Source organism: Gavia stellata, chromosome 9, assembly GCF_030936135.1.
Source record: "Gavia stellata isolate bGavSte3 chromosome 9, bGavSte3.hap2, whole genome shotgun sequence".
Classification (NCBI taxonomy): Eukaryota; Metazoa; Chordata; class Aves; order Gaviiformes; family Gaviidae; genus Gavia; species Gavia stellata.
The window spans coordinates 26,286-148,181 of NC_082602.1; the positions used below are offsets into that span (position 1 = coordinate 26,286).

The 121,896-nt window shown below is 53.1% G+C and overlaps 4 protein-coding genes and 3 long non-coding RNA genes across 7 annotated transcripts; 4 read left to right on the forward strand and 3 right to left on the reverse strand.

Moving 5' to 3' along the window:
- Window positions 1-20,808: 20,808 nt before the first annotated feature.
- Window positions 20,809-31,722, forward strand: LOC132317511 (syntabulin-like). Its single transcript, XM_059821295.1, is given in 8 exon segments — window positions 20,809-20,817; window positions 21,337-21,436; window positions 21,874-21,993; window positions 24,142-24,244; window positions 26,144-26,407; window positions 27,317-27,451; window positions 30,540-31,454; window positions 31,456-31,722. Coding segments are annotated over 8 exon segments (1,800 nt in total). The 3' UTR covers window positions 31,610-31,722.
- Window positions 31,723-54,445: 22,723 nt separating this feature from the next.
- LOC132317512 (maestro heat-like repeat-containing protein family member 2B) lies at window positions 54,446-59,972 on the reverse strand. Its single transcript, XM_059821296.1, has 11 exons — window positions 59,938-59,972; window positions 59,365-59,469; window positions 59,016-59,139; window positions 57,963-58,063; window positions 57,380-57,532; window positions 56,679-56,824; window positions 56,269-56,431; window positions 55,776-55,972; window positions 55,023-55,160; window positions 54,720-54,831; window positions 54,446-54,564 (listed from the first exon to the last, which is right to left on the reverse strand). The coding sequence occupies exons 1-11, from the start codon at window positions 59,944-59,946 to the stop codon at window positions 54,526-54,528; spliced, it is 1,287 nt and encodes a 428-aa protein (XP_059677279.1). The 5' UTR covers window positions 59,947-59,972; the 3' UTR covers window positions 54,446-54,525.
- Window positions 59,973-60,003: 31 nt separating this feature from the next.
- LOC132317513 (maestro heat-like repeat-containing protein family member 2B) lies at window positions 60,004-74,551 on the reverse strand (the record flags this gene model as incomplete). Its single annotated transcript, XM_059821297.1, has 25 exons — window positions 74,545-74,551; window positions 72,600-72,673; window positions 71,951-72,090; window positions 71,130-71,252; window positions 70,436-70,601; window positions 69,935-70,033; window positions 69,293-69,444; window positions 68,760-68,903; window positions 67,898-67,967; window positions 67,673-67,786; window positions 67,119-67,192; window positions 66,658-66,777; window positions 65,525-65,632; window positions 65,170-65,329; window positions 64,744-64,784; window positions 64,316-64,457; window positions 63,540-63,592; window positions 62,993-63,100; window positions 62,667-62,786; window positions 62,359-62,481; window positions 61,370-61,531; window positions 61,021-61,143; window positions 60,637-60,704; window positions 60,139-60,274; window positions 60,004-60,033 (listed from the first exon to the last, which is right to left on the reverse strand). Coding segments are annotated over exons 2-25 (2,592 nt in total), but the record flags the coding sequence as incomplete, so codon positions are not given.
- A 2,546-nt stretch (window positions 74,552-77,097) lies between these two features.
- On the reverse strand, window positions 77,098-87,742 carry LOC132317567 (uncharacterized). Its single transcript, XR_009484108.1, has 3 exons — window positions 87,694-87,742; window positions 84,629-84,799; window positions 77,098-77,143 (listed from the first exon to the last, which is right to left on the reverse strand). It is a non-coding gene; the product is annotated as an uncharacterized LOC132317567 (long non-coding RNA).
- A 3,997-nt stretch (window positions 87,743-91,739) lies between these two features.
- LOC132317517 (maestro heat-like repeat-containing protein family member 2B) lies at window positions 91,740-106,588 on the forward strand (the record flags this gene model as incomplete). Its single annotated transcript, XM_059821298.1, has 23 exons — window positions 91,740-91,753; window positions 93,697-93,822; window positions 94,947-95,020; window positions 95,532-95,671; window positions 96,370-96,492; window positions 97,021-97,186; window positions 97,589-97,687; window positions 98,178-98,329; window positions 98,719-98,862; window positions 99,640-99,724; window positions 99,836-99,949; window positions 100,431-100,504; window positions 100,846-100,965; window positions 101,993-102,100; window positions 102,296-102,455; window positions 102,834-102,874; window positions 103,157-103,298; window positions 104,022-104,074; window positions 104,501-104,608; window positions 104,815-104,934; window positions 105,120-105,242; window positions 106,068-106,229; window positions 106,463-106,588. Coding segments are annotated over exons 1-23 (2,574 nt in total), but the record flags the coding sequence as incomplete, so codon positions are not given.
- Window positions 102,418-103,188, forward strand: LOC132317523 (uncharacterized). Its single transcript, XR_009484103.1, has 3 exons — window positions 102,418-102,455; window positions 102,834-102,874; window positions 103,157-103,188. It is a non-coding gene; the product is annotated as an uncharacterized LOC132317523 (long non-coding RNA).
- Window positions 106,589-107,600: 1,012 nt separating the features above from the next.
- LOC132317522 (uncharacterized) lies at window positions 107,601-109,389 on the forward strand. Its single transcript, XR_009484102.1, has 4 exons — window positions 107,601-107,666; window positions 108,135-108,239; window positions 108,465-108,588; window positions 109,311-109,389. It is a non-coding gene; the product is annotated as an uncharacterized LOC132317522 (long non-coding RNA).
- Window positions 109,390-121,896: the final 12,507 nt, after the last annotated feature.

Below are 121,896 nucleotides of genomic sequence, written 5' to 3' on the forward strand. Positions count from 1 at the left end.
TTTCCACCATGATGGAAACAGCCGGTTCCGTTTTCCTAGTCGCAGAAGCATCTCTGGCCTTGACATGGGCATGAGGGATTTGAGGAGAACTCCGCAAGCCCTGAGCTCCCTTCAGCCCTGTGTCAGACCCTGCACAGGAGTGCTGGGCAGAGGCACTTGGGTGAAATGCATCCGTTTGAGTGGACCAGCAGTGTGCCCAGTGATGGAGCTCAGAGCCCATCTGGAGCTCCTCAGTGAGGGAGTGAGGGGGAGCCTGGCTTCAGGGAAGAGTGTAGAGCTGTGTCTGTTGGGCTGTGCTTGTCGGGGTGTACTTATTACAGCGCTTCCCTGAGAAATGACGAGGTTGGCTGTGCCGGTTTGTGCATCGGTGTCGCCTGTGCCGAGCGCCGTGCCACAGGCAGACTGGGAGGTGCGAGGTGGCAGCCGAGCAGGTGAGCGGGTGGGACTGGGGTGCGAGTTATCACCCAGAGAGCAGGAGAAGAGCAGATAGTCCCTTCTGAGGGCAGAGCTGGTACTTCCGTGGGATGTGTGTGACTTGATTAGGCTCTGTTGGCACACCGGCTGTTTCCCAGTGGTGTGTGGCTCTTTTCGTGATCAGTGCTGCGTGCTCACTTGCTTGATGTTAGAGCTGGCAGAGGGGATAGCCCTGGGAGACCGCAGGCAGCCACGGCTCCTCAGCGGGGCCGTCCGGGCGCTGAGCGCCGCAGGCCCCTCCGCCTCCGTGTCCGTGTCCGCCCTCCTGTCCCGAAGGCGGCGCCTCCCTCCCCTGCCGGCGCCCGGCCCTTGGCCGTTGCCGTGGCGGTGTGGGGCCCGCCCGGAGTCCCGGTTGCCTTCGGCAGGAGGGCAACAGCCCGTCTGGCAGCGGGGATCGGGGGTGTGAGTGTGCCCCGTGTCCCCCACGGGGGGGAGAGGTGGGGGGACGCTGGTGACCCCCCGTGCTGGGGTGGTGGTGGCTGTGTCCCCTCCCCGGAGGAAAGCGGGAGGGCGGTGCCAGTGCCCAGGGTGCTTTTTTGGGGAGGCTTTAGGGGTGAGGTTGCGGGTGGAGCAGAGTGGGGCTGTGGTGCTGGGTGAGGTGCCCCCGGAGGCTGCAGCCCTTTCTCTGTGTGGGGAGGGGGAGTTGGGGCCCCTTCTTCCCCCCAGGGCTGGACGGGGAGCGAGCTTTGCTCCCTGAAGGAGAGCCTTCCCAAACTTCTCCCTTTTTTCCCCATGGGATGCCGATGTGGGTTAAATGTGGAGGGGGATGGAGGCTGCCTGCCTCGCCGCTGCTGGTCTTGCCCCCCTCGTCTCGCACGGGGGCTTTCGGATGTTTTGGCCTTAAATCTTTGTGTGGCCCCGTCTGTAAATGAGGGACGAGACGATTTATTCTCACTTTGTCTATAAAATGCCGTGAAGGCTTATGATGCAAAATGCAACAAATGGCCTAGCTCAAAGCGACTGCGCAGCCAACTCACCCTGACTGTCCTTTCCTTGCATTCTAAATCCATAGGTGATTTCCTGAGAAGCAATTCCTGTCTACATCGAGAGAATACCCAAAGGCTGGACTACTCCAGGAAGGTGCAGATTGCTCCTAACAGGTTGTCCAGCCTTGCCCCTTGACTTGAAGGGTGGGAAATAACTCGGTGAAGCCAAAGTCTGCTCTGTAGCACCTCGGGGTTACAGCCAGTGCTGTAGTGTTACAGGAGTAATCCAGTCAATAGGGAATATTTTCTATTCTGGCAGTCATTAACGTGTGTGTGCTGGATAATTGGGTACGAGGCTGAAGCCAGCCAAGGTGAGGTGGCGGGGTGGTAGTCCTGCCTAACCTCTTGGCTCCCAGACTTAGGCAGAGGACTGTGAACTAAAAGGATTTGCGTTGTTGTAGTCATTCGCTTGTTTTGCTTTGTAATTCTATAGGTGTGTTTACAGTGTTGTATTACCTTATGAACTCGACTTACGACCTAAATAATGAAGAGTACAGTGTGAGCCTGATGGTCATAAGAAAAGGAGTGACTGTTAGGAAAATCTCATTCCCTAACTATGCTACCAATTAGGCTTAAGAGCATGACATTGTATAAACATAGGATATGCATCCCAGCCCCTCCGACACCTCTGGGAAACCCTCCCAACATCTGGCATCAGGGATACAGAACTGCAGCGAGACCGACTCCAGGGATGTCTAGATCAAGAAAGAAGCAGATGGATGATGACGCCGTAGAATTAGAGTTGCTTTGCAAAACAGCAGCGCGTGTGTGTGTGCGTGTGTGTGTGTATGTTAGGTAGTGATTGGTCAAATCGCGTTGTACTTGAATGCCTGGAAGGCATAAGAACCATGTGCAAAACCACCTTCGGGGTGCCCCAGTTGGAATGGGACACCTCATGTCCATGAATAAAGAATTACTTTTTTAATTCTACACTTTGTGCCCTATCCTCTCTCCTTGGGCGGTACAGGCCAGTTGCTAAATTTTCCTGACAGCTCCCCATCTTGGCCCCAAGGTACCGGTACCGTCTCCGGTCCCACCACAGTTGGGAGCAGCAGTTGCCCCTCCGGGGCAGAGAGGGGGAGCACAAAAAAACCCCAAAAGCACCCCGACCCCCACCATCCCCACCACCGGGGCTGGATGGGGCAACACACAGAGGTTGGCATCGCAGGGCCTCTAGTGCTGGCCCCATCCCTTCCCCTTGGACAGGAAATTGAGCTCCTTGCAAAAACCATGCTTGGCATGGGAAATCGTGGGGGTGTGAGACCGTTGGCATAGGAAACCCTCACAGGGCTGAGAAATCACTGTTGGGCTGGGAAACCACCGTGGGGATGGGAAATGATCATTGAGGATGGGAAATCACTGACACGGGAAGTTGTTGTGGTATGGAAAATCTGGCTGGTTGAAGCAGGTGCTGGCGGAATGATCGCCATGGGGACGGAAGCCCCAACAAACCCCACCCTGAGCAACCGCCATGGCAGGTACAGCAGCCGGCTCCCGCTCCTCCTGCTGTTCCTGCCCTCCAGGTAACCCCCCAGCCGGCGCTGCCTGCCAATATCTCACCTTATCACCCCTCTTTGCCTCCCCCAACAGAGAGGTTCCCTCTCCGGCTGCCGACGGCATCGGAGGTGCCCGGTGTGAGCTTCACCGTTCCGGCCATGCCACCACCGGTTGCTGCCTCTGCGCTGCCTTCTGTCCCGGGGCTGCCGGTGTCCTCTGAGCTTGCCCAGGTCCACCCCATCACCTTCCAGCTGGCGCCGGCCAGCGTCTGGCATGGGGTGCCAGGGCCCCTGGGGACCCCAGGGCAGCTGGTGCAGGTCCCCTCCATGGTGCAGCTCCCCCGGGGGGTGCAGCTCCCCTCTGTGCTGCAGCTCCCTTGTGGGGTGCAGCTTCCGCCTGGGGCGCAGCTCCCCCACGGGGCGCAGCCTTCACGTGGGGTGCAGCTCCCTTGCGTGCCTGCTCCCTGTCCCCCTGCCTATGGCTGGGGACAGCAGGTGGTGATGGGGACGCTGCTGCCCCAACAGCCCATGGGGCTGGGGCTGGGAGCCGTGGTCCAGGGCCAGCCCCTGTACCCCACGGGCTCCCACCTGCTGCACATCCCTGCCTACCCTGGCCCCCCACAACCCTGCTGCGCCGCAGCTCAGCATTGGGTGCAGGGCCCCCCTGTGCTCCACACCCTTCCTGGCAGCACCCAGAAGCCATCGGAGGCCTCCAACAAGGACGGGGCAGCCATCAAGGACAGCATCCCTGCCGCCAGCCCCCGCCAGCCCGCCTTGGCTTCGCCGACCAGCACAATCACAACAAAAGCCAAAGGTGTGTTTTGGGGGGTGCCAGAGGCCGCAGGTGGGCGGCCAAGCTGAGGAAAGCTTGCATCGCCACGGGGTTGGGTTGGCTTTTTTGCTTTTTCAGCAGCGGTGACCACCCTGGCGGCCCCGGGGAAGCCCTCCAATCTGCCCGAGCAGGGGCCAGCCGCCTTGGCCCAGGCCTTTCCTGAGCAGGCAGAGGACACCACTGTCAACCATACGCTCGCCTGGCTCGACACCGCAGACGGCGAGGACACCGTCCCTGATGTCCCCGACAGCCCCAGCTTGGCCTACTTCCTCCACGAGCTCCCCGACCTCTCCGAGGACGTGGCAGAGGGCGACTGCCCCAAGGAGCGAGTGGCAGTGGTGGGGCTGGGGGACAGCAAGGACACCGTCCCTGATGTCCCCAACTTGACTGCCTTGCTCGATGAGATCCCTGACTTCTCCGAGTACGTGGTGGAGGATGGCTGCCCCAAGGAGCGAGTGGTGGCGGCAGGGCTGGGGGACAGCAAGGACACCTTCCCTGATGTCCTTCATTTGCCCAACAGCCTCGCCAGAGCCGCTTTCCTCAGTGAGAACCACGACTTCTCGGAGTACGTGGCGGACGGCGACTGCCCCCAGGACCAAGCGGTGGTGGCACGACCAGGGCACAGCGAAGACGCCATCTTGACCGCCAGTGTCCCCAGCTTGACCGCCCAGGTCCTCGATGAGCTCCCCGACCTCTCCGGGTACGTGTCAGAGGGTGGCTGCCCCAAGCAGCGAGCAGTGGCGGCGGGGCTGGGGGATAGCGAGGACACTGTCCCCGATGTCCCCAACCTGACCACCTCCCTCAACAAGCTCCCCCACCTCTTGGACTACAGGGCAGAGGGCAGCTCCGACAAGGAGCAAGTGGCGGCGCTCATGCTGCTGGACGGCGAAAACACCTTCCCTGATGTCCACGACAGCCTTGCCAGCAGTGCCTCCTTCAACGAAGTCTCCGACTTCTTGGAGGACGGGGTGGAAGGTGACTGCCCTGAGGACCGCCTGGCGGCGGCGATGCTGGGGGACACCGACCCCTTCTGGGGGGTGGCGGCCTCCCCCTTGCAGGACCCCGAGGTGAAGCAGGGCGGACTTGCGGCAGACCTCCCCACCTGGCTGTCACTGTCTCCCTTGGAGACTTCCGAGGACAGCTCTCCGCAGAGTTCTCTGGAGACTTCACAGGAGACTGCAGAGGACACTCCTGTGGAGAGTCCCTGGCAGGATCCGCTCAAGGCTCCTCCGGAGAGTGCCCTGCTGAGCCCCCTGCAGATCCCGCTGCCGAGTCCCCCGGCTGCCCGTCCGCGTCATCCACCTTGCATGGCCCAGCTGGTGGAGGAGGCGCTGCGGAGGCAGCCACAGGTAATTATGATCCGCTTGCCGCTGCTGCCGGGCGTCATCTCCTGCCAGGCGGTGCCCAGATCGGGAGAGGCGGGCAGCAAGAAGGCCAAGCGCCCCGCACCAGCCAGCACCCCCAAGGCGCAGGAGACCACCCGCACCACTCAGAAACAGTCAAAAACTCTCTGGCAGGGGAAGCTGGCTGGGGACGGCACAGCGGCGGGCAGCAGCGGGCAGCAGGCAGGAAGCAGCAAGCGGAGAGCATCCACCAACAACAAGGTGCTCTCCAAGCGACCTAGAACCTAGGGAGATGCCATGGGGCAAAGGTCCTTCATGCAGCCGGACGGGACAGGTTTTATGCAGCCGGTCCACCGTAACCCCACAGCACGGAGGCATTAAACCGCTGGACGGGGGCTCCGGCCCCACACCCAGCCCAGGGACCTTCGCCTCCGCAGTCCCCTGACCCCCCGCGCTTTAAGCTATGGCTCCCCGCTGCCCAGGGACTGCGATATATGTTCAATGGAAGAGGCAGCACAGCGATGCCAGCTGCCAACACCGACAGTGTCAGGGCCTGGCTGGGCCCGCGGCTCCCGGCAGCACTGGGCCGCACACCGCTGCAGCGACCAGGGGCAGCCCTGGGAGGCCCCGGGTCAGGAGGAAGCCGCCACTTCTGCTTCTGCCACCTCAGCCCCGCGCCCTCACCGGCCTTGCCCCCGGAGAGGTGGCCATGCCCCCTGCCTGGCACAGGCTGCAGCCGTGGCTCCACCTCGCCGGTACAAAAAGGAACAACTGATACGGATCCAGCGTCCCCACCCTGGCCTGGCACCAGCACCCCTGGTACCGCCGTCTCTCCCCCATCCTGCTACTGGCAGCCCCACGACTGGGCAGCCCCATTACCGGCAGCCCCACCTCAGCCTGGTACCGGCCTCCCCACAACAGCATCCCCGCCCTGGGGCTGAGGACGCCCCGCACCAACCTGAGGGTGTACTTGCTCAACTCCATCCAGAGTTTCCACCCACTGGGGCAAAGACTGATGGTGGTGGGACCGGTGCGCCCACGGCCCAACCCGGAGCCCCAGGCCAGCCCCACTGTGCCCCCCAGGGTCCCCAGTGCCCTGCTGGTGGCCTCGAGACCCAGCGCGGGGTCGGCTGCCTCCAAGGCCCCGGCTGATGGCAAGAAGGAGACGGCACCGGCAGCGGCATCGAGCAGCAAGGCGCGCACCAGGGAGTGTGCCAAAGCCAAGCAGCCGAGCTGGCTGCGCCTGTCACCCACGGGGGGCCAAACCCCATGTGAGGGGCTGCCGCAGCAGCTGCACGTGCCGCCGTGGCTGCCGCGACCTTCTGAAGAGTCTGTGCTACCCGTCGGGCCTTGGGGGGCCTCACGGCTGCACCCACCCTGCTGGAGGAGCAGGAGGAGTCGGTGCTCATCACACCTGAGCAGCGGCCCTAGCGCAGCGCATGAAGAAGCTGGCCCAGGAAAAGTGGGAGCGGGCGGCCCTGCAGAAGTCACTGGGCCAGCGGCAGTTTTTTGTGCAGAGGGAGACCAACATGGAGACAGCCAGCGAGTACGGTACCCATAACCCGCCACTCTGGCACCGTCCCCCGTAGCACCCGCATGCAGAGGACATCTGGAGGCAGAGACCTGCACCCACATGCTCCAGCCCCAGCCCTCTCCCAGATCCCACTTTTTGGCTTAATTCATTAAAAGAGTTGGCTCTTTGCTTTGTAGTGCCTCTCTCTGCTGGCGGTCATTTGCACAGCGGGAGGGGGGATGGGGGGGTTAATGCAGCCCCTGCCCACCCCGCGGGTGGCTGAGCTGGGCTGGGGATGGCCACCGAGAGGATGGGTAGATGGAGCATTGCTCCGGGTGGCGGGCACCCGTGGGAGACATCACGCTGATCAGCATCAATGCCAGGAGGACAGAGACCTCCATCGCTGCCCCAGTACCGGCATCACCGCCCCGGTACTGGCATCACTACCACTGCCCCAGCACCAGCATCACTGCCAGCGAGCTGGATCTGACCCTGGGAAGGAGCTGCGGGAGCCCCGGGGGAGCAGGCAGGGACTGGCTGAGTGCAGAAGACTCAGCTGGCACCTAGCTGGCGAGGGGGCATCACTGCCCGGGGCTAACACGCCGAGATCCCGGAGCTGCTCAGCTCTCTCCAGCCCCTCTACGGCCTTGGCCGGCACTGCTTGGACCTCGTCTGGCAAAATGCCCTGCCCACAGGTGAGCCCCGAGCCCCATTTGCTTGCAGTAAGCACACTGATCTTTCAGGAGGGCTTGATTTCCCCTAAGTGGGGCACTTACACCGCTTCTCATGGCCCCCCTCCCTCCAACAGTGTTGTTTCTTGATGGGTTCCGAGGGGGTACCTGGCCCCCCGTGGGACGTAAGGCAGCCACTGTAGCATTGGCAATTGTTTTGCTCATTACTCTCTCTTTCTGACTATCCCTATTCCGACACACTTGCCAGGCAGCCTCCAACAATTTCTCCAAATCTCTCATATCTGTCCCTTGCACTTTCTGTAACTTTCTCCTGATATCATCCGCCGACTGTCCCAAAAGCAGGAATGTCAAATGACCCTTTCCCTCCTGAGAGGTAGGGTCTAAAGGGGTATATTTCTGCATTCCTTCTTTTAATCAGTTAAAAAAATCAGCAGGGGATTCTTTTCTATCTTGTTTAATTTCATACAATTTAGACCACTTCACTGATTTTGGGACAGCATTTCTCATTCCATAAGCAATCCATTCCCTGTACGGCGCTAACAAATTCCGAGCTCCCGTCTGATTAGGGGCCCAACCAGGATTAGTAATCGCAACATGGTTCTCCACTGTTCCGGGCAGAGTTCCAGCCAAAACCAGAGCCTGTACCTGGGTTCTAGCCGCTCTCACAACCATCTGCTTCTCTGACTCACTAAACACCGCATCCAACATTGCATCCACATCTTCCCAATCAGGGCCCTGGGTTTTAACAATCAATTCAAAGCCTTTAGCAACCTTTTCGGGGTCATCCTGGTAATCACCTGCAGTAGCTCGCCATCCCTCTAAATCTGCTAAAGTGAAAGGTACTTTAATTCTGACAGGTCCTCCCATTGCCTGTCTTAGTGGAGCCTGTATGATAGGTCCCACTTTACTTCACATTCTGGTAATGATGGGAGAAAAGTTAACATTAATCTCTTCCCTTTCCCTTGCCTCTTATTCTTCACCCCCAACAGTGCCAGCATCTCCTTCTCTATCACCTTCTCCTTCTGGTGGAGGCAAGCAATCCTCTAATCTCTCATTCTGTCAACCAATCTTTAAACATCTTTGCCCAATGCTGCAAGCCGAGCAGCATCTTTTTAGCTTCCTATTTTGCTTCTTGTTCTCTTTTTCTATCGCCAGGACCATAGGGTCCTGGGGTGCTAAATTGATTCCGCATTCTTTTTGCCATTCAGGGTGATTTCGCAAAGTGAAAAACGTATCTGCATAAACCCCTTCATCCCATTTTCCTTCTCGGCGCAGAAATAACATAAGCTGCAACAAAGTGTTGTACCTTAAAGTTCCGTTAAAAGGCCATTTTTCTCCATCATCTAGCTTGTCTAAAGGCCACCACTGGTTACAATATTTAATGAAGGTCTCACGATTTACAGTCCCTCCAGGTGGTCCCCCGATATCTTTCTAAAGAGGTCTAAAATGCAGCCCAAAGGGCTCTTTTTCAACACTCCGCCTTGTTGGTTCCCCATTCTGAATTTATAGGACACAAGGACAGGGGTCGGGGCACGAACACTACACACAACCAACAATTACTATCACAGTAAAATAACAACCATTAACTCCAACCGTTAATTACCAGAGGTCCTTGTCTGCCCCCGCGAGGATCCGCCGAACCGGTGAGTCCCTCCAGAGAATTCTCCGGGGCCGGCCTAGGGAGTCGCCGACTCAGAGGTTCCTGCAGCCGGACAGAGATTGTCCCATCGGGGTCGCCGAAACTGAAACAACAAAGTAACTCAGTAACAACTAGTTGGTTATTAAGCAGGCATCCTTTAATACAGCGCTGGGCAGCACTGGGGATTTGTCCACCACGAGTGCTCCAACGGGTTAGCAAAGCACCTCAGTTCAGATACAGAAACATCATGCATATTCATCAGGATTCTAAAAAGGGCGGTCTCATGTGGATGAGTTCCCGGAATTCATTTGCATAGTCCAAGCATGCGCAGTGAAATTAGGATTAGGGTCTTTTCACCCTCCGGTGGTCGTTCATAGCCTTCCTCACACCGTCTGCTAGTTGAACTACGGGCTTCCTTTGTCCATACATGGTCATGGAATTGGCCCATCCATCCTTTGGCCTCGGAATGTTACAAAAGGGTCACTTTGAACTAGCTCTTTGGCACTTATCTTGACACAAACGTCCCGAGTCCCTGTCATCAAGGATATACTCAGGAGGCATAATGAGCTACCTCAAGGCCCATTTGATCTTGTCAGGAAGGGAGTCAGACGTCTTGAAACATCCTATTATCAACTCTACTCAGCAAATAACTAAAACTATGCAAGTAAAGCTTTTATGTATGACAGTAGGGTCTCAGCCAGGGACCGTCAGTGATTTAACCCTTCATTCACACTCACTTTGTCAAATGTTTTTCAGCTGCAGTGAGACTCAGTTACTGTGATTTGTATGCTCCTTATCTAACATATTGACAAAAATGCCATATGGCAAGTGGATATTTTCATGAGTTTCGTAGGTTTTATTGAGAATTAAAGATGGTATAGTGTGGTATTACTGGATCTCTGTATTCTGCTCCCCCCATCCAGAGCTGGAGTATTGCAATGAAAACAGGGAATATATTTAGGTGTTGCCAAAGAGTTTCTCAGCATTTCAAATGGCTACTGCAGTAAATTATTTCTATAGCTTTTCTCCCATCCCCGTAGTAAAATGTGTGCACAGAAATGGATTTCATACTTAATTTTTATTCTTATTTTTCTTTTGATAGGCAATCCTCAGGTAACACACAATTCCAAAGTCTTGGGATGCTCTAAAACAAATATTGCAAGCATGCCTGCCATCTTTTTTTTCTTTCTTAAAATCTTTCTTTGGACCAGGGATTTTCTTGCTGAGAGAACACACTTTTGCGTGGGTGTTCTCCTGAGGTTTGGAGGGAATATAATTAAAACTGAGTCTGAGGTTTTATTCTAAAATGTTCTAGTCTTTCATATTCCAGTAAGTAGACTTGTTGAAAAACAGAGGGGGATGTACTGTTTACATTTTGTCTGTTCTTCAAGAATTCAAAGAGATACTTTGCATTTTTTGGTGCTTTTCCTTGATTATTGGACTTGGAGATTTTTTCCACTTGAAATCTCAATGCAATAAACAATACTACAGAGCAGAGCACAGCAGTCATGGAAATGTAATTATAATGTATTTTACTTCAAAGAATCAGGATTATGACATTATTAAGGAGAAATTGCATTTATGGAAACAATGGTTTAAAATATTTAAATCCTTTGAAATACACAAATTTTCTGTTTAAGAATAAAAATACCAGTCTTGATGACATTTTTCTAGGGAAGGAATGGTTCATAATCACAATTAGAACAGTTTATCTGGGTAATCTTTCAGGAATCATTCAATACAAAACAGGGATTTTTTGTGTGGGAGGGTAGTTTTTGTCCTACAGTACAGTATTTATTTTAATAGGTCAGTCTTTCATTGTAGCACCCTCTATGAATGACACTTCTGCTGGGCTGTGCTCTGTCCTGACTAACTTTCCTTTCTTTAGTAGCCAAAAGAGGAACCTGACAGCAAACTTCAAAGAATGGTGTGTTCTTAGGTGATGAACCTAATCACAGGATGCCCTGTAATGAACGGGCACATCAGCATGGGCCACAGCTGATCTGCTTTGGTTTTTTGGGCATTTGAGAGTGCTGGAGATACTTGCTAATACTTACCTGATGAGAAAGCCGTCCTTATTTCATTTTAGTAAAACCCTGCTTGCTTTTTAACAAGTGGCAGTGCTGAATGGTATGGAGTATGGTGGTATGTAGTCACCTTTTCAGAGCAGTGTCATGAGCGTGTCTTTGCTTGTGGTGTGGGTGCCTGTTGCTCTCCCATCTCTGCTGCTCACGGTGGGAGGAGGGGACTCGCTTTCAGAGAAGCCTCCCTGCCCTCCTGCTTGTGAAAGTCTTGTAGGGTCTAGTTTAAAGTGCATTGGCTTGCACATTGCTTTCCCTGCTAAGTACCCGCTTGCAGAATTTGCTGCATTCTGGTGTTTGGCAGCCCAGAAATGAGTCGCTCTGCTTTATTTTTCTTCTGTATCGCAGTGTAGTGATGCTGTTTGTCTGTTGCAGCATCTTCTGATGAGCTTGAAGCTAAGGTGAGGAGACTAGAGCAGACTGGTCACCAAGTGGGCTTCTCTGTGATACAGAGTGGGGACCCGTTCTCAGATGTCTTTCAAGCTTGATGGTAAGAAATTCAAGTTGCAAAGCAAGAGTATTGTGGAGGTGAAAAGCTGAGCAGAAGCAAAATGTGGTAGAAACGAATGCCGTGGTTAGCTGACACCTAGTCCAGATTTCACAAGCTAGTGTAGCTGTAGCTCGTGTTCACACTCGTGCTCAGTGGCGATGCGGGATGCTTTGACCTGACTGAAACCCATGTGTAGCCTGTTCTCCCTTCTCCTAGCTTTTGTGATGTGCATATCCTCCAAGTACCAGTACCTGGCACCTCCTGTCTGTCTGTCTGACAGGTCTGCTTGCATGCAGCCACACAAAATGGGGACATCCAGCAGCAGCACCTCAGATTATTCTAGAATAACCTTTGCTTTGAAATGCATTACTTCTTGCTAGAAAGTGGGAAAAGGCCAAGAACAAAATACCTTCCGCTTGATGCATTTAATAAAAATTCATCTCTGTTCTTAGATCTGCCTATTCTATCCAAGGCTTATTGCATTCCTGAAGGGCAATCTCCTTGGTTCCTTCCTCTCTGCCTTCCCAAGGTGAATTCATTTGGTAGGGTGGAGGGATTCCCCTTTCTGCTTGGTAAAGTCAGTGTCGTATCTGGTGCTTATGGTAGCATCTTGCATTTGGGAAAAGCAAGCGAGGAACACTTGTTGCCTGGGGGGAGGCCAGTAGCAAGGTTTGTAGTTGTTATGGACCCTTGCAGAGCAATATCGCATCTGAGCAGTCCTGAGATAGCTGTCCTGAGTCAATATGCTTTCCCTTTGCTGTATGTGGTTCTCTGTGCTTGAAGCGTAGTCCTGCCGGCAGTTATATTTAAATGGGAATGTTTTTAGGAATGATATTTCTGTAAAAGGACTGATATTTTATAATTCTGTAAATAATGATATCTGTCTGTAGATTTCTATAAAACAGATATAAAGACTTTTCTATTTAGTCTGAAGGGGTATGTCTCTGTATTAGATACTGCCCAAGAGTCTGACCAGTTCACTGAGTTCCTGGGTGCCCTCCACAACAGGGTGAAAGCAAGGTTAGCTGAATGTGCTTCCTTCTTCCTGCCAGGGGAAAGAAAGGTGGGGGGAGGAACTTGAGCTGAACACGGCCAGCTTTCCCCAGGAGGAGCTGTCCTGTGTCTTCTCATGTTCCTGCCAGCCCTGTGCTTTCCAGAACTGTTTTACTTGCCCCATCTGGCCTCAGATGGCTTCAGATGGGAAGACCTAGCCTTTAAACCCTGCCTTCCTTTCTGTTACCTGTTTGCAATGGCTTTAGTGTGCTCTAGGCTTGCCATGCTTTTGTTCTCTAGAAGTGATGGAAGGTAAGGCTGGTTGTCTCCAGCAACTCCCCTGATGTCCTAGGAGCAAGTGTAGTGCTCCGCAAATGCTTTTGTAGAGGTCTTAACATGAGCAGTTGCTGGTGATGAATTGGGAGAATACTGGAGTGACGTGAGAAATCTCTGGGGATTCATAGAATGGGGTAGGTGGGGGGGGGGTCCTCCCGATGCCATCTGGTCTGATTTCCTGCTCGGAGCAGGTCCAGTCAGATCATGTTGCTCAGGGCTGTGTCCAGTCCCGTTTGGAGTATCTCCAAGGAGGGAGATTCAGCATCATCCCTGGCAACTTGTTCCAGTGCTTGGGCACCCTCGTGGTGAGCAACTTTCTTTGTCTTGAGTCAGAATCTGCACCTTGTCCATTGCCCCTTGTCCATCCAGTGTGCCCCTCAAGAAGAGTCTGGCTTTGTTTCCTCCAGTGAGGGAGAGAAGTAGAAGAGAGAAGTGGGGCAAACACCCCCCCAAAACACACACCCAACCCCCTGCCCACACACCTCTGCCCTGTGTAGCATCTTCTCTAGCTTTTCCTTTGTCCTTTGCCAGTAAGTTCCTTTCCTGTTGAGCAGTGGCTCGCATTTCCCTTAGCTTTCAGTAGCTTTCCAGAAGACCCTCCTGTTGTCCTTCATCTCTTCCTAGTTTGCCTCCAGCTAAGCTGTGGCTTTCCACAATCCATCCCTGCATGCTTGCGCAATGTCTCTCTGTTCCTCCTGGGTATCCCGTCTCTGCGCCTTGTGTGTTCTTCCTTTTTGGCGTTTGAGGTGTCTCAGGAGTTTCCTGTCCGTCAGTGCTGGCCTTCTGCTACTTGTGACCGACTCTGTGTTTTGGCACAGACCCTTCTGGTGCCTGGGGAGGTGGGGGCTGTTGTCCTTGAAGTTCAACCAGTTGCCCTGAGCCCCTTTGCCCTCCAGGGCAGTCTCCTGTTGGCTCTTGCCTAGAAGCTCCTCAGGAAGCAGAGTCTGAGAAGGCTGTGGTGGTGTATGTGGTTGCAGGCCTTCCTCACTGGGTTAGCCAGCCTGCTCGCAGAGACTCTCTTGCATGCTCAGTCAAGGGAGCCGTGTCCCTGGGCCGGCAGTCCTTATTCCTTGTGCTCCTCGAGGAAGGGTCCTGCGGTCATAGGAGCCGAAGCCCTGACTGTGCCACCAGCCCGACGGTACTAAGCAGCAGGATGTGTTTGCTCCTACTTGAGCCTTCCTGAGGACAATCCTGCCAGAGCCCCGGGCTCTTCCCCCTGGATGTCATTGGGATGAGGGCCTGATGAGCCTCCTCAGCCTCCCTGGAGCATCGTGGCCCTGAGCACCCAGTGAGCTGCAAGCCACTTGAGCCTTCAGGCAAGGCTGGCAGAAGGGTGCCTCTACCTGGCTGCAAGAGGAGAGCTCTGATAGCTGCCAGCCCCCCGGCAGCCTTGCCTTGCCTCACCCTTCTGCCTGTGCTCTACAAAGAGGGCATTGCCTGCGTACGGGCAGGAGCGCCCCACCTTCCCCAGCCTGTCTGGGTCTGTTGTGCAGATGAGCAGTGTATGTTCTAAGTACAGAGATACCTCTCTGCTCTATAGACAGCCTGTATTCCACATACAGGCGGAAGAGCCTCATACTTACTACCTGCGTGCACCAAGTCTTTGCTCTGCAAAGAGAAAAGCCTCACCTCCCCTGTTCGTGTGCTTCTGTAGGCAGAGTGTGCCTGATGTATGGAGACACTCCCCCTCCACCCCCAGCCTCCCCAGATTTCACATGCGGGTGGGTGGGAAGGCCCTGCCTCACCTGGCCCGTCTCTGCTCCATCACCAGAATACGTTTTGCGTCCCAACAGGAAAGTGGTGTGTAGTGCTCTCCATATGTATTCTCTGTACAGCCATTTTATAGCCTGTCTGGTGACAGAAAGCTATTGCCCCACTTCAGCCTTCTGTTGGTTTCTGTTCTCTATACAGCCGGTTTTCATTGCATAAGCAGACCCAAAAGCCCTGCCTTGGCAGTATCTAGCCCATGAGTAGACATGCTTTGCCTGCATACAGTCTATCTACAGAAGAAATAGAGTCTGTATCTGGAGAGAAAAGCCTCACCATCTCTTTTCTGATAGGCAAAGTATATCCTGGTATATGCTGCATACTGAGAAAGCAAGCCTGGCTTTGCCCGTCCATGCGTAGTCTTGAGGAAGACAATGTGTAGTCTGTATAGTGACAGAAAAGCCTCCCCTTGTTGCTGGCATGTCGTGTGCACACAGATGGTCCTTATTAGATGTAGAGGTAGGTGAGGCTCTGCCTTTCTATGTACATTTGTTCTATTGAGCCCATATATTCTCTATGCAGACAGAAAAGCCTCTCATCACCTTGCCTGCCTATATTCCACATATGCATAGGCTGTATTCAAAGAAAAGACTGACAAGCCTTCCTCTCCTGTCGAATATATTCGATAGAGATAAACCAAATCCTCTCTTCAGCCCTGTGTGTATTTGGTAGTTAGGATCTCTTGTGCGTAAAGACAGAAAAGCGTGACTGTATGGGTCTTCTATAGTCTTCTATGGAAAGAGGCTCTCTTCTGTAAGCAGAGAAGACCTGCCTCAGCTCTTTGGATCTACTCTACACAGAGTTAGGACATATTCTATATAACGGCAATACGTGAGCTCTATGCAGACAGAAAAAACATACCTTGCCTTTCTCTCTGTGTATGTCTGCATGTAAAGTGTGCGTATTCATGTGCATGTGTTCCAAGTCAGGACAGCGTATGCTCCACACACAGAGAAAAATGACCCTCCTCCCTTGGCCTTGAAAATGTCTGTGTTCCGTATTGATTCAATATGAAGACATCGACATTCGTATTCAACATAAAGACATGAAGCGTAGCTTCCCCTTACCTGACTGTTTTGTGTAGTATGTACACAATTAACACATTGTATGTCTATTCTGCATGTTCTATGTGTGTGTTCTGTGTAGAGAGTGCATCTACGGAGAGAAAAACATGGTTGTGCTTCCTGTGTCTGTATACTCTTTTTATGCGTAGATAATCTATCTTCTGAATCAAGAGAGGAAAAAAGCCTCAGCGAGGTGAGGTCAGCTGAGGCTTCTCTTCCTGCAGGCAGAGAATATAGTGTCTGTGGGTGTTCTGTATAGACCGTGCATGGGGGGGTGTGTATCTGAGTTTGCAAAAGACATATATTTATGTGTATCTCTATGCGTCTATGCGTATGATTCTGTTTATACTTGCTGCATGTTTTCTGTGTATATTCTATGCCTATAAAGGTACCGAGATGGTGTCATACCTGTGTGTATTTTATATCCAGACAGAAGTTCCCTCGCTTGGGCAATGCAGGACTTGTTCTGTATGTAGACTATACGCAACCTACAGATATTGTAACTAAAATGAAGAAAGCTTCAGCTAAGCAAGGTGAGGCTTTTTTGCTTCAGTGCAAAATACACACTTTCTTGTTTATGCCCTGTTCACTGGTGCAAAAACCTCAGCCAGACTCTTCTGAGTGTAGGCAGTAAACATAGTGTCTAGTTCTATTCAAGCTGTAGATGGAAAGCAGGGACATAGTCCAAACCCTTTTGTCAGTCTGCCGAGTCTCTGCTGTCTGAATGTCTTCTACCTTCAGCCTGGGGAGCTCGGCTGAGCCTTCTGTGTTGCCACAGACGTGGACTTTGTGCTGCTTGTGTATCTCTTAGGTAGCGGGTGAGGGCGAGGTGAGAGTGACCAGAGGAGCAGGGAGGTGGCTCCCAGGTGAAACAGGAGCTCTCCAGGTGGTCATTTAAAGGGGCTGAGGGGAATGTTTTGGGGGCCACCTTTTATCTCGGCCAGAAGGGGCCTTCTGTGAGTTGCAGGTTTCTTCAAAGGCAGAGAAGTGGATTGCACCCCTGCGCCAATGCCACCTGTGAAGGGTGAAAGCTCTCTAGGAAGCATTAAGAGCGGTGGGCCGCAGAGTTGACTAATCCCTGTGCAATAAACAGGAGGGGTCTGGGAAGAGGTGCGGCATTTGTGTCCTCATCAGGTGTAGTCCGACTCTGCGCAGGCAGCCTTTCCGTTGTGGGAATGTGCAGTGTGGCTTTTTGGCACAGCAAAACGAGGGAGAAATGAGGACTTTCCCAGGAAGCCCTAGGAGATGAAGAATTGGGATGCATTCAAGGACTTTCACAGGACTTGCTAGGAATGACTGTCTCTAGGAGACTGCAGGAACGTTGTACAGCTGTTGGCTAGGAATTTCCAAATGGGAATAAAAATACCTGTTCCACTGCTGTTTTCTAGGATTGCCCACAGTCTGGGATTGCCCACACTAGTTTTGAAGCGTGTGAGGAGCACATCACCATATGGCTCTGGAGGAGGGCTTCACCACCTGGTTGTTTTTCTTGCAGTCCTGCGCTGTTTGGTTTTTTGGGAGCTGTCCAGCCTGGGACTTTCTGGGAATGTAGTGGTTCAATGAATCCTCCAAACACCATGAGCAAACGTGGCAAGCAAAAAGAGAAGTCCCAGACTGCCACTTCCAAGAGACTCTTTTCCACCCCCTTGCTGGTCTTCTCTTTGTGCCCGTGCAGCTGTCTTCTGCAGATGTCTTCTCAGCAAACAGAACCCATGAAGCAACCAGCTCAAAACCAACCCACCAAACCGAGGCTTATTTTTGGAAGCCTCATTTTGTTAGCCTGCCTAGTCAAGCTCTTCAGGTCCTCCTCCTCCTCCTCAAAACCAGATGGCCCAAGGACTATTTCATCCAGTCCTGAAAGTGACAGAGAGAATCTGAATCCTTTTTTCTGAAAGGTAGGTCAGAACTTTTATACAGTATTTTTAGGCTATAGGAGTAGATTTGTTGCCCCCTTCCCTGCAGATCATGCCACTTTTCTGACTTGCACAATTATAGCTACTCTGTTTCTTGTAGTGAGATAGTCAGTCTGTCATTTAGTCAGAGAAAAGACGCAGGTCAGTCAGGCATGCTCCTTCTTAAGTGAATGCACGTAGGACTCCATCTGCTTAGTTTGATGGTGTTGATTAATTCTTTCCTTTGCAAATTCTCCAGAGCCTTGCATACTACTGATGTCAAACCCATTAGGCTATAGCTGTGCAGCTGCCTGACTCCAGTTCTTTGGGGAAATGTTTTCTGTAGCTCACTAACAAATCTGCAAAGTCAGAGGTAGAAGATGTCGGAAGTTCTTGCTCTGAGATAGGACTTCAGTTGCATGGGCAAGTTCTTTCTGAATTCTGAAACAAGTTCCCTGACTGCTTTGATCCAGCCTGCTGAACTCAGTCCTTGCTTCCTTGTCCCACATGTACATTCCTGCTCAATATCATTCTTTTTGTTTAAAAAGGAGACAAAGGATTTGTTTGAAGATCATCTACATACAACTCAAAACTGGGAATCTCCCTGCCTGCCTCCTGACCTCTTTCCTCCTGTCCTTTCTTTTCATCTTGGTGAGGCTGAAGACTGCTCTAGTTTGATTTCTCTTAGGACATTCCCCTGGCTGTTTGTGGTTCTAACGCTTGTCATTCTATTCCTGCAGTTCTTCTCCCTGTGACACGGCTAACTCGTCCCCATTCCCAACTGCCTTCCTCTCCACCTGCTGGAGTTGCTTAAAGAAGACTTTGGTTCGGAGATCTTCCCCCCAAAACCTGAACCAGGTGAGGGCAAAAATGCGTCTGCCAGACGGCCAGTTGCTGCTTCCAGAATTGCCCCCGGTATCTTTTGTTTTGTTCTCTGCTCCCTTTGCACGTGGGACTGTGGCCTCTCCCCGTTTGTCTTTCTGTTGCTGAATTTGACTAGAAATCATCTGGTAGCACTGAGCAGAGCTTTTCAGTGGCCAGTGTGTGCCGACCTTCCAGAGCACTTCAGCTCCAGCCATAAATACCAGTCTGGCCAGCATGGGCCTGTATGTCAGGGGAAGGATCCATACAGGAGATGTCTCTGGATCTGGCAGCCTTACATACTGCTGGACTCTGCCTCTCTTGAAAATGGTGATTGCCTGAGCCGTTGGGCAGCTCCTTCAGGCTCTGTAGGGGAAGAGAGCGAGCAGCAAGGTCGTGTTCTCGAGGATCTCGGCTTGAGAATGCCGTTTATGGAAGAGCCTCAAGTGGGGCTCTTGTTCTTGTCCAGACTTTTGCTCTGACACCATCAAGTGCGGAGGACTGGGATTTTTCAAAAGCATCATGTTTCTCTTTGGGCTTCCTGCGGAGGGGTTGCAGTTGTGCAAGGCATGTTGGGGAGCTCAGTCTTCTTTTGGGATGCTCTCTGTGGGACTGGAGGACAACTTATTTGAGCTGCCTGTATTTCTGGAAGGCTTACCCACATTTGCCTTCCATTGGAAATACTGCTTAGTGGAACTTGGTTTTAATTAATAAAAAAGGGCGGGGAGGGAGGGGTGTGTGAATAGCAGAGTGTGAGTGTACAATGAATGATCTTCTCCTGTTTAGAGTAAATGGTTTTATCATTAAAAATATCCCTTCAGTGTTCCAAAATCAGTTCCCTTAAAGATTGAAGTGCTTGCTGATGGATTCCTAGCTGACAAAATCCCCTCCCAGCTTGCTTCAATATGAAATCCTCTTGAAAGTGGCATTGAGATTATCTGGCGTGATTTCCTTCAATTAATCATACTTGTCTAAAGCCTGTATTTTTGTTCCTAAATACTAGGATCAGAAGTTCATAGAAACATCTTCTGTGTCTGGTTTAAATGAGTTAAAGCTATTGTCGTGTCAGGTTGAGGGTTTCTAAAGTTATTTTTTCCTCTTTCAGAGGGAGATGAACACGCATATCTCGCCCTCCAGGAGCGAGGACGCCATGTCCGGGTTCAAGCCCGTGCTATCCTCAAAGCTTGCGTCCTGGAGTTGGGCATGGAGGGGCGTCACCCTGGGAAGGTGTGGTGTGTTGTAGCAGTTGGAGCTGTGAGGTCTGGAAGGCACCAGCGCTGTGAAGTCTGGTGGGTGGTGGGGGGTGGATGCGGCTGTTGGGGGGTCCGTCATTTGCATAGCCCCGCCCTCCCCCGCACGCTTCAGAACGTTTGGGTTCCGGTGGCAGTTTGTGAGTGGTCCCTCCCAGTTGGCTCAACGGACCCGGCACAGCCAGTAGATCCCGTTGGAGCTCCTCTGTCTGCCATAAACCCCTCGGTGTTGGAGATTTAGAAGAGGTGACATTTGAATCTCCAGGTCTCCTTAGATGACCTTCAGGAGCTGTGGGCCGTAGATGGGGACTGTCTCTCTTTCCACTTCCTAAGTGGAAGAGCTTTAAGAGGTGAATCTGCCATTTCCCTTCTTCTGGGGGTTACGGGAGCTGTTGGGAGGTGAGGGAGATGTAAATTCACGGTCTTGAGCCAAATTGGATAGAGCAGAGATGGACTGTCATTTGTCTGACCTCAGTTGTGTATCTGTAATGTAGCTGTAATCGTCTCCGCCTGCAGAAGTGGACTGAGGTCCTATTTTGTTTTAAAGGAGATATAACAAATAAAATCAGTGAGTCTAGTGTGCGGTCTTTCTGCCCAAATATGTAAGCATTTACTTTAGGATAAGGTAAGCAGTGCCTTGAACTCACTGGTTCTACTGAGTAACTCTCTGTTGTCTATAAATGGGACCGAGGTTGGCTCAGACGTGGGTGTCTACGTTAGAGACATTCGTGTTTAGTCAGATGAATCCCACCCCAGTCTCCTGTGGTCCTCATCAGGTCTCTGACAGCTCTGCTGTTAGCCCTTATGGAAGCCAAGTACAGTCTCTGTCTCTTCTATTTCTCCTTTTTTTAGGGAGGTTTATTTGGGGTTTTTTTTCGTTGAACAGAAAGTCAGTCTTGGGCATTCAGCTGCAGAAGAAAGTTTGTGTTTGAAGATCACGCTTGGATCTTTCAAGTAGGTCTAATTAGATGCCTTTTCCTCTTCCGTTGATCCGTAATAAGCTTAGGCACTCTCTGTTTTTTTGTCCTGTTTCTGAGGACCGCTGCCCAAGGCGCCTAGCATTGCACAGGGAAATTTCTGTATCATCTCATTTCGCACCATGAGCTTTGTTAGTCAGCAGGAATGAATTATTTTTAGGACATAAGCTAACTAAATTGCACTGAAGTGAAAAAGGTGCTCTGTAGCTTCCAAGAGGTAATATTAGAATATAATCGGAATATAAATATTTTGAGCAAAAGATGCTTAAAAATTTGGTAAAAATTAGTAGCATAGTGCTATTTTTTTAGTTTGGATTTTTATACGTTTTAGATTTTAAAGTTTGAATTTAAACCAATTTAGTTGAATTGATGTGGAAAACATGTTCAAATAGCCAAGCATTTCTTTCAAACGAGAATAAGCAAAGTAGCACCTACAAAGAGTGTTTCGGCTTTAAAGTGTTTTGTATTTTTGAACCCAAATCTACAAGTTCCTGTTGGATTAAAGTGGCCTGGAAAAATGATCTTTTAATTCTGTGTTGCAATATTTATGAGCCACCCCTGTCTCAAAATGGCTGCTGTTGCTTAGTGGAGACGTAGGCAATTCGTGGTTGGGCTGTGGCCTCTCAAGACATGTATCTCCTTTTGTTCAGAAGACTCTCAGGCTGCAGGAAGCACCCAGACGTCACAGCAAAAATGGAGAATGCAAAAAAGAAGTCAGCAAGTTACAAAGGAGGAATGGGCAAGTAAAAGGCAAAAGCCTGAATCCCATCTGTCCTAAATAATGAACTGCTCAGCCCTGGGCTGGCGGCACAGGCCACCTGCAATTCAGGGTGTCGGGCACAAATCTTCCGCAGTTAGGTACTTATCTCCTTCCTCACAGAAAAAAAAAAAAAAATAAAAAGAGATCCCTTTTACTTAGTTCAGTAAAGGGAAAAGAAACTTCTATTTAGATGTGTTTGCCTCTTGGAGGATGGACTTGAGGACAGAGGAGAAGGGTGCCCTAACAGCAGGCTGCTTGGCAGGCTGAGGGGATGTGGGGAGTCTGCTCCAGGGAAGCTGTTCCACTTCATATCATTCAGTAACGGTTTTATTGAGGGTTTGAAGCCGAGTTCCCAGCAGGCACACCATAACTCCTTTCTCTCTCTCTCTCTCTCTCTGGCCCATTGATGGTCTCGATACTGCTCCAGATGTACAGAAAGTGGGATGCCCACCGTTAAAGGGAGGTTCTCGCCTCAGGATGCCTGCCACCTCGAGCTTAGCCTCGCGCTTGGTCCATGAGAAAGCCACGGCTCCGACTGCAAAGCTGAGTGATTAGGGGATGCAGAGATGGGACTTTTGCAGGGAGCGCCTGAGCCGCCGGGCTGCTGGACAGGGTGAGACCCAGGCCAGCCAATTCATCTTTTAGCTCCACATGCCTTTTGGTAGAGATGCAGGTCTCGTGGGGATTGTGGGGACGTGCTCCTGCATCTGGAAAAGATGGCTGAGTTCTGGCATAAGAAGGGCCCTGGGGTTTTGAGGTCAGAGTTGAGGCAGGTATGGAAGATGGCAATAGCTGTGATCTTTAGTCAAAAAAATTCCTTTTTGTATATTCAAGCAGGTTTTTTTTTCTCTCCTCTGCTAATCCAGTCTGGAAGATGAGTCAAAAAAGAGAAGCCGATGCTACACACACTGCGCACTCTTAAGTATTTGTTTTAAAATAGGTGTGAGGTCAAGCTAGAACATGGTTTGCAATTTGGGTATTTACTGCAGCAAATTTTCTGCTCTTTCTGACTGTTTTCTGTGACTTTCAGCCAGTTCCACCTCCACAGAAAGAAATACTGTGCATATGAAAGAGGCCATTATGAATCTTCCCTTAGGAGATTTGTGTGTGTGTGTGTGTGTGTGCTCTGCTTGTAAACTACAATCTTCATTATTTATGCCAGTGTTTAAAACAGCTTTCTGATTCTCTGGTTCAAATATTCCAAACCTACTCCAGCTACATTTTACTATGCACAACTCCCACCGACCATCAGATTTTATTTCAAGTCATTTTTCATGAAATAACACGCATCACAGCCAGAATCCTGTGTTGCTGTTACCTGGTTTTCTTCACAGTTTTCCAGCTGTATTCCTCCTCCTTGTGACAAACTGTGGCCAGTATTTCTTTTTATCTTAGAATACACAAATTCCCGTCATCTCCCTTCCTAAACAGTGCCCTGTAATCCTGTTATAATTGTTGTTGACATTTTTGGGATTCCTGCAGGTTATTAACGCCTTTTTAATGAGAATCCTGGGATTGGAACTGTTTTCTGAACAATGTTTACTCAGGAATTGGTAGATTATTTCTTTTTCTATTTTCCTTTACATCCCCTATTTTTTTTTTTTGTCTGACACCTTGTTATGTTCAAAGTGGAACTATGGGACTAACTGATTCGGGGCTTTGCTGCCAAATCAATACATTAAAGAAAACCTCTGTTTCAGACTGAGCAAAGATGATACTCAACCTAAAATATTTAGAATGACTGGGGAGATTTTTTAATGTTTTCACCCCTTTTTAAAAGAAGAAAGAAATTTGACAGTTTTCAAAATTAAACTGTCGTTTCAGACAGAAAGAAAATTCTGGTTTTCCATTTTCTGTCCATGTTTGACTTCAAATCATAAATAGTTTCAGTGTTCGCTGAACTTTGTTTTTTGGTGGCCAAATTACTTCCCTAAAAGTTTTTGTTTCCCTCAGAGCGATTCCTTTTAATACTTTTTGAGCAGTGTTGAGTAGATATGTCTGTACGTTCCTTCTGTTTACGTATCTGTATTTATATGTAGGCATAGAAAGCAAAGGGAATGTCTTTATCTTAGTCATGCACATCTCACTTACTTGATTCCACTGTGGTATAAGGCCATGGGGTAAGTGGTGGTTACTGGGCTCAAAAGTGGAAGCTCGACCATAAAGACCTAAGCAGGTCTTTGCAGAGAGATAGTAGTGGCATTTTGAACATTTGGCCCCTTTAAACACTGGGATTTTACTTGCGTTTATGTACCTAGATACCTAAATCCTGGGGAGGTTGTGTTTTAGATGCCTTCACTCTATGTTTGGTTCTCATTTGACATCACAATTGTGTGTTCCGAATCACTGGGCTTCTGAAGGAGCCACGTGAGCAGCCTCATTCACGTGCTGATGGCTGTGAGAAAGCAAACAGGTTGTCACAACAAATGTTCCTAGCTACATCCTAAAATGGTTTCTGTAGTGTGAGGGTTTTGTGTTCAAATGTTTTTTTCTGCTCTTGTTGAAGTGCCAGATCTGAAGACATGTTGAAAATCTGGAACAAGCCCAGCGCTTGTCCTCAGGGATGTTTGAAAATTCATGCGACTTCTAAAATTCACTCAGGACGGACAAAGGAAGGATGCTTGTGATTCATTGTTATTTTGAAAACAGACTTTGAGTTATCATCATGTTTTTACTCTTCCCTTTTCCTTGCCAGGGAGTGAAGCCGATTTCAGTGCTTCAGGCAGCATGGGCGGTATTTCAGCGCCTGAAGTCCATGTGTCTGCTGCTGGAAGCAAAAGATCTTCTTTTTCTCTCAAGTAAGCAAAGCAATCTTTCATGAATAGTGCAAGTGTCACTAGTGCAGAGGTAGACTACTCTGTAAGGTCTTGCAGCTAATACAGACAATAGCAGTATTGTGAGTTTTAAAACAATTTGGGTGATGCTGTGCTCTCGGGCAGTACTTATGTTGATGAGAACTGTGATATGAGAAAGAAGAAAAAAAAATACAAATGCTGTGTTTGGAGACCAAAACCAAAGAGTTCAAACATACAGGACTGGTTTCCTGCCCTTTGTGGAAGAGCTGGCAGGCAGGCTGGGACTGGCAGTGGGATAGCCCTGTGCTTAAGGCACACACGTCTCCAAGGTCGCAGCGTGCCCCAGTGTACAGAGGTTGGCAGAATGATGCTTAATGAGCAGTTTCCTGTCTGTGTCATGAGACTGTTGGAAAAATAAATGTTACTTAAGTGCTCTCTAGGTTATACCTAAAAAGTAAAGGTACTGGCTGGGGGAAAAAGCAATACTAGATATAATATGAAGCCCTAAAATCACCTTACTTGCAGTAAGATGATGTATCATTTCATAGATTATTGTGCATTTAAATATAACTTTACGTTAGAGCATACTGACCTACTTAATTGGACAGAAGTCCTCTGTAAGAATGCTCCTTCCAATGCATGGCTGTGTTACGCACAGTCTGGGCAAATTCTGCCTCACACAAGAGTTGATGCTGTACTGTACCGAGTGGAAAGAGATGTCTCCTTTGCAATATGTTCTCTTTTAACTGTTTGCCTTAAGTCGCTGTGAAACGTTTCCACGTTGTCACAAGCCACAGTCCTGCACTTCATTGTGAAATGGTTATAAAATGACCCAAACGGCAGCAGTGCGATGAAGGTCTGCAGCAGCCACTCAACCACCTGTTCCTTATAAACGGTTCCATTTTCGGAGAAGGGAGGAAACCAAGTCAGATGATTTTGAGAAGAGAGCTTGCTTCATAATTCTGTGGTATTTCAATTTTTATGTTTAAGCTTTCTCTTTTGCTGGCTAGATTTGCCTTTTACCATATTTTTTTGAAAACAGCCCTTCCGTTACAGTTTAGAAGAACAACTGGCATGAGAGGATGAAGTTAGCAGCGTAGTAGTGCAGAAGGCAAAGCAAGTGAGCAACTGAGGAATGCCCCTCGAGAAGCTGTCCTCAGAGCACCCCAGCCCTTTGGCAGCTGTCGGGCAATGCAGATACCAATTGCTGTCAAGCACAAAGCTGACAGTCCGATTCTTTAGTAAAGAGTGGGAAAAGAAAGGTAGATATGTACGAGGGAAACTGGAAGGAAGAAAGAAAAGGCTGTGCTTTTCTAATACTCTTTCAGACTGCTCACAGTGGGTTTTGAACTATATCTAAGCAAGTGAATAGCTGACAATGGCAGCTGAAGCAGCCGGTATGCCAAAGGCAGGAAAGAACAGTGGCTCAACCAAAATCTGTTTTCACTGCACGCTGTGATCCTTCAGGCTGCTTGCTGAGGAGCTTGAAAGCAGTCTTACAGCAGACCTCCGTGGACAGGCATCTCTATGCAGACTTGGCTGGGAAAGGCTGCAGCGTGGTTCTTCTGGCACTAGTCCAGGCTGCAGTTCTCTCATTACTTAATGGAGTCAGAGGTTCAGGGAACGTGGATGATCTGATGGAATCACTGGGAATTGTGCTGTCCACTGAGAAATGTGAAAATGGCCGAGGTTTTCCTAGATCACGTAATTCAGACTGAGTGCCCCACAGTCAGTGAAAGAACGTGCAGTGGCTGATGACTTTGGGACTGACTTTCTTCACAGCCACTCACAGTTTCCTGTCTGTTTTAGTGTTTAGACAACTTTGTGTGTAAAATAAGACGCATAATGGGTTGCGTGATGAGGATAATCCAATATGTCTTAACCGTGTTGCTTCCCCTGCAGCCGTGGCCCTTATGGTCGGAATAATGGATCCTTATCCTACAAGTCCAGAGCCAGCCCACCTGCTTCCTGTGAAAAGGACCCTTTGTCAAGACTGGGCAAAAGCCAGCTGTGTCCTGCTAACGTCCGCCAGAATCACGGAGCTTCTTCAGCCAGCAGGAGCAAGCCAGGCTCATGCAAAGGAAGCGACAGCAGCTCAGTGATGAGGCAAGTCTTTATTTCAGCATGCCAGTGTTCAGCGCACTGACTTACCGTCTCTGCACGGTAATGTGGCATTGGCTGTCTCGGTTGCCGTGCAGGTCAACTTGCTCCTCAGCATAGGTGTGACTCCTCATATTGGTGGCTCGCCAGTCAACAGGGTGCTCCATCCCCTGTAAAACCTTTATTGTTTCAGCACTGTAAAATTCAAGGTTACTTTTAGTCAAAGCCCTTTGTAGTTGGTTGTCACTCCAAGGCAAGCTCCTTCATGGGGTTTCATGGCATCAATTCCCATGTGGATTTACTGGTTCTTTTGTATAAGGGTCCTTTCACTTTGGAGAGTCTTGGCTGGGGTAGTATAGAAAATATGATCCACTCAGGTGAAAATTCACCCTGCCCAGCCTTAGGCACCTCTCTGTGCAGTTTCCTGTACAGGAAAGAAAACAGATACCTGTCAGAGCATGCAACCCGTATTGCAGAGAAGAAATTGCCACCACACTGCTGCTGTTTCCCTCTCTCTCTCTTAACAGCCAAGCATTATCAGATGCGCACCTAAAGCTAGACAGGATGAATCTAGGTTTCAGGGTGCTCAGCTTCCTACCTCACATGTGGAGCTGAACGCAGTCCCTACACTACCTCACCTGACCGTGTCTGCAGCTGGGTGCCTTTGCCGGTGGCCCGGCTGCCTGCCCTTGGGCACACCACACCTGTTTAGGGTGAGGGGTTGGCTGGGTGTTTTAAAGTTAAATGTCTCCCTACACTGAAAACAAGTACAATAAATAGCAGATTTTGCACTATAGCCACAAATCAGCCATTTCCTCAAGTACTTTGATTTGCCAGAGGGAGTCACTAGTGCGGACACTGAGGAGCCCCAAATGAGTCAAGCTTTGTATCAGTCTATGGGATGTTTTTCTTTTTGCCAGGACTGAAGAACTGTAGGAGTGATGTCATGTGATGTTTGTTTTTTTTTCTTGTCACCATTTCTTGTGGTGACAATCACAGCATGAAGCCAGAAAATCCAGAGCAGTATTTAAATTCTCTGCAGCAGAAAGAAGTTACAGTGCGGCATTTGAAAACAAAGCTGAAGGAATCTGAGGGCAGACTTAAAGAAAGGTATATTTCACTTCAGAAATCAGAGGCAGAAAGATTTATGCAGGAGCATTTAGGGGTGGGAATCCTGAATGTTTTTACTCATTTCTTGGCCACATAAAGTCTTCATTAAGAAATTTGAAATGTGATCAATCTGATTTGGTTGGTTTCAGATATTTCAGGTTTCATAGCGTGCTCCGTGAATACGTACCATGCAGTTTAGTTATGAATATGGCTGTCTCTTTTTCCCTTTTTTGAACTTCCCTAGCAGAATATTTTTAAAGGGTCATTTTTTACCAGTCTGATTTAGCATTGAGACCTTTTCTACATAAACCAGTTTCTACCTGCAGGCATGTCTTAGCTTAGTCTCCTGTTCTGCCTTACTCAGTGAAATATGACTACAGCTGTCCCCCTTCTCCCCTAATGAAAGAAAAGCTCTTACACAAACCAGTGTGCCCGCTTGTGGTTTTGTCGCTTAGATACTGAATTTTTTGCAAGAGCCCTTTGTATGGATGCTGAGCAAAGAAGCGACAACGTGCATTCCACAGCAACAGACGTCATCTCTTTTGCTAAAGCTGCACTCTGAGAGCTGGCTCTCCAGCACACACAGCCCAAGCGGGCACAAAGGGGTGTTTGAGTGGAGCCCCAAGGCAGAGTCCCAGGGACAACTTGGACCAGCTCGGGATAGCCCGACCTCTGCATCTGGGAGGGCTGGATCTCAGTAAGGGCCCCCTCTCCCCACTTGCTTGCAAGTCAAGGCAGCAGCCTCTGGCTCCACGCTGGGCTGGGTGGGTGCAAAGCAAGCCAGGTGCCTGCAGCCCCGAGCCCTCCTGCTGTCTGAGGCCAGTGTTGGCTCTGGCTGTACGTGACGAGCTGCTGGCAGGCACGGGGGACGCATCCAGGCAGCAGTTCCTCATTTCATAGAATCACAGAATCATTAAGGTTGGAAATGACCTGTAAGATCATCAAGTCCAACCATCAACCCCACACCACCATGCCCACTAAACCGTGTCCCACAATGCCACATCCACACATTCCTTGAACACCTCCGGCGATGGTGACTCCACCACCTCCCTGGGCAGCCTGTTCCAATGCTTCACCACTTTCTCAGTATAGAAGTTTTTCCTAATATCCAACCTGAACCTCCCCTGGCGCAACTTGAGGCCATTTCCTCTTATCCTATCACTTGTCACCTGGAAGAAGAGACCAACATCCACCTCTCCGCAACCCCCTTTCAGGTAGCTGTAGAGAGCGATGAGGTCTCCCCTCAGCCTCCTCTTCTCCAGACTGAACAACCCCAGCTCCCTCAGCCGCTCTTCATCAGGCTTGTGCTCCAGACCCCTCACCAGATTCCTTGCCCTTCCTTCTCTGGACACGCTCCAGCACCTCAATGTCCTTCTTGTAGTGAGGGGCCCACAACTGAACACAGCATTCGAGGTGCGGCCTCACCAGCGCCCAGTACAGGGGCACGATCCCCTCCCTGCTCCTGCTGGCCACACCATTTCTGATACAGGCCAGGATGGCGTTGGCCGCCTTGGCCACCTGGGCACACTGCTGGCTCATCTTCAGCCGGCTGTCGATCAACAGCCCCAGGTCCTTTTCTGCCGGGCAGCTTTCCAGCCTCCAGCTTTCCATTTCCTCCAGGGGGAGGCAGTAGGTGAGATGTTAAGCGCTGCACTGGTTGGACCTTACCTAGAGCCAGCACTTGCACCTCAGTATGTCCAGGATCAGAGCACAGCCCACAAGGCTGCTGGCTGTGTGGCGAGGTCGGTGACTCTAGTGTCGTGGTTTAAGCCCAGCCGGACTAATCACCACACAGCTGCTCACTCACTCCCCTTCCTCAGCTGGACAGGGGAGAGAAAATATGAGGAAAAGGCTCGTAGGTCAAGATAAGGACATAGGGAGATCACTCACCAATTACCATCATGGGCAAAATAGACTTGACTTGGGGAAATTAGTTTAATTTATTACCAATCAAAATCAGAGTAGGATAATGAGAAGTAAAACCAAATCTTAAAAAGCAACACCTTCCCCCCACCCCTCCCTTCTTCCCGGGCTCAACTTCACTCCCGAACCTCTTCCCCCCCGAGCGGCACAGGGGGATGGGGAATGGGGGTTGCGGTCAGTTCATCACACGTTGTTTCTGCCGCTCCTTCCTCCTCACACTCTTCCCCTGCTCCAGCGTGGGGTCCCTCCCACAGGAGACAGTTCTCCACGAACTTCTCCAACGTGGGTTCTTCCCACGGGCTGCAGTTCTTCACGAACTGCTCCAGCATGGGTCCGTTCCACGGGGTGCAGTCCTTCAGGAACCGACTGCTCCAATGTGGGTCCCCTGCGGGATCGCAAGTCCTGCCAGCAAACCTGCTCCAGCGTGGGCTCCTCTCTCCACGGCTCCACAGGTCCTGCCAGGAGCCTGCTCCAGCATGGGCTTCCCACAGGACCACAGCCTCCTTCAGGCATCCACCTGCTCCAGCGTGGGGTCCTCCACGGGCTGCAGGTGGATATCTGCTCCACCGTGGACCTCCATGGGCTGCAGGGGGACAACCTGCTTCACCATGGTCTTCACCACGGGCTGCAGGGGAATCTCTGCTCCGGCGCCCGGAGCCTCTCCTCCCCCTCCTTCTTCACTGACCTTGGTGTCTGCAGAGTTGTTTCTCTCACATATTCTCACTCCTCTCTTCTCCGGCTGCCGCTTCCCGGTTTTTTTCCCCCTTCTTAAATATGTTATCACAGAGGCGCTACCACTGTTGCTGATTAGCTCAGCCTTAGCCAGTGGCAGATCCGTCTTGAAGTCTGCTGGCATTGGCTCTATCAGACATAGGAGAAGCTTCTAGCAGCTTCTCGCAGAAGCCACCCCTGTAGCCCCCCCCTGCTACCAAAGCGCTGCCACGCAAACCCAATACACTCTAGTTAGCAATCAGCCGGCGTGTCTGGGCAGCCGACTTACATCTCTGCCAGCTCCGTCGAAGGCAGCAGCAAGTGCTGCATGGAAAAACTTGCTTCTTTCTTGGAGCATCTCTGCAGCATAGCCATCCCAGTGCAGTGGAGCCTCACGTTGACTCTTTAACTGACCGGTCAGCAGAAGCGTTATAACTTTTTTATTTTGCTACAGGGAAGTGGAAATAGAAGAACTCAAAGCTCAGCTGGGACGGATGAAGGAAGACTGGGTTGAGGAAGAGTGTCATCGTGTGGAGGCAGAGCTGGCCGCCTTGGAAGCAAGAAGGGAAGTTAAACAACTCAAGCAGGTTATTGAAAGCATGAAAAACAGCTTGGCTGAGAAAGACAAAAAAATGCAGCAATACTTCATAGACATAAGCATTGAAAACAAGAAACTGGAGTCTTTGCTGCAGAGCATGGAGATGGCTCAGAGCAGCTCTGTGAGAGATGAGCAGTGCCTGGAGCACAGGTGTGACTCAGAGGGGAAGCCGTTGGTGTTGTGTGCCACAATGCCAGACATCCTCACCACAGAGGACCAAGCTCTGGAGGAGGTGGCAGATAGTGGGCTGCTTCTTAATGAGGGCACAGCTAACGGGACTGATTCCTGTGAAGACAGTTTGACCACCATAACCTCTGAGTTGAGTGATCCAGCTCCCTCCAGTTCTGCTGTGACTCAAGAGATGCTTGAAAGTGTTCTGGATGAGAAAGTAACTTCTTTCCAGGAGGAGGAGAAAGTCAGCAATGTGATGGTGGAACAGGCCATCCAGACTGACGTGGTGCCATCTAGCCTAGATGTGGAGCAGCTCATTCAAAACATCTTCAGAGCTCAAGACGCCTGTCCTCTAAGCCCACCATCTTCACTGAAGGAACTGGGTGAATTCTCTCCTGGAAGGTTCAGTGACTCTGGTATCATAGTGGACTTAACTCCAAGTCATCTAAACGCTGCCATCCTTTTGTCTCCTGTGGAGTCTCCCTGCAGGAAGGTGGAGCACGGAGTTAATGAAAACCATTTCGTGAAAGAACGTGATTTTACAGAACCTCATGATGATGAAGCCTTTGGGTATGTCAAGACAGGAATAAAGAAGAGATACTGTAGCAGCCCCTGTTGTACCAACTATCCTGTGGGCTTTCCGTACTCGGAGAGGAGGAACAGATCCCGTTTACAGTATTGGAGCATTGTTTTGTGTTTGCGGCCTGGTGGCCCTGCACTCTTTACACCATATACCCTTCAAGATGAGAACCTGAAGTCCACTCCATCCCTGGGCACCGGCTGGCTGAGGCAGAGAGAAAGAGGGATGAGAGAGATCGTAAAAAGTTATTGTCTATTCTGGTAGTCCACCATTTTGCTCCTGACTATTTGATTGGCACTATAAATTGTTTCGAAAACACATTTCTTGTTTCAAAATGAAAAAGCTGAACGCTGTAGTTCCACAAGATGGTTTTAACTGGTGTTTTTAACAGTACTGCTGCCTACAGAAATAGTCTTCCTGCTCCCAGGCACTGTGTCCCTCCCCTGTGCTGGTGTCTTTCTGGTGCCAGCACATCTGCACAGTGAACATGACCAGGGAAATCAAGGAGAATTACAGCTAGCGCTCTGCCATGTTTGTTTGCTGAATTAGCTTGAAGGTCAATCAGTTTCCCTGGCTGGTTCACTGAGCAAACGTACAAGTGCTTTGCACTGGCTCAAGGGTAGCAGGAGATGCGCATGGGAACAGATGGCCGGAGAAAGGTGGGGTATGTCTTTAGGCAGCACTAACCTGAAACATTTGTGAAACTACAGTGTTAAGTGAGGGACGTGGAGACTGGTTCCCACTAAGGGTATCACTCATGTACTCCAGAAAGGCTGCTAGTGTTTACAATTTGTTGTCCAAAGAGTCAATTCAATTTAGAGGTAAAACCCGTATTTCCCAGGAAGCTTCAAGCACATCATTCATGCCTGTCTCGTGTAGTGCTCTTAATCGTTGTTGGGAGTCTTCAAAAGTGTTACAATGCTAAGTATGGGTGTGGATACACTTTGAAGATTGATGTTGTTTTGAAGTCTTAATGAGTTGGAACCTGATAGTCATTTGAGCCCTTTGAAATACTTTGTATAAATGTGTGGTGTTTTAACTTACTGTTTGTTTAATCGCTTTATTGTAAATTGCCTTTATAATCACAAGTTCAGCAAAGCATGTTAAAAATGTTAAACATGTGTGAGTGTTTTCTTGTAGCAAAGCTATATAAAATAGACCGTCTCAGCTGAGCTATCAGGCACAGGCAGAGCTGGAGGGGGCACTGTGTCAGGGCATAAGGAACCATCAGGACCCGGAGAACACCTCATTTCAGCTCCAAGCGTAAGCACTCAGCCAGAGAAAAAGGCTCCAGCCGGTCTGTGGACACACAGGCCACCTGCTCTGCCGCATCCACGCTGCATTAAAGATGCAAGTGACCTCATCTTTAACCCAATGCAATCTTCCAGAAGCTTGCAACTTCTCCTTTCTGCACTGCCAGGAGAGTATCAGTCTTCCTGGCATTTAACAGAAGTCCAGAAGGCCTCGTTTAACCCGGCCGAGAGGCATGCAGTCTCCATGTGCCCAATGAGATGCCACTGTGACCATCAAACCACGAATTCTCCGTGTCCCAAACTTGAGATCTGTGCCTAGGTCAGATGAGGGCAATGCTATCCAACAGATGAAATAGTGGAGTTTGTCTGGCTCCACCCAACCTTTCATCAACACCTTACAAAGAAGGTAATTCTTACTGTCTTGCTTGCTCAATTACTTCTCTTTTAAACAAAACTTGTGTCAGAACCTACTTATGACTTAGTTAAAATTTCTGGTTTTCTAGGCAGAGATGATCTAGGCAGATAGCTCCCCCCACCCCTTCCCATTCTTTTACAACTTCACTGTTCCCTGTGTTACAAATCTGTAATATAAAAACTCACCTACACACTGTACGAGGGTGAGCAGGCACTTCTTTATTGCAGCGCTGGACGCACAGGGGATCGCTCCACCTCGTGTGCGTGCTTAGTTTCTCCGCTACAAAAGTTATATACAATCAAAGTATACATATTCATCACATTTCCAAGAAACAATTAACATACTCATACCATTTCTGAGAACTCATTAATATATGTAAATGCTCGTGACGCATGCGCCTCCAGGGACACAGGTGGTCGTCTAAGGTCCTCTGGTGGTCGTCCATAGTCTTCCTCATGGTGTCCTTTAGTTGAACCCAATCTTTGCGCATGCTCAGGTTGGTTGTAAAATTCCATTCTTGGAATCTTCTTAAGTTTTCCTCGGTTTACTGACCAGGCCTACAACTTATCATTGTCTTGACAAGCAAATTCTACCTATTCACGATGCTACATTGTTCAGCAGTTAGTTTATGATTAAATCACAGATAAATCATACCTAGTTACCTTCATACAGAATATATATAATTTAATTTTTATTAATCGCTCTCTGGATTATACCATTCTACCAATATCCATCCTTAAAACAATCAATGGTTATTTCTATTAATATCGATTGATTGGCATTCTTGATATTCGAATCAAGGTGGGAAAGGTAAGGAACTTTCCAAGCAGCATCACTGGTGCATATCAGGTCACATTGTCACAGGACTCAGATGAAACTTTTCTATTCCATTCTTCATCGTTCCATCTCGTTACTGTTAGTTCCTTAATATGCAACAGCGACTCCCTGGTGAGGTTCCTATGGTTATTGTTTCTAACTTAACAATCCTAACTTATGCCTTTGTATTTTATTATTTTATTTGTTAATCAAATTTAACCTTTCTATATGATCATATTTTGATTATTTTAGAAAATCAGAGTATTTACAATACCTGTATGCACAGGGACTAAGGCTCAGGCACAGAATTTGCTGCCTTCACTCATCTGTCACAAGATAGGAAATCCATACAACCCATGAATTCAGGGATAATAGCATCCACACAGCAGAAGATGGAGAAGGTATTCACCGAAGCTCTGAGCGGCACCTAAGAACCACAGGGACTCCCCTCTTCCTACACACTTTTCCTTCCCCCAGACATTAACTTTTCCTCTTCATTAAAGCACTGTTGCCTTCTACTGCATATTTACCTTGCACACTTTTCCAAGAGGAATTCCACTGTAAATACACATAGTAAGTGTACCAAAATTGCATTTGAGAAATGCTGTTAACTGAACTGAGTTTTCACAGTAGCTTTATGAACAGGAGGATGCAAATTTTTTTCAGTTATGCTACCTATGTAACGAGTATAAGGTGGGAGGATTTTTTTCCCTAACTGTAGGAAATAAAAGAATTTCTGCTAGAAATACGAATTTACCAATAGAAGTAAGTGGTTAAATCGCTCCCCTACGTTCACAACATCAACCTTCCTCAGAAAGGAGCGGTGTGCACCACTGTTCTGTGGTGATGCCCCTGCTGGTAACCACTGCAGTGTTGTAAATGGCCATGGTAGCGCAGGAAGCTGCAAGTGACAAAGTGACAAGAAATCCACTTTAGTCTTCAGCTCTAACTTGTGCTCTACCATAGTGGCCTCTACCAGGAGTACATTTAGAGTTGCAGGTCAGCCATAACAAGTCATTTTCTTCTGCACACGTCACTATGATCTCCCATGGAAAATGGTGAAGTATTTAGAAACACTTTGATCAAAAAGCAAAAGCAGACATTCTTCATCAGGCAGGAAGCAAAGGGTTCTTTAAAACTCTTTAATGACATGTTTCAGGTAAGCACAGCTTCTCAGATTAATCTAGTCTTAGGCAGTAATATTTGTTCAAATACTGTACAACCTAAAGCCACTCAATTCTCAAAGATTCAGAGTAAGTGAATCAGTGAGAGCACAGGACAGTTACAAGGCTTCGAGCCTATTTAGAAAAATCTATCAAATGCTTTGAGTAACACGATTATCCGTATTGTCGCATTCAGACCAAAACAATTTGACTTGTCTAGAACATCAAGTTGTGTTCCCCCCGCTTTCCCTCAGCAGAGGCATCAGCAGCTCTCCTCTTTGTAACGCAAGTACTACAAACATTTTCCTCATGGTCAGATGAGATGATAACTTCTAATATTCCGTTTCACGTGTTCAGGATCTGTGTTGTAGTCTATTGTTCAGTACAAATATATACAAGGTATTTCTACTTCTCATTTAGAATCACGGTTACATTTGATCCTCAAAGCTGAAGACCATCTGTGATCTCCCAAATACAATCCCCGCAGCACGCAGACATCAATCCGTCTTACCTGAAATTCTTATTCCGGCACCGGCAGAGGATGTGACCTGAGTAGCTGAGGTTTACAAGAAGTCTGTGCGCTCAACAGTGAAGTGACACAGGATATACGTCTGGACCCACATCACCTGAAAGAAAATGACTCCCCGCTAAAAGGCACAGAAGGGGTCCAGAACGGGACTTCAGTTTCGGGGGGGAGTGGGGTTTTTTTTGGGGGGGTGGTGTTACACAAAGACGTATGTGTCCAGGGCCAGTGCCAGCAGAACACAAGCTGGCGAGATCTCCGTTTCAAACGTTTTTAAAGCCGTTTTCAGCACTAAACAAGCATCGCAAACACACGTCGGTGAAGGATCCACAGCCGTCAGTAACTAAACGAAGTAAATCAGACACGAATTTCATACCTGGGACTTGAACTGGGGCTCCTCGCCCCGCGCACCCCCCCCGCGAGCAAACCCGAGGGGTGGCCCGAGGGAAGGAGGCAGGGCCCCCCTTCTCTCCAGCACCTCCAGCCGGGACTTCTTCCGCAGCCGCCCCCCAGCCCCGCGTCTGCTCCGCCCGCCCGCCCTGCTCCGTGCGGAGAAGACCTTTCCCGGACGCCGTCCACCCGGGAAGAAGCGGAGCCGAACCCCCGCGGGAAGGCGCCGCCCCCCCCACCTCCGCCGAGCCGCGCCCGCCCCTCCCGCGCCGGGGAGGGCTCCGGCAGCACCCCACCGCCCTCAGCGCGGGCCGGGGGGCCCGGCGGGACCGGCCCTCCGCGGCGGGGCCCCTCCTCGGGGGCGGCTCTCCCCTCTCGTCGGGGCCGGCGGGAGTCGCTCGGCAGCGCCCGCGCCGTGCGGGAGGGCAGTCTGCGGACCCCCCCGCGAGGGTTCCGCGGCCCGGGGGGAAGCGCCGGGAGGGCAGCCGGCAGCCGGCAGCTCCCCCCCGCCGGCGAGCGTCTCTGCCAACCCCAACCCCAAACTATCCCCAACCCAGCAAGGGATAGAAAAAATGGGAATGAAATGCTTTCAGCTGCTGTAAGTGAAGGACACTGCATTTGCAGCTTGCTGCGTATTACGCTGCGCTCTCGCTTGTCTGAAGGTTGAGGTCTCGCCCTTGTCTGCGATGAGGTTGCTTGGCCGCTGCGAACTTGCGCTCGCTTTGTCAAATGTTTTCCAGCTGCGGTGAGACACAACTGATGCGGTTTGTACGCTCCTGTGTCTTACGTATTGACAAAAAAGCTGTGTGGCAAGTGGATATTTTCATGAGTTTTGTAGGTTTTGTTGAGAATTAAAGATGGTATAGTGTGGTATTACCGGATCTCTGTATTCTGCTTCCCCCCGTTCACAGCTGGAGTCTCACAGTGAAAACAGAGAATATATTCAGGTGTTACTGAACTGTTTCTCAGCATTTCCAATGGACACTTTGCCTTTTTTGGTGCTTTTTCTTGATGATTGGACTTGGAGGTTTTTTCCGCTTGAAATCCCGGTGCAGTAAACAATTCAGAGCAGAGCAGAGCCGTCACGGCAATTTAATGATAATGTGCTTTACTGCAAAGAATCGGGATTATGACATTATTAAGGAGAAATTGCACCCCGGCTGGGCCCCGTTATTACAAACTGCTGCGAAACGAGGAAAAGCAAATGCACACGCGGGTGCCGAAACGACCCGAGCTTAGCCGAGTCCCGCCGAGCCGAAACGACCCGAGCCCAGCCCAGCTAGCGAGGCGGAGCAGAGCCAAAACGAGCCGAGCCGAGCCGGGACGAGCCGAGCCGGGCCGGTCGGGCAGCGCTGCCCACGGGCTCCTCCCGCCGCAGGCGGTGGCGGGCAGGAACCGGCCCCTCGGCACCGCGCACCGGGCGCTGCAGCTCCGCGTCCTGCCCCGCTCCGGCGGTGGGGGAGCGGGACGCTGCCGGGGGCCGGGGAGCGCCCCGGGGGTCCCCGTGTCCCGGGCGGCGATAAGGACGCCGAGGCCGAGGGGCCGAGCCGGCTGCCGCCGTCCCGGCGCTCCCCGGAGGCGCACGGTGCCGGCCGGGACGAAGCCCGCGCCGGCCCTCGGCCGCACCCGCGGCAGACTGCGCCCGGTGCTCGGCGCTGCCGGCCGGCCCGGCCCCGCCGCCGCGCTCGGTAGCCAGCCGGGCTCGGTAGCCAGCCGCGCCCGGGCTCGCCCCGCTCCCGGGGGCGCGCCCCGCTCGGGAAGCCCGGCCCGGGCCGGCCCCGGGAGGGGACCGGCTCGGGAGCGTTTTCCTGCTGCCGCCGCTCCCGCCCGTCCCCCGCGCAGGTCTCCGCCGGGCTCTGTGTGCCGGGACGGGACCCCTCGGGCTCCGTGTGCGCAGCCCTGCCCCGCACGCTGGGGACGGGCAGCAGCGCCATCCCGCTGCAGCTGCCGCGGGGACAGACCCGCGGGGGAGAAGGGGCGGGCGGGGGCGCGGGTGGGGGCCGCGGGAGGCGGCGGGGCCGGGCGGGCTGCGGGTGCGGTCCCTGTCCCTACACCGGGGCTCTTCGCCCGCTGTGCACAACGCCCGTCAGCACCGGGGGCCGAGACCTCGGTCCGTATCGCCGCTCTGCAGAGCGGGGTGCCGGGCACTGCCCATCAGCCAGCGCACCCCTGGGACACACGCGGGGTCCTTCGTACGGAACAGCGACAGAGACAGAATCACGTCGCAGTCACGGACTGGTCGCTCACACCAAAGTCCGTCTGCGCCTGTCTTCATTTTCATGTCACTCGATACACTGAGGCGGACCTGTACTTGCACCTAAAATCTCCTCCGAGGGGGGCATCTTTTACTATTAAAATCACTAACTGAGGTTAGTTTAGGATACGGGTCTTGATGAAATCCCAGACTCCTTCTCCACAACAACTCCCACGTCCCCACACGCCATCGCACACACTCAGCAGGTTGTTGCCCACTCGAAGGCCCTCGCACAGCACCGTTGTCTTTGCCAGGACACGTATCCCAGCGACCAGGGTAAGTCTCCGTCCCCGTCCTCAGGGAGACCTGAATTCCGTTGCTCTAATCTGGTTCCAGATACAGCAATTTTCCCCCTTTTGAGGCTTATGGATATGTTTTACAATTCCCACAAGTCTCAACCTCCTTAATTTCCATTGCCTTCTGTTCGATCTTGTCAACAAAGGGGTTAATTTCTTTTTGCACCATTAAAATATTATTTGAAGGCTTTTTCTGAGAGATTATTTCAGCCAATTAGAACCTAAAGGTGAGCATTGTATCATGCAACAGCTGATCAGAATCCTAAATACCAGGAGGAGGCCAGCTATAAACAGCTGCTTTAACCATCCAAAACTGGGCAACCAGGATGTCAGCCAAGAAAAATCCAAGCCTTCTCTCTCTTTGGTGTTTTCCGCTAATTCTTTCAACTGTTGGATCTTTTCTTCTGTGATCTGAGAATCGTCTGTCAAATTAAAACAACACATTCCTTTAAATTCCTCACATCCATGGGTATGTCTTAAAAGCAGAGAGTCCATAGTTACTCGGTTTTCTGATGTGGCTTCTCTAATTTGTGTCATCTCTTCTCCCAAGGCAGCGAGCACCTGGGAAGGAAAGTTAGTAGTTTTGGCTAATTCACAAGCTAGTCTCTTTATACTGTGATAATTCATAGCTACCCCAACTCCAGGTGCAAGGATGGCAGCTGCCATGATTTCACTAGGGCTCCATAATGTCAATTGAGAGTTACAATCTGGAGACAGAGTAGAGACTTGTCTCTTCTGGCTAACAGTTTTCTTTTCATGTGAGCCTTCCTTTTTTTGGTAACATTGCTGTTAACCTTCCCATTGCGCATGGTCCTCCAGTGACGTTTGCAGGGATATAGGCATATGATCTCTTTCCACAGAGAAGAAACCATCCTACTGGCAATTTAGCATGGGCCCAAGCATAACTCACTATCTCAGTTTTATTATGTTTCAGTGGGGACTCGAATCTTGAAAGATTTTCACATTTAGACCGTGGAGTGCAGTTCACAAACTGAACACAACTTTCAGCTGGAAACATGCCCTTAACTCTCACTCTTAGCTTACCTTTTTCCCTGATTTTAGTTGGTTTTCTCCAACTATACATGCTGCCGTATGTCATATTGATACTAAAAAATCTTAAAATGTTACAATTTTTCAAAAGCGTCGGAGGAGTAGGTACTCCTAACAGGCAGGAGGTGAAAACTTCCTCTACCGAGGTTCCACCGGCTAGACAGAAGGTGGTGGTATTTATTACTTTTCTTGCCAAGCTTTCCCAGACATTTCCAGATCTGTCCCATTTGGGGAAAAACACATTTGTACCTCCAACCTGGAAAAGAAACAAAACCAGATAGCTTTTCTTTTTGCAACCCGATTACGCAATAGTACAGTTTTCAAGGGTCCCGCCGGAATGGCTCTCCACTTGTCTTTGGGTTCTGGCGGAGGAGCTGGTTCGACTCCCGTGTAGTGGATCCAGGAGTTGATTCCTTCTACCTTCACAGCGCTCTAGGTGGTCAGTAGGGTTGTAGAGGGTCCTTTCCACTTCTCTCTCAGTGGCTCATCCTTCCAGGTGCGAATATAAACCAAGTCTCCAGGTTGGAAATTGTGTACTGGCGAATCCAGGGGCAAAGGAGCTCCCTGACTGAAGTACCTCTGTAAGGATGATAAAACACGCGAAAGGGACAGCGAATCATTTCTCAACATTCCTTCCCCTATAACATGCATTTGGTCACTTCGGTTACCTGTGCTTCTGACCGTATGGGGTTTTCCCTTAATATTTCAAAAGGGCTTACTCCTTCCCTTGCTCGAGGGGTAATTGTAATTCTCATTAAAGCCATTGGTCAAACATCCACCCGCTTAAGCTGAGTTTCTTGACGTAGCAAGGGAAAGCTTCTGGCCACCCTGAAAACACGTCTGCTAACACTAACCTAAACAGGTTACTGTCTACTTGAAGGTTCTTGTACAGCACCATTGTCTTCACCAGGATGCGGATCCTAGTGACCAGGGTGAGTTTCCATCTCCGTCCTCAAGGATACCTGAATTCCGTTGCTATGATCTGGTTCCAGATACAGCACATGTAACTGTCACCTGAACGATTCCCACTTGCACAGTGATCAGTAGTGATTTTGCTTGAGCGATTTTTCACTGCGTAAGCAAACTCAAATGAATGCAACAATAATAAGAACTCCCAGCAGAGCAGTTGTCATCGCAAGAAAGTCTCCAGAAGTGCGCGTGTGCACACAGACACACACACGCGCAAGGTCTATCAGTATTATTAAATTATTATTCTTCTCCCCTTCTCAAACACTTCCTCCACTGTGTTGCCCCACACAATGATGTCATCAATGCACTGCAGGTGTTCGGGAGCTTCACCTTGCTCCAGTGCAGTCTGTATCCATCCATGACAAATGGCAGCCTTGGGGCAGTCGATTCCAGGTGTAGTGGACACCCCTCCATGTGAAAGCAAATTGTGGCCTGCACTCTGCTGCCAGAGGGATCGAGAAAAATGTGTTGGCGCCCAGCCGGGATGCCGGCACTGAGGAGTTCTTCTACAGGCAATTAGGAGAAATCTCTGGATGGGCAGCCCGTGTCCGTATGGGGGATTTCAACTTCCTGGGCACCAGCGGGGAATACCGGTCGCCTGCGGCGTTCCTCAGGGCTCAGTCCTAGGGCCGGTGCTGTTCACTGTTTTGATCCATGGTCTGGATGCGGGAGGTGAACGCCCCGTTGGCAAGCTTGCTGACGCTCCCAAACTGGGCGGTGCTGTTGACTCTCTTGAGGGACAAGAGGCCTTGCAGAGGGATCTAGAGAGATGGGAGCATTGGGCAATCGTCAGCGGCACGATACTGAACAAGTCCAAGTGCTGGCTTCTGCAGCTGGGAGAGTATTACGCCGGGCACAAGTCTAAACTGGGAGAGGAGTGGCTGGAGAGCAGCCCTGCAGAAAGGGTTCTGGGGGTGCTGGTGGGCAGCAGGCTCAGGATAGGAGTCAATTTGGACAATGTCCTTAAGAAGATGCTTTAACTTTTGGTCCGCCCTGAAGTTTGGGTTGTGGGCTTTTTCTTTTCTGCTGTTTTCCTCCTTCCCTGGAGTAGAAGAAGTCTCTGTGGCCCCCGAGAGCTGTGGGCGGTGGCAGTGCAGCTGCTCCAGGGGACAGGAGTTTTGGGGCGAGGAGGATGCTCGGGGCGGGTCAGCGTGCGAGGCGAGACGCTGAGCAGCAGCGGCAGCGGGAGCTGCGCCGTGCCATGCTGACGCCAACGGGACTGTGCCTGCCCGCGGTCCCGAGCGGCTCCCACCACCCCAGCGGGATCCCTGGGACTGCCCTAAGGAAGGGGCTTATCCCCCTGACCCCTGGCACTGGGGGACTGCCCCGACAGGGACCTCACCCTGCACTTTCTGCAAGCCAGAGCCGGAAAGGTGAGGCCACTTCCCGAAGGCACCGTTGGCTGCATTGGCCCCAGGTTGTGGAGCTGGGATGGGAAAAGGGGGACAAAGAGAGATGAAGTTTCCAGGCACTTTCTGGCTGGTGCGGTGATTTTTTTTCTTCCCTTTTTTTTTTTTTTGCCACCTTCCTGGTCTTGCGTCTGCCCAAGGTGCAGCCAGACAAGGGGAAGAGGGTCCCTGCCTGGCCTGCAGCTCCCTCCCTCGCCATTCTTGGGGTGATTTGGGGTTATTTTGCTGGGCAGTGAGGCAGAGCTGGCTCCGGAGTGGAGCACGGTGGGACCTAAGGAAGGGTGTGATTGTCTTGAGGCTTTGAAGGGCTTTGCACCGAGCCCTGTCCCTGCTGGAGGGGACACTGGTCGTGTTCGGGACGAAGGCGTTGCAGCCCCCGTTGTCATGTGTGTCTGTCCCCAGCCTGGCCCCCAAGGTCTGTCCTTGTCCCGGGGACTCCATGCTGCTTTCTGCGTGGGGCCGTGTCCATGAGTCGTGCAGGGACCCGTCTGTCCTGGCTCCCCTGCCGAAGGGCTGCTTCCCCTGGGGAAGGGGACAGGGCAGTCCCCCGGCTGCTGCCATTGTCTGCCCCGCTGCTGGTGACTCAGCCCTGGGGACGGCTCGGTGCCCTTCGGGGCTCGCCGGCTCTGCTGTGGGGCTCTGCGGGGCTTTTGCACCTCTTGGGTGCCCTTTCCCGGTGCCCCCTGCGCTTCCTCCCGCTCCCACACAGGCACGGAGTAGTTCAGGAGAAATGGCTTTTAATGAAGAAAACAAGAGAAGCGGCCTCATCAAATCTACTATAACACACCCCCCCCCTCCCCAAATACCCAGCCCTCCTCCCCCACCCCCCACTCCCCCCATCTCCATCTCACCCCTGCTGTGGGTCTAATCCCCCCCCGCCACCCCCCTGCTGCCGGCGAGAGCCCTGCGTTTGCTGGCTGGCTTTGGCGAGGTGCTCTTGGCGCGCTTCTTCCCCCGCTTCTCTGCCGTGGCAGGCTGGGACGGTGGCAGGTCCCTGCCCTCATCCCCCCACGGCTCCTGGGGCTCCAGCCCCATGACGAACTCGTCCAGGCTGAGGATGGCGTCGGCGGTCTCGGGGACGCTGTAGTCGGGGCTGAGCAGCTCCTCGGGCAGGGAGAGCGAGGCGAAGTCGCAGTGGGGGATGGCTGCGCCGGTGCCACCAGGGTCCCCAGGCCTGGGGCCGCTGCTGGGAGCGTCCTGGCTGACCCCCACCGCGTCCGGGGAGCAACCAAAGAGCCTCAGGGCCTCCTCAAGAAGGACCTCCTCGGCCACAGCGAGGTCGCCTGTGGGGTCCCCCAGGGCTTGCTCGTGGGGGGCAGCAGAGGGGCTGGGGGGGACGTCGCTGCCCGGGGAGATGTTGCTTCCCGGGGGTGCTGCCCTGGGGGTGGCACTGCCGGAGGTCTTGGTCTCTGCGGGCTGCCCCTGGATCTGCTGGTAGCCGGGGATGGACGTCGGCAGCAGCGGGGGGGCTGGGGTCACCGCTCTCCCCTGCTGGGTGTAGGGTGGGAGGTGTTGCAGCTGTCCCTGGGGGCTCCGAGGGGCTGCCCAGGCCAGGGGGGTCCCGCAGCCGCCGGGACCCCACAGAGCAGCACCCGGCAGAGAAGCGGCAGCGCGGCCAAGCGTGGCCATGGCCAGTGGAGGCAGGTGGGTGCTCGTCCATGGGATGTGGAAGAGCCGGGGGTGGAAGCAGCAGCCACATGGAGCCCTCTGCAGACCTGTGGGGGGGAGAGGGAGCCGTGCTGGGCCGGGGGGACCTTCCAAGGGCACCCGCCGAGCCAGCCCTGATGGCCGAGGTCCCCCGGCTCTGCACCAGGCACGTGGGGAGCTTGTGGCTGGGGCACTCGCCATGGGGTGAGCTGCCGTGCCAGCGGGACGGGATTGCAAATCGGGGAAGGAGACTCACTTCCAGGGGGCTGAAATGGGAGAGGTGGCCCCAAGGATTTGGGAAGTTCTGTGGAAATGGGATTTAGTGGGCACCCGTCACCCAGGCAAGGGCAGGGGATGGTCCCCCTGGCTTGCTGAAGCCCTGTGCCATATCTGCCGGGGGTGACGGGGGTGGTGGGGATGCTGGGAGTGCTTGGGGGTGGTGGGGGGATCCTGGGCGTGCCCAGGGGTCGGGGGTGCTGAAGGTGCCGAAGGTGGCGGGGTGCCCGAGCAGAGAGGGGTGCCATACCTGCTGGTGGTGCCTGGGGGGCCTGGGGGGCCACCCCCACTGGGGGTGCCCAGGCTGCAGGGAAGAGCTGCTCCTGCCCGGGCAGTTGGCACAGGTTGGGTGAGCCTGCAAGAGAGACAGGAGCGATGGCCATCGGTCACCTCCGCTCTTGCCCCCAAGAGCGTCCCGGGCTGCAGGGGTCGGGGTGGGTCCCTACCTCGGGGGTAGAAGGTTTTGGGGAGCACAAAAGGCTGAAGGAGCCAGGGTGCCGGGGGGGCCTGGGGCCCATGCGCTGGGAGCCGCAGCGGTGGCCGCGCCATGGTCCGTTGTGGCTGTTGGCTGCTAAGGACTCTCTGGCGTCTCCCAGGAGGGAATGCGGGGGCTCCCCGTGTTCCGCCCCGCCCCAACAGCCTCCCCAGCTCCTCCTGGGGAGGGAAAGGGTTAAGGGGGGCTGGGCCACCCCGGCCCTGGTAGGCGGCTGTCAGGGGCTGTGGGTGTAAGTGCCTTTGGCTGGAAGCCTTGGTGCCTTCCCAGAGCTGGGATATCCTTGGGATTAGTGGGACTTGGTGGAAGGGGTCCTGCTGGGATGGAGGGTCCAGGCTGTTCAGGAGGGGTGGGCAGGGCAGGCGAGGTGGAGGTGTCGCGCTGTATGCGAGGGAGAGGTTTGATGGTGGAGCCCTTACAGGCAGCGATGACGTGATCGAGAGCCTCTGGGTGAGGATGAGGGGGATGGAAAGCAAAGCAGATGTTGTAGTGGGTGTCTGCTAGCCATCGCCCAGCCGGGATGCCAGCGCTGGGGAGTTATTCTACAGGCAATTAGGAGGAATCTCTGGATGGGCAGCCCGTGTCCGTATGGGGGATTTCAAGTCCCCAGGCCCCAGCGGGGAATACCATACTGCTGTGAGGAGCAGGTCTGGGAAGTTCCTGAAGTTTGTGGGACAGAACTTCTTGTCACAAGTACTCAGGGAGCCAACTAGGAAAGATGCCCTGCTAGACTTGCTGGTTGGGAATGGAGGAGGACTCGTGGGAGATGGGATGCTCTTGGCCACAGTGATCATGAAACGGTTGAGTTTAAAATTGTCAGTGTCATGAGAAAGAAGGACAGCAGAGTTGCTACACTGCATTTTGAGAGAGCAAACCTTCCGTTATTCAGGGAGGTACTTAGCAGAGTCCCCTGGGTGAGGGCTGTTGAGGGCTCAGGAGTCGGCGAGTGCTGGTCAGTCTTTAAGAAGCACCTTTGATAAGGTCAGAAGCAGGCAATTCCCCTGTGTCGGAAATCAAGCGAGCGGGGCAGAAGACCACTTGTTGAAGATGGTGGCCTGACTGATAGGGACGGAGAAAAAGCAGAGGCATTCAATGCATTTTTTTGCCTCAGCCTTTAATAATACTGATAGACCTTGGGCTGCCCGGTCCCCTGACTCGGTGGAGCACGAGTGTGGGAACAGTGACTTTCCATTTGTGGAATAGTGAAGCTGTCAGGGGCCCGCTGTATCAGCTGAATGCTCACAAGTCCATGGGGCCTGATGGGATTCACCGCAGAGTACTGAAGGAGATGGCAGATGTTATGGCAGGACCCCTCTCGGTCATCTGCCAAAGGTCTTGGGACCCAGGAACCTACAGACCTGTGAGTCTAACCTCAGTTCCTGGAAAACTTCTGGAGACGATGGTACTGGGTCCTCTTGAAAGGCTTTAAAAGAATAATGCAATCACCAGGCACAGTCAACATGGGTTCACAAAGGGAAAGTCCTGTTTCACTCATTAGATACCCTTCTAGGATAAGGTCACCCCGCCAGCGGATGAAGGGACGGCGGTGGTGTCGTGGTTTAAGCCCAGCTGGCAACTAATCACCACACAGCTGCTCGCTCACTCCCCCCCTGGCCCAGCGGGGTGGGGGAGAGAATCGGAAAAGTAAAAGTGAGAAAGCTCGTGGGTTGAGATAAGAGCAGTTTCATAAATGGAATTGAACAAAATAAAATAATAATGATAATAATACTGAACATTGTAATGAAAAGGAAAATAACAACAACAACAAATAAAAGCCAAGAAAGACAAGCGATGCAAAGGAAAACAATTGCTCACCACCCTCAGACCGATGCCCAGCCTGTGCCCAAGCAGCGGTCCTCTGGCCAGCTTTCCCGCTAGTTCATATACTGAGTATGACGTCATATGGTATGGAATATCCCCTCGGTCAGTTGGGATCAGCTGTCCCGGCTGTGTCCCCTCCCAGCTTCTTGCACACCCCCATCCTCCTGGCTGGTGGGGTGGTGTGAGGAGCAGAAAAGGCCATGATGCTGTGCAAGCACTGCTCAGCAGTAACAAAAACACCTCTGCGTTGTCAACGCTGTTTTCAACACAAATCCAAAACATGGCCCCATACTCGCTACCATGAAGAAAACTAACTCTATCCCAGCCAAAACCAGCACGACAGGTCAAAACACTCCAGGAGATGCCTGGGAGAAGTCTTGGGTGCATTCCGGAGGAGAGAGCTTCCTTTAAAGGACAAAAACATCTTGGGAAGCTTTCTTGGAGGAGTCTGGGGCTGCTACCCGAGATCTCAGGTCCCTAAAGGAGAGGAGAAATACTCCGGGATGTGCCTGGGAGGCGTCTCAGGTGGATCCCGGAGGAGGGAGCTTCCTCCAAAAGAGGCCCAACACCTCAGGCAGCTGCCTGGGAGGAGCCCTTGGTTGCTGCCTGGGCTTACAGACACCTGCCAGAGGATGAAAACCACCTCGGCTGTCCGTGCTGGGAAGCCCCTGAGGTGCCTCCAGTGGAGGGAGGGAAGGGCTCAGGCAGCGCTGGTGTCCCCTGCAGCCGGGGCAGCCCTGGGCCCTGGGCGGCAGGTCTGGCTCCCGTGCTCAGGGAGCAATCGCCAGTTCTGGGCTCAGGAAGGAGGTTTTTTTCCCCCGGGGCGGATTGGCACAGGTCCCCGGGGGTTTTCCGCCTTCCCCCCCAGCACTGAGCAGGGCCCCTTGCCCGCGCTCCTCAGGGCCGTTTCTGGCCAGCGGTTCCCCGCTGTTGCAGGAGCAGGAGTCTGGCTGTGCCCTCCATCCCGCCGCCTCTCTTCCCTGTGCCAGGCGGGCAGGGGAGCCTCCAGGACTTCCCCGCATGAGGTCCCCTGGGGCTCTTCTGCCCTGTGCCAGACGTGGCCCGCTTGGAAAAGCTGCAGGCGTGCTGCTCCGTCGGGAACGAGCCGCCGCTCGCTGCGCGGCCGTGCGTGCAATAAAAGCGAAGCGTCCGTCTCCTCTGCCGGAGCTGCCGTGTGTGTCTCGTCTGTCCTGGTCGCGCTGCCCGGAGCTGTCTGTACCCTCCTCCGAGGGGGGCATCTTTTATTATTAAAATCAGTAACTGAGCGTAGTTTAGCATCCCAGTCTTGATGAAATCCCAGACTCCTTCTCCACAATAACTCCCACGTCCCCACACGCCATCGCACACACTCAGTACGTTGTTGCTGTTACAGGACATGTTGAAAAACAAGGTTAAAAGTAAGTGAGAAGAATGTAAAGAAGATGCTTCATAACAATTGCACCTGGCACTTAGACATATTAGAGATAAAGACTGCCTCACTAACTCTCTGCTAACTAGCAATAACGATTAGCACAAGGACGAATAGAATGGACTGCCAAAATAGTGCCCTAGAGTTAACTCGTCTCATTATAATCTCATTCTAATGCTAAGGCACACACCTCCTGGCTAGAAAAGCCCCAACCCAATTAAGCCCCCTACTCTCTGAGCATGCGTGGTGAATTAAAAGAGAACTGTAACTTTAAGATGAAGTAAGAAAAGTATTAACCAAGAGTTAATTACGGGGTAGGACCAGGAGGCGTAACTAACTTTGTTAACTGTTTTAAATACCTGTCATGATTTTAACCCGCTGTGCATGTTAGGAGGAGAAATCCCCTTGCACCCGGGACCGCAATAAACCAATGTCAGCTTTATACCTCTGTGTGAGCTGTGAAGTTTGTTTCCACGTGTCAATTTTGGCACCCCAGGTGGGACCCTCTCTGCCCGGCTGCGGGACCGGCTGAGAGGGGGACATCCTCGGCGCGCCCCAAGATTTCTCAGAGGACCTCCCTCGCTCGCCCGATCACTGCAGGGACAGACAAGGACCATCAGCGGACCCGGTGTGTTAAGGGAGGGGAACCTGTAAGTCGTGAGGAGACGTCCTACGGGAGGTAAAGAGCGTTGTGCTCGCCCTGGGTGGGATTCAAATCCAGAAGTGAGGGCGCGGGAACCCCTGGATAGGGAAGTACGCGGGCGCGGGAATCCCTGGATCGGGAAGTACGCAGGGGGGTGCTCTTCGCTGAAATTGCAGGAGTGAAGGATACCTACACGAACGCGGGAATCCCTGATTAAGGGAAGTACGCGGGGGTGCTGTCGTTTGTACCAACTATTATAACCCATGGGAACTGAAATTCATATTATTGTGGCTATAATTGACATTTTATGATAGTCATTACAATCTATATACTTAGGAAGTTTTGTGCCCGGTACCATGTATTCTGTGAAAAGTGCTTCATTATACAATTAATGTTGTTGTAAGTTGGGTGAGTGTTTGAGTGAGTGAGGCGCAGTCGGACTGCGGGGCGAGTGCGGAGTCCTGATCCGCGGTTCCGCGTTCTCCGCGAGGAGAGCGGCCGGAGACGGACGAAGCGTATGACGGACTGTGTTAATCGAACCGATTGTTAACCCTTGTTGTCCTATACGCAGGTATCAGGATTTTTCATGCAACCCAATATATGTTTTTGAATGTTTTGGTTGTAAACAGAACGTTTGAGTACGGTTTGGGGACGAGACGATTTTTGGTGTAGTGGGTGTCAAGGAAACTGGTCTAAATGGAATAAGATTGAGCGCTCAGGCCAGCTTAAGCAAGTGCTTTGTAGAAGTATAAAAGGTATAAGGAATTAGTAAGAATGTCGCTGGTATGGAGGGGGATGTAGAACAGAATAGTGACGGGTTTATTTGGCGTGGAACACTGATTTGCCATTGGTGTTGCTTGTTTGTTCGTGCTAAGTGTTTGGAGTGTCATAAGTACATTATTTCCTTTTCAACAATTGTCTTGAATTTCGGTGCATTCGCTGTGGGGCGAGTACGCCCTTGTGTCTTTTGCCTTGGATAGGGTAGTAGTGTTGTCAGTTCAATCAGGTTGTGTTCTTAGGCTGAGGAATAAGCCCCTGCGGGCAGGGTGTTCATTATGGGAGGTAAACAAAGGGGCGGAATCTTGAAAAGGAGCCCTCTAGGCTGTATTTTAGCTCACTGGGAGGAGATAGGAGAGCTGCCAGGAGGAAGCGTGAGCAGAAAGACTTTAATAAAATATTGTCATCAATGGTGGCCTTTGTATAAATTGGATGATGAGGAGAAATGGCCCTTCAATGGAACCTTGAATTAGAATACCTTGGTGCAATTGATGTTGGTTTTGAGGGGGAGCCGGTACCCGCGTTTCCCGGATGGGGGGGAAGCAGGGAAACGTCCCCGTGGCCTCCCCCGGCTGGGGAGGGAGCTGGAGCCCAAAAAAACCGCTGTGACGAGGCCCGAGCGCGGTGCTGCGTGGTGTGTGCCCCAACCAGCGCCCAAGGGGGCCCCTCCCGCCTCAACGGTGCTTCTCGGAGGCAGCAGCCCCGCTGCTCAGAATGACAGAGAAAGGGCAGACCCCGTCCTTGATTTTATTTTCTCAAGATGAAACCTATCAACCAAGCTTTAACACCTACGGAAGGTGATTTTGTAACGGTAAGAGGAGCTACTGGCCAAAGTGAAAAGGCGTATTTTTTAAAAACCTCTTAAATTTAAATTGGGAAAAGAATTGGGAATACACAAATTCTTATCTGTGCCTAACTCACCAAAACCTCTGTTGGGGCGAGACTTATTGGAACAACTAAAAGTGGAGATAAAATTTGAGAAAGGAAAAATAGAACTTCGAGTGGGGATGACCAGCTAATTGAACTTCTGAGTCTGGCCCTCAGAGATACTCCTGTTAGCTCAGAAGTACCTGAGGAAATCCAGAACCAAGTATATCCAGGGGTATGGGCCTCAGAAATACCAGGAAAAGCGAAAAATGCCTCCCCAGTAATGGTCAGGCTCAAATCAGGGGCGCGGCCTGTAAGAATTAAGCAATATCCCCTCAGAACTGAAAGTAGGGAAGGAATCCGACCAGTAATCAACCGATTATCAAATAGAGTAAGAACAGAGGAGGGGATAGAGGGTCTTCAGTGGCTGCAGTTTTGATCAGTTTTCTTCCCAGGGGCGCTGGTGCTTTGTGGGCAGAAAACTCTCCCTGGAAGTCCTCCTCCTGAAAGGTCTGTTATGCACTGTACCTCCCACCTAATTTTTGATCTTTCTTTAATAAACCTTTTTTGTTGTTGTTGTTTGGGGTGTTTCCCCCCTCTCCAGGATGTGATATGCCTCTGTTTTGGAGAAAAGCAAGTAAAAGAGCAGAAGCTGGGACAGGACTAGGTAAGTCGGAGGAGTGGTAGAATATCATGGGCAAAAGCGCATTTGGATTTTGGTCTGCTCCGAAATTTTCGTACTGGCCTTCCAACTCGCTTGTTACTAATGTGGAGGTGATTGTGAATGAAGAGAGGAGGGGAGAGACAAAAGAGTGGAGGGAGTGAGGAAGGGCTCAGGGGATTTGCAACACCTCGTGCTGCATTAATCCATTCAGCAAGAGATCCTCCCCACTGCTCCCGGAGCTGTAATGTGCTGCTCCTCTAGTGTCAGAAGGGGTGACTTGCCAGTGACACTGGAGCTGTCACTCCTCGCCCCTGACTTCATAATTCCCTTGGAAGCCAGGGCTACAGCCTCTCTCTTAAGAACGTGTGTTAGAGGTGCGAGTGCACAGGGGCAGCAACGTGAACGGCGGGCAGCGCGAACAGGCAACGTCTCAGTCCATGGACAGGGAACTTGTTATTCCTGTCTTCTGGTGACGGGATGTCGTGGGCTTTAGCATCTTGCAGAAGGTTGTTCTTGAGAGGATGAGAAACAGGGAAGTGCTCGTCCGTCTTCCTAAGGTGCGGCATTGGGGAGGCACAGTTGGGCTCCCAGCGTGTGGGAGAATCTGCTTTCATACTAATTAGTTAGTATGTATTAAAATGAATTTGTCCTATCCTGCCCATGTAAAACCAATGTGGGGCTGGTCCCCGTGTGGAGCTGCTCCAGGCAATGCTGAGGCAGCCTAGTGACTTCATCCCCAAGGCTTTTCCTTATTTACCTTTTTGGTTCAGACTTCCCACCTTGTTTCCTGAAGTTTAAGACCCATCCCGAAGACCGTGTTGCCGTAACTGTGGTTTGAAGAATACCCAGTGTTCTTGCAAGTGGTTGCAGAAATTGCTGAAGTGATGTCCAGCTTCCTCATTCAGGGCTGTTCTGGATGGAGTAGAAGGGGTGGAAAATTATGTTTCCTCTCCTGGAGTTTTCCTGGGGAAGGTTTCCCAAACCCCACATGTTAAGGTTGAAAATTTTCACGGTGGAAATTAATTTACAAATAATCTGGTTCTCCTGAAATCAGAGCGCTCTGTGTTATGCCTCAGTTTTGATGTTTTTCAACATTGGTGAGTCACTACAACATTAAAGACATATTTTGGTTTGTGGCACACTTGCTTCCCTCTCAGGCTTTCCCCTCCTGACCCCAGGCTGTACTTTCCTCCCTGTTACCACCTGCGTGAGGGTCCCTGCGGCAGTGTCCGAGGGAAAGGCTGTGCAGGTTTGTGTGTTGCAAGCCCTGCAGCTGGCCTGGCCCACAGCGGTGGGTCTGAGCCAAAAGTCTATTTTTCATAAGGCGATGGAGGTGATTTGGGAAAAAAACTCCACTTTTTCATGAGACTTGATATGAAATTTTTCAAGGTGTTTCAGGAAAGGAAGTAATTTGAGTTGGAGCTACTGTGTCAAGTATTTCTGATTGGTGAAAGTCTAATGATTTTCTCGCAAATACAAAACTTTCCCACAAAAAGCTTAAGCTTTGCAGAATATAAAATCTCTGTCAGGAAGATCTTACCGGTTGGTAATCTGCTCCCGCGCTGTGCATATACACCCTCATAGCACAGATCAGTTTATTCTATCATTCTGCATCTGCTCGTTGAGCGTTACAATCTCTGTCCAAGAGTAATTGAGCGTGCATTTGTAAGATAAGCGTAAGTGACAGTATCACATTTGTGACAGCAAATAACCCTGTCTTGGCCCTATTGCTGGGAGATGGGCCTGTTTGCAGGGAGATGTAATTTGAGATGGCAGACACCGTGCTTCAGAACAGGAGTGGTGCATGGTGGAAATGGAGGCAAGCTTTGTTTACTTCTTCATTTCTAAGCCCTGCAGCTGAGTTCCTACCTTAGAGATGGCAATTCCGGTCGCAGCAACAATGCGGCACAAGGTTCTTGTTCTGGAGGTGCAGCAAGGTCAGTAAGGGACCCAGCCGAGGAGCCTGTCCGGCCGTCTGGGCCATCTTTCCCCAGCTGACGGCAGGGTCGTGGCCTTTGACAGATGTGGAGTTGTTGTCGTTGGCAATCAATACCTCCCCTGCTCAAAGTGTGAGCAGCAGCCAGCCTGCCTCTGTTACGATCTCAGGTGGAGCGGGTCTTTGCAGCCGAGCGGCCGTGCTGTAAATGCAGCTCTACCTCCTGCCCGGTCTGTCTGGCCATGTTCTGGTCTGGGGCAGGAGCCTCAGTTCACATCTGGGGGGTTTGGGCAGCTGGGTGCAGGCTTTCTGTCCTGGCTTTGGGTGAGACGTGCTGTGCCGTCGGTTTCAGCCACTCTGTTTTAGTGTCTTGGAGGCTGCACCCCCACGAGCCAGCCCCGTTCAAGAGCAAACGTGTGCAGGTCCATGCATCTGGACTCTGCTCTCCTCGCCTGTCCTCTTGCAGTGTGGAGGAAGGTTACTTTAATAAAGTGAGAAGCCTCTTCCATGGCTTAGTCTGCTCCTCTCTGGTTACGCCCAGGGATGATCTCCAGGGACTCCACTCTGCAGGGACCTCTCTCCCCATGTCTCTGGCTTCTTGGTCCTTTGCTTTCTTTCAGGAGATGCAGCTGAACCAAGGCGTCTGGTCCGTGCGAGCGGCAAGTCAGGGGGAAATAGGAGTTACCGGCAGGGCTGAGCAGCTCTGTGGGGTTGGGAGGAGGCTCAGACCGTTTGAGGGCAGCGCAAAGCCCGATGTGCAGGGAGCCAGGGCTCACACGTGCCTCAGACTGACCTGCAGCAGTGGGGCAGGACAGGGGTCCCTCTGAGCCCCCCTCATACAAATGCCTGCTGCTGGAGAAGGTCCAGCTCAGTCGCTTGCCCCGTGCCTGGCACACTCACCTCCCAGGATTACCAGAGCCCTCAGCACTGCTGGTGCCCAGGGAAACCCCCAGCACCTCGGCCCTTGCTGGTGCCCCCTCCACAGCAGGACCCTCCCCAGGCCTGGTGTTCCACCCAGTCAGGGGCTCGACTCCCTCTTCCAGCTCCAGCCCCACCTCTGTCAAGGAACGTGACTGTGCAAGGCAGGAGCACGTGTTTGAGCAATCTTTGCAGGGTCTTCAGTTAGGAACACACGGATGGTGGGACCCCCGGGACAGGGGACCAGAGGCTTACATGGGCTCACAGCGGGGCCAGGGTGCCCAGCAGCCTGAGGGATGAAACTGCATCTCTGCTGGTGGGCTCCCTGTGTGGAGCTGCCCCTGCCCCACGCAGATGTGCCCAGGCCCGCCGGGGCTGGGGACCAGCACCAGTGGGGCCTGTGTTAGTGGGCAGGGGTCCGATGGGCCAGCCAGAGCCCTCTGCTACACTCTGTCCCTCTGCTCAGCCCCTGAGCCATAGCTGACCCTTTAAGATCCCCCGACATTCCCTACTTGTCCCCCAGTGCCCCCCTTCTGCCCCCTGACCACACCCCTCTAAACTGCTGTGCCTCCCTTGGTTCTCCCCACCCATCCTCCAGTGCCCCCTACTCCCCCCAGTGCCCCCCTTTTCCCCTGATACCCCCCCACTGTGTCCCTGGGCAAGTGCTGTGGGGGGGCCCAGCATGGCAGGACACCGGGGAGGGCAAAGCCTGCTGTGGTGGTATGGTCAGGGCTCTCCTGGGCTGTTCCCTGCGCCAGCCCTTGCTGGTGCCAGGGGTGGTCGTGCCGTGGTGGGAGGGGTGGCAAGGGGATCCCCATGGGCAGTGGGAGGCAAGGCCCCAGGACCCCATGGGGAGACCCCTGCTCTGGGGTCTGTCCCGGCATGACTGCGTTGTGCCCAGCCCACGAAGATCCGGGAGGGGCCATGCAGCTGGCAGCCCCCAGCCTCGGTGTCACCCACATGTGGTCCCGCCAAGCACAAGGGTGCCATCGGGGGAAAAAAGATACACTGCCCTTTAGGCATCTTGTGCTGAGCTTTATTTAATTAACTCCTTGGTGCTGGCTGGGGACAGGTATCGTGCAGAGACTCCTCTAGTGCCTGCTTCACTCGCGGGTCCTTGTTGTGCTGCAGTCCCAAGAGAGCTGGAAGGACACAGGCAGTGCTGTGGGGACCTGGTCCTGGCCAGGCGCTCCCCTGTCTGCTCCGCTCCAGGGATCTTCCCACAAAAACAGACGTCCCAAGGAGCCGGATCTCACTAAAACCCTCTGAACCCTTCCTTCCCCACCCCCTGCCTTACCTCAGCAAAGAAGGCTGTAGCTGTCACCCGCAGCTTAACTGAGCAGGAATCCAGCCATGGGAAGAGGGTCTGCTTCAGACAGGGTGATAGAAGCCCAGCATGGACCAGGACGCTGTGCAAGGGAGCACAAGCGAGGGACACACAGTTACCCAGGAAGGCCAGGTTGCCAAAATTCATGTACACCAATGCAGATACTATTCTTCAGCTCAGGACGGCTTCCCAGGCATGCTGGAAGGGTCCTGCAGGCATTTCCCTGGGCACAGCCCCGCAGGAGGCAGCCACGTGCATCCCTGGGGCTCTTACCTGGTCAGGAGACGCACCCCATCAGAATGGGTCAGGGGGTCTTCAAGGAGAGCCCACGCTGCCCGATTCATGAGCAGCCGCATCCACTTCTCTGCCATGCATTTGCCTAGCACCAACTCTAAAGCCATAAGGAAAACCCTGGCAAAAGAAACAAAACACAAACCCAGTCAAAACACAGTCAAACAAAACAAGAAAAAAATCAAAACAGCAGCAGCACCACAAAACCAAAGAAAGATCAAATCACTGCAGTTTAGGGGAAGATTTCTCTTTAGCAGAGCTAAATACCCCGGGAATGATGCTTCGTAGACTGCAGCTAACGACACTGGCATTTTCATCATGCCCCAAACCCACTGAAGCAGAAGAAACTCCACGCCCCTGGACTGACTCCATGCTAGAGAACCAAGGCAACACCTAATACCTCTTCCCACCAGCATTTTGTGAAGAATGATGCCATTGCCCGCAAGAGTCACGCTCCCCCCCGGTGGGGGTCCGCTGAGGGAGTGCAAAGCTATCGTGCATGCAAGGGTATGCAGAAGGCAAGATGACAGCCGTCCACAGCACGAGCTGCCTCAGACCTTCCTGCCTGGGAGCTGGAGTTTCCCCATGAAGGAGCAGAAGTAAACCCAACCACGACGAGCAGTTTGCTCATCTAGGAAGCGGGGCAGGCAAAGCCCTCCCTCAACCCCACAAAGGCACGTGCCTTGGCGAGGGGAACCGAAGCCAGCCCCTCCATCTGCCCCTTCGGCTCCTTACCTGCACGGCTTCTCCTCAAGCACCTGGCCCTTGAGGAACAGTTGTCTTCCGCCTTCTCCCAGGGGGGAAAGCAGCCGCTCCTCGCCCAGGGTTTCGCTGGCCCACCTCAGGAGGCTGGGAAGGAGGTGGGGAAGCAGCTGCCTGAGCTCCTCTGTGCTCCTCAGGGCAAGCACCACTTCGGAGATGGCACGGGTGATCTGCAGAGAACCGTGACCAAGAAGCCCCTCTTCAGGCAAGGCCTTTTCCCACCAGCCTGGTTCCCCTGCCTGCCTGGGGCAGGGGGGTTACTGTCCGCAATTGTCACTTCTGCGACAGCCTTGTGGCTCAGGAGCACAACACTGTCCCAGCTCCCCACACTGCTTGAGGCTGGCCCAGCACAGCGCCCTGGGAGTCTCCAGGGGCATCTGCAAAGGGCACCTGACTCCCCCTTTTCCGAAGCAGGAGTTACAAAGCAGATGCAAAGCTACAGAAACGTGTCTGCCATTGAACGTACCATCAAAGTCTCCAGAGCAGTCTCATGGTTGTGCCACTCACAGGCGGAGGAGTTGGTCCCCAGGCAGTTGTTTCGTGCTCTGTTTAGTTTCTCCACTAAGCACCTCAGGACCTGAATCCCAATGGTGCTTCTCCCCAGGCTCCTCCACAGCTCCACCGTGTCACTGCAAGGGAACAGATGTTCACCCCTGAGCCCGTATCTTCGCAGTCCTGCAGTGCCCTCAAACCTTCTCCTCCTCTGCAATGGGGCTTACAACGCCCCAGTCACGGCAGAGACACAAGCACGCAGTCTTGCAACACTCAAGACAGCTCAGGCAGAAAAAAGACCTGCTTCTTAACTGGGCCACCCCAGTGCACGCAAGCTGTGGGGTCTCTGTTTGACTACAGTGGGGAAGTGGCTGGTGCACGTACCTGTCCATGGGCAGACCTTTCCGGAGGAGACTGCTGATGACGGGCTCCTGGTGAAAGTGGGCGAGGAGAAACACGGCCCAGAGCAGGAAGGGCCTGTGGGTGCTCTGCCGCATGTAGGTGCAAAGGGTCTTCAGGATTTTTGGCACCTGAATGGAAATGGAGGAGAAAGAAGGGCTCGGTGCATCCTTTACCCCCTCCTGCGGGGCCCAGACACAGTCATTCAGCACAGGACCAGTGCCTGCTCCCGTGACACAGGGTCCAGACCTAGCTTGAAACCTCACCCCTTCCACCCTGCCTGGCCCTGGCTCACGTCTGGAGCTGGGTGTGCTCTTGGCAACTGTGCACACGTACGCACACATGCACGCGCTCACACGCACAGACTCAGTCACTGCATGTGCCTGGGCCCAACCGTACGAGCAGCTGCGTGCCCTTGTGCACACAGAGGACACGGGCACGTTTCACACCCAACGCTTGAAGAACTCTCCCCACATGTGTGTAGTGATGCAAGAGCAAAACCAAACACGCTCTTTGAGACCCTGAAGTCGCCTTGCAGGGCCTCTGCAAGGGCACCTGACTCCTTCAGCAGCCCCTTGGCTCGACACACAGGTGGCATTTCTTGAGCCTGTGCCAACTGCACAGGGTGTCGTTAAACAGCCAACAGGAGCAAAGACAAAGTCGAATGGGAAAAAGGTCGCCTTTACCTCCTGGACTATTTCCTTCCTGCATTCCACCAGGAAGATGAACACCCACTTCCATAGTGGCTTCACACACGTGGGTGTGACGTGCAGCAAGCTGGGCAGGACCGCAGTCAGAAAGTCCGTAGCCTGCGCTGGAGGGATGCACTTGCAAACAGCCTGGAGAGAAGTCAGGAACAAGAGAGACCACGTCACAGCTCTGCTCCAGCAATTCAGAATGGAAAGGAAACTTGACAGAACTGTTAGTTCGGCAGTCGTGCAGGGGGCAATCACTTTTTCCTCCTGCTATGCATACAGTGCTGTTTACATCTGATGCAGCTACCCGATTGGGAAGTGTCGCCCCCCATGTTGTTTGCTTATTATGTACCAAATTTGTATTCTGACAAGAGCAATCACACACGCACACATATACGGTATCTGCTCCAGCATGCCTGAAGGACAGTCTTGTCTCAAAGCCTCCTGCTACTTGCTAACAACAGCCATCCTGGACAGCTTGCTCTGGAGACAGCAAGGGATGCTGGAGGGGAGCAGGGAGATGTGCAGGAGCCCAGGAGCTGGGCCCCCACCCCGCTCTTTTGGGGCCAGTTACCTTTGCTATTTTGGCGCAGGTCTGCACGGTGTCTGGGCTGTTCAGCTCCTCACCAAGGCACCTGATCTCATCTGCCTGAGGCACCACCTCCATGGTCCTAGCTGGAACAAACACCAGGAGAAAAGGGGAGTCACGCCCACAGAAAGGCAACCTCTGGCCCTAGATACTGCTAAAGGAGAACCCAGGGGGTGGCAGTGAAAGCCACAGGGAAACCCAGGGCCCTCCTGAACTCGGTGCAGCAGGATTTCCTGAGCCCGATAAATGGCTGACAAATCCCGGGCTGGAAAGAGCCCTCTTCCTCCTCGAACCATTTGTTGGGGCTTCAGGGTTTCAGCAGCTACTGGCCTCTGATCCCAGCAGCTGTGTCCCCTGTTCCCACACAGGCCACCATTGTCTCTGGGAGGCAGGAAACCTCCCCGTGACTGCCTCAGCACAGGCAGACCCTGCTGCCTGAAGAGGAAACGGTTCAAACACAACCCTTTGCGGCACGCCCCGGGCCTGCAGTTCAGATCCCTCTTCCCTGCCCAGTTTGCTCTGGGCAGCAAATTGGTTTCCTCTCTTGTGCTCAGCAGGAGAGTTCTTCCCTGGCGGCGATGAGTTTGGATAGTTTGCCTGGGGAGCTGCCTGTCTCTCCAGGCTCAAGGCAGGGAGCAAGGGGGAAGGCACCCTCTGGAATGTCAGGGGCCTCATCAGAGCGAGTTGTCTGACCACCCTCTGTCTCTCCTGGAACATGGAGGGGGGCAGACATGGAGGGGGACAGTCCCCAGCATTGGTGGCAATGTCCTGCTCTCAGACAGCAGTGGGGGATGGCCCTGACCAACTGCACACATGCGCTGCGGAGGTGGGACTCAGCGACCCTCTCCCAGGGATCCTTCCTGACATGTCCAGGGAGGCAGAGGGCTAACAGGGTGGGGGCACAAAACCAGCCAAGCACGTTGCCTCCCGCTTCCCTCCTGGGGACAGGGCCTGGCCCTGCAGGATCCCAGTGGTGCCAGGCCGGGAAGGGAGGGAGGATCAGGCTGAGCAAGGCTGGGAAGCGCCCACTCTCCTTACCTTGCATTTGGAGAAGGTAGCCAAGGCAGACCCATGCCCTCTGGCGGGACGTGGCCAGGCAGTCGCTGGTCAGAGTTGCCAGCAATCCCACCAGGGAGCCGAACCGCTTGCAAGGACGTCCTCTCTGCAGGGGAGAGCAGCAGGAAAAGGGTCGCAGGCAGCCCCAGCACCCGCTCGCCTCTATCGCCCATCCTGCTCCCTGAGCAGCGACCGGGCAGAGGGGCAGGCAGAAGGGCTGCCCCGTAATCCCTGGAGCCCCAAAACCCAGCACCCAGTTGGGCAGGGTTCCCTTCTGGGGCCATGAATGGTGGGAAAAGGGCGCCAGGGCACGCGAGGGGGCTCTACTCACCATGAGCTCGAATCGCTCCTTGCAAGCTCCCAGCACATGGGCACAAACCTGCAGGGCTCTCTCCCGCTCCCATTCGTTGGCTGAGGTGAGCCAGCCCTTCAGGACCTGAGGCAGGGTGCATCTCTCTCACAACAGGCATCTTTCTCTCCCGGAGATCCCTCTCCAACTCCCTCCTTCTCTGGCCCCTTCCCAGTGCCAACCCCAGCCCCACCGAGCACTGGCACTGCTGCCTCCACTGCCTCGCTCCCTCCAGCTGCCTCTGCCCTGAGGCTGCTGTTGCTACACTGCCAGCGTCTCCCCACTCCAGCCTTCCTCCAGGCTGCTCTCAGCCAGCTCAGGGCTGGCTCTGGGCTTTCCCTCCATCAGGGCCCACTGCTCTGCCTGGCCTGAGGCTGCAGTGGCCGGGCGCTCCCGTCCCCCAGCTCAGCCCCTGGCCCCGGCCAGACGCACAGCCTCAGAGCAAGGAGCCAAAGCCCCACATTCCCGCAGGAAAGGTATCCACCTCCTAACACCCTCTAAGGCCTCCACTCTCTGCCCCTGAAACACTTTCCCTCTTGCCCCACGGCTACTCACATGGACCATGTCATCAAAGCAGGCAGAGGTCACCTCTGCCTCCAGAAAGGCTTCTAGGAGATGGCCCAGATCTTCCACGCATCTCCTGTGCAGAAGCTGAAAGCAGGAAAGCAGAGCTGAGGTTCTGCATCATGGGGGCTGCCGGGGCGCACTGAGGTGGGATCCTGACCCAGGGGTGGGCAGGCACTGGCCAGCGGGTACCTGCATGTTCACAGCTGCCCTCACTGTCTTCCTGCCCTTTTTCATCTGCTCCTTGGAAGGACAGGACAAGACAGTCTGGCAGCACACTGCCAGCAGCTTGTGATTTTCCTCCCGCCTCAGAGGTGGCCTCAGCTTGCTGGCCAGAGGAAAAAGGAAGAGAAAACACAAAGGAGATTTACTGTCTCCAGAGTGGCTCAAACCACATCTGGGTTCCTCCTAATCGAGGGCCCCAAATCCAACACACCCCCGCCCACGCCAGCAAGCACTGCCTTCAGCGCCAGCAATTCCTGCCTCCTCCCAGGCAGCAGGCAAACCCCTGCCCCCAGGTTAAGGAACCTCGGGGGCTCCCTTCCTGTGGGAGACACCCGACATGGGGAACACCCTCCCACTCCACAGCCCCAGCAGCTCCCGGCCCCATGCTCAAGGCCACTGGGGCTGCCCCAGCCAGCTGGGATGGGGCACACTGGGAGTCCCCACAGCCCGGGGAACAGACCTCACCTCAACTCCTCCAGGGCCTGGAACACTCCATACACCAGGGAGTCCCAGGGCTCCCCCTTGATCCAGTCCTGCAAGTCCCAGAGAGAGAAGCACAGAGTTGGCAGGGGCACGAGACAGCCCTCCCGCCTCCCCTGGGGACAGGCTCTGCTGCCAGGCCTGGGCAGACACTGCCCCGGCACCCCCACGCATCCCCAAAGGCACCGCAGGAGGGCCCCTGCTCCCCAACCACAGCCACCCAGCACCAGCACTCAAGAGCCCCACCAGCTCCGGACACAGCTCCAGGAGCTCACGTGAAGCCCAGAGACCATCGTGCCTCTGGGGTAAGGAGTCCAATGGCACAGCCCAAAACTCCCCCGTGCGACCACCCCGGCTACAGGCACTCACCAGCAAGGTCCACGTTGCCTCCTGCTTTAAGGACAGCTCAAAGCTGCCGCAGTTGCCCACAGCCTGGATGGCACAGCTGACCTCGGTGATGCTCTGCACCAGGGCGAGCTTGAGCTGCAAGTCCTGAGGCCAAAGAGAGCAAAGCACCCCTTCAACTCTTTGAAGGGCTGAGAGGTGGAAGAAGAGCATGGGCAGGGGAAACCCATGGGGGGCTGGATCTGGACGTTGAGGACAAACCCTTCCTTGGGAGATCTTTAGAAAGGGACCGTCCACCTCGGTGCACCCCAGCCCCAAGGGGCTGAAGCTGGGACACCCAGGCATCCCTGCCCTGTGTGCCCCATGCTCCTACCCTCTGTTTAGCTCTGGAGAGCCACAGGATGTTGCCCACGATTTCTTTATCCACGCGGGTGAGCAGCTGCTCCTTGGGGGCACGCAGTGCAATGCCGCTGTAGGTGCGCATCAGAGCAGCACGAATGGCCTGGGCGCTCTCCATCTTCTGCTGCTGCTGGACCTGTGTCAACAGAGATGCCCTGAGAGGTCAGCCCCGGGACTCTGGCAGGCTCCTGCGGCAGGCCCTGCCCTGCACCCTCACCAGCTCCTTGTTTCCCTGGGCACCTCCCAGCAGCTCCCCAGGCCACTCCTCGAGCTGCGAGTTCCAAGGCCAGAAGTTGTTCCCATCCCACAGCTTGGGATCTCGCATGGGGATGGGGATGAGGTGCAGCCAGCATCGCACACACTGCTGGCTCTTTTACCACTGATTTGAGAGGTCGGGGAGCTGCCTGGAACCTTTCTGTGGAAAGGTATCTGACAGAGCCTGTCACGGTCCTGCTCAGACACGCAGCCCGTGCTCGTCAGGGGTGCAGATGAGCCCACTCTGCTCACCTCCCCAGGCCAGGCTGCACCGCTCTCTCTGTAGGGCCCTGCCCTGCCCTGAAAGGCTTCCCCACAGCCCCCAGGTGGGGAGCAGAGCCAGTGAGACTTCACCAGGCTCCTGCTCTTGGCCCTCAGCTTTGGGGAAGGGTCAGAGTGTCACACCGTGCCCACCCCCTTGTCGCCAGCTCCTGCTGAAGTTAAGTCAGGGGCAAGGTGGCTGCAAGCAAGCAACCGCTGCAGCTGCCCCAGCTGGGTGGCTCTGATCCACCCGGTGTCAAACCCCCTCCTCTCCAAAGACACCTCAGGGGCCCCAATGCCAGGACGTCCCCTCTGAAACAGAGGTCTCGGCTAGCTCTTACACGAATGCTTATCTCAAGGCAGCTGCCACAACTTGGCTGCTGCAGGTGTAGAAGTGAAAGAAGGCCAAAAAAGGAAAGCCAAACAGGGAAACCCTGGCTCCTTTACCTTCCAGCCCATGGAAGTCTGATAAAACCAGCCTCTGGTGAAAGCGGTGGAGAACATGTTCACTGTGTCCAAGACCAGATGGAAGTGGCTCTCAGCCGTGTGGGACACAACAGAAATCATTCCCTGCAACCACAGAGAAACAGGGAGTTGGCTCCAGCCCAGGCACTCGGCCATGGCCAGCAACAACGGCCAGGCAGGACATTGCGGCAAGGGGGAAATGGCAGCAAGGGGGAAATCGAGGTCTGGAGCAGCCCTGCCTCTCCCCCAGGAACAGGCAGGGGATGCGCAGGACAGGAACATCACCTCACCTGGGCTTCAGACAGCTGCACAGGGTTTGTCTCCTGCAGGAACCTCAGCACCTGCCCTTGGACGTGTCTGAGATCCTGACAAGCTGCCAGCACTGTCCCAAGGGCCTTGTACAGGAAAAGCTGCAAGAGAGGAGGCCACGTCCGAGATGTGGTCATGGACCGACCTGTCAGGAAAGGTCTGGCCCCAGACAGACCCGACCACCCCTGGTGGTAGCCAGCCACTGGAGTAGCCCAGGGAGGTGCATTTTGGGGGCAAGAGAAGGGGAAGCAATGAAAACCGCCTGCGTGGGCAGAGCCCCAGCCCTGGCGCGGGGCAGGAGACACACCTTCTCCCAGGAGCCGGGGGCAGAGCTGCCCAGCTGCTGGCTCAGCTCCTGGCTCAGGCCCATGGTCCAGGCCCTGTCCTCGATGGGCTCCAGTGACGCTCGCAGGAACTGTGGGGAACAGAGAGGAAGCGAGTGTTCCCCTGCCCTTGGCCAGGATGCTTTCTACGCTCGCATGTCCCGGGACACTGCTGAGGGGAGCTACTGGGAACGGCAGACTCTTCCCCTGCCCCACCCAGCCCTCTTTTCACCAGCCTCCCTCTTCTCCTAACACCTCAGGCGAGAGCTCCCCGGCATGCCAGACATAGAGGAGGAGGCAGTGCTAAGGCGTGTGCCACAGCGATAGAGGGCATTAGCCATCAGCCGTGGCACGTGCGCAGACAGCAGCTCCTCTGAGCGGGCAGGCACCTACTGCGGGGGGAGGCACAGGGCACTCAGGAGGTGCCCCCAACTCCTGCTGCCTACACAGGCAGCCCCGAGCTTCCTCCCACAACTTTGTCTGTTCCCTCTTCTCCCCCTCTATTTGTGACACCCCCCAAGGATGCTGTACCTTGAGCACACGATGCTCCCACTCTGCAGAGTCCAGGGACCTCTTGGTTTTCTCTAGAAAGCAAGAGGAAGCAAAAGCCGTCGCTGCTATTTAAGCTCACACCAAAGACGAGCCCTGTGGTCTCCTCTGCGGTCAGACCTCCCAACATTCCCAGGCCATCAGGCTAGAAAGGGCCTACAAGCACCTACACCAAAGCCCTTGTGAGGCCAAAGACACAGGAGGGATCCCAGGAACATTTGTCAGGGCCACTGATTCAAGCTGGGCAAGGACGTGCTGTCCACAACAGATCCCCACTGCTTGACTGCAGCTCCCAGAACAACTCCGACCACTGCGTGCCAGCGTGCATTGGCAACACACATTTTCTCCTTAATGACCCACCGCTTTCTGCCCATTTGCAGCTCTTCTCCCAGGCTATTGCCAAGGACAGCTGCTGCAAACCTGGCCTGGCCTGGCAACTTGGTTCTCCAAAGCCAGGGGCTGCACCCCCTCCAGGAGCACCAGTCCTGTCCCTCCCCCAAACACCGTCCCGGCCAGGACATGGGGGTGCCGCCAAGACCTGCCCTCCAAAAGGACATCAACAGCCCCATCCATCCCCTGGGCCAAATCGACACTGGGGGACGGCTGCCCCCAGCCTCAGCTTTGGCTCCCTGGAAGGGGAAAGGCTGCAGAGCAAGTGCTGGGGAACTGGGGACAATTCTCCTCCGTCACGCTGGGAAGCTGCATTTTCCTGACCCCCTTCCCTCCCCCCAGCCTCTCCCTCCCCACCCGCACTTTACCTTCCAAGTACTGCAGCAGGAGGGGGATCTCGGTAGTCCACACCACCCCCAAGGCTCGGTGTATCCTGCCATGCAGGGCCTGCAGCAGCTGCAAGGCAGCGACTGCACGTTCGCCGCTCTTGTGAGGAGCTGCTGCCACCACCTAGGCGAGGGCAGGAGAGAAGGGTCACTCCTGCCACCAGAGCTGCAGTTTTTCCCGGGAGGGAGGGAGGGAGGGATGGAGGGATGGAGGGAGCTCGATGCCGCTCCTGCACCCGGGGTGCTGCTAGCCCCAAGAAAGGAGTGGGATACCGGACAGGCCCAGGCAGTCTCAGGCACACTGCCTCCTCCTTGGGGGATCCCGGCACGGGCCTCAACAGCATCTCTGCCCTGGGCTCCCCCACCACCCCTGGCCAGAAAAGCTCTTTCCCCCGGGCCCCACTACTCACCAGCAGTCGAGCCAGCAGGGCCTGGGGAGCCGGCAGCCGGGCTGTGGGGAGGAAGAAAGGCTAGGTGAGCCAACGAGCCCCTGCCATGCCGTGCCCATCGCGCCTCCGATGCCCCACACAGGGCTGAGGGCTGAGAGCAGCTGTGCTGCCACGGCGCTGACCCGGGAGAAATCCCCAGGGCTGCCCAGCACGGGACGAAGGCAGCTCCAACATGGCCAGGAACAAGCCCCGGCTCGCCAGGAGAGTGCTGCGAGCAGGAGAGACGGGCCTCTGCGCTGGGCAAGGGGCAATGCAGGGCAGAGCCCCTCGTGCCCAGCAGCAGAGCCTGGCTCCGCCCTTTGGTTCTCCCAGGCTTCTGCTGAGGGCTGGCAGGGTGCATGTAGACACAGACTGGCCAAGCCCCTGGCTGAACCCATTAGCTTCTACCTCGCTCCTGGGAGTCCACGGCGTCAGGCTCCTCCTCGTCTTCTTCACACCCTGCGCGCTCCCGTCTCTCAACTAGGGCTCGGAGACAGCGGGAGAGCGGGATCAGCATGCCGCTGTACTGGGCTGGCACTACGTACTGCAGCAGCCTCGGCCACAGGAGCTGCAGAGAAGAACCAGGCAATTCACCACATCAGCATTTCTATTCAGCTCGAAGACAAAAGTGACAGTCTGCTTTTCCCTGAGCCTTGTGTGCTTCAGCACATGTGAGGGAAGAGGTTCACAGCATGGGGAAGCACGAAGAAAAATGTCCTGAAGGCAAGAAGTGGCCACAGCAGCAGGGCACAGGGTGACTTACTTTGGTCATCCCTCTCAGAGAGACGTCCAGCGAGCCCAGGATGTCCACACACAGGGCTCGAAGAGCTCCTTCCTCCGGTGTTACCCAGGCAAAAAGGCCTCCTGCCACCTGTAAGACAGAGTTGGCAAAACCCCTGTTACTCTCAGCTCCCGACCGACAAGGCTCAGGCATGGCCTCACCAGTGCTCCTGCGCCAACCTCCCAGGAGCACTGACCTCCTGAAGGAGGACAAAAATGGCCAGACCCAGCTCGGGAACCACTTCCCAGACCCTGGGAAGGACTAGGAAGCCTGGGAGCAGAAAGAGACACTGCTTGTCTGCACGGTCCCCCAGGGCCCAAATGCTGCTGTCGTGCCATGGTGAGGAACGTGCCCTTCAGCAGGGCTGTGCTCGATGCCAGCCCTGGCAGCAGCACGCCCAGCCCGACAGATGTGGAGGAGAAGCTGGCTCTTTCCTTTGCCCTGCTCCCAAAGCAGAGCCTCCCCGAGCCCTGGAGCAAAGCAACACCCACAGATCCCCTGGTTGGAGGGAGGCTCTAGCCAGAGGGAAGATCCTCAGCAAGTCAGCAAAAGGCTCAGCCATGCCCATCCTTCATCTCCTGGGCACCCAGCTGGAAACACTCACCAAAGGGACTGCCAGACGGCCTGTCCCCTTGCCAGAAGGGATGCGGGTCCCCAGACTGCTATTGGATGGGCAGGGCATGCTTTGGTGGGCCAGAGTATGAGAACACCACAGAAAGATCCTCTAGCCAGGCCCATCTGGCTGCAGTGGCTGTGTTTTGCTGATTGTCTGTGAGCACTTAAGGATGGAGGATGTCCTGTCCCTAGAAGACCCCTCCCTTTGCAAGGCAGCTTTGCTGAAGGTGTCTGTGGGCACAGCTCAGCCTGTGGGGTGCGCAGGCAGCCCCACAGTCCCAGGTGGCACGCCCGGGTGCAAACCCTCATCATTCACTGACGTCTCCACCAACATCAGCACACACACAGACGAGGAACAGCCATTTGCAGGTCATTCCAATGGCAGCGCCGGCGCTGATGGCCCTGCAGCGTGGAGCTCTCCATGCTCAAGGATGCCTGCAGAAGCTCTCAGTGCAAGCCAGGCACTGCTGGAAGCCCCAGGTGTCCTGCTCTGCCCTTACCAGTCTGCCTGAGGTCCGGCTGAACTCGCTGAAGATGTGCCCCACCACATCCCATGCCCAGCAGCTCTGGGAGCCGGAGCTGAGCAGCTCCCGGATGAACTCCAGAACTGCCCTCCGCACCTGCCAGGGGAGAGCGTGGTTACGGTCCTCCTGTTCAAAATCCAAAGGGAAGCCGCCTTTGCTTGGGGGCAGCCTTTGTGGCTTGCGGAGAGATGACAAGCGCATGGCAGAAGCTTTCGCTCCTGCCATCAGGGCTGGGCTTTAGCACCAGGCTGGACGGGCATTTGCCCCACAGAGCACAGCGACCTCCCCGCTCCACTCTGCCAGCTCTCCCCGGGGACGAGCCATCACCCACTGCCTGGGCAATGTGCCGGCACTTCCCCAGGCACCCCAGCTCTGCCCTGAGGGAAAGGCTTCCTCTGCCTCCCCTGGTGGCACTGTCCCTTCCCAAACCAGCTCACCTGGGCACTGGGGTCATTGCACACTGACCCCATGGCCTCCATCACCTGGGGCAGCTTCTCTTTCACTGCAGGTGCTGGAAGAGATATGGAGAGGTGTGCATTGAGGCAGAGCCCCAATGGCAGAAGCTTCCAAGTTTTTCGCACACCAACGGGACAGAAAAGCGGGGCCTGACTCTGACTTCACAGGAGGCAGCGGCATAGCCAGAGCGACTCCATTTCCAGAGGCACAGCTGTTTTATAGGGACTGAAAGCTATGGTAATATGGTAACACAGAGCACGTGAGAAATGACTTGGGTACAAGCAGCTCCTGTGCACCAGCCCACCCGCCCACCCACCAGCCTGCCCGTGTTACTGAGCTTGGAGCATCATCCCTGGTGTGCCACCATTTCTAACTGCCAGAGGAGAGCTCGAGCCCTGTCGCAGGGCGTCACCTCGGCTGGGGGACCCGCTCTTTGCAGCTCCTTTTGGGTGCAGGTGCACCGCTTTCAGCCCGTTCCTGCTCTCAGCCCAGCAGCCCCAACCCCTGCCTTCTGTCCCTGGCCCATGGCACTGACCGTCAGAGTGGGCCAGCGCTCCCAGCAGGCCTAGGGCTGCCACGCGACCGGCCTTGCTCCCACTGCTCTCCGGGGAGTGCAGAAACATGCCCGTCTCCTCAGGGCATATTCGTGCTGCAGGGAAGAAATCGCATTCTGCACTAGCAGGCAGCTGCCTCTGACTGCCGAGGACAGGGAGAGAGCCGCCACAGCACGACGGGGGATCGCCCAGTCTCCTCGCCTTACCCTGCAGCGCGATGCAGCGGGGAAGTTCTGCCTTAGGGGCCAGGCCAGGCTCTTTGGTCACGTCAGGGAGCTGTGGGAACAAGGTCTGTTTTAAAGAAATCTGCATCAGCATTGAGGGGGACTGAAAAGAAAGGGTGCTCTCTGCCCTCCTCTCCCAGAGTCCTGCTGCGACTTGGCTGAGAGGGAAATCACTGTGGGAACAGGGCTGCCCCTCAGGCCCATTCCGAACAGCCAGGATCAGGCCTCCTGCAGCCTTAAGGAACCTACGTGGCACCTGTCTCACAAATCCTGGCGTGTTCCTGGCCTGCAGGAAGGTCTGTGAGACAACGGGGGAGGAAGAGGAGGCTAAAGCTACCTAAAGGCACATCTGGGAGAAGGGGAGTCCCTAACAGCAGCTCCCAGGGAAAACCACAAACCCTCCTGGATGGGGCTTCTTGTTTGCCCTCCCCTCAGAGCAGCATCGGCAGGGTCTCTTTCCTCTGAACAGAGCCCGCTGTTGACAACTCCGTTTCCCGGCACTTCCCACTCATCAGACCTCAGCCCTCACTGGACGGGACTGGACACGGCCCTGGGCATTAGGGCAAAGCTCTTCCCATGCACAGAGCCCTACAGAGATGGCAATGCCTCCCTTCCTGAGAAGACGAGCCCGGGGGATTCTTGCCTCCCTTCTGGCCCCTCCCTGCATTTCTCTTTTCTTGCCCAAAGAGTGAGGGGAAGTCTCAGGCCTCCTCTGCTCTCCCCCTCCCTGTTCCTTCTCTAAGGCCTTCCCAGCTCCTCCTGGCACCCCACAGCTCCCCAGTGCCTCGTGGCACTCGCGCAGACCCACCCCAGCAGCCACGCCGGGCCCTGCGCAACACCTCACCTTGTTGACCCGGGAGGTGTCTCGGACCTCCTGAGATTGGTGCAGCAGCCAGAGGAGCTGCTCCCAGGCATGCTCGCGGTGCTGCTCCTCACGCAGCAGGACCTCCATCATGGCAGCCACCGCCCTGAGCACAGCCTGCTTGTCCTGAAGAGGGAAGGGAGAGGCTCTGCTTGGAGGGCTGAAGGTCTGCCTAGCACTCAGCATCGCCTGCACACCAGTCTGCCCTTCCCACTGGGAGGGGTTTCCCTTTCCCTTCTGCCCTGCAGCAGAAGGGCTCACTCCAGAGGAGAGAGAGCAGTTCCCCACGCTCGCACCCCAGCCCTCCCTGCAGAAAGGCCCCAGGACTCAGCTGCTTCCTGCCAGAGAGCCTCCAGCCCCAGGCACAGTGACAGCAGGCTCCCGGCCTGGGATGCTTTCTCATTCAGACTGCTCCCTCCCCTCACCCCTCTGCTCGCACCCCACCAGCCACAGACAGACCCACCAACGTGGACATCCCTGCTGTGGCCCCAGGCGTGGAAAGCAGCACTTCTTACCTCTTCTTCCTCGCAGCCCAGCCAATTTACCAGCGCGTAACGGAAGACTGGGTAAATGTCTTCACAGAGCTGCGCTTCCACATTGCGAGGGAAGGGGCATTGCTCCCGGCTGCCGAAGTATGTATTGACCCCTTTTGACCATTGCTCCAGAACTGCACCAGGAGAAAGGGAAGGGCAGCACGTGAGAGTCTGCAGCAGGGACGGTACCTTGCACCCTCACCCAAGCCTGCTCTAAGGATGGTCCCAGGCTCGGCAGGGCTCAGCCCAGGACCAGATCTGCATCTGAGGCCAAGCTGTGCCCTTGAGGTGTCTGGTTTCAAACACCCCACTGTTTCTCTCCTCCTCCCCATCCTTTTCCTCCTCAATGGCCTGTTCCCCTCCAGTATTTCCCAGGGGAAACAGGGGAACAGAAGCCATGGGAAGGGACCCAGGAGTTCCCCTGTGCAGCACCGTCACGTCCTACCCACAGAAACCTCCGGGGCTTCTCCCGCTCCTTCTGCACACTCACAGCGGTTTGGGATCGCCAAGGCCTGACCTCACTGTGGGCTGACACCTGCCATGTTCCCTCTGAGATCACATGGAGGCATCAACGGCCACCCCAGCCCCTGACCCTGGGACCCCAGCTAAGGAGCCGACACTCACCACTGCAGACGGCGCGCAGGATCCGGCCACTCCCCACCCGGCTCAGCATGGCACGCAGGGCAAGCAGCGTCATTCCCACGAAGGGGATGCACCGCAGGGCTGCAGAGAAGGCAGGGACAGAGGGACCGAGAGGGTCAGTGAGAGACACGGGAGACTGGGGTCGATCCCTGGCAAGGCTGGGGCTGCTGGGCCATGTGGGACATGCCAGAGGGTGTGGGGAGGGCTGCCTTCCCCAAGGGGGACACAGGAAAGCCCTTTAGGGAAATGGGGAGGACAGTGCGGGGCAGAGACCCTGCGGGTTTGTCTCCAGTGGGTTCCCACCCTCCAGGAACCAGGACTGGGCTAGTAAGGCAGAGCTGCCGGCCAGCCCTGGCACAGAGCAAGGAGGCATGGCGACTTCATAGCCCCCCAGTTCAACACAGAGCCTTCAGGAAGGGGGAGGGTGCTTTCTCCCCGTTATCACAGACCCCTACCCAAACCAAGAGGCCCAGGGTGCCGTACCGTAGCTGCGGGCCATTTTGCCCAAGGTGAGGAGCACAATCTCATCAGGGACCTTCCCCATGGCCTTCAGGTGGCTCTGGAGCTCAGACATGACAAAGTGGAAGCGGGAGCGGGCCAGAGCCACCAGGACGTCGCTAGCAGCCATCTTCACATCATCTGTCACACCCTGAAAAAGTGCCACAAGTTAAACACTCCCGAGAAAAAGGCTGAGGCACTCGGACAGGCTGAACGCCCCTGCCTCACCTGCAAGACCCCACGGGGCAGTTTGCTCAGGCCGGGCGCCTGCTGCCTCTTGTACCCTGGGGTAGGCGAGCAGCTCCCCGGTGAGACCAGGGAGGCTTTTCCCTAGCACAGCCCTGTGCTGCTGCCTTCTCTCCCTCTCTGCAGAGATGCCAGGAACAAACTGTCACAGACTCAAGGACCCCCTGGGGCCTCTCCACGGGGCTGCTGGGTTCCCAGGGCTGTTCCTCAAGTGAGCTTGAACCCAGCTCTCGCTCAGTTAGAAACAGCCCCGCGTCCACCTCTCTGCACTACTCTCTGCATCTCCTCTTCAAATGCCCTATAAGGAGGAGTCCCCTTCGGACCTCCACTGGGTCTGAATAGTTGAGGAACATCTCTGTGCTGCTCTGGATTTCCCCAAAAACCAGGGCCAGAGGCAGGCTGCTTTGGCGGCCTTGAAAGAGAACAAGCTCACCTGGGCTGCTCGCATGTCACTGGACACCTCTGCTATCAGGCGGTTCACGACACCGCTCTGCAAACTGCCATCGTCTCCTTGCAAGAAGCTCTCCAGCTCCCGGTATGTCTCCACTCGGTCACCCTGGGGACAGACCACACATAGGAGTGATGGGACTTGCTTTGCCCTCGTTGCCAGGGACCCACGAGAGAGACCTACTGCCCCCCAAATCATCTCTCTGCCATGGGCACGAGGTACGAGCTGCAGGCATCGGTCAGGACAGCCATGGGGAACGGCAAGATCTTCCACGGCACCTCTAACACTACCAGAGAGCCAGACAGGGAGGTTGATTCCACCAGGGTAAAAGGCCATGCGGGAGCCTAGGAAGTTGGTCCTGAGGATGGGGGATGGTGGAGGTCAGACGGACAGTGCCAGGCGAGGAAGGGGAAGATGTGGGAATGAGACCAGTCCCTGAGGAGGGGGAGCCATGAACTCCCTGCACCTTGGGGCACAGTGTCGCTCCCCTCGCACAGGCAGGAGCCCAGGCGCTGGGACAGTTCTGGAACCAAAGCTAAGGTGGGGCCTTGAGCACTTGGGCAAAGGTGCTGGAGAGATGCTGGGATTTATGCCAGAGGCTTTGCCTTGTCCAGGAGAGCACTGCAAGCTCCCAGGGAAAGGAGGGAGGGAGCAGTGGCATTAGTCCAGCTGGAGCAGCAGGATCGGCGCTTGGGGACGAAGCGCCTGCAGGAGGGCAGAGGTGCCATCAGGCGAGATCCCCCTCTGCCACGGCACCTGGGGAAGTCAAGGGCTTGGAGGGGAGCCCTCGAGCCCCCTTGTCTCACCTCATGGTCTTGCAGCCGCTTTAGCAGAGAAGCCCCACTAGCCACAAAGGTAGTGACGGCTTTAGGGACAGCCTTCTTTGCCCTGCCTCCATCCTCAGGATGTGCAGGTCTGGACTGAGAACCAAAGCACGGGCAGAGAGCTGGAAGAAAAGAAAGAAATCATTTTGCTGGCTGCAGGGCTTTGCACCAGGGAGGGGGGAGGATCTTCCCAGCCCCTCCCAGCACTAACAGCCCGTGCTGGGCTGTACTGGCAAGAGGGCAGTCACTGGGACAAGGGAAGGGAGTCTTCCCCTCACTGCGGCACTGGGAAGACCGCACTGGGAATACCACACTGGGGGACTGGATCCATTCTGGGCTCCCAGTGACAGAATGGCAGCAATGCGCTAGAGCGAGTCCAGCACGGGGGCCCCGAGCTGGGCGGGACATAGACATGGGACCCTGCAAGGAGGCGCTGGGAGGGCTGGGGCTGGGCAGCCCCGACAAGAGTTGGCCGGGCCAGGTCGTCTTTGAGCAGTCCCCAGCTGCCCCACGGAGGGCAGGGAGAGGATGGAGCCAGAGCCCTCTCGGAGGTGCCTGGCAGCAGGATGAGAGGTGACGGCGACGCAGGCCCCAGCAGGCAGCAGCCCCCAGCCCCCCACCACCGCCTCACCTCTGAGTGCTCTCATCCTCCTCAGGGCAGCAGGATCCCCCAGATGGACGCACTGCTCTCTCTGGGTCCTCCTCCTGCGAATGCCATGAGAAACTGGGGCAGCACCAGCCCCTTGGGAAGATATAGAGCCTGCCCACTGTGACACCCGTGCGGGGCGCATCGCGTCACAGAGGGCTGCTGTGACACAGGGACACGTGCTGGGGACACGCCGCGGGGCGGGGACCAGACACGGAGCACCCTGCGGATCTCCACAGGCCCCGAAATGCAGGATTTCCCCATTCTCCATCACTTGAACTCACTCATGGTCCTCGAACAGTTCTAGCAAGGACTTTCTCCCGAGAGCCCTTCCCAGCCCCGTCCCCGATCCACGTCCCCCTCCAGGGACCCGAGGCCACCGGAGCACTTTGTGCCACCGCTCACAGCCGCACAGCGTTACTCAGCCATCTGGCAAAGCCTCGCTGGCACCCAGGGCCTGAGAGCATCAGGCCACAAGCCTCCAGTAAACATGCACGGCAAAGTTTTTCCCCATTTTCCCATTTTCAGCCCAGAACATCAGCACTGATGGGGGGCCCCAGCCCAGCCTGTCTGGGCCCTCGGGGCACAGCTGCTCCTGGCCCATCCCGCCCTGCGGGCCGTGCTGGGCCTTCTCAGGGGAAGGCCCGGGCCCTCGCCCTGAGGCCTCGCAGCACGAACAGGCGGAGGGTGCCCAGCCCAGCCCCGGTCGGGCGCCCTCCTGCTCCCTCCCTCAGTGCCAGTGTCACCGAAATCGGGAATGGAACCCCTTCACACTGGTCTATTAAAGAGCAGGCATTACTTCATTCGGCACCGGGTGCGTGGGGGATCTCTCCAGCCAGCATGCACCCCGGGCTGAAATCATGACAGGGATTTAAAACAGGTGACAAAGTTAGTTACGCCTACTGCTCCTACCCCTTAACTAACTATTGGTTAGTACCTTTCTTACTTCATCTTACAGATACAGTTCCAATTCCCTACGCATGCCCAGAGGGGAGGGGGCTTATTTGGGTTGGGGGCATTTTCTAGCTAGGACGTGTGGGTTTCACATGACAATGAGGCAGGTCAGCCTTAAAACAGTTTTGGCACTCCATTCTATTTTCCTAGACTTCGTCCTTGTGGTAATCCTTACTGTTAGTTAGTGGAGACAGTTTTTAACTGTAATTTTATGTCTAAATACCAGGTGCACGCATTACAAAGTATCTTCTTCACATTATTTCCATTCCTTTTACACTACTTTGACCCTGCGTTTCAGGATGTTCTGTAACACCAGCACCAGGCCGAGCCACTGACTGCGGGGGCCTGGGGTTGCGGCCGTCAGCTCCTGCTGAGGCGTAGGAGCCCCCAGGTGCGGGGGGGCCTGGCTCTCAGCCTGCGGAGAAGTGGCCTCACCCTCAGCCTGCGGAGAAGTGGCCTGTGGAGAGGGTCCAGGTCGGGCCGGTGCCCTCCCCTGCCCCAGCCCTACTTTCAGGGGCGCAGCGTGATGCTGTGTGGTTACGCACGGGTGGGCCGGGAGCGGCGAGGGGCTTCTGCAAGTAGGTTCCCAAGAGCTCAGTTACTGTGTTGCTCCTCTTCCATACTGCCCCTTCTGCCTTCCGTGCAGCGAATCAGCCTGGGGCTGAGTCAGGTGGGGCGAGACCTTGGCTGTCCCAAACAGGTATTCCCCCCTCGGGGCAAGACGTCTTGGTGCCAGGCCTCTGCAAAGGGAGGACAGACTCTGGGTTGGAAAGGGCAGAGCCAGCCATCAGAGGGATCCCTCTCTCTCCAGCCAGGTCCCCCGCAAGCCCCTCTCCGGCATCAGGGAACTCCAGTCCAACGCCAGGCTCCAAAACCTGCTTCTGTCTCACGAGGAGTGTCAGAGAAGTCCCCTCTTCCCCGCCCCGGGCTGGCCCTGCAGCCGGGGGAAGCACCTTCCCTGTTTGGAGGTACTTACCAGGGCGGCTGCCGCTGCAGCTCTTGCTGCTGCCTGTTGGTCTCAGTGACGTGCTTGAATATGTCCCAGCCTGCTTGATGCGGCTCCAGCCTTTCCAGGACCCGGACCGCTCCTGGAGAAAGGTGGCTGCAACAGCAGGGAAAAGTCATCCCTCAGCTTCTGCTGGAGACCCCTTCTGCCTCCACGCCCGTCCGGCCTCTGCACCCACCCACTCCTCCATCCACCCGCACTTTCGCCCCGTGGTGAGTTTTAGGCCTTGGCTGTGGGGGGACCCTGGTCATGCCCATGTTAGGAGGAATTAGGTACACTTGCTTACTCTTTTATTACATGAGCAACAAATCACACACACACACAGAATCACAGAATCACCAAGGCTGGAAAAGACCTTTAAGATCATCAAGTCCAACCATCAACAAAAAGAAAAACAAACAAACAAAAAAACCCAACACACATCACACACCGCCATGCCCATTAAGCCATGTCCCGCAATGCCACGTCCACACGTTCCTTGAACACCTCCAGTGAGGGTGACTCCACCACTTCCCTGGGCAGTTTATTCCAGTGTGTCACCATTCTCACAGTAAAGACATTTTTCCTAATGTAGATGAACAGCAGAAAAGCTTTGGAGAAAAGCACTTCTTCAAATCTGTTATAAAGCTGTTATCTTCAAAAGCTACATACTTATTGGGAAGAGTTGAAGAGATGATTTAAAGGGAATATGTGAGGGAGAAAAAATAGTCTGTAAAGACTTACACCTCCTGTGCTTTCTGCTGATTGTTGTATAGTGTGCAGCACTACATCAGTGATGACACCATGACACTGTGGTGCACTGTGCTGCAACTGGGGAAGAGCAGTCCCTGGGCACTGCAGACGGTTTTCCTATGCAGGATTATTACTGTGTTTGGATATGGTGTGGTTATGTGAGGAGGGAAAGAAATACCATTTCAGTGTGGTACAGCCAGGGATGGAGGGAAAAGGAACGAGGATCAGGGCAGGTCGCTCATGTGGGGATGAGGCAGTGGTTTGTTTGGGGGCTTAAAGATCTCTTCTGAGATGGAGATGGGGCTGTGTGTGCTTGAGACTGAGCTGAGGGATTCCTGTGAGGTGGGGGGGGGGCAACTGATCGCAGTGTGAATCTTGGCTGCATTGGAATTGAGTCTGGTGGTTTCCTGCATCAACAACCTTTTCTGCTGTCTTCTGGAGGTAAGAGCCAATTGAGGTGGAATCTCACTGTGACTGTTGGTGCTGAAGTTCTCATCATAGCCTAGTCGGAGAGCTCTGGAGGAGACAGGAGAGGTGTCTTCTTCCAAAAGTTTGGCAGCTTACTGATTTGCTTCCTCACAGTTTATATGGTACACAGGGCAGGCAGGAGACCATCTGATGCCTCAAGGCTTTTATGCACGACCAGGTGAAAGCCTTGTCCAGTGTCCGGAGACAACTTCACACAGCCACAGCTCCGGCCGCGTGACGTGTGCCCAGATATCTCGGGACAGTTGCTGGAATGGGGAGGGAAAATGGTGGTGGAAGTTTCCTGCTCTCTAGTAAATCCTTGTTATCGTCACATTGCTTGTTTTGCTTTTTCCCCTACTGTACATTTCCTGGTACCACCACCATCATACACTTTTTCTGGGACTTACAAAGTACTTTCCTTCTGTTTGTCCATGCCTGTGAGACTTCAGCTGCTCTGCCCTGTTGCATGGCTTATTTTGCTTCTCTCTGATCGTGCCTCTTAACTTATCTCTGAGGGCTTGATGTGCTTCCGTATTTTTTCCTCTTTGTCTTTCTCTGCATCTGTGGGTTTTTTTTATTTTTATTATTTTACACTCCTGTGCAGTGGACACCTTTCTTCCCTTCCCTCTGAATGAGCTGGGGCACTTCCTTGTCCCTGTCTGTGCCATTCCCTGCTCTCCTTGGGTAAACGGAGTCTCTGTGGCCTCCCAAGTCCTCACGTTCCTTTGGTGGCTCTTGGGGCCTTAAGTTTCACCGAAAGCCTTTCTCTTGCTGGCAGCGTGTGGTTTCAGATGCATCTTTCCCTTTCTTGTCACTCCTCTGCCCCATCAGAAAGAAGGGTCACATAGATGTTTGGACAAGGTTCTGGAGCAAGTGTTTTCTCATGGTTATTCCTCAGAGCGCCCTCAGTCACGAGGCATTCCCATCACCCTCTTCTTCAGAGCTGGCCTGGTCTCAGACATTGATTGCAACTTTCTTTGCTCCTTAGTTTGGGTGCAAAACACCGCTGGGTACAAAAGAGAGGATGCTGCTCCTGGCAAGAGCTGTTGGTATCAAAACTCCCTTGCATGATGATAGATGCTGTGAAGGGTCTGTGTACTCCCTGTGTCCTGCCTCAACCCGTGTACACAGTGGTAGAAGTCCTGCCTTTTGCTGCTCTTGAGCTTTTGACTGTTAGTGGCCTCTCAGTGGAGTCTTTCTTCTGAGTCCCACTCTTTGTTTTACAACGGGTCTGCACTTGCACACTCCTGTCCTGCTTGTGGGGTAGCTGCTGATCCTCTCTCATTGCAGCTGTGAGCAGGTGCTGGAGCCTTTGACTGGAAGAGCAGAAATGGATGGAGTGGAGCGATTCAAGACCGTCTTGGGTGGCCTGGAGAGTGGAAAAAAAATTGATTTGGCAATAAAAACTGGCAATCTAACTTGGTTTTTTAGCTGCATGCAGTTTGACTGTCTGCAGGGGTAAATTCACCCCCACGCACATTTAAGCAGTCATGCTTACAAGAAAAGCCAAGAAAGAAATCACCTTTATCAGGGGGAAGCATTCCTGCCTTTCTGTGAAATTTTATCCTTCAGACAGGTAAAAAAAAGGCCCCTTCCTTATACATTGTAAGGTCTTTATTGCACTTGATTTTAACCACACACATTTATTTCAACTCAGACTAACGTCTTCATTTGCCAAATTATAAAGACTGGGGATTTCGGTGCCACAAAAATCTTACTTAGCATCTGTATGGAAGCTCAGGCTGAACTAGCAAGTTACTCTCAAAACTCAGGGAAGGTTGTTTGCTTTTAGTTTGCATAGTAGATACCTGTATAAAAAGTCTTCTATGGGTAGGTATTTCCCGCAGCAAAAAATAGAAATTAAAAAGGAAAAAGAAAAACAACAACAACAAAAAATCTAAAAAATACCCAGAACATTTGATGAACTTTATTCTTTGACTAATAGCTGTTGCTACAACTAAGATCGGGAGATGTTGTTTCCAAAACTTTCAGACATTTTTCAGTACAGTTAGCTAAGTTTCATTAATCTGAGATTTGTTTATTTGTTTTGCAGCAGGTTTTATACTAATGTGTGTCTTTAAGAAAATTTCCAGGTTTTCTGTTTGGAAGGAATTGGGATTTGTACAGTCGGATAGGAAGGAACTGCAATGAAATTACTTCAGAAAGAATTGGTAAGTGGTTGTCATCCTCAGGCCTGGAGGTACTGAAAAACCAGCGCATCCTCTGCAATGTTAATCAGCTATCAATAATAAGCATAAAACTCATTTGTACAGAGGTGATTAAACCTGGCTGCGTACAGAAGCGGGCTGCGTTCCCAACAGCGGCCCCGCCACTGACTTCAGTCCTCCACCAAACTCCTTTTTTCTTCTCCACCGCAATAAAACTAGCCTTTCCTGTACTGCTGTAACCTTAGTTCCCCCTTACGGCACATCCATTTCTCCCACCCAGAGAATAACCCGTTTCCCTCCATACGCCGTGGTCTCCCTACTGCAATAGGTGCTGGGGCCCAGAAGGTATCATAAAGGGGCAGTTTCCAATTCCCCAAACAATAAATGCAAATAACTGCTGGACAGCAATACACCACGGAAGGTGGTATGAAAGTTATTTTACTGCAGCCGCTACAGTACGTCACCGTACGATGCTGAGCTAGAACACTGCAAGGGAATGGGAAATGGCTTGGAGAAAAACTCTTGTGATTGCCCCTAGAGCTTCAGCAAGAAATGCAAAGATGAAAGCTGAGTTTTAAAAAGCACCTGCCATTTTTGACATAACTATCAGTCTGATGCAAAACACAATTTTTCACTGCTAACTGGAAACTCTTCAAGTGATTCTGGATTCCAAGTAAGATGTACCTTCCGTCAAGATATACTGAGGATTTGATGAGTTTACTGTATAGCCACAATTCTTCAGATTATGATGGTTTATATTGCTTTGTGTATGTGAAAGTCAATGAACTTTTTTGTCCCTTGCATGAAGTAGTCAAAACCTTTCTCCTTGTAAAAAAAATAAAATAAAATAAAAAAGGTTGTTGAAGTGATCAGAAAAGACTCTACTCAGTTTTAAATATAGAATATACAATGGTCTAAACTCTGCAATAAAAAAATACTGTAACTCTTGATTTCCGTGACAGTAGAGCCAAACCGTTCACTTCACCTTACCATCAAAAGTCAGCAGTTTCCACAGTTTCAAAACTATGTGTTGCAGGACGCACGCAGTGCTCTTCAGGGAGGACTCGCTCCCTGACTGATCGAGCAAGGCTTTTAACCAGCAGGATTACAATTCCACCTCTTAAAAGTTCAGTTTTCTTCCCCTGAATCCAAACTCATCTAACTAAAGAGGTCCTTCTTGCTAACAACAGCTTGAGGGCTTCTGAGGGTGCTTCCTGCTCCTCAATGTCTTTTTTTACCCCCCTCGACCACACTGTTCTTAGCAGAAGTTTTTTATTTTTCTTTTTCAGCCTTTTGTCTACCCATCTCCTTGAGTCTCTGCTCAACAGGGCAGCTGAGCCCACAGACTTTGTCAGATCCCTGCTGACACAACTCCTAAGGATACTGAGGATAATTAGTACAAAAATAAATGCTTTTCATGTAAAAAGATACTTCAGTGGTGCATTAATAAGCGATGTCTCACAATGCAGCTACGTGTTTAAAGTGTTGAATCTTGAATTGGTACAAAGAAAGCCTCTGAGGTGTCATGGAGTATATTAGTGTTCATGTGGACTGATAATTACCCCATGGAACCTGATAATGAATCTGTTCGTTGCAAAACTAGTCCAGCAACTGATTAAATAAACCTAATCTACATTTTACTGCTAATTGGCTTTTCTTCTTTGCATGATGATGGAAAAAAATCAGTATAGAAATGGACAAAACCTTCACAAAGTGAGCATGCCAGGAACAGACCGAAGGGGAAAGAGGGAGGAGAAATTTTCTTTCCAATGTTATGAGACATTCACGAGGATGTCTTTTTTTAACTGCATTTGATGACTTGCACATCCTGATAATAAATGCTAATTTATTGAAGGCTTCCTGAGACAATGGGGAAAAAAAAAATTACTTACCAGATTTGATCAGACACAGAAACACTAAAGTAAATATAAAACTATGTAACAACAGCAAAAGAAGAACCCAAACAACAAACACCACAGGTTTTCTTGGAAACCGGAATTTATCTAACAACAGTAAATTCATTCCCAGAGAGAAAGTAAGATGGCGACAACTAGGGAATGCACACAGAAGCATACGGAGCAATTAGCAGACACAGGAGTTCATACATGCATCCTTTCATCTAGCAAAGACATGGGACATGGTTTTTCCTGTTGTTATAAGGCAATATATTTGGTTTGTGACACTTGAATTTTTGAAAGGTTTATGCTAGCTCATTGGAAGACAATACTGAAGCTGTGCTTTGCATTCCCCTAACGGAAATGAAGTGAAAGGATTTGCACATGTATTATGAGATAGAACTTTGAACAATGACTTTGAACGCTGTCTTATCGTGGGCTTTGGTGACTTTTTTGCAAGATAATAATTTTTGCAATGATTATTAGAGGACTCAAAACTCAGTAGATTTATTTCTTTTCCCTCCTGGTCTGGGAACTTGTAAAGCAGTTTACTCCATCACTGTCATGGGCACTGAATCGGACTCAACAGGTAGCACTTCACAAGCAAATTTCTGCCCAGGGAAGCAATACCTAATCTAAGGTGCAGATCACAGGCTGTTAACTTAGCTCTGTGTCCGCGCTTCAGCAGCGGTGAGGCAGTTTAGCCCACACTTACCACTCACCTACCGCAGGATTAAGCATTCAGAATAGCTCACGTGCTGCAAAAACATCCAAAGTTTGTTTACTCTGAACTACGAGTTTCTGCCTCCTCTACAAAGTTGCAGAAGCACCTCACAAGCATTTGATACCAGAGGCACTGATGTTTATATGACCTTAGCTGTGATCCTAGACCTAATAAGGCCATGATAGCAATCAATTACAGTAGCTCATTGGTGGCACTGCAAAAGTGACACTCACAAAACCAGGCAACCACCAATGAAGATCGTCGCACCTTGTGGCAAAGCTCGGTCGGTTACAGGCAGCACCCAGCTGACCGAGAAGGGACTCTCACAACATTTCACCCTATATGCACACCCAGAGAGGACCATGAGATGACCTTTGGCTCTGCTTGGAAGACCTGCAGCTTCGGGGGAATTTACACTGTCTGTGCAAATGGCAGAACTGCAAAACAGGTTTTTACAAGTGTATAAACTGTAATTATACAGCACTGTGCCCAGCCTGGAGCAGATTTAATAATATTATTAATACTGCCATGAGTCAGACCAACTCTCAGAGGGCATAGTGTAAACCTTGATATTGTTCTTCAGGAAAATAAATTGCTTCTCTGGTAACAAAGAGATCCATTAATTTTGCCGGCCTTTTCCATCTCTGCACACCAAAGACCATAAACAAAGCTCACACTGTACGGATTCTTCATTGCCAATCTATCCAACTGTTTTAGAGCGTCGAAGGGAAAGAAGCTTGGAAAGGAAATATGATTCTGACCTCAGTAAATTCATGGATAGATGCCAGCTAAAGGTAAGTAATTGCGCAAGACTGAACAAAAATATTATTCTTACCAGTTACATGAAATGCTTTACTTTAGGGGTCAGCTGAGTAGATGTCTTGCCCTGTAAAGCAGGACTTCTTTTTCAAGCTACTGCTTCTGAATAATTCATACTTCAACTTTGTTCTAGAGTCATTAATATTCCTTCTCATGTTCATTGAAAAATTAAAAAGCAAATTAAAAAAAAAAAAGATGGTATTGGACTAAAAATAGTCCTTTGGCCTATGTAGTGGCTACCATCAAAAAACCCTCAGCAATCAGCATTCTGTTCCTTTTGCTACACACACTGGAGGTTCAACACCTACAGTGCAGTAAATTTTGATCTTTAAAAAAAACAAAACAACTGGTGCGAGTCACTTCAGACAAATCATTCTGAGGAGCGTATTGGCTACTATCAGCTTCTATATAACCTGACATCATAGTTAAAGTCTTACAGCATCACGGACTCAGATGGGTCTCGTCTATGTGGTGCAATGCAGCCGTTTCACATCACGCAGAAGGCTCCAACCTATCTCTGAACGAGGTTCTCTGCCCAGGCTGCTTTGTCAGATCAGAGCATCGCAGGAGTCCACTGCCAGCCCCTGGCTAGTCCAGATGCTCAGGCTTCTCTGCACTTTATCACACTGCTTTTTGCAGCACAAATGTACTACATTTATTTACTAGCTGAATCTTTTTAGGTACCATCCATATCTTCTAAAGGAATTATCATTTACAAGTCAGGTAAAGATTTGAGGTACCAAGGTAAAACTTTGAGTTCAAACATCCTTCTTCCACTTCAGTTTATCAAAATTGCTACAGCACTCCAAATAGATAAACAGCAAAGAGCCGGTAGTTTATCAACAGAACCGGTTTCTCATTTCATAGATCAGATTTCTCAAAGTGCAGTTTGACACAAAAAAGCCAAAAAGCAAACACAAAAAGCCGACACCTGAACAGATTGTAGCTTATGAAGTTAAACGAATACATTTGGCAACTCAGCACCTAAATCACTAGTCAGATTTTTCCTAGCCTAGACACGCTCCTTGGCAGACACTGCTTTGTCTCCCAGCACAGCGTATGTGCCTGACGAAGGGCAGGAACGCATACAGAGCTGGATTCCTTTCATCTGTGAGAGCTGTATCAGGAAAATTCTATGATCTGCATTATACCTTAAGATAACCAGACAAAAACCAAGGTAACGACCAAACAGCGGTTATTAATAATTTCTGCCTCACTGCCTCTGTACTGGGCACTCCACCAGATCTGTGCAGATACAATGGGGTCATACTCTTGTCACCCTGCATAGTTTGGGTGCCCTAGTAACCCTGATGAGGCCGCATACTCAGCTGGACAGTAACTTGTGGTTGCCCAGTTTCCTTAAAATGACACTAAGCCCAAGCCAAATTAATGCAAAATTTAAAGAAAAGCATTTATTCACAAAGTCAAAAACAAACAACACAGTTACAAAGGGTTATCAAATGCCAACATGTAGAAGTGCAAAAAAAGAAGTGTAAGTCAATATAACAAGGTTAAATATGGAACATCTCTCCCCTTCCCTTTCACAGCTGATTTGCTGCTGTTACAAGCTGAATATCAAGGCTCCAGTCTTGCTACACCTTACAAATCAGGCTGCAGCTGTTAGGAAGTGATTCTCCAGTAGAGAGAAATCACCTCTGTTGGAGGTGCACGTGCCCTGCAAGACCCAGTCTTCTCCCAGAAGTTTCCCAAAGGGTCCAGACAGACTTATACCACCTCCCCGAAGCTTGTTCCAGCCCTCCCTTATCCAGAAGGCACACTAATCACACACCTTGATTACAATAAGCCCTGTCTTACCTCCTTGAGATTGCACTGGTTATTAAACCAGAGCCTGTACTGTTAACCTGTGCAGAAGCAATTGATCAACTGCTGTATATTAGACACAATTTCAGCTGGTCCTAAAATGAATAAAACAACTGTGGGAGATTCTGAAACTCGCTAAGAGTATCATCTGAATCAACCAAGCACAGTGGCAGCAGTGCTTGGTGACCCTGCTCAAGCATATTTGCAGCGGGACCCTGAGGCCAGACAAAGCAGGAAACCGTAACGTGCAGGTTGGCAAAAGACTACGAGGCACAGGACGGCAAGGATGAGTAAGGCAGAGAGGATGAGTAAGGCAGAGAGGATGAGTAAGGCAGAGAGGATGAGTAAGGCAGAGGATAGCAAGAACCTCCACACTTAGAGCCTAAACCTCCCCTGTCTCCTGGTTGGAGGAAGCAGAACAGAGAGCGTGTCCTGCAATGAACAAGGGAAGTCATGATCTTAATGTCAATACTCAATGTTCTCTTAATGTCAATGTCAATCCGGAGGGGTAATACCTAGTGATTCAATTGGTTCTCCCTTTTCTTATTCTGAAATACATGAATCAAAGGTCATATATCAATATCAGTCAGGAAATTAATTCTTCTGCTTCACCCACCACAGAGACACACATCTCCATTATACCAAGCAGCAGTTCTCCTGTAAGGAAGGGGAGTTGGCACCATCTTTCATCAAGAAATTATAAAGCTCTCAGCTGCCCCTTTTTGTGATTCACTCTGCATGTTCCAGTGTGAAATGAGCCTCACGCTGACCTTTATCCCTACCCTAACTGACGCATTAACCGATCTACTTAGTGCAAGCATTTACATGAGAAAAAACATTGCTCTTTAGTGCCTCTTGATTGAAACCAGACCGTAGCAACACACAATCTTTTCAGGGACTAGTGACTAATGCTTCCTCTTCCAAAAATCTTTCTCCTAAGGTCTGTAACAAGCCTGAATGGAATAATGTGTCAAGTCCCTTCTCAAAGGTGCTTCTTCAGGGTATTTCGAGAGCAAAACACGGACACATCAGGAAAAGCAATTCCACAATTTACCAAATTTCAGAGAGACTCAGCCCTTGTAGGAAACAAGCAGTTTGCCACTGTATCAAAGCTAGAACTGCACCATCTAGTCCTACATACCTCTTACCACGGTTTTCTTTTGTTTAGCACATAAAATGTGGCATAAAGCGTACGTGACCTTTCTAGTTACAGTTCTCAACTGTGTCCACAGAAAAAGACGACAGTCGCTTGCAAAATAAACGTATAAAAATAAAATGTATTTTATAACTATATATATGCATTTTACAATATATACAATATAATAATGGATTTTATATACATTTTTATATCTATTAAAAATATATATATAATAAAAATAACATAAAAAATAAACATATAAAACTCGCAAAAAATCAAGAGGACTTACAGGATCAGTCAGTTCTGGCAAGCTCGCTTGGTAGGTGAGAGGTCTACAGTCACAAGTATTATTCACCAAGACACAGGGAAGAAACATTGGTCCCACATCGTCCCCATCGAGCACATCTACTGTCAGGCTGGTTGTACTTGTCCTTCGCTCATTAAGATTCTGTCCTCAGTCCTGTGGAGCAAACGAGTTACATCTGGTGAGACTTTCTGAACTCAGAATCTACAAAAAAGTCTGAAGTTAAAGCGAAGGGCAAAACATATAAGCACCATAATTATCCAGGTTCTAGGAAATAGCTAATTACAGAAACTTCCGCCTCCGAGCTACAGCCTTTAATTTCATAAAGGCTCAGAAATACAATTAAGAGGTAAAAATTTACCTCTTGAATTAAGAAATAGTGTGAGACATCTATTACTCAGAAATAATACAGTTTTGAGAAATTAATTCTCAGGAAATGTGTGAGATGAAGATACATGTCTTGTTAAATAGATATAAAAATGGAGCGTATTTGTATGACATAGAGAGTCCCTCGTGCCTTACTTAAAATCTGAAATGTACTCTTATGCTGCCTTGTGTAGCTCTACCGGATCCTATCTGTAAGTAAAAGGACTTTCACTTACAGAAACGGAAAGCATAAGCAGTAACAGCTACTTTTCTAATTGGCAGTGGGAAGGCCATGGACTGTAATGCTCAATCCACCTCTGCATGCCACATTTTAGGAAAGATTTAGCACCTCCTTCCCCACCTCCCACCCCCCCCAAAAATAACCAGCCAGAGGACAGCAATGAGATTGATCTAAGATCTCCAAACTGTACTCCATGTGGAAAGCTGATTTGTCTAGAGAATGAGTTATACTGCTCATGGTTTAAAGGTTGAAGAACGCTTCTGTCCACAATAAAGCAGCTACAATGCTGCATCCCAAAAAAGTCTCCATGCTGCGTGACAGGTTCTTTTCAATCTATCATGGTTTCACTTTGTTTGTTTGTTTGTTTGTTTTGGGTTTTTTTAACTCTTTGGGTACACAAGACAACATTGACTATTGCAACTTCTTTATTGTCTCTTTTTTCTCTTTCCAGATGGTACAGAATAAAACTATACTTTCCTGAATTGTGGGAACCACCCGGATTATTTTTACACGCTGAACAATGTACACGCTAGCAACAGTTCACCGTTCCTTTCTTTCTTCTTTTGTTATCATAGCAAAAAACCAGCATGACTCTCCAATACTTTTTTTTTAAATAGTCAAAAATATTTCCATTTTCATGAAGCAACTGTTGTGATAGCTTTTCTTTACAAAAAGAAAATCTTGCGGAGGGAGTATGGGCCATTAGCTAAGTCTTGCCCTCCTATCCGAGGATAACACTGACAGAAAAAAGCAATTTTTTTTAAGTATTTATGCTGTTTAATATCGTCATCTGCGTAAGACGAATAGGTCATTGCTCTGAATCAGACTGGGTACTTATATTTTTTTTCCTATTTTGGAGTCCACTCAGTTCTTGGAACCCCTTTACCTTTACAGTTACTAAATACGTGAATTTCTGAATTCAGTTTTCTTCACGGTCAATGATGAAAAACAGTAACAGCTACAAGGAGCAGCCTTCATCATCAACCAATCTTTTCTACATTCCCCCAATATGTGCTCTTGAGTAATACTGGGTCAAAGCACAGATACAGAGTTATTGATTTCATAAGAAAACACATGGCCTTGCAAGACATTTCCATCATGCAAGCTGCCCTATGATAAAAAAACACGATACAGAGGCTATCAGCACAGCTCTAGTCCCAAACCCAGTACCACAAAGGTGACAATTTACTGCCTAAGGACATATATTCAAAGGAACGAACAAATTAAGATGAGATTGCTTTGTTGTACTGCCACCATGGATCCCAAGCTGTGCCTTCACCAGTTACTCCCCCAGCGTGACAGGCTTCCCTCCTCACGCGAGGTGTTCGCACTGCTGCATGCCATGCCCGTCTCTTGAAAACCACGACCTGCTCAACTACCCCAGTTACTTTTCTAGGAGTGCTGTGTCTCATGAAACTCACAGCTCTGACATCAAAGGAAAAGAGCAGAATAAATGCAGAATAAATTATTGGTAAAACAACAAGGCAAATCAGTTCTGAGCCTTCACGTATTCCTTTTCAAGAGATCAGCAAGTTACGTTACCCGGGTAAAACGACTTGTTCCAACAGCTGTAACTGTGTGGGCCAGGAGCATCTTTAAATATATCTGAGTGCGAGAAGCACCGAGACATCCTCGGAGCCTGTCTTCTATTGGGGGAATGCTGAACATGCCACAAAATATGTAGGGAAGTGGATTGTAAAATGTATTTACAATTCTGTATCAGAAGGATGACAGTAATATAAATGCGTGAATTCAGGAGCAAGCTATCTAAAGTTGCTTCAGAGCATTCTCATTTTCCCACAAACAAAGTAGTGTCACAACAGAGGTAAACAACAGAGGAGAAGTTTTCGTTTCAGCTATTGTCGGAAGGACAAAAAGGGAAAAAAGCTTTCACAGCCTTCAAGGGCACCAAAAAACTTCCCTGATGACAGATACATAAGATACAGTTTAAACATCACTCTTCTCCGTATGCATTATCCACTGCCAGCCACTCTATCAAAACCTCCACATACGCTTGCAAGACAACTTGAAAGAAAAATCATACCTTCATAGAAAAATGCATTTCAAACCTGAAGGATACAACCAAATTATAGCCATTAAACTCGTTTGAGATCAAATTAGCATCGCTAGATTTGTTAGAAAATGAACACTTAGTGACACCAGAAGGCACTTTTATGCATGGGCTGTACTATGAATTTGCAACTTGCTCTTTGTGCCAAAAAGGTTGTCTTGTTACACACACTCAGCAAGCTTTTTTAACCAGTAATAATATGTCTAAGCTTTCAGCAACCGAGATAAATCTTAAATAAGATCTTCAGGAGAAGAGTATTATCAGACCTGGTAGTTCAGCGAGACTTTTCCTTTCCTTTGAAAAATCTCAATCTCTAAACTAAACCCCCCCCAAATCAGTGGCACAAATGGTCGTTAAGAGAGCTATACTTACATTTGCTTGAACAATGACAAAATAATGTGTCTTTTCTTCGTAATTTAGTCTTTCCCATAGAATACTGCTCCAGACAAAGTGAGAGGAATATCAAAGGTGCTGCTGGAAGTCTGAAAAAGTTAAAACAGTACGATAAAATTGAACATGCTTCAAAGTTAAAACATGTTTCAGATAGGACACAACGAGATGATCGATTGGATGGCACACCAAAATTGCATATGCTTTCCACATTAGAGATTTTAAAGTCTTCTATGTTTTCTCCCCGCCCAATTTACTCTTTAAGAACCCCACAATAAATAATCTGTACGTAACAGAATTCTGATTCTTTGCATATACATTATTACTTCCAACCACAAACTGAAGTCTAACTATCCTGCTTCTTGCAGATTTGCCATGCTGAATTAGCAGCTGTGTGTTCAGAAAAGCTTTCTCTATTTGTCAGCTGAGAGTTCAGGTCTTCCGTTTCTACGGTTTGGCGTGCCTTCATCTATTTTTTCCCACTATTGTAGAAAGTATCAAGTATTAGAGATTAAGAAATCCACGTCACTGTACTTACCTTCTCTTTATTCTGGCTTTCAAGAGGGCAAGGAAGTAGTAAACATGCGGAGAACATTAAAGCTACACGCATAGGTGCCAGTTCACAGTGGCAGTTATGCACTTGTTCATAAGGTAGTAAATTCAGATTTCACAGTGCCCCACCAGCGAGTAGGCTGGGGGTGCACAAGAAGCTGGGGGGGTACACACGGTTGGGACAGCTGACCCCAACTGACCAAAGGGATTTTCCATACCATAGGATGTCGTGCTCAGCAATAAAACTGGGGGGGAGGGTGGCAGGGGGGCCACTGCTCTGGGTCTGGCTGAGCATCGGTCAGTTGGTGGGGAGCAATTCTGTTCATTTGCATCACTTGTTTTTCTTGGGTTTTATTTTCCTCTCTCTGTTGTTTGGGGGTTTTTTTCCTTAGGTTTTTTTTTTTTTTAATTTCTTTTTATTTATTAAACTTTTTATCTCAACTCACAAGTTTCTTTCTCACTTTTACCCTTCTGATTCTCAACCCCATCCCACCAGATTTTGTTATTACCATCCTGCTAATGACACAATAGATCCTGCCAAACCTACAACCTGCAAAATGTGAAGACCAACTTAGGCAAGACACGTTCCAGAAATTACAGTCAGCACAGGGAACCAGATGTATCTATCTTGTTCTGTCCTTGCCAGAACTGCTGGGTGACCTGTCATCAGCCCCAGTGACTAACAGCAAGCAACAATCTCTAATCTGCCTTAGCTGAGATGCAGCTCCTAGGAAAACAGCTCTTTCAGAAAGTCATGCCTTGTGATTTTGGGAAAGTGTGTCAAGGAAATGTTTTTAACACTCTAGAATGGTAAGACTAAGCATGGGAATCTCACTCCAAGTTCTAGCTCTGTCACAAATTACCTTTTTCTTTTTTTCTTTTCACCAGAAGCATGGCACTTCTTTCTGAATGCAAGATGAGTTACATGGGCTACACAGACAGCCCAATGAAAACTGAGAAATGAGTAATTCCCACCCCCTTCCTTGGCACTCCAACACTCCTTTCACACTCCCTTCCCTGCCCGCAGGCAGGCCTTACGCAGTCTGCGCAACACGTACAAGAGGATGACTCCACCAGATATTGCCCAAATCATCTCCTATTTGAGTTTGATCAGCTCAGCTGCTGCCACAGCCTTTTCTGGCCTTACATGCAGTCTTGCCCCATTCTGGCCCTCTCAGAAAGCTCCTACAGGGAGTATCTCACTCGCTGCCTTAATCACAACTGACAGACTCCTTAAAACCCTCAAGTTGTTTCCGTCACTTCGCACATACAGTTAATACGGCCTCTCCTGGCTCCAGTAAAACCATCCACCCTCTGTACCCCCATTTCCCAAAAGCCGGCAGCACAGCGTCGGTGGGGGGAAAGGCACATATCAGAACCTGGGGCTGAGAGAGAGGCACCAACATCTGCCAAAGGGAGCTGCCTCCAACCAGGGCCGCTCCCCACCGAGTTCTCTGACAGCAAAGCCCCGGTGCATGGTCTCACCAGGAGCGAGAAACAGCTTCCACGTCTGGAAAGCCCCCTTTATGAAAGGCTGTCAACAGCGATGGGGTTGTCCATGAGCATGAGACCCGCTTCAAGGCCTGGGGACAGCAAAGGCACCCGGTCTGTCCCCACCAGAGCACGCCTGCTCCACAGCTTGGAGCCGCCCCTCGGCGAGGAGGCAACTCTGCCCTCCCCTGGCCTGCCGACAGGCAACACTCACCTCCAGCTGTCCGGGCTCCAGCTGGGGACCCCCGGGGCAGCAGCAGGAACCGCTCTGACCCTGGCTGTGGGGCTGAGCACTCGGGCCCAGGGCTGGCGAGGGCCCCGCCCTCCCCTCCTCCTCCTCAGCCTGCTCAGCCTCTGCCCCCTCCGGCCCCGCCTCAGGCTGCCTGGGGCTGACAGGCTGCCGCCAGCTCCGCTGATTGGCTCAGCCACGGCCAATGGCGTGGCTGTTGTTGGGTGGGCACAGGCAGCCCGGGCTCCTCGCCGAGCTGCCCCGTGCCTGCTGCCCCGCTGTGCTGCAGCGCAGTGCTCAGCCGGCCGGGACGCCGGGCCTGGGGGAGAGGGCCTTCGAGCAGGGCCCTTCGAGCAGGGCCCTTCGAGCAGGGCCCTTGCACCGGGGGCTGTTCGCTCCGCAGCACGAGGCGCGTGCACAGCTCTGCCCTCCCTGTCCCTGAGTGCTCTCAGGGCTCTGGGCCTGCTCGGGGAGGGGAGAGGGAGCGGGGCAGGAGGGGCGCTCCCTTGGATCTGCTCTGGCGTGGTCAGTCTCTCCAGAAAAGCAGGTGTGCCTGTGCTGCCAGCCACAGCCCTGGGCAGGAGGAGCTGCGTGATGGGAGCCTCTCGCATCGGCCAGGCCGGCACCTGGCAGGAGGCAGGGCTCTGCGCTGAGCCCAGGGCCTTCCTCAGGCCTCGCCTTCCTCTGGGCAATGAGGAGGAGAGACACCCCGTCCTGGCGCGGCCCAGGACATCCTCCTGTGGCCGGAAGGAAGGACAGAGCCCCCGTCGCTCTCCCCGCGGGGACTGGCCGCTGTCCTTCGCTTCTGTTCCCGAAGCTCCCCCGTGCTGGCAGGCCCCACAGAACTTCAGGGCCAAGCAAATGCCGGAGCGCTGGGGGCTCCTGGGGCTCAGGGCAGGTTTGGGCATCTCCGAAGCCAAGGTGCGGCTGCCCCTTTGCTTCTGCAGATGCAGTTACTTGCTGCCCCCTTAGTGGTCAAAACTGCTTCTCTTCATGGCACACGGACTGGACAGAAGCCACTTCCCTGTTAGTCTGAGAGGACTTCAGGGAAACGAGGAAGTCAAAGCATGCACGCGTGTATGAGGACAATGAAAAGGAGCTGCGTCAAGGTTTTTCTGCTGTTTCAGATCTGAACTCAGACATTTGTGTGCATCCCAGCACCAAGTCAGGTTTTCTTCCTCCAAGCTGCACAGCTTTTCGCCAGCGAAAGTGAGTTGGGCTGAGATGGTCTTTGGGATAACTCGGCTCCTTTCTTTTTTAATTGGGTGCCTACACTTCCCTTTTTTTCAGCAATTTCTTTCTCTCTCCCCCCCTTCCCCCCCTTCAGTTCCACCCTCTTTCAAAGGTAATTATGATTTGACTTTCTGGACAGATCATCGCATAGGCAGACACAAGATATAAGTATAGGCTGGTCTATACCTTCAGAGCTGTAGGCTGAGCTATTCTACTCTACCTTTGAAGGCTAGATAGGTATGGGCTATGGGTAGAGTTACTCTTTGCCAGTTATTATTTCTTTTGGGGTCCTGTGACAGGGATGGTAAGGTCATCAGCCTGCAGCTCACTGAAAGAATTTTGATGGCGAATGCTGTTCTGTGTGTTTCATTTTCAATAATCATTGCATTGAGCTAGAATTATTTCTATGCCATTAGGTGATGGGAATCTTCTTGCACTCGTCTTCTGTTTCCGGATCGCGTCCTGACAGCCATTGTCATTCAGAGCTATCCCGTCTGTTCCCGAGAGGAGTGATGGCCACGACATGGAACAACTCCTGTGAGTAATGGCTTCACCAGTAGGCTTGGATTTAGTGAATCCCCATGGACAAAGGGATGTAGCAGGTGCTCCATCCAAGAATTTTGATGTGCTGACACTCTAGTGTGAATGTGGAGGTGTTTCTTCCTCCTCCTCCTCTTCCTTTTCCTCCTCCTCTGCTGGTTCTTCGTCATCATCATCGTCCTCCTCCTCCCATTCCTCTTACTCCTGTTCTTCCTCCTCCTCCTCCTTCCTCCTCCTCCATCCTTCTCCCTGCTTCTATTACCTTCTGTTTTTCTTCCTCCTCTTCCTGTTATGCAGTTATGCTGTTAACACTCCTCTTCCTTACCCTCATCCTCCTGTTCCTTCTGTTCTTTTTCTTCATTTTCTTCCTCTTATTCCTCCTCCTCTCTTCCTCTTTCTCTTCCCTCTCATCCTCCTATCCCCCCTCCTACTTTTTCTTCCTTCGCCTTCTCCTCCTCTTCTTATTGCTGTTCCTTTTCCTATTTCTTCTCCTCCTGTTCCTCCTCCACCACCTCGTCTTCCACCGCTTGCTCATTTCTCATTTTTCTCCTCCTCCACCACGTTCTGTTCCTTTTCATCCTCATCCTATTTTTTCCTCCTCCTTATCCTCATCTTCCTTCTTGTGTTCCTCCTTCTCTTTCTCCTTCAACTTTTCTTGCATTTTCTCCTCATCCATTTCCTTTTGTTTCTCCTCATCCTTTCCTTGCATTTTCTCCTGGCCAATTGTATGAGGTTCCACAAGGCCAAGTGCCGGGTCCTGCACTCAGGTCGTAACAACCCCATGCAACGCTCCAGGCTTGGGGAAGAGTGGCTGGAAAGCTGCCCGGCAGAAAAGGACCTGGGGGTGTTGGTCGACAGCCGGCTGAAGATGAGCCAGCACTGTGCCCAGGTGGCCAAGAAGGCCAATGCCATCCTGGCTTGTATCAGAAATAGTGTGGCCAGCAGGAGTAGGGAGGTGATCGTGCCCCTGTACTCAGCGCTGGTGAGGCCGCACCTCAAATACTGTGTTCAGTTTTGGGCCCCTCACTCCAAGAAGGACATTGAGGTGCTGGAGCTTGTCCAGAGAAGGGTGACAGAGCTGGTGAGGGGTCTGGAGCACAAGTCTGATGAGGAGCGGCTGAGGGAACTGGGGTTGTTTCGCCTGGAGAAGAGGAGGCTGAGGGGAGACCTCATGGCTCTCTACAACTACCTGAAAGGGGGTTATGGTGAGGTGGGTCTTGGTCTCTTCTCCCATGTAACCAGCGATAGAATGAGAGGAAATGGCCTCAAGCTGCGCCAGGGGAGGTTTATACTGGAAAGCACAGGAGGTGTAAGTCTTTACAGACTATTTTTTCTCCTTCACATATTCCCTTTAAATCATCTCTTCAACTCTTCCCAATAAGTATGTAGCTTTCGAAGATAACAGCTTTATAACAGATTTGAAGAGGTGCTTTTCTCCAAAGCTTTTCTGCTGTTCATCTACATTAGGAAAAATGTCTTTCCTGAGAGAGTGGTGACACACTGGAATAAACTGCCCAGGGAAGTGGTGGAGTCACCCTCACTGGAGGTGTTCAAGGAACGTGTGGAGGTGGCATTGCGGGATATGGCTTAATGGGCATGGCGGTGTGTGGTGTGTGTTGGGTTTTTTTGTTTGGTTGGTTTGGGGTTTTTTTTGTTGATGGTTGGACTTGATGATCTTACAGGTCTTTTCCAGCCTTGGTGATTCGGTGATTCTGTGTCTGTGTGATTCATTGCTCCTGTAACAAAAGAGTAAGCAAGTGTACCTAATTCCTCCTAACATGGGCATGACCAGGGTTCCCCCCACAGCCAAGGCCTAAAACTCACCACGGGGCGAAAGTGCGGGTGGACGGAGGAGTGGGTGGGTGCAGAGGCCGGATGGGCGTGGAGGCAGAAGGGGTCTCCAGCAGAAGCTGAGGGATGACTTTTCCCTGCTGTTGCAGCCACCTTTCTCCAGGAGCGGTCCGGGTCCTGGAAAGGCTGGAGCCGCATCAAGCAGGCTGGGACATATTCAAGCACGTCACTGAGACCAACAGGCAGCAGCAAGAGCTGCAGCGGCAGCCGCCCTGGTAAGTACCTCCAAACAGGGAAGGTGCTTCCCCCGGCTGCAGGGCCAGCCCGGGGCAGGGAAGAGGGGACTTCTCTGACACTCCTCGTGAGACAGAAGCAGGTTTTGGAGCCTGGCGTTGGACTGGAGCTCCCTGACGAGGGAGAGGGGCTTGCTGGGCACCTGAATTGGCTTTTTGTGGGGGACCTGGCTGGAGAGAGAGGGATCCCTCTGATGGCTGGCTCTGCCCTTTCCAACCCAGAGTGAAGAAGATACTTTGTAATGTGTGCACCTGGTATTTAGACATAAAATTACAGTTAAAAACTGTCTCCACTAACTAACAGTGAGGATTGCCACAAGGTCAAAGTCTAGGAAAATAGAATAGAGTGCCAAAACTGTTTTAAGGCTGACCTGCCTCATTGTCATGTGAAACCCACACCTCCTAGCTAGAAAACACCCCCAACCCAAATAAGCCCCGTCCCCTCTGGGCATGCGTAGGGAATTGGAACTGTATCTGTAAGATGAAGTAAGAAAGGTACTAAGCAATAGTTAAGGGGTAGGAGCAGTAGGCGTAACTAACTTTGTCACCTGTTTTAAATCCCTGTCATGATTTCAGCCCGGGGTGCATGCTGGCTGGAGAGATCCCCCACGCACCCGGCGCCGAATGCAGTAATGCCTGCTCTTTAATAGACCAGTGTGAAGGGGTTTCATTCCCGATTTCGGTGACACTGGCACTGAGGGAGGGAGCAGGAGGGCGCCCGACCGGGGCTGGGCTGGGCACCCTCCGCCTGTTCGTGCTGCGAGGCCTCAGGGCGAGGGCCCGCGCCTTCCCCTGAGAAGGCCCAGCACGGCCCGCAGGGCGGGATGGGCCAGGAGCAGCTGTGCCCCGAGGGCCCAGACAGGCTGGGCTGGGGCCCATGAGTGAGTTCAAGTGATGGAGAATGGGGAAATCCTGCATTTCGGGGCCTGTGGGGATCCGCAGGGTGCTGCGTGTCTGGTCCCCGCCCCGCGGCGTGTCCCCAGCACGTGTCCCTGTGTCACAGCAGCCCTCTGTGAGGCGCCGCGCCCCGCACGGGTGTCACAATGGCCAGGCTCTATATCTTCCCAAGGGGCTGGTGCTGCCCCAGTTTCTCATGGCGTTCGCAGGAGGAGGACCCAGAGAGAGCAGTGCGTCCATCTGGGGGATCCTGCTGCCCTGAGGAGGATGAGAGCACTCAGAGGTGAGGCGGTGGTGGGGGGCTGGGGGCTGATGCCTGCTGGGGGCTGCGTCCCCGTCACCTCTCATCCTGCTGCCAGGCACCTCCGAGAGGGCTCTGGCTCCATCCTCTCCCTGCCCTCCGTGGGGCATCTGGGGACTGCTCAAAGACGACCTGGCCTGGCCGACTCTTGTCGGGACTGCCCAGCCCCAGCCCTCCCAGCGCCTCCTTGCAGGGCCCCATGTCCATGTCCTGCCCAGCTCGGGGCCCCCATGCTGGACTCGCTCTAGCGCATTGCTGCCATTCTGTCACTGGGGAGCCCAGAATGGATCCAGTCCCCCAGTGTGGTATTCCCAGTGCGGTCTTCCCAGTGCCGCAGTGAGGGGAAGACTCCCTTCCCTCGTCCCAGTGACTGCCCTCTTGCCAGTACAGCCCAGCACGGGCTGTTAGTGCTGGGAGAGGCTGGGAAGATCCTCTCCCCTCCCTGGTGTAAAAGCCCTGCAGCCAGCAAAACCATTTCTTTCTTTTCTTCCAGCTCTCTGCCCGTGCTTTGGTTCTCAGTCCAGACCTGCACATCCTGAGAATGGAGGCAGGGCAAAGAAGGCTGTCCCTAAAGCCGTCACTATCTCTGTGGCTAGTGGGGCTTCTCTGCTAAAGCAGCTGCAAGACCATGAGGTGAGACAAGGGGGCTCGAGGGCTCCCCTCCAAGCCCTTGACTTCCCCAGGTGCCGTGGCAGAGGGGGATCTCGCCTGATGGCACCTCTGCCCTCCTGCAGGCGCTTCGTCCCCAAGCGCCAATCCTGCCGCTCCAGCTGGACTAATGCCACTGCTCCCTCCCTCCTTTCCCTGGGAGCTTGCAGTGCTCTCCTGGACAAGGCAAAGCCTCTGGCATAAATCCCAGCATCTCTCCAGCACCTTTGCCCAAGTGCTCAAGGCCCCACCTTAGCTTTGGTTCCAGAACTGTCCCAGCGCCTGGGCTCCTGCCTGTGCGAGGGGAGCGACACTGTGCCCCAAGGTGCAGGGAGTTCATGGCTCCCCCTCCTCAGGGACTGGTCTCATTCCCACATCTTCCCCTTCCTCGCCTGGCACTGTCTGTCTGACCTCCACCATCCCCCATCCTCAGGAACGACTTCCTAGGCTCCCGCATGGCCCTTTACCCTGGTGGAATCAACCTCCCTGTCTGGCTCTCTGGTAGTGTCAGAGGTGCCGTGGAAGATCTTGCCGTTCCCCATGGCTGTCCTGACCGATGCCTGCAGCTCGTACCTCGTGCCCATGGCAGAGAGATGATTTGGGGGGCAGTAGGTCTCTCTCGTGGGTCCCTGGCAACGAGGGCAAAGCAAGTCCCATCACTCCCATGTGTGGTCTGTCCCCAGGGTGACCGAGTGGAGACATACCGGGAGCTGGAGAGCTTCTTGCAAGGAGACGATGGCAGTTTGCAGAGCGGTGTCGTGAACCGCCTGATAGCAGAGGTGTCCAGTGACATGCGAGCAGCCCAGGTGAGCTTGTTCTCTTTCAAGGCCGCCAAAGCAGCCTGCCTCTGGCCCTGGTTTTTGGGGAAATCCAGAGCAGCACAGAGATGTTCCTCAACTATTCAGACCCAGTGGAGGTCCGAAGGGGACTCCTCCTTATAGGGAATTTGAAGAGGAGATGCAGAGAGTAGTGCAGAGAGGTGGACGCGGGGCTGTTTCTAACTGAGCGAGAGCTGGGTTCAAGCTCACTTGAGGAACAGCCCTGGGAACCCAGCAGCCCCGTGGAGAGGCCCCAGGGGGTCCTTGAGTCTGTGACAGTTTGTTCCTGGCATCTCTGCAGAGAGGGAGAGAAGGCAGCAGCACAGGGCTGTGCTAGGGAAAAGCCTCCCTGGTCTCACCGGGGAGCTGCTCGCCTACCACAGGGTACAAGAGGCAGCAGGCGCCCGGCCTGAGCGAACTGCCCCGTGGGGTCTTGCAGGGGAGATAGGGGCATTCAGCCTGTCCGAGTGCCTCAGCCTTTTTCTCAGGAGTGTTTAACTCGTGGCACTTTTTCAGGGTGTGACAGATGATGTGAAGATGGCTGCTAGCGACGTCCTGGTGGCTCTGGCCCGCTCCCGCTTCCACTTTGTCATGTCTGAGCTCCAGAGCCACCTGAAGGCCATGGGGAAGGTCCCTGATGAGATTGTGCTCCTCACCTTGGGCAAAATGGCCCGCAGCTACGGTACGGCACCCTGGGCCTCTTGGTTTGGGTAGGGGTCTGAGATAACGGGGAGAAAGCACCCTCCCCCTTCCTGAAGGCTCTGTGTTGAACTGGGGGGCTATGAAGTCGCCATGCCTCCTTGCTCTGTGCCAGGGCTGGCCGGCAGCTCTGCCTTACTAGCCCAGTCCTGGTTCCTGGAGGGTGGGAACCCACTGGAGACAAACCTGCAGGGTCTCTGCCCCGCACTGTCCTCCCCATTTCCCTAAAGGGCTTTCCTGTGTCCCCCTTGGGGAAGGCAGCCCTCCCCACACCCTCTGGCATGTCCCACATGGCCCAGCAGCCCCAGCCTTGCCAGGGATCGACCCTGGTCTCCCGTGTCTCTCACTGACCCTCTCGGTCCCTCTGTCCCTGCCTTCTCTGCAGCCCTGCGGTGCATCCCCTTCGTGGGAATGACGCTGCTTGCCCTGCGTGCCATGCTGAGCCGGGTGGGGAGTGGCCGGATCCTGCGCGCCGTCTGCAGTGGTGAGTGTCGGCTCCTTAGCTGGGGTCCCAGGGTCAGGGGCTGGGGTGGCCTTTGATGCCTCCATGTGATCTCAGAGGGAACATGGCAGGTGTCAGCCCACAGTGAGGTCAGGCCTTGGCGATCCCAAACCGCTGTGAGTGTGCAGAAGGAGCGGGAGAAGCCCCGGAGGTTTCTGTGGGTAGGACGTGACGGTGCTGCACAGGGGAACTCCTGAGTGCCTTCCCATGGCTTCTGTTCCCCTGTTTCCCGTGGGAAATACTGGAGGGGAACAGGCCATTGAGGAGGAAAAGGATGGGGAGGAGGAGAGAAACGGTGGGGTGTTTGAAACCAGACACCTCAAGGGCACAGCTTGGCCTCAGATGCAGATCTGGTCCTGGGCTGAGCCCTGCCGAGCCTGGGACCGTCCTTAGAGCAGGCTTGGGTGAGGGTGCAAGGTACCGTCCCTGCTGCAGACTCTCACGTGCTGCCCTTCCCTTTCTCCTGGTGCAGTTCTGGAGCAATGGTCAAAAGGGGTCAATACATACTTCGGCAGCCAGGAGCAATGCCCCTTCCCTCGCAACGGGGAAGCGCAGCTCTGTGAAGACATTTACCCAGTCTTCCGTTATGCGCTGGTAAATTGGCTGGGCTGCGAGGAAGAAGAGGTAAGAAGTGCTGCTTTCCACGCCTGGGGCCACAGCGGGGATGTCCACGTTGGTGGGTCTGTCTGTGGCTGGTGGGGTGCGAGCAGAGGGGTGAGGGGAGGGAGCGGTCTGAATGAGAAAGCATCCCAGGCCGGGAGCCTGCTGTCACTGTGCCTGGGGCTGGAGGCTCTCTGGCAGGAAGCAGCCGAGTCCTGGGGCCTTTCTGCAGGGAGGGCTGGGGTGTGAGCGTGGGGAACTGCTCTCTCTCCTCTGGAGTGAGCCCTTCTGCTGCAGGGCAGAAGGGAAAGGGAAACCCCTCCCAGTGGGAAGGGCAGACTGGTGTGCAGGCGATGCTGAGTGCTAGGCAGACCTTCAGCCCTCCAAGCAGAGCCTCTCCCTTCCCTCTTCAGGACAAGCAGGCTGTGCTCAGGGCGGTGGCTGCCATGATGGAGGTCCTGCTGCGTGAGGAGCAGCACCGCGAGCATGCCTGGGAGCAGCTCCTCTGGCTGCTGCACCAATCTCAGGAGGTCCGAGACACCTCCCGGGTCAACAAGGTGAGGTGTTGCGCAGGGCCCGGCGTGGCTGCTGGGGTGGGTCTGCGCGAGTGCCGCGAGGCACTGGGGAGCTGTGGGGTGCCAGGAGGAGCTGGGAAGGCCTTAGAGAAGGAACAGGGAGGGGGAGAGCAGAGGAGGCCTGAGACTTCCCCGCACTCTTTGGGCAAGAAAAGAGAAATGCGGGGAGGGGCCAGAAGGGAGGCAAGAGTCCCCGGGGCTCGTCTGCTCAGGAAGGGAGGCATTGCCATCTCTGTAGGGCTCTGTGTGTGGGAAGAGCTTTGCCCTAATGCCCAGGGCCATGTCCAGTCCCGTCCAGTGAGGGCTGAGGTCTGATGAGTGGGAAGTGCTGGGAAACGGAGTTGTCAACAGCGGGCTCTGTTCAAAGGAAAGAGACCCTGCCGATGCTGCTCTGAGGGGAGGGCAAACAAGAAGCCCCATCCAGGAGGGTTTGTGGTTTTCCCTGGGAGCTGCTGTTAGGGACTCCCCTTCTCCCAGATGTGCCTTTAGGTAGCTTTAGCCTCCTCTTCCTCCCCCCTTGTCTCACAGACCTTCCTGCAGGCCAGGAACATGGCAGGATTTGTGAGACCGGTGCCACGTAGGTTCCTTAAGGCTACAGGAGGCCCGATCCTGGCTGTTCGGAATGGGCCTGAGGGGCAGCCCTGTTCCCACAGTGATTTCCCTCTCAGCCAAGTCGCAGCAGGACTCTGGGAGAGGAGGGCAGAGAGCACCCTTTCTTTTCAGTCCCCCTCAATGCTGATGCAGATTTCTTTAAAACAGACCTTGTTCCCACAGCTCCCTGACGTGACCAAAGAGCCTGGCCTGGCCCCTAAGGCAGAACTTCCCCGCTGCATCGCGCTGCAGGGTAAGGAGAGGAGACTGGGCGATCCCCCGTCGTGCTGTGGCGGCTCTCTCCCTGTCCTCGGCAGTCAGAGGCAGCTGCCTGCTAGTGCAGAATGCGATTTCTTCCCTGCAGCACGAATATGCCCTGAGGAGACGAGCATGTTTCTGCACTCCCCGGAGAGCGGTGGGAGCAAGGCCGGTCGCGTGGCAGCCCTGGGCCTGCTGGGAGCGCTGGCCCACTCTGACGGTCAGTGCCATGGGCAGGGACAGAAGGCAGGGGTTGGGGCTGCTGGGCTGAGAGCAGGAACGGGCTGAAAGCGGTGCACCTGCACCCAAAAGGAGCTGCAAAGAGCGGGTCCCCCAGCCGAGCTGATGCCCTGCGACAGGGCTCGAGCTCTCCTCCAGCAATTAGAAATGGTGGCACACCAGGGATGATGCTCCAAGCTCAGTAACACGGGCAGGCTCGTGGGTGGGCGGGTGGACTGGTGTGCACAGGAGCTGCTTGTACCCAAGTCATTTCTCACGTGCTCTGTGTTACCATATTACCATAGCTTTCAGTCCCTATAAAACAGCTGTGCCTCTAGAAATGGAGTCGCTCTGGCTACGCCGCTGCCTCCTGTGAAGTCAGAGTCAGGCCCCGCTTTTCTGTCCCGTTGGTGTGCGAAAAACTTGGAAGCTTCTGCCATTGGGGCTCTGCCTCAATGCACACCTCTCCATATCTCTTCCAGCACCTGCAGTGAGAGAGAAGCTGCCCCAGGTGATGGAGGCCATGGGGTCAGTGTGCAACGACCCCAGTGCCCAGGTGAGCTGGTTTGGGAAGGGACAGTGCCACCAGGGGAGGCAGAGGAAGCCTTTCCCTCAGGGCAGAGCTGGGGTGCCTGGGGAAGTGCCAGCGCATTGCCCAGGCAGTGGGTGATGGCTCCTCCCCGGGGAGAGCTGGCAGAGTGGAGCGGGGAGGTCGCTGTGCTCTGTGGGGCAAATGCCCGTCCAGCCTGGTGCTAAAGCCCAGCCCTGATGGCAGGAGCGAAAGCTTCTGCCGTGCGCTTGTCATCTCTCCGCGAGCCACAAAGGCTGCCCCCAAGCAAAGGTGGCTTCCCTTTGGGTTTTGAACAGGAGGACCGTAACCACGCTCTCCCCTGGCAGGTGCGGAGGGCAGTTCTGGAGTTCATCCGGGAGCTGCTCAGCTCCGGCTCCCAGAGCTGCTGGGCATGGGATGTGGTGGGGCACATCTTCAGCGAGTTCAGCCGGACCTCAGGCAGACTGGTAAGGGCAGAGCGGGACACCTGGGGCTTCCAGCGGTGCCTGGCCTGTGCTGAGAGCTTCTGCAGGCATCCTTGAGCATGGAGAGCTCCACGCTGCAGGGCCATCAGCGCCGGCGCTGCCATTGGAATGACCTGCAAATGGCTGTTCCTCCTGTGTGTGTGTGTGCTGATGTTGGTGGAGACGTCAGTGAATGATGAGGGTTTGCACCCGGGCGTGCCACCTGGGACTGTGGGGCTGCCTGCGCACCCCACAGGCTGAGCTGTGCCCACAGACACCTTCAGCAAAGCTGCCTTGCAAAGGGAGGGGTCTTCTAGGGACAGGACATCCTCCATCCTTAAGTGCTCACAGACAATCAGCAAAACACAGCCACTGCAGCCAGATGGGCCTGGCTAGAGGATCTTTCTGTGGTGTTCTCATACTCTGGCCCTCCAAAGCATGCCCTGCCCATCCAATAGCAGTCTGGGGACCCGCATCCCTTCTGGCAAGGGGACAGGCCGTCTGGCAGTCCCTTTGGTGAGTGTTTCCAGCTGGGTGCCCAGGAGATGAAGGATGGGCATGGCTGAGCCTTTTGCTGACTTGCTGAGGATCTTCCCTCTGGCTAGAGCCTCCCTCCAACCGGGGGATCTGTGGGTGTTGCTTTGCTCCAGGGCTTGGGGAGGCTCTGCTTTGGGAGCAGGGCAAAGGAAAGAGCCAGGTTCTCCTCCACATCTGTCGGGCTGGGTGTGCTGCTGCCAGGGCTGGCATCGAGCACAGCCCTGCTGAAGGGCACGTTCCTCACCATGGCACGACAGCAGCATTTGGGCCCTGGGGGACCGTGCAGACAAGCAGTGTCTCTTTCTGCTCCCAGGCTTCCTAGTCCTTCCCAGGGTCTGGGAAGTGGTTCCTGAGCTGGGTCTGGCCATTCTTGTCCTCCTTCTGGAGGTCAGTGCTCCTGGGAGGTTGGCGCAGGAGCACTGGTGAGGCCATGCCTGAGCCTTGTCGGTCGGGAGCTGAGAGTAACATGGGTTTTGCCAACTCTGTCTTACAGGTGGCAGGAGGCCTTTTTGCCTGGGTAACACCGGAGGAAGGAGCTCTTCGAGCCCTGTGTGTGGACATCCTGGGCTCGCTGGACGTCTCTCTGAGAGGGATGACCAAAGTAAGTCGCCCTGTGCCCTGCTGCTGTGGCCGCTTCTTGCCTTCAGGACATTTTTCCTCGTGCTTCCCCATGCTGTGAACCTCTCCCCTCACATGTGCTGAAGCACACAAGGCTCAGGGAAAAGCAGACCGTCACTTTTGTCTTTGAGCTGAATAGAAATGCTGATGTGGTGAATTGTCCGGTTCTTCTCTGCAGCTCCTGTGGCCGAGGTTGCTGCAGTATGTGGTGCCAGCGCAGTACAGCGGCATGCTGATCCCGCTCTCCCGCTGTCTGCGAGCCCTAGTTGAGAGACGGGAGAGTGCAGGGTGTGAAGAAGACGAGGAGGAGCCTGACGCCGTGGACTCCCAGGAGCGAGGTAGAAGCTAATGGTTTCAGCCAGGGGCTTGGCCAGTCTGTGTCTACATGCACCCTGCCAGCCCTCAGCAGAAGCCTGGGAGAACCAAAGGGCGGAGCCAGGCTCTGCTGCTGGGCACGAGGGGCTCTGCCCTGCATTGCCCCTTGCCCAGCGCAGAGGCCTGCCTCTCCTGCTCGCAGCACTCTCCTGGCGAGCTGGGGCTTGTTCCTGGCCATGCTGGAGCTGCCTTTGTCCCGTGCTGGGCAGCCCTAGGGATTTCTCCCGGGTCAATGCCATGGCAGCACAGCTGCTCTCAGCCCTGTGCGGGGCATCGGAGGCGCGATGGGCAGGGCATGGCCGGGGCTCGTTGGCTCACCCAGCCTTTCTTCCTCTCCACAGCCCGGCTGCCGGCTCCCCAGGCCCTGCTGGCTCGACTGCTGGTGAGTAGTGGGGCCCGGGGGAAAGAGCTTTTCTGGCCAGGGGTGGTGGGGGAGCCCAGGGCAGAGATGCTGTTGAGGCCCGTGCCGGGATCCCCCAAGGAGGAGGCAGTGTGCCTGAGACTGCCTGGGCCCGTCGGGTATCCCACTCCTTTCTTGGGGCTAGCAGCACCCCGGGTGCAGGAGCGGCATCGAGCTCCCTCCATCCCTCCATCCCTCCCTCCCTCCCGGGAAAAACTGCAGCTCTGGTGGCAGGAGTGACCCTTCTCTCCTGCCCTCGCCTAGGTGGTGGCAGCAGCTCCTCACAAGAGCGGCGAACGTGCCGTCGCTGCCTTGCAGCTGCTGCAGGCCCTGCATGGCAGGATACACCGAGCCTTGGGGGTGGTGTGGACTACCGAGATCCCCCTCCTGCTGCAGTACTTGGAAGGTAAAGTGCGGGTGGGGAGGGAGAGGCTGGGGGGAGGGAAGGGGGTCAGGAAAATGCAGCTTCCCAGCGTGACGGAGGAGAATTGTCCCCAGTTCCCCAGCACTTGCTCTGCAGCCTTTCCCCTTCCAGGGAGCCAAAGCTGAGGCTGGGGGCAGCCGTCCCCCAGTGTCGATTTGGCCCAGGGGATGGATGGGGCTGTTGATGTCCTTTTGGAGGGCAGGTCTTGGCGGCACCCCCATGTCCTGGCCGGGACGGTGTTTGGGGGAGGGACAGGACTGGTGCTCCTGGAGGGGGTGCTGCCCCTGGTTTTGGAGAACCAAGTTGCCAGGCCAGGCCAGGTTTGCAGCAGCTGTCCTTGGCAATAGCCTGGGAGAAAAGCTGCAAATGGGCAGAAAGTGGTGGGTCATTAAGGAGAAAATGTGTGTTGCCAGTGCACGCTGGCACGCAGTGGTCGGAGTTGTTCTGGGAGCTGCAGTGAAGCAGTGGGGATCTGCCGTGGACAGCATGTCCTTGCCCAGCTTGAATCAGTGGCCCTGACAAATGTTCCTGGGATCCCTCCTGTGTCTTTGGCCTCACAAGGGCTTTGGTGTAGGTGCTTGTAGGCCCTTTCTAGTGTGATGGCCTGGGAATGTTGGGAGGTCTGACCGCAAAGGAGACCACAGGGCTCGTCTTTGGTGTGAGCTTAAATAGCAGCGAGGGCTTTTGCTTCCTCTTGCTTTCTAGGGAAAACCAAGAGGTCCCTGGACTCTGCAGAGTGGGAGCATCATGTGCTCAAGGTACAGCTTCCTTGGGGGGTGTCACAAATAGAGGGGGAGAAGAGGGAACAGACAAAGTTGTGGGAGGAAGCTCGGGGCTGCCTGTGTAGGCAGCAGGAGGTGGGGGCACCTCCTGAGTGTCCTGTGCCTCCCCCCGCAGTAGGTGCCTGCCCGCTCAGAGGAGCTGCTGTCTGCGCACGTGCCACGGCTGATGGCTAATGCCCTCTATCGCTGTGGCACACGCCTTAGCACTGCCTCCTCCTCTATGTCTGGCATGCCGGGGGGCTCTCGCCTGAGGTGTTAGGGGAAGAGGGAGGCTGGTGAAAAGAGGGCTGGGTGGGGCAGGGGAAGAGTCTGCCGTTCCCAGTAGTGTCCCGGGACATGCGAGCGTAGAAAGCATCCTGGCCAAGGGCAGGGGAACACTCGCTTCCTCTCTGTTCCCCACAGTTCCTGCGAGCGTCGCTGGAGCCCATCGAGGACAGGGCCTGGACCATGGGCCTGAGCCAGGAGCTGAGCCAGCAGCTGGGCAGCTCTGCCCCCGGCTCCTGGGAGAAGGTGTGTCTCCTGCCCCGCGCCAGGGCTGGGGCTCTGCCCACGCAGGCGCTTTTCATTGCTTCCCCTTCTCTTGCCCCCAAAATGTGCCTCCCTGGGCTACTCCAGTGGCTGGCTACCACCAGGGGTGGTCGGGTCTGTCTGGGGCCAGACCTTTCCTGACAGGTCGGGCCGTGACCACATCTCGGACGTGGCCTCTTCTCTTGCAGCTTTTCCTGTACAAGGCCCTTGGAACAGTGCTGGCAGCTTGTCAGGATCTCAGACATGTCCAAGGGCAGGTGCTGAGGTTCCTGCAGGAGACAAGCTTTGTGCAGCTGTCTGAAGCCCAGGTGAGGTGATGTTCATGTCCTGCGCATCCCCTGCCTGTTCCTGGGGGAGAGGCAGGGCTGCTCCAGACCTCGATTTCCCCCTTGCTGCCATTTCCCCCTTGCCGCAATGTCCTGCCTGGCCATTGTTGCTGGCCATGGCCGAGTGCCTGGGCTGGAGCCAACTCCCTGTTTCTCTGTGGTTGCAGGGAATGATTTCTGTTGTGTCCCACACGGCTGAGAGCCACTTCCATCTGGTCTTGGACACGGTGACCATGTTCTCCACCGCTTTCACCAGAGGCTGGTTTTATCGGACTTCCATGGGCTGGAAGGTAAAGGAGCCAGGGTTTCCCTGTTTGGCTTTCCTTTTTTGGCCTTCTTTCACTTCTACACCTGCAGCAGCCAAGTTGTGGCAGCTGCCTTTAGATAAGCATTCGTGTAAGAGCTACCCGAGACCTGTGTTTCAGAGGGGACGTCCTGGCATTGGGGCCCCTGAGGTGTCTTTGGGGAGGAGGGGGTTTGACACCGGGTGGATCAGAGCCACCCAGCTGGGGCAGCTGCAGCGATTGCTTGCTTGCAGCCACCTTGCCCCTGACTTAACTTCAGCAGGAGCTGGCGACAAGGGGGTGGGCACGGTGCGACACTCTGACCCTTCCCCAAAGCTGAGGGCCAAGAGCAGGAGCCTGGTGAAGTCTCGCTGGCTCTGCTCCCCACCTGGGGGCTGTGGGGAAGCCTTTCAGGGCAGGGCAGGGCCCTACAGAGAGAGCGGTGCAGCCTGGCCTGGGGAGGTGAGCAGAGTGGGCTCATCTGCACCCCTGATGCGCACAGGCTGCGTGTCTGAGCAGGACCGTGGCAGGCTCTGTCAGATACCTTTCCACAGAAAGGTTCCAGGCAGCTCCTCGACCTCTCAAATCAGTGGTAAAAGAGCCAGCAGTGTGTGATGCTGGCTGCCCCTCGTCCCCATCCCCATGCGAGATCCCAAGCTGTGGGATGGGAACAACTTCTGGCCCTGGAGCTCGCAGCTCGAGGAGTGGCTTGGGGAGCTGCTGGGAGGTGCCCAGGGAAACAAGGAGCTGGTGAGGGTGCGGGGCAGGGCCTGCTGCAGGAGCCTGCCAAAGTCCCGGGGCTGACCTCTCGGGGCGTCTCTGTTGACACAGGTCCAGCGGCGGCAGAAGATGGAGAGCGCCCAGGCCATTCGTGCTGCTCTGATGCGCACCTACAGCGGCATTGCGCTGCGTGCCCCCAAGGAGCAGCTGCTCACCCGCGTGGATAAAGAAATCGTGGGCAACATCCTGCGGCTCTCCAGAGCTAAACAGAGGGTAGGAGCATGGGGCGCGCAGGGCAGGGATGCGCCAGGGCAGGGTGTCCCAGCTCCAGCCCCTTGGGGCTGGGGTGTACCGAGATGGTCAGTCTCTTTCTAAAGATCTCCCAAGGAAGGGTTTGTCCTCAACGTCCAGATCCAGCCCCCCATGGGTTTCCCCTGCCCATGCTCTTCTTCTACCTCTCAGCCCTTCAAAGAGTTGAAGGGGTGCTTTGCTGTCTTTGGCCTCAGGACTTGCAGCTCAAGCTCGCCCTGGTGCAGAGCATCACCGAGGTCAGCTGTGCCATCCAGGCTGTGGGCGACTGCGGCAGCTTTGAGCTGTCCTTAAAGCAGGAGGCAACGTGGACCTTGCTGGTGAGTGCCTGTAGCCGGGGCGGTCGCACGGGGGAGTTTTGGGCTGTGCCATCGGACTCCTTACCCCAGAGGCACGATGGTCTCTGGGCTTCACGTGAGCTCCTGGAGCTGTGTCCGGAGCTGGTGGGGCTCCTGAGTGCTGGTGCTGGGTGGCTGTGGTTGGGGAGCAGGGGCCCTTCTGCGGTGCCTTTGGGGATGCGTGGGGGTGACGGGGCAGTGTCTGCCCAGGCCTGGCAGCAGAACGTGTCCCCAGGGGAGGCGGGAGGGCCGTCCCGTGCCCCTGCCAACTCTGTGCTTCTCTCTCTGGGACTTGCAGGACTGGATCAGGGGGGAGCCCTGGGACTCCCTGGTGTATGGAGTGTTCCAGGCCCTGGAGGAGTTGAGGTGAGGTCTGTTCCCCGGGCTGTGGGGACTCCCAGTGTGCCCCATCCCAGCTGGCTGGGGCAGCCCCAGTGGCCTTGAGCATGGGGCCGGGAGCTGCTGGGGCTGTGGAGTGGGAGGGTGTCCCCCATGTCGGGTGTCTCCCCCAGGAAGGGAGCCCCCGGGGTTCCTTAACCTGGGGGCAGGGGTTTGCCTGCTGCCTGGGAGGAGGCAGGAATTGCTGGCGCTGAAGGCAGTGCTCGCTGGCATGGGCGGGGGTGTTGGATTTGGGGCCCTCGATTAGGAGGAACCCAGGTGTGGTTTGAGCCACTCTGGAGACAGTAAATCTCCTTTGTGTTTTCTCTTCCTTTTTCCTCTGGCCAGCAAGCTGAGGCCACCTCTGAGGCGGCAGGAAAATCGCAAGCTGCTGTCAGTGTGCTGCCAGAGTGTCTTGTCCTGTCCTTCCGAGGACCAGATGAAAAAGGGCAGGAAGACAGTGAGGGCAGCTGTGAACATGCAGGTACCCGCCGGCCAGTGCCTGCCCACCCCTGGGTCAGGATCCCACCTCAGTGCGCCCCGGCAGCCCCCATGATGCAGAACCTCAGCTCTGCTTTCCTGCTTTCAGCTTCTGCACAGGAGATGCATGGAAGATCTGGGCCATCTCCTAGAAACCTTTCTGGAGGCAGAGGTGACCTCTGCCTGCTTTGATGACGTGGTCCATGTGAGTAGCCATGGGGCAAGAGGGAAAGTGTTGCAGGGGCAGAGAGTGGAGGCCTTAGAGGGTGTTAGGAGGTGGATACCTTTCCTGCGGGAACGTGGGGCTTTGGCTCCTTGCTCTGAGGCTGTGCGTCTGGCTGGGGCCAGGGGCTGAGCTGGGGGACGGGAGCGCCCGGCCACTGCAGCCTCAGGCCAGGCAGAGCAGTGGGCCCTGATAGAGGGAAAGCCCAGAGCCAGCCCTGAGCTGGCTGAGAGCAGCCTGGAGGAAGGCTGGAGTGGGGAGACGCTGGCAGGGTAGCAACAGCGGGCTCAGGGCAGAGGCGGCTGGAGGGAGCGAGGCGGTGGAGGCAGCAGTGCCAGTGCTCGGTGGGGCTGGGGATGGCACTGGGAAGGGGCCAGAGAAGGAGGGAGTTGGAGAGGGATCTCAGGGAGAGAAAGATGCCTGTTGTGAGAGAGATGCACCCTGCCTCAGGTCCTGAAGGGCTGGCTCACCTCAGCCAAAGAATGGGAGCGGGAGAGAGCCCTGCAGGTTTGCACCCACGTGCTGGGAGCTTGCAAGGAGCGATTCAAGCTCATGGTGAGTAGAGCCCCCCCGCGTGCCCTGGCGCCCTTTTCCCACCATTCATGGCCCCAGAAGGGAGCCCTGCCCAACTGGGTGCTGGGTTTTGGGGCTCCAGGGATTACGGGGCAGCCCTTCTGCCTGCCCCTCTGCCCGGTCACTGCTCACGGAGCAGGATGGGCGATAGAGGGGAGTGGGTGCTGGGGCTGCCTGCGACCCTTTTCCTGCTGCTCTCCCCTGCAGAGAGGACGTCCTTGCAAGCGGTTCGGCTCCCTGGTGGGATTGCTGGCGACTCTGACCAGCGACTGCCTGGCCACGTCCCGCCAGAGGGCATGGGTCTGCCTTGGCTACCTTCTCCAAATGCAAGGTGAGGAGAGCGGGCGCTTCCCAGCCTTGCTCAGCCTGATCCTCCCTCCCTTCCCGGCCTGGCACCACTGGGATCCTGCAGGGCCAGGCCCTGTCCCCAGGAGGGAAGGGGGAGGCAACGTGCTTGGCTGGTTTTGTGTCCCCACCCTGTTAGCCCTCTGCCTCCCTGGCCATCTCAGGAAGGATCCCTGGGAGAGGGTCGCTGAGTCCCACCTCCGCAGCGCATGTGTGCGGTTGGTCAGGGCCATCCCCCACTGCTGTCTGAGAGCAGGACATTGCCACCAATGCTGGGGACTGTCCCCCTCCATGTCTGCCCCCCTCCACGTTCCAGGAGAGACAGAGGGTGGTCAGACAACTCGCTCCGTTTCCTCTTCAGGCAGCAGGGTCTGCCTGTGCTGAGGCAGTCACGGGGAGGTTTCCTGCCTCCCAGAGACGATGGTGGCCTGTGTGGGAATAGGGGACACAGCTGCTGGGATCAGAGGCCAGTAGCTGCTGAAACCCTGAAGCCCCAACAAATGGTTGAAGGAGGAAGAGGGCTCTTTCCAGCCTGGATTTGTCAGCCATTTATCAGCTCGGGAAATCCTGCTGCACCGAGTTCAGGAGGGCCCTGGGTTTCCCTGTGGCTTTCAGTGCCACCCCCTGCGTTCTCCTTTAGCAGTATCTAGGGCCAGAGGTTGCCTTTCTGTGGGCGTGACTCCCCTTTTCTCCTGGTGTTTGTTCCAGCCAGGACCATGGAGGTGGTGCCTCAGGCAGATGAGATCAGGTGCCTTGGTGAGGAGCTGAACAGCCCAGACACCGTGCAGACCTGTGCCAAAATAGCAAAGGTAACTGGCCCCAAAAGAGCGGGGTGGGGGCCCAGCTCCTGGGCTCCTGCACGTCTCCCTGCTCCCCTCCAGCGTCCCTCGCTGTCTCCAGAGCAAGCTGTCCAGGATGGCTGTTGTTAGCAAGTAGCAGGAGGCTCTGAGACAAGACTGTCCTTTAGGCATGCTGGAGTATATACCGTATATGTGTGCGTGTGTGATTGCTCTTGTCAGAATACAAATTTGGTACATAATAAGCAAACAACATGGGGGGCGACACTTCCCAATCGGGTAGCTGCATCAGATGTGAACAGCACTGTATGCACAGCAGGAGGAAAAAGTGATTGCCCCCTGCATGACTGCCGAACTAACAGTTCTGTCAAGTTTCCTTTCCATTCTGAATTGCTGGAGCAGAGCTGTGACGTGGTCTCTCTTGTTCCTGACTTCTCTCCAGGCTGTTTGCAAGTGCATCCGTCCAGCGCAGGCTACGGACTTTCTGACTGCGGTCCTGGACAGCTTGCTGCACGTCACACCCACGTGTGCGAAGCCACTATGGAAGTGGGTGTTCATCTTCCTGGTGGAATGCAGGAAGGAAATAGTCCAGGAGGTAAAGGAGACCTTTTTCCCATTTGACTTTGTCTTTGCTCCTGTTGGCTGTTTAATGACACCCTGTGCAGTTGGCACAGGCTCAAGAAATGCCACCTGTGTGTCGAGCCAAGGGGCTGCTGAAGGAGTCAGGTGCCCTTGCAGAGGCCCTGCAAGGCGTCTTTAGGGTCTCAAAGAGCGTGTTTGGTTTTGCTCTTGCATCGCTACACACATGTGGGGAGAGTTCTTCAAGTGTTGGGTGTGAAACGTGCCCGTGTCCTCTGTGTGCGCAAGGGCACGCAGCTGCTCGTACGGTTGGGCCCAGGCACGTGCAGTGACTGAGTCTGTGCGTGTGAGCGCGTGCATGCGTGCGTACGTGCGCACAATTGCCAAGAGCACACCCAGCTCCAGACGTGAGCCAGGGCCAGGCAGGGTGGAAGGGGTGAGGTTTCAAGCTAGGTCTGGACTCTGTCACAATGGAGCAGGCACTGCTCCTGTGCTGAATGACTGTGTCTGGGCCCTGCAGGAGGGGGTAAAGGATGCACTGAGCCCTTCTTTCTCCTCCATTTCCATTCAGGTGCCAAAAATCCTGAAGACCCTTTGCACCTACATGCGGCAGAGCACCCACAGGCCCTTCCTGCTCCGGGCCGTGTTTCTCCTCGCCCACTTTCACCAGGAGCCCGTCGTCAGCAGTCTCCTCCGGAAAGGTCTGCCCATGGACAGGTACGTGCACCAGCCACTTCCCCACTGTAGTCAAACAGAGACCCCACAGCTTGCGTGCACTGGGGTGGTCCAGTTAAGAAGCAGGTCTTTTTTCTGCCTGAGCTGTCTTGAGTGTTGCAAGACTGCGTGCTTGTGTCTCTGCCATGAGTGGGGCGTTGGAAGCCCCATTGCGGACGAGGAGAAGGTTTGAGGGCACTGCAGGACTGCGAAGATAGGGGTTCAGGGGTGAACATCTGTTCCCTTGCAGTGACACGGTGGAGCTGTGGAGGAGCCTGGGGAGAAGCACCATTGGGATTCAGGTCCTGAGGTGCCTAGTGGAGAAACTAAACAGAGCAGGAATCAACTGCCTGGGGACTGACTCCTCCCCTTGTGAGCAGCACAACCATCAGACTGCTCTGGAGACTTTGATGGTACGTTCAACAGTAGACACGTTTCTGCAGCTGTGCATCTGCTTTGTAACTCCTACTTCGGCACGAGGGAGTCAGGTGCCCTTTGCAGATGCCCCTGGAGACTCCCAGGGCGCTGTGCTGGGCCGGCCTCAAGCAGTGTGGGGAGCTGGGACAGCCTTTGCTCCTGAGCCACAAGGCTGTCGCAGAAGTGACAACTGCGGACAGTAACCCCCCTGCCCCAGGCAGGCAGGGGAACCAGGCTGGTGGGAAAAGGCCTTGCCTGAAGAGGGGCTTCTTGGTCACGTTTCTCTGTAGATCACCCATGCCATCTCCGAAGTGGTGCTTGCCCTGAGGAGCACGGAGGAGCTCAGGCAGCTGCTTCCCCACCTCCTTCCCAGCCTCCTGAGGTGGGCCAGTGAAACCCTGGGCGAGGAGAGGCTGCTTTCCCCCCTGGGAGAAGGCTGGAGACAGCTGTTCCTCAAGGGCCAGGTGCTTGAGGAGAAGCCATGCAGGTAAGGAGCCGAAGGGGCAGATGGCGGGGCTGGCTTCGGTTCCCCTCGCCACGGCACGTGCCTTTGTGCGGCTGAGGGAGTGCTTCGCCTGCCCCACTTCCTAGTTGTGCAAACCGGTCGTCATGGTTGGGTGTACTTCTGCTCCTTCATGGGGAAACTCCAGCTCCCAGGCAGGAAGGTCTGAGGCAGCTCGTGCTGTGGACGGCTGTCATCTTGCCTTCTGCATACCCTTGCATGCACGATAGTGTTGCACTCCCTCAGCGGACCCCCACCGGGGGGGGAGCGTGACTCTTGCGGGCAATGGCATCATTCTTCACAAAATGCCGGTGGGAAGAGGTATTAGGTGTTGCCTTGGTTCTCCAGCATGGAGTCAGTCCAGGGGCGTGGAGTTTCTTCTGCTTCAGTGGGTTTGGGGCATGATGAAAATGCCAGTGTCGTTAGCTGCAGTCTACGAAGCATCATTCCCGGGGTATTTAGCTCTGCTAAGGAGAAATCTTCCCCTAAGCTGCTGTGATTTGATCTTTCTTTGGTTTTGTGGTGTTGCTGCTGTTTTGATTTTTTTCTTGTTTAGTTTGACTGTGTTTTGACTGGGTTTGTGTTTTGTTTCTTTTGCCAGGGTTTTCCTTATGGCTTTAGAGTTGGTGCTAGGCAAATGCATGGCAGAGAAGTGGATGCGGCTGCTCGTGAATCGGGCAGCGTGGGCTCACCTTGAAGACCCCCTGAGCCATTCTGATGGGGTGCGTCTCCTGACCAGGTAAGAGCCCCAGGGATGCACGTGGCTGCCTCCTGCGGGGCTGTGCCCAGGGAAACGCCTGCGGGACCCTTCCAGTGTGCCTGGGAAGCCGTCCTGAGCTGAAGAATAGTGTCTGCATCGGTGTACGTGAATTTTGGCAACCTGGCCTGTGGCCTTCCTGGGTAACTGTGTGTCCCTCGCTTGTGCTCCCTTGCGCAGCGTCCTGGTCCAGGCTGGGCTTCTATCACCCTGTCTGAAGCAGACCCTCTTGCCATGGCTGGATTCCTGCTCAGTTAAGCTGCGGGTGACAGCTACAGCCTTCTTTGCTGAGGTAAGGCAGGGGGTGGGGAAGGAAGGGTTCAGAGGGTTTTAGTGAGATCCTGCTCCTTGGGATGTCTTTTTTTGTGGGAAGATCCCTGGAGCGGAGCAGACAGGGGAGCGCCTGGCCAGGACCAGGTCCCCACAGCACTGCCTGTGTCCTTCCAGCTCTCTTGAGACTGCAGCACAACAAGGACCCGCGAGTGAAGCAGGCGCTAGAGGAGTCTCTCCACGATACCTGTCCCCAGCCAGCACCAAGGAGTTAATTAAATAAAGCTCAGCACAAGATGCCTAAAGGGCAGTGTATCTTTTTTTCCCCCGATGGCACCCTTGTGCTTGGCGGGACCACATGTGGGTGACACCAAGGCTGGGGGCTGCCAGCTGCATGGCCCCTCCCGGATCTTCGTGGGCTGGGCACAACGCAGTCATGCTGGGACAGACCCCAGAGCAGGGGTCTCCCCATGGGGTCCTGGGGCCTTGCCGTGCCCTCCCACTGCCCATGGGGATCCCCTTGCCACCCCTCCCACCACGGCACGACCACCTCTGGCACCAGCAAGGGCTGGCGCGGGGAACAGCCCAGGGAACACCCTGACCATACCACCACAGCAGGCTTTGCCCTCCCCGGTGTCCTGCCATGCTGGGCCCCCCCGCAGCACTTGCCCAGGGACACAGTGGGGGGGTATCAGGGGAAAAGGGGGGCACTGGGGGGAGTAGGGGGCACTGGAGGATGGGTGGGGAGAACCAAGGGAGGCACAGCAGTTTAGAGGGCTGTGGTCAGGGGGCAGAAGGGGGGCACTGGGGGACAAGTAGGGAATGTCGGGAGGATCTTAAAGGGTCAGCTATGGCTCAGGGGCTGAGCAGAGGGACAGAGTGGAGCAGAGGGCTCTGGCTGGCCCATCGGACCCCTGCCCACTAACACAGGCCCCACTGGTGCTGCTCCCCAGCCCTGGGAGGCCTGGGCAATTGTAGCAATTTTGGGGTGGGTGGGTGTTTGGTTTTTGTTTGGTTGTTTGGCTTTTTTGGTGGGTGGTGGGTTTTTTTTGTTCAAGGGTGATTCAAAAAAAAGGAAGCTCACTCCAGAGCTCTGCTACTGAGGAAAAAGCAAGCTTCTGAAACATAAGCAGTGCTGGTCGCATTTAGCTCTTATTGCTGGGAAAACGTATAAACCACTTCTGTGGGGTTGGTTTTTTCAAATCCTGCCATTGATGAGGAGAGTTGACTTCCTTCCTCTTTTGTACATATTGCTTTGTCCTTAATTTTACAGTCTGACTCGATAACAGTCTGCAGTTCTTATCTGAGCCAAGTGATCAAAGCACATAGCACTTAGTTGTGAAGGGAATGTCTTTACAGAAAATATCAAAATGTATCTTTGTCTGGTTACTGAGTCCCCATTTTGCAAGTGTAAAACATTTTCAGTGTTTGCTGCTTTCTTTACCAATTTGAGGATTAAGAGGAAAAGAATAGGAGGTGATGATACCAGTATTTAATTGCTAAACTTGTAATAAGTTATTGATTTTACTTTGAGCAAAATTGTACAAAGCCGTAAGGTTTGCTGCAGGTGAAATTTGGGTGAAGGGACTGCAAAAATCAGTTCAGTAAAGATGGTCTCTAGTGAGAACAGAGCAGAATTACATTTGGTTCTTTTGGAGACAGTCTGGAGTTGTCCCTAAAGCTGTTGTCTAATGACACAGAAAATTGTGTATTATCTTGTATTTGCTGTATGTATTGGTAAGCAGAGGAGCAAAGAAAAGAGAATGGAATCACAGTGGTCTATTCTAAAGTAGCAGATGACTTGTGTATTTATCAGTGTGTTTTACGGAGAATAAGGAGTGGGCTTTCCAAACCACAGGGTGTTTTAACACAGGGAAGTGATAAAGCTCTTGCTCTTCATTAGTATTATTTAAACTATTTCTAAATACAAGGGTTGCATTCATATGGTAAGAATGCTTTCTTTGCCTCTCCTACCCCCCCAGTTTTTTGGGGGGTGTTAGTGGTGGCACTGGCAGCAGGCAGTCCGCATGGCAAGAGCAGCTCCTTCTATACCGGCCTACGAATGAACCTCTTTGAAATCATGTGCCGCCCTTTTCCTCAGGACAAGAGGAAATGGCCTCAAGTTGAGCCAGGGGAGGTTTAGACTGGATATTAGGAAAAATTTCTTCACTGAGAGAGTGGTGAGACACTGGAATAAGCTGCCCAGGGAGGTGGTGGAATCACCATCACTGGAGGTGTTCAAGGAACGTGTGGGACATGGTTTAGTGGGCATGGTGGTGTTGGTTGATGGTTGGACTTGGTGATCTTACAGGTCTCCTCCAACCTTAGTGATTCTGTGATTCTTTTGCGAGCTCCCAGCCTCGGTGCTTTTGGCCTGTCATGCAGTCAGACCAAAATGCTTGCTATCATTCCTCAGGGAGAATCTGAGTAGGATTTTGTTCTTTTTTTCCTTCAGAGCAGAAGCAAAACTCAGTCTTTCAATCAATGGCGGGGGGAGGTGGGGGGTGGGCAATGATACACATTTCTGCTCTTGAAATAAGGAGGGATGAAGGAACATATACAAATACGGTGTGACAGAGTGACCTGGGTCCCCAGCTGCGCCTGTGCATGGCCATGCAAAAGCGCACTGTGGCTGGGACCTGTGTAACTTGTGGGAATTCTTGGGTTTTATGCTAACTCTGAGGATTTATGAAGCACAGGAAAGTTAGTGACAGATTTGCAGGCTCCCTCTGTGCATCTCGGAGAGGGCAGCAGTTTCTCTGCGAAGATGGAAATAAGTTTATTTATACAGGTCTTTTCTGTGTCTTCTGAGGAATGAGTATAGTATGACAGAAGATGAAACAAAATTGCAGCTTAGAGGAATTTTGAATAATTCGGCACTTTTTTTAAATACTTGTGTTAATTTCCTACCTCAGTTGATTGTGTATGCATGAAATTATAAAGCTTCTATATGCTTAGAGTGACATAATTTGTGATTGGATTCTTTTATAATAATCTGGTTTTGAGTTTACTTCCCGTTGTGGAGTTCTGCTGGCACTGGGACAGATGAAGAAACTTAGGTGGGGTAATACCTAAATAAATATGCTGAGAAGTTAGGGTTAAAGCCCTGTAGCACTTTGTTTGGTGGTGGTGGTGGTGTTGTCAGAATTCAGCAGCTATATCGAGTAGCATCAATTAAAAAAAAAAATCAATTACGCTGGCCTGGTACCACATTCTGTGTGCCTAAATAGCAAGCTCTGTTGTTAATGGAAATGTTTATAGGCATTATTAGGTTCATATTGCTGTGTTATATGTGCAGCCAAGGGGATAATAAGGAAAATTATCAGTCTCGAAGAATGATACTATGCCACCTGCTAGAATAATAAAAGTTTTAATGCTGTGTTGTTCAGGGACCTTTTGAACTGGTGTGATGTTTCAGGCTTGTACCAAATCAATCTTCAGATTCTTGTTTTGCACATTCTCAAGTTTGCATTTCTCGCTGTGTTGAAGTTGGTGAATCTGAGTCAATTTTATCTGGAGGGGTGCAATGTGTCATATTTCCCTTCAAACAGAAAATACCCTGTTTTTGCAGGGCTCATTGAATTTAATCTTTAAAATATTCCCTCTGATATCAGGGGATCAATTTTTCTTCTGCCAAAATATTGTGGAAAACAGTGAAATGGAAAAGGTGGTTGAGTCAATACATGAATATTAGAACATGTGAAGTAAGGCGGACAGGAAACTGGTGCGCTCATCTGTGGCATAAAAACTGCATTGCTGATAAATGTTGAATTCTCAAATAGGAAGACAATTGAAAAAGCTGCTAATCTTAATAAGAAATGCTGGTTTTCAGCCTCCCTGTGATCTCCAGAAGATATTTGATGATAAGCAAGGTGGCAAACTTGTTGGCCTTCCTAGGGAAGCTCCTGGCACTTCCATTCCCTGCAAAGCAACAGAGGCTTTTACAAAAGAACATGTTGGGGTTTTTTTGTGGTTCCCATTGAAATCTTTATGTGGCAACTGCAAGGCTGTCACAATAAGCATGTGGATTTAGAGCCTTTAAACTGAAAGGGCTTTCCAGTGTTAATAATAGTGTAACTAAAAATATAGTCTGTATGAGACCCAAAAACGTATAAGGCTGTGAATTTTATGAATCGTAAGTGTTCTTTCCATTTACTTACTGTTCCTTCTGTTATAAAAAATTGTCACTGAGATGCAAAACCACACCCCATAATACTAACTCCTTTTTTGAAATCAGTTACTGCTTTTAGAGTAAGTTCTATTTCTAAATACATATGTGTGTCGTTCGAGGATTTATGTCCATAAAGGCAGGGACTTGCATGTCTCTTTGGAGAGCAGACCATTAGGAGAGAGAACAACCTCCTCTGGAGCAGACAGTCCTGCTTTACAGAAGGTAGGTGCTAGAGAAATCAAGCCAAGCTACAGTGAGAGGGAGCAGACTTTCAGCAACCTCAAAGGCTAGAAAATAAATACGTCTTTCATCTGCTGCCTTGCTGAAAGATCTGCTGAGTTTCTCAATAAAATAATAAACCTATTAAAAGTACCTTTCCTTATCATTTCTCACTACGGTAGCTATCTTTCTCCTGGAGGACAATGATTTGTAACAGGAAGGCATGTAATCAGTTTAGTCCTCGTTAGAGTTAACTTCATCTCTGATACCACTTTGCTTGTAGAAGGGGATATAGCTGCTTGAAGAAAACAGCAGCAACTTTGATCACCTTTCTGCAAAAACATGACCATTGCACTGTAGACATGAGACTACGTTCTTGTTACTAGCTCTAAAAAGTGACGGGGAGTTTTTATATTTTTTTGACGTGTGTATATCATGAAACAAATAAGAAAATTAATCAAATTGATGCACTTTGATCCTTTCCTATTTGAACATTGGTTATTTATCAATTTGCAAAGCGGCTGGACTACGGAAGGCTAGATGTGCTTAGACAGTCAACGAAATACTAATGAATGAAAACGCTACACTACAGAGGAACTCACCACACCTGTAAGAGACCAGATTTTGATAAAATGACTCATGCTGAGTAGTAACTTAGTTCATAGGGACTTGTGTGGTTTTTGGAGCAGGCTGAGGATGAGGAGCTACCCTACCAGCAAGGCTGTCAGTCCGGCCTATGTGGAGATTTGGGGGAGAAAATGTCACTAGCAAATCATAGAGTTTTTGCTTTATAAAATACTTAAGAACATCATGACTTCTTAGATTGTTTCAGTGTCTTGTGAAGCAAAAAGTGATCCTCTTAATAAACCAATAGCTGTGTTAGTTACTACGATTACAGAAATCTTGTCAACTCTGTTAAGACCCAAGGTGGTCCTACTGAAAATACGACTACTAATACAGAGTAAAGGAGGTAGAGAAAGTATTTTCTCAGCAACTGTTGCATAACCGGTTGATCATACATGCCAGAAGTCAGTTCTGGTTCTCCAACACATCAGTGTTGCAGTGGGTTGGTATCCAGTAAGTAAGGAAAAACCAAGAATTACGGTCATTCAGGATTGCTGTAAAACCTGTAGGAGTTGCAATAGAAATAAAAAGACTGGAAGTATTTTGAGGCTAATGAAGTATAGGCATACCTTTTCACTTTATGTTTGTATCTCTCTAGTCTACATTATTTACCTAGAACAATCGATACCTCAGATTTTCTCCAGTGTAAAGAAAATGCATGCATGTCAGATTCAAAATCAGGGTAGGAATTTTATTTCTCTTGCAAGGATAGATTTTCCATTTTTAATGGCATGGGGATACTTGTATTAATGACTAAAAATACTTTGAATATTATAACATGAGGTGGAAAAATACAGGAATGTTTTATTAATCTCATGTGGACACCTGTGTACTGGGGAGATTACATTTCTAATGTCGTTTTAGAGAAGGCTTTCATACAACCTGTATGGTTAATTCTTAAGCCACTGTCTGTTGTATTTGATTGTATTTGTGCCGCTGGAAAATTGGGAAGGATTCATGTAAATTGGACAGCTCAATGAAAACTCCAATTAGATTTTTAAAAAAAGGGGGGGGGGTGGAATAAGTTCGCTTCTCTTGCAGGAACGTGATTTAGCAGCGGAAGGGAGGCAGGATGAAAGGGTCTTTGAGGTCAAAAAGTGCATCAGACTGCTGGCGCAGTCATGATGACAGCGGAGGAGGAAGAGAAGGATATTCAGGTGACGTGGCTGGCCGGGACAATGCTTCCAAGGTAACAGCTGCCACGCAAACAGCAGGCCCTGGGCTTGTGCAGGTGCTTGTGATGTCCCATGTTCCTGAGTAGCTCATCGGGTATCAGAGGTCACCTGGCTCGTGATGTTTCTTCTGATGTCACCGATTGCTGAGCAGGTGATAGGGCAGGAGCAGGCACACGGCTTGTGCAGCTGCTTGTGTCATTATTAAGTGCAGTTTTTACGTCTTTTGAGAAAAGAGGCAGTTAGCCTCTTTTCCCTCTGTCCTGCTCCATCGCCCTGCCTGTGTTGGTCCGTCAGTCTGTCCTTCCTCCTGCCCTCCTCTGCGCTCTCTGTCCTTCTGTCTCGCTGCTCATCACCATGTTCCTGGCTGAACTCTGCCCCATTCCCCTCCATCCCCTTCTCCCTGTCCCTGTGCCTGCTCCTTGCCAGGGGTTTCCTTTCTCCACTCCATGCCCAGCTGCCTCCTTCTTCCCGCCATCCTGCTCCGATGCCTGTCCAGCCACCTCACCGTGCTGTCCCACCCCTCTCTGCCACTCTCCCCCCCTCTCCTCTTCCTCTCTGCTCCACCAAGGCTCCAAGACAGGAGCCAAGGCAGCCCAAGCGAGGCGGCCATGGAGCCTGCACGGAGGCAAGGCTCAACCAGGTGAAAGGGGTCCCAGCAGGGTCAGACAGAAGGGTAGGAGTGCCCAGCGGAATCCCGGGAGCTGTAGTCCTGAGGCAGAGAGCTGTGTGGAGGCTCTGTTCGTTCCGCTGGCATGCTGAGAGCTGTAGCCCTGCGGCACAGGGCTGCCGGTCAGCCATGTCAATGTCGTGAAGAGAAGGAGACCGATTGTCCGCAGATGGCATCTTTGCTGGCTCTCCGTCACCCTGTCCCTGGCTTTTTGGGGCCTTGGCTGGTGGGACCCATAGGGCATGTTATGAAGATTCCCTTCCCTAACTGTTTAATCAACCAGTCTTTACAGTGTGAAAGTGTATTAAACTTTGTTTAGAGATCCCTATACGATGACTTCACGTAATGTGGTGAGGTAGTGGAGTTTTCCTGGAGGCTTTGCTGTTGTTGATGCTGAAGTAAAACAAACGCAAGGACAGCCTGACCCTGGCAAAAAGGACTTTGCTTCTGGGAAGCTTAGGGCTGTCCATGAAGGATAAAGGATACCCCGGGCCAACCAAGAGAACGCCAGCATCCTAGCCCCTCTGAGAGGTCTTTGAAACCCTCCCAGCATCGTCTGACGTCATAGCTCAGTAACTGCAGCAAGGCTGACTCCAGGGCCATCTGGATCGATAGACAAGCAGCAGGAATGCTGCCAAACTAGAGCTGCTTTGCAAAGTTTGACTCAGATTAGTACTGGGTAGTGTGGGTGCTAGTGATTAGTCAAGTCGCCTTGTACCTGAAGGGCTGAAGGGTCTAAGAAGCCTGTGTAAAGGCACATTCGGGGTGGCCCAAGTGCATGCGCATGAGAAAATACTCGCCGCTGAATTCTCTACTTTGCGTCCTAGCCCCCTCCCTCGGTCGGCATGGGCCGGTTGCGAATTTGTTGTGACACCGGCCCAGGGCTCACCTCTGGGTGGGGGGTTTTGCTGGATGAGGTCCAGGCAGCGCCAGACGAGGCCGCAGAGTGGGCCGAGCGAGCTGGGAAGCCGGTGCGGGGCTGGCTCTGGGATCTTGGTGTGCGAGTGCCAGCCAGCGAAGCCCGCTCGCCAGCCTGGCGCGAGCTGAGTTTTCTGCGCTCAGCCAGTCCCTGCCTGGCCCTTGGGGCGGCTGCGGCTCCATCAGAGGGCCGGATCCAGCTCGGCGGCAGTGATGCTGGTGCTGGGGCAGTGTGGAATAATTGCTGGAGGTAATTTAGGAATTAAATTTATATTAAAGGTACAGCATTGAAGAAATCTTCAGGGTGGAGTGTGGCGAATATGCAAGGAATCCATCCCACAGAAGTTCCCTAGGCAACCTTAGATGTTGGCAACACCAGGGGAGCTTGGTGCGCTGACTCTGAGAGAAACTACACGGAGGGTGGAGCGGAGTGAAGACACCGCGGCCAGGCTCTGGGATAAGACGGGAATTGGAAGGTACTATGGAACTGACAAGCTGCATATTTACTACCCTGAGCTGCCTATTTACCACCCTGAGCCAACAGTCTGTCATTTTTTGACAAAATACTATCCTTTGGGTGAACTTTGCTCATTATAATCTCATTATAATACCAGAGAACACACCTCCATCCCAAAACTACCCACCTCCAAGGTGCGACCACCCCTCACTGAGCTTGCGCTCTGAATTTTTCTTAGTCTATACCTTTAAAAGTAAACGAGAAACTTTTACACCAATTACAATAGAGGTATGTATGACTAGAGTCACTCAAGCTCCACCTGTAAGGACAAATAATATAAAAATGGCTTAAGAGAGGAAGGATGCCAGGGAAGATACCATCGCAGACCGCCTCTGACACCTGGGATCAGTCGATGGGCTGAGCCTCTCTTCCCCCCACAGGGACGCCTTTGGGTAAGATTCGAACACTTGGTTATACCGAGTGCTTCCCCGGGAAACTTAGAAATCTCTATAGAGTTGCTTTGTAACTTAACGCATTTGTAGCCAGGCTATATTACTCACATTCTTGGTATTTGCACATGCTTTGCAAGCAGTAATTTTATCACTGGCAATCCAAAAGAACTTGTGTATCTGTTGCTTCAATAAACTGCACTATTCACTAATCTAGCCGTGAGAGTTCTAATTGAACGCCACCACATCCCTTAACTGTGGCCGTGCTAGTTCATGGAACGCGACTAGACTGAAAGTGTGCAGTGTTATGAGTGTATCCGTAATCGTGAGAGTTCAATACATTGAACGCGACCGGGCTTGTAACACAGAAAAATTGGGCATCACTCAGAATCTAAGCCTAGCCGCCCCCAGCCCCTCTGATATCTGAGGACAAGCTGGAACGTAAGGGGGTTTATTTTCTGCCAAATTGCCTTGCCCTTTAACGCGACAGGCAGTGATGGTGATGCTGGTAGCGGGGCGGTGATGCCAGTGCTGGGGCAGTGACGGAGGGCTCCGTCCTCCTGGCGTTGATGCTATTC

Bases quoted from the DNA above. Each gene is read 5' to 3' on its own strand.
- LOC132317512 (XM_059821296.1), bottom strand. The intron at 58,064-59,015 runs GTAAGGAGAGTG...TGTTTGTTCCAG, and splicing joins CTACCTTCTCCAAATGCAAG to CTAGGACCATGGAGGTGGTG. The intron at 56,825-57,379 runs GTAAAGGCGACC...ATTTCCATTCAG, and splicing joins GGAAGGAAATAGTCCAGGAG to GTGCCAAAAATCCTGAAGAC.